Source organism: Gossypium raimondii, chromosome 3, assembly GCF_025698545.1.
Source record: "Gossypium raimondii isolate GPD5lz chromosome 3, ASM2569854v1, whole genome shotgun sequence".
Taxonomy (NCBI): Eukaryota; Viridiplantae; Streptophyta; class Magnoliopsida; order Malvales; family Malvaceae; genus Gossypium; species Gossypium raimondii.
In genome coordinates this window covers 9,959,001-10,103,179 of record NC_068567.1, presented here as the reverse complement: position 1 = coordinate 10,103,179, position 144,179 = coordinate 9,959,001, and the positions used below count along the sequence as shown (strand labels likewise).

At 32.3% G+C, this 144,179-nt stretch overlaps 8 protein-coding genes, 1 long non-coding RNA gene and 1 other non-coding gene across 12 annotated transcripts; 4 read left to right on the top strand and 6 right to left on the bottom strand.

Annotated features, from left to right (window-relative positions):
* The first annotated feature begins 16,461 nt into the window (after positions 1-16,461).
* LOC105797110 (PTI1-like tyrosine-protein kinase 1) lies at positions 16,462-20,943 on the top strand. The gene is made up of 10 exons (XM_012627046.2): positions 16,462-16,893; positions 17,130-17,263; positions 17,389-17,486; positions 17,698-18,044; positions 18,138-18,590; positions 18,694-18,854; positions 19,115-19,188; positions 19,290-19,437; positions 19,529-19,678; positions 20,328-20,943. Exons 1-10 carry the CDS (start codon positions 16,713-16,715, stop codon positions 20,406-20,408), a joined length of 1,827 nt encoding a protein of 608 aa, XP_012482500.1. The 5' UTR covers positions 16,462-16,712; the 3' UTR covers positions 20,409-20,943.
* Positions 20,944-27,560: 6,617 nt separating this feature from the next.
* LOC128040185 (small nucleolar RNA R71) lies at positions 27,561-27,667 on the bottom strand. The gene has a single exon (XR_008194843.1). It is a non-coding gene; the product is annotated as a small nucleolar RNA R71 (small nucleolar RNA).
* An 11,073-nt stretch (positions 27,668-38,740) lies between these two features.
* LOC105797109 (ACT domain-containing protein ACR3) lies at positions 38,741-43,164 on the top strand. 2 transcript variants are annotated; one of them, XM_012627043.2, is made up of 9 exons: positions 38,741-39,040; positions 40,182-40,440; positions 40,659-40,770; positions 41,076-41,121; positions 41,203-41,317; positions 41,575-41,642; positions 41,793-42,410; positions 42,526-42,630; positions 42,712-43,164. In XM_012627043.2, the coding sequence occupies exons 3-9, from the start codon at positions 40,700-40,702 to the stop codon at positions 43,036-43,038; spliced, it is 1,350 nt and encodes a 449-aa protein (XP_012482497.1). In that variant the 5' UTR covers positions 38,741-39,040; positions 40,182-40,440; positions 40,659-40,699; the 3' UTR covers positions 43,039-43,164. The 2 variants fall into 2 exon arrangements, with proteins under 2 accessions (XP_012482497.1, XP_052484061.1); XM_052628101.1 differs by lacking the exons at positions 38,741-39,040; positions 40,182-40,440 and having other exon boundaries at positions 40,986-41,121.
* Positions 43,165-56,285: 13,121 nt separating this feature from the next.
* On the top strand, positions 56,286-59,417 carry LOC105797108 (F-box protein SKP2A). The gene is made up of 5 exons (XM_012627042.2): positions 56,286-56,424; positions 57,008-57,341; positions 58,008-58,356; positions 58,453-58,594; positions 58,897-59,417. Exons 2-5 carry the CDS (start codon positions 57,088-57,090, stop codon positions 59,268-59,270), a joined length of 1,119 nt encoding a protein of 372 aa, XP_012482496.1. The 5' UTR covers positions 56,286-56,424; positions 57,008-57,087; the 3' UTR covers positions 59,271-59,417.
* Positions 59,418-59,616: 199 nt separating this feature from the next.
* LOC105797107 (putative DEAD-box ATP-dependent RNA helicase 29) lies at positions 59,617-65,432 on the bottom strand. 2 transcript variants are annotated; one of them, XM_012627041.2, is made up of 11 exons: positions 64,901-65,432; positions 63,291-64,452; positions 63,081-63,138; positions 62,789-62,878; positions 62,372-62,417; positions 61,855-61,934; positions 61,643-61,695; positions 61,157-61,238; positions 61,010-61,066; positions 60,265-60,403; positions 59,617-60,167 (listed from the first exon to the last, which is right to left on the bottom strand). In XM_012627041.2, exons 1-11 carry the CDS (start codon positions 65,274-65,276, stop codon positions 59,944-59,946), a joined length of 2,367 nt encoding a protein of 788 aa, XP_012482495.1. In that variant the 5' UTR covers positions 65,277-65,432; the 3' UTR covers positions 59,617-59,943. The 2 variants fall into 2 exon arrangements, with proteins under 2 accessions (XP_012482495.1, XP_012482493.1); XM_012627039.2 differs by having other exon boundaries at positions 61,855-61,931.
* A 1,328-nt stretch (positions 65,433-66,760) lies between these two features.
* LOC105795668 (probable protein phosphatase 2C 11) lies at positions 66,761-74,780 on the bottom strand. Its single transcript, XM_052628828.1, has 15 exons — positions 74,456-74,780; positions 74,294-74,362; positions 73,733-73,798; positions 72,238-72,359; positions 71,973-72,101; positions 71,749-71,859; positions 69,902-70,119; positions 68,994-69,136; positions 68,716-68,814; positions 68,459-68,617; positions 68,046-68,132; positions 67,706-67,797; positions 67,423-67,494; positions 67,140-67,279; positions 66,761-67,046 (listed from the first exon to the last, which is right to left on the bottom strand). Exons 1-14 carry the CDS (start codon positions 74,592-74,594, stop codon positions 67,151-67,153), a joined length of 1,635 nt encoding a protein of 544 aa, XP_052484788.1. The 5' UTR covers positions 74,595-74,780; the 3' UTR covers positions 66,761-67,046; positions 67,140-67,150.
* Positions 74,781-84,892: 10,112 nt separating this feature from the next.
* On the top strand, positions 84,893-87,182 carry LOC105796111 (uncharacterized). Its single transcript, XR_001134325.2, has 2 exons — positions 84,893-84,981; positions 87,015-87,182. It is a non-coding gene; the product is annotated as an uncharacterized LOC105796111 (long non-coding RNA).
* A 9,327-nt stretch (positions 87,183-96,509) lies between these two features.
* Positions 96,510-97,833, bottom strand: LOC105797106 (uncharacterized). The gene has a single exon (XM_012627038.2). The coding sequence runs from the start codon at positions 97,656-97,658 to the stop codon at positions 96,663-96,665; it is 996 nt and encodes a 331-aa protein (XP_012482492.1). The 5' UTR covers positions 97,659-97,833; the 3' UTR covers positions 96,510-96,662.
* A 28,786-nt stretch (positions 97,834-126,619) lies between these two features.
* Positions 126,620-127,399, bottom strand: LOC105797105 (basic blue protein). The gene is made up of 2 exons (XM_012627037.2): positions 127,105-127,399; positions 126,620-127,003 (listed from the first exon to the last, which is right to left on the bottom strand). Exons 1-2 carry the CDS (start codon positions 127,283-127,285, stop codon positions 126,804-126,806), a joined length of 381 nt encoding a protein of 126 aa, XP_012482491.1. The 5' UTR covers positions 127,286-127,399; the 3' UTR covers positions 126,620-126,803.
* Positions 127,400-128,045: 646 nt separating this feature from the next.
* LOC105797104 (carboxyvinyl-carboxyphosphonate phosphorylmutase, chloroplastic) lies at positions 128,046-130,582 on the bottom strand. The gene is made up of 7 exons (XM_012627036.2): positions 130,208-130,582; positions 130,043-130,116; positions 129,781-129,863; positions 129,518-129,542; positions 129,350-129,369; positions 129,010-129,165; positions 128,046-128,636 (listed from the first exon to the last, which is right to left on the bottom strand). Exons 1-7 carry the CDS (start codon positions 130,504-130,506, stop codon positions 128,271-128,273), a joined length of 1,023 nt encoding a protein of 340 aa, XP_012482490.1. The 5' UTR covers positions 130,507-130,582; the 3' UTR covers positions 128,046-128,270.
* Between the last annotated feature and the right edge of the window lie 13,597 nt (positions 130,583-144,179).

The window sequence follows — 144,179 nt, the reverse complement described above, 5'->3', positions numbered from 1 at the left end:
TTAAACATACCATTTTTTAAGCCGAATTGCCACCACATTTGCATTCATGGTCAAGCCACAAATAACCAAACATATACATGTCACTTACCAAATGTCTATTGAGCTATTTGAACCATAATCAAACATACCAAGATATACCATTTCACAAGGAAATTTACATACCAAACTAATATGAACATAGCTTATACACATTAAACTTTACATCATTATTAAGCCAAATCTCATGGCTAAATACATATCAAACACATATGCATAAATAGCCAAAGGTCACTTATACACTTCATAAACCCACTAGCCTATACATGCCACATAACCAAAATCACAAAGCTTTTGAAATACCAAAACGATAGCTGGATAGTGTGATGAAATCTCCGACAACTTGCAACCCGAGCAAGCCTCCGAAACACTATAAACATAAGAAATAAAACAAAGTAAGCTATACAACTTAGTAAGCTCGTATGATAATATATTCAACTTATCAAATAACACATATTAAGTATTTAAAAATTACAATCTTACTCATTTGCTATCATTGTTATACCACGAATCCATACCATAGCTAACCAAGGGTCTTACAAGCTTATTCATTTCCATGTTTATGTAGATCTAATATATTCTCACCAATTCATTCACATTTACATATGCATAAGTAATTTAAGATATCTTCATTCAATCCAATATTCATTACATATTCATAATCAATATAACCATATAGATTTCTCATAATTATCCACTTACTCATCATGTGAAATTCGATACCTCAATAAGCATTTATATAAATAAAAAACTTACATAAACTCAAACCTTTCCATGTAATATACACGAGCTCACATGTATTTATCAATCTTCTTTTATTCAATATACGTATAAGTATCGTACGCACCTGTACCATTTATTTAGTTTACACTTTTATTCTCGTCTTGACTTTGCCCGTTTAACCATTCAGAATCGCTAAGGATACTCAAAAATCTCGTATAACTCGCACAGTGCCATATCCCAGATATGGTCTTACAAACTATCATATATCGATGCCAATAGCCAGCTATGGTCTTACACGAATCTCAAATCGATGCCAATGTCCTAGACATGGTCTTACATGAATCTTATATCAATGCCAATGTCTCAGACATGGTCTTACACGTAATCACATCTCAGTATCCTAAGTTATTCCTAATGTTCGTATGAGACTTTCGGACGTCGTAACTTTGTCGATTCATGCTCGTACTTATCCAATCAACATTCAATTCAATTCGATGATAAATGAACATTTAGAACACAATATAAAAACATTATTTAACATACGAACTTACCTCGTTCGTTGAAACGACGAATTAGGTCAACTAATCCAATACGTAATTTTTCTTCTGTTTCTAGGTCCAAATCTTGTTTTTCTCAATCTATATAATAACGAAATTTACTTATTTAATCACTAATTCACTCAATTTAACACAATTTACACATTAGGGAAAATTTACACTTTTGCCCCTATACTTTCACATTTTTGCAATTTAGTCATTATCACATAAAATCATAATTTCATGAAATTAAACACAAACCCAAGCTAGCCAAATTTTTATTATTGCCATTCACACTTTTGTTTAGGTCACCGTAGATCAATTGACTAAGTCCACTCATTTTATTCCGGTTTGGACGAACTACTCTTTGTAGAAGCTAGTGAAGCTCTATATCTCTGAGATCGTAAGGCTGTATGGGGTTCCTGTTTCAATAATTTTGACAGAGATCCTCGCTTCATTTCTCGATTCTGAAAGAAATTCTACAAGGCTCTGGGTTCGAGATTAGACTTCAGCACTGGATTCCATCATTAGACCGATGGTCAATCTGAGAGGGTGATTCAGATACTGGAGGATATGTTTTAGAGTTGTGTAATAGATTTTCGAGGTAGTTGAAAGGAATATCTGCCGCTAGTTGAGTTTACATACAATAACAGTTTTCAGTCTAGCATTCAGATGGCACTTTACGAGGCTCTGTATGGTCGTAAGTGTTGTACTCTGCTATGTTGGACTGAGTTGGGTGAGCATCGAGTTTTGGGTCCTGAGTTGGTTTCTAAGACCGAAGACAAGGCTAGATTGATTCGAGATTGTCTGAAGGCGACTTCTGATAGACAGAAGTCTTATGTAGATCTGAAGAGGAGAGATATTGAGTACTCTGTGGGTGACTTCATTTTTTTTAAGGTTTCTTCGTGAAAGAAAGTTCTGAGATTCGATCGTAAGGGCAAGTTGAGCCATAGGTTTATTGAGCCGTATCGAATTTTGAAACATGTGGAATCGGTCACTTATCAGTTGGAACTACCTCTAGAGTTAGACCATATCCATGATGTGTTTCATGTCTCGATGTTGAGGCAGTATCGATCTGATCCATCTCACGTTATTTTTGTTGAGAAAATTAAGATTAGATCAAATTTGACATTTGAGGAGGAGCCGGTCTAGATTTTGGATCATGATGTTTAGATTCTGATAAGGAAGTCTATTACATTAGTAACGGTTCTGTGGTAGAATCATGGCACTGAGGAAGCCATGTGGGAACCTGAGGACTCGATGCGTCAGCAGTATCCTCATCTGTTCTAATCAGGTAAATTTCGAGGTTGAAATTTCTTTTAGAGGGTAGAGTTGTAACGCCCTGATAAATTTATTTTTGTATCTGTGAATTCTAACATAACTGTGTATCTGCTTCAGTGGTTAAGTGTTTTGGGGGTGTGTCTGAGGTCTTGGGTTTAAGTCCTACCTTTAGCAAATTTTGTTATTTTTCCAATCCTAACATTACCCTTGTTGAGTGGTTTTATATTAAACCATTTGTTAATTTATATTAGAATGAGCCTGTTGGTTCAAATAGTAAGGGGGTTGTTATGTTGGAGGTCCTCTGTTTGAATCCCTACGTGAGCGAGGGAATTTATTTTTACTCGGTTGCTTGTTAGAGTTTCGGTTGAACAGAAATTCTGATGAAGTTGAGATTTAGTAGGTTAGTGGATTTAGTGGGTTAGTGGGAAGTTAATGTAGATATTATCAGATTTAATTATATATTTTTTCAAATCTCGGGTTTCTTCCTCCTTTCTAAATTTCTGACGTTATTTTTTCTTCCTCCCTTACTCTCCTATTCTGCTATTTTCTCTTCAATCTGAATCCTGTTTTTATTCTTTCAAATTACGATTTTTCGGTTCACGGTGTTCGTACGTGTTGGTAAGTGGTGGTAGTATTTTTGTTCGAATATGTAGTTTTTCCTTTGAAGTAGTTTTGAGCGATGTTGTCTTTTCTGTTCGTATTGAATTGGTGTTTTTGGCAGTAGAGAATCGTGGGGTGCAAAGTTTTTCTCTTCCAGAATCGTAAGTGAAATCGTTCGGGGAATCGGGTAAACTCTGAACACACGAATTTCACCGTTGTCAGTTTTATTAGCCCAGTTTAATCGAGAATTTAGACTGATGTTGGGAAATTTTTATATCAATTTTAGGTTCTAGTGGTCTCAAGTGTGTTCTTACATCAAAACTGAACCAATGTGTTCCCAAAACGTAAAAAATAAGTTTCAGTGAAAGCCGAAAAACCAGTTTGTCAATGCCACACAGGCGTGTACCTGGCCGTGTGGTCAACGAGGGCATGGCCGTGCGTTAGACACGGCCATGTGGTGCGCAAGACACGGGATAGGCCAAGTTGAGTGTGTGGGCCACACGGACGTGTGGGTTTTAGGCCAATCCGTGTGGATCACATGGGCAAGGCCACTATGGCCGTGTGGGCCCATATTTTTAAAATTTTCCCTAAGGTCGCATGGGTCATTTCGATCGACTGTGGGCCTACCGTAGGGTCGGTAAGGGCTAATCAAATCCTATTTTGTGTGCTATGACATTTCGATAGACTGATATGAGTAAGATACTAAATGTATGTCTAACTATACTGTTTAAGCAAGCATGTTAGACATGTTAAATCTGTTATTTCTGTATTTGTATTTTGTATCTGTATTTGGGGTGGGATTTGTATAGCGACATTTTGCCTATATTCTGGCAGCTTAACTGCATATTATCTGTAATGTATCCATCGACACTATATGGTGTGTAAGGATGGGTGGGTGTTTTTAACCCGACACGGTGTGATGGAATGGTCGGAGATAGTGTGTAGAGGATGGGGGTAGGACTTATTGTATCTGTTCTATTTATCTGATTTTGTTATCTGTATCTGTAAAGGACTTAGGTCTGAATCTGAATCTGATTATATATATGAATTCTATATTTATTGTATGTCTATTTCTGTTGGGTTACACACTGAGTTTACGAAAACTAACATCTGTTTGTCTGCTCTATTCAGGTAATCCACAGACTTAGGCGGATCAGTGCAATGAAGTCTCATGGTGACCATGAAATGTAAACTGATTTAATAATGATTTTAATTATTTTAAGTGGTATTTCTCTGAGAGTGATGTAATTTTTGGACTTTCCGGACTGTTGGATTTTATGTCTGGTTTCGAAGGTGTTTTTAACCTTTATTACAACATTTGACTAAAATCGCAGTTTTACGAAAACTAAAGTTTTTCCAAAAATACGAACTGGATTTTCGAAATATAACAAATTTATTAGACTTCCACTGTAAATTGTGTTTTGGCAAAATAAATTAATTAAATAACGTTTTCAATAAAAGTTGTATAAACAAAAATGGGTTACAAAGCTTCAATGAATTTGCACCGTTTTCAAAACCCATTTATGGTAACATTACTAGATTCAGCCATAATGTTTAGGCCGGGTTTGGGGTGTTACAAAATGTGCCAACATGAAAGAAAAAAAATGCTTTACGCTAACTTGTCACTCAGGTCTTCAACTTAATCCAATTTGTTAGATTGTAACAAAGTATGTATTGGCCAAAACTAGAAATCACATACCTTTAACCTGTTGATGCCTAATAATGTTATGTTTATTACATTTATTTAAGTAGTATGTGACAAACGTGATGGAATTTTAGTTCCTTCAAATTCTATTCCTGAACATGTGGATGAGAATGATTTGCAAGCTAAAATAATTTGTTAATCTCTATCCATTATAAACATTAGTTGAAATGATTGGAAATCTCACTCCAATCTCCCAAAATAAGTGTTATGGACTTTTGGCTTCTTTCATCTTTGACTATTGATTTATTTATTTTTATTATTTATTGTAAACTTTATTTCTTTTTATTATTTATGTGAACCACAATTCTTCAAATAAGAGTTTTAAAATTTGAATTTTTATTCTCAATTTTTTTAAACTTTTGTTACGTTTACTCAATTATAAGTTTCGTTAATATATCGATAAGTTAAATTAGTATATTTTATAAGTAAATTACTCCATTGTCTTTGTTTTGAGTTAATTTTAATGCTTTAATTTGAATTGTTGATGGATATTTGTGTGGAACATATTTATGAGTATAAAACTTTGATGCCTTGACCATTTTGTAATTTTAATTGGTTATATTTATTTTTGTAGATGAATGACTCAATATCATCGTAAAAGTCCCAAAGCAAAAAAAAAAACATTACAAGAAGCTACACCTATTTCTCCTACTAAAGTTGTCCGCACAACAAAGAAGGGAAATACTCGAATAAAGACCAAACCAAGGGCACCTTGTTGGCAACATTTCAACAAATACTCAGTAGAATATGGGGAGAATAGGGAAAAATGTAATTATGCTGATGTCTTTTATACAATGGAGACTAGGTCTTCTACCACCAGTCTAAAAAACCATTTGAAGACTTGCTCAAGAAAATCCTGAGGTAATAATAGCTCTGATCTTAAGTAAGCAGAACTTGCATTTGTAAAGTCTAGCCAATAAAATGTAGATTTGTCAACTTGGGTGTTTAATTAAGATGATATTAGAAATGCATTGATTCATACGATCATTGTGGATGAATTGCTTTTTAAATTTGTAGAAGGGGAGGGTTTTAAGTTCTTTATTTCTATAGCATGCCCAATGTTTCATTTTCCATCTCGTTGGACAATTAGAAAATGTTTTCTTGATTTGAATAATTCCATGAAAAATACATTAAAGCAATCTTTTCAAAAAGAGACAAGTAGAATTTATTTGACAACAGACACTTGGACGTCATTGCAAAGGATATCCTACATGCTTCTAATAGTACATTGGATAGATGATGAGTGGAATTTACAAAAGAGAATTATAAACTTTTTCCCAATTTCTGCTCATAGAGGTGAGAGCATTGGTCAAGCCCTTGAGAAATGTCTTCAAGATTGGGAGATTGAGAAGGTCCTTGCTGTTACTGTTGATAACGCATCTTCTAACAATGCTGCTATTGATTATTTGAGAAAGAAGTTGGTTCATTGAAAAGCTTGTGTTACGAATGGTAAAAATATTCATATGAGATGTGCGACACACATTATTAATCTCATTTTTCAAGAAGGGGTTAAGGATGCTTCTATATCTGTGGATCGAGTTAGAGGAGCCATGAGATATATTAGAGCATCACCATCAAGGTTGTCTAAATTCAACCATCGGGCAGAAGAATAAATAGTAGGTACTAAGGCTCATTTATGTCTAGATGTTCCTACTAGATGGAATTCAACTTATATGATATTAAATGTGGCTAAAAAATATAAATGTGTGTTTGAAGCTTATGTTCATAATGATCATAACTTTTTTCTAGACCTTAGTGCTGGATATTGAGTCCCCACATGTGATGATTGGGAAAATGTTCGAAGAGTTACGAAAGTACTTGAGCCTTTTCATGAACTTACATTGAAGGTGTCTGAATCATTACATGTCACCTCTAATACTTTTTTTAAAGTAGTCACAGATGTACATTGCCTTCTCGATGGGTGGAAACATTGTGGGGATTTAGACATAATGTCTATGGCTTCAAAAATGAATGACAAGTACAAGAAGTACTAGGGTGATTCAAAAGTGATGAACTTGCTTATTTATCTAGTAGTTATCTCTGACCCACGGTGTAAAATGGATTTTCTTGCATTTGGAGTCAACTTACTGTTTCCTACTATTGTAGATGACATTATAAGGATGGTCAATAGAGAATTGTATTGTTTGTTTGATGAATATTCTGCAATTGTTAGGGAAATCATCACATGAATGTTGAAGTTGAATTTAATTTTCTTATCAGAGCTCCAAGTTCAAGTAAAAATGAAATAGATCAAGTAAAATTGAAGATAGGCTTAGTCATGCAACAATATATGAAGAAAAAGCAACGTGTTGGCTTGGAAAGTAAATCTGAGTTGGATAGATATTTGGTAGAAGATTGTGAAAATATTTCAGATTCATTTGATTTGTTATTGTGGTGGAAAGTTATAGTTCAAGATTCCTAATTGTTGCGCAAATAGCTCCAGATGTGTTATTCGTTCCTATCTCAACCGTTCCATCCGAAAGTGCTTTCAGCATAAGTGGACGTGTTTTAGATAATTTTAGAAGCTCTTTGACTCCAATGGTTGAGGCTTTGGTTTGCACACAAGATTGGCTTCGAAGGTCAAAAGATCCTATCAACCTTGAGGAGTATGTGGAGGAACTTCAAAATATAGATGATGGTAATGGACTAACTTTAATCCAAAAGGTTAATTGCTTATTTTATTTATTTTATAAACATTCTCACAATTTAACTAACATTTTTCTCTTTTGATATTTATTAGAATTTTCAAAGTTATCGGAACATGAAGATGGTAACATACTTAACTACAACTTACAAAATTGAATGTTTATTTTTAATTTTTCTAGTAAAGATTTTCATAATTTAAGAATACATTTTTATTTTTGTTACAGAATTGTCGGTACTATCTACAGTGTTCGAAGAAGATGAAGCTTGAAGATAGTTTGATTTTAACTCTTTGGTATAGATATTTTGTTAATGCTTATGAAAACTTCAACCTTGCATTTGCTTTGTTTTGGTCAAAACAATTGGTTAAACTCTGGATTTTGGTGTGTGGGAAGCTTGAATTTATTTTGTTGAATTCGAGTCTTGGAGTATCACACCATGACCATCTATATCATACTTTTGGTGTATCATTTTGTTGTATCATATTTTGTGTAGTAGTGGCATGTATCCCTATATCATGCTTTTGGTATATCATTTTTTTTTATCTTGTATATAAGATAGTTCTTGACGCATTATTATGCACTATGTAGTTTACTCGAATTATGGCCATAATGATTGTCTTGTAACGTTATATATAGTTATTTTGCATGCCTAAAATAGTTCTTTACATGTAATTATTTAGTAAATTATATTGTTTATGTAGTTAAATAATATTGTACTTCGTCTACTAGTTAAATAATCAGTCTATGCAAACGCAATATTGAGTATAAATAATATGATTCGTTAACTTGACTCGACTCGACTCGAAATTTTTTTACTCGATTTGACCCGATTTGAAAAAAATTCAAATTGAGTTCGGTTACTAAAAAAGGATTCATCAACTCGACTAACTCGAAATTTTTTGACTCGATTCGACTAAACTCGACCGAATACTCACCCTTACTCCCAAATACATTTTCTTTCGTATGCTTCTTTGTTTCCTGTGCAAGCCACCCATCCAAAGATTACACAACAACTTCAAAGCTTAAATGTGAAGGTGGATGACTCGAGCTAGTCTGATGCTTCTTCTAGGGAAGTTCGATAACCTCTTAATCTTTTGTATTGGTCTACACATTGAGGACAATGTGTAATTTAAGTGTGGGAGATGTACATTATTTTATTTTGATTTGTTTTTATTCGTGCTTTGCATGTTTTCGACTTTTATGACATATTTAAAAAAAATCAAAAGTTTTCAAAAATATTTTTCTTTTATTTCTTTGATGTTTGTTATTGTGTGCATGGTGCTTGGACATGAATTAATCGATATTTTTGAATTGTGGCATGGTATTGTGGATTAAGTTCTTTTAATGTGTTAGTTTTTAATTGATGCTTGATGAATTCTTTGCTTTGTGAATAAATTGTTTAGTTAAATTAATTACATTGTATATAGGATAGAGGTAGTTGAAAAATTCTTTTTTATCCAAATGATCAATAAGAATGAAAATAGGTGTGTACATTTATGTTTCAGAAATTTTCATTATTAATTGAGATGAGTATAAATATGTTTCACTTTCGTATTTGTTGAAAATGCTAAGGGATGACCTAAGACATTATTTTTGTAGCCTAGAGCCCAAAATACTAACCTATATGCTACATTACCTTAGTCCCCAGAATTTGAACCTTAAATTGTCCTTTCTTGATGAGCCTTTATGTTTGAAACCTTAAGTCAAAATTGAGTTCGAAACTCAACCCTTCATAGTCCCTAAACTTTGTATTGCACTATCAAATGGATGTTAGGCTATGGACATTAAGGGTTAGGTAGGAACAATGTGTGGTTTATTACAAAATTTACTTGAGTGACTAGTGAAAAAAGGTTGATTTGGCTCGTAATTGATTCTTACTAAAAATTGTGCATAAAAAGAAACAAAGAAAATATGAAAGAAAGAAAATATAGTGAGGATCAAAAGCATTGTGAGAGAAAAGAACAAACGGATGAAAAATATGTTCAAAGTAAGAAAAAGAAAATAGCATAACATTAATGTCTCAAAATCATAATTTACAAAAATGAGCTAAAATTGACCCATCTCTTCCACATTATTGGAAAGATAAGGAAGGTGAGAGAAGGAAAAATAAGGCGGAAGATCAAATGATCACATTTGGTGGGAAATGAGAACAATGTTGTATGTTATACTATTCATAGTGCTTGACCGTTTTGAGCTTATCTTTCTTTGAATCTGTACCAACCTAAGCCTCAAAATGTTAGCCACTAATTCCTATGTGAGCTTAGTGCCTCCTTTTACAAACCGAAACTAGTAAAAACTTATTGTAAATGAATAAGTTGATTTCCTTCATTCGTAAATACATCATATCTTCATGTCTTATTGTGATGGAATAATGTATACAAATTTGATTTTCATAAACTACCTCTACTTTTGTTTGCTCTATAAGTTTTTGAACTAAGACGATTTAATCTCAAACCTATGCGTTTACAATGCATCAATTAGGAGTTGTACAATAACAGAACTTGGTACATAATGTATGTTCGTTCATCAAATGTCAAATAAATTCCTTTTTCAAAGGTAGTTGTTTGTTTTGCGTGTTTTGTGTGTTTACTTGAGGACAAGCAAAGAATTAAGTGTGGGGGAGTTGATCTGCCACAAATTTATGTGTTAAATTGGGCCCCGTTTGTCATTTAACAAGCTTGTTTTCAAATGTTTTCAAGTGTTTCTAGAGTTTTTTTAGTAGATTTACATAATTGTAGTTTTTACAAGTAGATTTTTGAAATATTCTTTTTTTCCTCATTTTCACTCCAAAATGGCCAATTGTGCTGTTAGGGAACTTAATGGTTGATTGAGTGTTGTAGGGAGTCATCGAAGGCCCGAAATGAAGAAGAAAACGAATCATCTACAGTGGTATTGTGATACCAACCCTTAGGTATCACAATATCCACCCCAAAGGACCCTTACTTGTAAACTATTGTAGGCATCACGATACCTAAGCCTGGGTATTGCAATATCGCTACCTAACGTGGAGAAAAATGACTATAGAGGGTAGTTTTTGTCCAACACCAATCAAAATACAACGTCCAAGGGCATTTTGATCACTAAAAATTTGGTTAAATAAGATATTTAAAGCCATTTTGGCTTAGAACAAGAGGAGGTTGTAGTTTTAGATTAAAAAGCTCTTTAGTTTTAAGGTTTTTTTCATCTTTAAGCTTAGGAGTAGGGTAGTTTTCTTCTCTATAGTTTTAGGGTTTTATTTTATGTTTCTTTCTTATTTTATTTAGTTTCATAGTTGCTAGTAGAGTTAGTTTTTGTTGTAGCTTAGTTTTATTTACATATTAAAGACTTTAAACTTAGTTATAATCACGCTTTAATCTTTGAGTTAATGTCATTTGAGTTTTCTTTCTTTTTATCTGTTAAAGCTCTCATCTTTAGTGTTATCGTTTCTTTATATTTGTGTTAGTTGTTTCTAATTTAAGTTTATCAAGTTAAAAATCAAAGCTTTCATCTGTTTGTCCAAGTTTATGTTAATGGCTTCCTTAGTTGTTTCTTTCATGTTTGTTAGCTTTAATATGGTAATGGGTAACTAAACCCTATGAGGTTGGTTGATGGAGATGTGGGTAAACTAAAATCTTTGGACAAAAGACTAAATCTAACAAATTGGACTAATTTGAATAGAACCAAGAACTTAGGTAGTGACGCCCCTAAGGGAATATCAAGATAAAGTGAGACCGAGAGGTGATCTTGTCTCACACTTATTCATTAGTCCCATATTAACTAATGAGATCGAGAGATAAATCGAACCTAATTCGTCTAAGTCAATAAAATTGAGATCGAGAGATAAAATGAAGTCACTTAGTAATTTAAGCGATTTAAGTCCCTTGTTCAAGGACCGGTGAAGTACATCAAAGTCAACAAACTACCATTAGTCATTTATTTGATAATTTCTTAGTTTTGTGTTTTTTTCAATTTAGTCCTTAATAGTTAATTTAGAAATTAGTGTTAAAAATATTTGTTTATTCTTTGTCGTACTATAACAATTAGTGAGTACCTAGCTAGACTCACTTCTTGCATATATTTTTTAATAGAATTCATTAAATTATCGACTCCTTTAGGTTCGATACTTGGAATACTTTGGTGTTTTATTGTAATACTATAAATATTACAACTAACTCAGTAACACCCAAACCTGGCCTAGACATTATGGCTGAATCTTATAAATTACATTAACGAGATGTGAAATTATTTGTTTATTTTGAAAAATAGAGGTTTGAGTTTGAAATTGAAATTGTAAAAATTCTAAGATTGACTAATTTTATCTCTTTGAAAAATATTTAGTAAAAATATATTTTTTTAAAAGCATCATTTAATTGTAATGTTGTTTGAAAACATCTAAATATGAAGGATCTTATATTATAATTATAAAATGATTTTTTATAAAGAACCCTACAATGATTTTCATAAATCTATTTAGGAAATTCACTAATTATTATTTTGTTTAAAATTTAAGAAAAACATAATTAATTTAAAAAAATGACATTATTTAAAATACTTAAAATCCCATAATTTTCCAGCATGCATGATAGTTTTAAAGTCATAAAAATATAAATCACAACCAAAATAAAGGTAAAGTCCAAAGTCCAAAAGTCCACAAAAACACAACCCAAAATCCAAATAGTTAAAAATCCAATAAATATCCATGATGTAAAATTTTCTGAGTGGCTCCACCATGTGTTGATCCAAGTCCTATGTTTGAGTGTTACCTAAAAGGCTGAAACACTAATGGGGTGAGCTTTTTAAGCCCATTTTAAGCCCAGTGTGAGATTAACACAAACTCATTCACAACATAAAAATATACGATACAAAGTCATAAAATCACATATCTCAATATTTCATAAGCATATGGTGTCTGATCATATCAATGCATAATTCATAAAACAATGCAGATTTTAGGAAACCGGTCATACCCATCTCCGCTACACACCATAATCGAGTTTACCGAGAACTCGTCTAACCAACACATCAAATTATGAATAGTGTAACTGTAATACCCCAAAAATTACTACAGTAAGAAAGTAAGATTTATTCTTGATATGGTAAAGTAAGAAAATAAAGTGACAAAAAGGAAAATTTTGAGTTATCTCAACTTTGGGAAGTATATTATGATATATTAATTCAAGAAAGGACTAAATCGCAAAAGTAAGAAAAGTTTTTTGGCAAAAGAGTAAACACTCAAAATTTGAGGGGTTGAAGTGTAAATATGAAAAAGTTGAAGGACCAATAGTGCAAATATTTTAAGGGTGGAATGATCTAAAAACTAAGGAAAATGGATGAATTAGGACCAAATTGAATAGGTGAAGAATTATGAGGGACTAAATCGTAATTTTACCAAATTAAGTTATGACTCAAGGATGAAATTTTACAAGATCATAAAGGGAAAAATTGTCAATTAGAAAGAAAGAGAACTCTAGAGGTCAATGATGATATTAGAGATATTTTGATGATATTTTATAATTATTTAATTAGATAAATATTATTTTATTAATATTTTAATAAGATATTTTATTATTATTTTATTTAGTATATGAGGAAAGAAAGATGAAGAATTCTCTTCATCTTTCCATGCACCCACGTGAGAAGAGAAGAGAAGAAACAAAATTTCTTTTCTTTACAATTTGGTCATTTTACCAAAAAATTCACCATTTTCACTTAGAAATCAAAAAAATTTCCATAGCTACCAAGAGAGTAAAATAATAAGGAGACTATGGGGAGCTAGAATATCAAGTTAAATTCAAGAAATAGAAGCTGGAGGAGAGAGAAAATCAAGTTAAAGATTGAAATCAATAGAACAAGGTAAGAACATCAAGATTTTAATATATTTTTAAGTTTGATATTATTAAAAAAGCATGAAAATGATGTTAAAGTCGAGTTTTATTATATAAGGTTCTATATTCTTGATATGTTCGTGAAGGGAAATAAGAGGAAGTGATGGGAAATATTGTAGAGAAAGGAAATGAGGGCGTTATAAACTTAGTTATCAACATTTTACACTAAAACAGTTTTGGACAGCAGCAATAGTCTGACTTTGAAAATTTATCAAAAATTGTAGAAATTGAATTAGAGGTTAATTAAAATATTAAATTAAATCCTATTGAGTCTAGTTTTACATAGAAGAAACGGTGTAAGCAAAAGAATTTCACATTATGAGATATATGAATTTTTGTGAGACAAGGTCGATTGATTTCGGTTTCCTGTTCGAATTTGGAAAATCATAAAAATTGTAAAAAATAATTAGGGTTTAAATTTATATGTTTAAATTTTTAATGAGTCTATTTTCAAGATAAATAAACAAAACATCATTCAAATCTCGTACTATGAGATAATTACTTTTTACTAAAGAAAGGTCAAAGTGTCAAACAATGAGCAGGGATAAATTTGAAGATTTTATTGTACTTATTATCTAAATATTAAATTATGAAATTTTATGGTAAAAATATATTTGAGTCTAGTTTCAAAAACATCAAGATGATCTTAATTTAGAATTTTTAGCTCAAGATATAAATAATTTAGTGATTATGGCTCAAGTGGATGACTTTGATATGAACATAAGTAAATGGTGGAATTATAGATAATATTATTTATAAGCATGTTATATACATTAAGGATGTGAAATGGAGAGGAGAAAATATATGAATATTCAGATAGCATGGGTTTACAATAAAATGGTTAATTTGCATATTTTAGGCTCGGGGACTAAATTGAATAAAAGTAAAATTTTAGGGAAATTTTGTAAAATGTTTAAAATGACTAAATTGCATGAAATGAATTTTTATTGTCTAAATTAATATATATTGAAATAAATTATTAATATCAAGTGGGTCTAGAGCTTTAATTTTGTTGTATGATGATATTATAAAGTGATTTTGTAAATATTAATGTTAGTATCAAATTGTGAAAATAGTTAAAATATTAGGTTTTGGTATTAAATTTCTATTTTATTAAGGGTTGTATGATATCCTAGAATATTTGGATAAATTATTAATTGAGAAAAATTATTTGATTTGATAGATTAACTAGTTAAGGGACTAAATTGTAAAAGTTGAAAAGTTAGGGTAATTGTGTAAATTTGAAAACTTGGAGGGTATAAATTGTGAAATAAATTGGAACTGAAGTATATGCTAATGAATGAGTAATTTTATATTTTAGATTAAGGGTCTGTTTGATTGCCAAGAAAATATTTTCCGTAAAATGATTTCGGAAAATGTTTTACTTTTCGTAAAATGATTTCTTGGAAAATATTTTACGGTGTTTGATTGAATCATGTAAAATATTTTCTGCTGCTTGGCAGATTTTTGAAAATATTTTTGGAAAAGTTGTTTTACATATATTAATATATATTAATAAATTTTATATTTTAAATTATTTTTACATATATTGCAATGATTTATTTATAATAATACTTAATTATTAAGCTACAATATTAATCTTTATAAATTGAAAAAACTAATATCAAATAAATTATTTGTAATTGTGTTAAAAAACAAGTATTGAATAATTAAAAAACAAGTTCTTGGAAAATCGATAAATGTAAGCGGTTTTCCTAAATGAAGGAAGGAATGAAGGAGGCGATAGAGAGGAGAGCACGGAAAATGTCTTATGGAAATTGAAAGGGTAAGACATTTTCCTAAAATGTAACCCATTTTCCTTGTTTTGGAGTTCATTTTCCAAATGGAAAATGTTTTCCGCCAATCAAATTTGGAAAAGTTGGAAATGATTTTCCGGAAAATCAATTTCGTCAATCAAACAGACCCTAAGATTCCGTAGATACATTTAAAAAAAGGAAAAATAATAGAATAGTCCCTGAACTCCTGCAATTATTACAATTCAATTCAGGTAAGTTCATATGTTTAAACTTTCATGATTATGTGTTAATTTAGGAATGGTATAATATATTTATTCATATTTTGTTGTTGAAATTAAGATTATTGTAAAAGTATGAAAACGGAATTGAATGTTTAAAATGAGTAGAACGCATGATTGAGTATGAGCGTTCCGTGGCAAAGAAAGAATTGACAGATAAGACCATGGTTGGACCATCAAGTCGGCAACTCAAAGGACGACACTTAAAAGGCTTCTCCCAATAAGAGCTTTGATTCCCCCTTAAGGTACCAGGTATGATAAGGTAAGGCATGTAAGGCCTTGGTTGATAGATCGATCCCTTGTAGGCGTACTTTCCATAAATTAATTTCTAAAAATATTGACACCTCTCCCACGAACTTGTAGTTCGTATCCACATCAACCGAGATGTTTCCTACAGGAGGCAAAACTCCAGTGTGGGACAAGACGTTCTATTGAGGGTCCAAGACCAACCTCCCTTGAATAGAATTGAAAGATAAATTTATAAGTAAATAAATTTTGTATACAAATTTTAACAAATTTGAGTATTTATATTAAAATTTTTATTTTATTATAATGATGTAATGTACCAAAAAAAAGAGGCTTGTAAGGGGTTAATTTCGTAGCACAGTAGGGTCTCATATGTTTACTTTCTCTAGTTAAAAATACACTTGTACTCTAGTTATGTATAAAAGTACAATAATAATAATAATAATAATAATACAAGTCCCAAATAATTAAAATTTAAACGAGCTCAATCTATAAAGGACTTGAACAGAGAAGGACTGAATTCAAATTCCAATGATCCAAGTCTAAAATAAACCCTAATGGAATCCACCCGAAGACAGTAAAGCCCCTTGTACGTAACTTATGGTTAAAGCACTGACTAGTGTGACTAACCCATGGTTTTAAGGAATAATATGAATGAATAAACAAAGAAATCCAGATTCGGTCTTCAACTTATACCTTGATAATATTCCCATTGTCTTTGTTTTTGGACGGCACATTTCCCTCCAATTTCAGGTATACTATCCGAATATCCAAAAGTATATCTGCTCTGATTTCTTCAACCATCTCCCTATCCCTACAAACCAGACAAATTACATTACATGGATTGAAAAAAAGAAAAAAGAATTAAAACCCTCCTTCAAAACAAAACTAAATCTATACAATCATTGGATTACACATTTCTATCCCCCAGGCCACGTTTCATGTTTGAATCAAACCACACCCCATCAAGATTTTCAACCTTTTTTTGAAAGTCATATATATACACACCATTGGAACTCCAAGAGAGTTGCAGGCTCAACAATGGAGGGCAATACAACTCCTCATACACCGTCTTATGTGGTTATCGCATTCGATGCAACTAAGGATCATAATGAACGTGAGTTTAGAATTATCATCAATCATATACGAGTTAGAGGAGACATTCTGCGTGGTGGGGATACGCTTCTTATGCTTGGAGTTTTGCATAGAGTCACTCACCCTAGTAAGCACTCTTATCTTTCTTCTTATATACCTATTAATGATGATTTTGATGTTTGTGTTTGAGTATATTGATTTATACTTTAAGTGATAAAGCAATCGTGATGGCCTACAGATTTTTGTTGAATCTATTAGGTGTTGGATGAAATTACATAAAATACAAAATATGAAAGTGGGATATATATGATCAGTCAAATTAACTCACTGTTTTATCCTTTTCTTTTCCCCGGTTTGGAATAGTGGGTTACCAAAGCAAACCATGTCCAGAATCTTTTGGAACAAGCCTTCGTGCCATGGAGGAAGAACTCTCAAACAAGGTTGATTCATATGTTAATTTGCTCCACCAAAGTGCTGAAGAATGTGAAGAGCAAGGGGTACTATTTATTTCTTCTTCTTTTTATTTTTGCATACATACTATACTTACACAAAAAAGGTTCATTGTGGATTCAAACTCTGTTCATGTACTTTAATTGTGGTTTTGTGTATTTTTCATGTTTAGGTGAGCATTGGAGTTAAAATTACAGCTGGGGTTCCCATAAAGAATGTTGTTCTACAAGAAGTGGTTGCCTCAAAGCCAGCATGGGTTGTACTTGATAGGTAATTAGTTTGCAACCATCATTTGCCTTATTTATAGTTTCATAATAATTATTTGTTTTCTTTGGAAAATGAACGCTTTTGTAGTTTAATTCGATTAATTCATACAGTAACCTTTAAAAGATGACATTGAACATGTCTGGTGTTGGATACGATATTTGATTGTATGGTATATCTCTGGTTTTTCATTACTGATGACATTCAGTCTTAGCAGACACCTCAGACGGGATTTGAAGTTATACCTTAAACAGATACCTTGTAAAGTTGCATTAGTTCAAGACAGCTTGAACGTTGATGTTTTGAGAAACCATACAATAAGTGAACCAGATATTGGAGACCAAAAGGTGTACTCCATGTCCAAGTACAAGTCTGTACCTCCATCCAACTTTCACTTTACTGAAAATATCGATCCTTCGGAAACCTCATCAAGAAGATACTCCTTGTCCACGAGTTACTTGGAAAGCTCCAAGAGTGGCCTCTTCACCCCTTCATCTACATTGAAATCAGAAGAGCATAACTTTTTATCTGATTTTGGTCCTTCTTCTAAGCTGGAAATATCGGGTAAGCAAGCAATCTTGGCAATTTTATATGAATAGACGCTATGAAAACTAGCTACGAGTATGTATCTGACAATGGAACATCATTTCCTTTCAGATACATATACCAAAGGAGGAAGTATGCTATTTGACACACCAAATATTATCCAAAAGCAGCAAAGGTATGGCTTCCGCAACAAATCCACAGGATCACCTCTTCTTTGTGTTGCTTGTGGACTAAGGACTGAACTGTATATCGAAGATTCAAAGGCATTCACTTACACTGAGATTCAACAAGCCACTGAAGACTTTTCAAAGAAGAACTTGTTAGGGGAAGGTGGATATGGTCATGTATACAAGGGTAAGCTCAAAGATGGACAGCTGATTGCAGCAAAGGTCCGGAAACAAGAAAGTACACAAGGATTTGCCGAGTTCAATTCCGAGGTATCTGTCTTAAGTTTCGCACGTCATAAGAACATTGTGATGCTGCTGGGTTATTGTTGCAAGGAGAACCTCAACATTTTGGTTTACGAGTATATATGCAACAAGTCCCTTTACTGGCATTTATTTGGTAAACTAAACATATCTTTACAGACCCAAGTATTGATTTATGTGTCATTTCATCTTTACAAAATTTTCTATATGTTTTGGAATTGTGGATTTTTTTTCTACAGAGAATACAGAAAATGTTCTTGATTGGCATCAAAGACGTGCTATTGCAATTGGCACTGCAAAGGGTTTACGTTTTCTGCATGAAGAATGCCGTGGTGGTCCTATTATTCATAGGGACATGCGTCCAGGCAACATACTTCTCACACATGACTTAGTCCCTATGGTCAGTTAAGTCCTTTAATCAACTAGGGCTGGTCCTATTTTTAAGGCCTAATAATCCTTACTACTTAGCCCATGTAATTTAGGTGTCTTTTATCAGATCACATCTTCATACCCAAGTTCGATTAACATTACAGTAGACTGTCTGCTAAAGCGAAAAGATTCTTAAAACCTTAAATGCTGTCTGTTTTAGAAATTTATATGATAATTAGCATTTTCTATGGAACTGCATGCTCATTGAAATGATTGTGTTTTTACACACAGCTAGGTGACTTTGGTCTAGCCAGATGGAAGATAAATGATGAAACACTACAGACAAAAGTTCTTGGAACATTTGGGTAGGAGACTTCTTTTCTATGACCTCTCAATTCATTTTCAGACTGAGTACATACACCATTGATATGCCAACTAGTGTAAAATGGACCTTTGGTTCATGTAGATACCTTGCTCCAGAGTATGCAGAGAATGGGTTTGTTTCAGTGAGGACAGATGTGTATGCATTTGGGATAGTTCTCCTACAACTAATATCAGGTCGCAAAGTAATTGACTACAAAAGCGAAGGACAGCAAGTATCTTTGAGACAATGGGTATGTAGGTCTCAATGAGTGTTCATATTTTTTTTTTTTGGCAATATTGATTAGTTTTACACTTGTACCGTCATGGTGTTTGATCATTTAGGCAGAACCACTGATCGAAAAGTTAGCACTACATGAGCTCATTGATCCTCGTATTGAAGAGTCATATGACACCTATCAACTCTACCTTATGGCTAAGACAGCTTACTTATGCGTGCAAATGAACCCTGAAATGAGGCCATCAATGGCGGAGGTAATGACCCTTTGATACCATATCATATACTCCTCATCATAACTAATTTTTTATGTTTGACATGGGTATACATGCTTGATTTTCATTTTTAAAATTTTCAGATTATACCTTTATGCCCTACCCGAGTATGTGTTGAACACATATTATATGAATACTTCAAAAAAGAAATGAATAGTACGAATAACATCATGTTTGATCTTGTTTTTGCAAAATCTTGTTTTAGATTAGGGGTGAGTATTCGATCGAATCAAATAAAAAAAAATTTAAGGTTTGAAGAAGTAAAAGTTTTAAGGGAAAGCAAAAAGAAAAAAAAAGTTTGGGAGGGTTTGAGGGGAAGTAAAATTTTTTAGGGAAAGTAAAAAAAAAAAGGATTTTGAAGGAAAGTAAAAAAGTTTGAGGGGAGGGGTTAGGGGAAAGAGAAGTTGGAGGGTTTGGTATTTGGTTTGCTCAATTTATTTGAGTTATTTGAATTTGAAAATTTAATTCCATTTAAATTCGAAATTTAAATAAAATTCGAGTTGATTCGATTAACTCTGTACTCGATTAGAATAATTTGAAATTTAAATTTTTTTCAATTTTTTGGAGTCAAACAGAATTTTGCTGACCCCTACTTTAAATAGTAGTAATGAATTGATGGGTTGCCCCACAGGTATTGCGCCTTCTGGAAGGAGAAGCCGATCATTTCCACCAATTGAAGGAAAAGGCAGTTCCTCAATTTACAAAACGATGAACAATATTTACTTCAATTACTTGCATTTAGAATTTCATCTTAGATGTCACTGCTTTTCCAACATCAACATGGAAAAGGGTAAAAAAACCAATGTAATATACTGTTTTTGCAGTCACCATCTTAGTGACATTTAAAAGACTGTTACAGTCAAAACATCTCAATATATACAGATATAATTGTCGCATTAGGAGTACTGCATTAGAACCATAGCCCTACAAACAAGTAGGATCTTCAATGTAACATGCTAGGCATAACGAAGTTTTGAAGTGTGAAGTCATTTCATGCATAGTGACAACAGTACTGGGTATTGGCTACCATGATCGGTCTCGAAAGTTCCAACAAGACAAGAATAAGATAAGGCTTAGAGGGGTTTTATGAGACACTGAAAACCTGTAATTTGGTTCTGTATGTTAAGACCGAAGTACAGTGCTTCCCACAAGGTGGGGCTTTGCTTGGAAATCATTAGCATTTTCAATTCCATTAGCGAAAAGAACCCAAGGCGTGAGAGCCGTCTAAAGTGTTTACTTTACCAATGTTCATGGACCCTGTCATTTTTCGTATGCAATTGCAATGGTGAGCTTTGTATGAGTTACAATTATACAAATCATTATTCAATTATACTATTTTGTGCAATTAATTACATATTTACACAATCATTATCTAATTACATAACTTATTATAATTTTTTATAATACAAAACATTATCCATTTACATAAATAATTACAATATTAATAACTTTTTTATAATTACATAAAACATTATCTACATGTTGATTCTTTTTAGTTTTAGTAAATTAAATATTTTTATTGGCAATTATCAATTTGAGCCAACCATAATCTACATGTTGATGCTCCAAATGTTCAAACTAATTTACATATATCGTTCTACTCTTAAACCAGATTTTACGTTCTGTTTAGATAAAAATTTCAATGTATTTTAGTCATTGCGGTGTATTTTGATCTGTTTCGGTCAATACCGACTTGTATCAATGCATATTGACTTGTACTAGTTGGTACAAAATTTTGATATTTTAAACTAACTTTTAATTATTTCATCTTAACCATTTAATTTTTTACATCTACATTTAAATTAGTAGTTATTAAATTAAATTATTGAATCTAATTATTAATTTTAAGCTTATAGTTACAAATAAATATATTTATATGGATGTAATTGAGATATATGTGTTTGTATATATAATATATAATTTATTCTTTTACCAAAATAATATATAATTAATTAAAAATTAAAATTTAGACTACAAATATATATATGTGTGTGTGAAAAATATTTACATGGATATATATATTATCAAGAAATTAAAAATTAGACTATAATATATATGTGAAAAATATTTAAAAATATCGGTAAACCCAAAACAGTACACTAAAACATGCCAATACAGATACGTACTAGTGTCACGGGGCTAGAGTTTTCTCTTGCGATCCGTGCGGCCTTAGGCGATCCGTTCGTCCAAACTCGCCCAAGTCAGCCTTAACTCAAGTGAGGATTCCTTAAGAACTCCTCCAAGGCACCAATTGAAGAGCGGAAGCGATTTGTGCCAAAAGAAGAACAACAGAAAGAATGCACACAAGGTGTTTGAGTAAATGCTCTCTATTCTCTTATTCACAAAGAATAATGAAACAATTACAGGAGTCTGAGTACAAATGAGGGGGAGGCTCTTTATTTATAGTTGAGCTCCCCCAAAACCGACAGTCAAGATACATTTACATCGACGAACGAGATTTAATCATATCCCTTAATTTTAGGGATTTACAAGATAAGCCTTATCTAATCTAATCTTTAAAAGATATGATTCTATCTTCTAAGATTAGTTACCATATTAGCCTAAGTTACCATCTCTTCATTATCGGGCCAACCAGGCCTCAATCTGACAGGCTTGTCCAATAGCTCTTTGAATCGGGTCAGTTCTCGTAGGCCAAATGATCCCCATCTGAGAAATAGACCTCCATTGGATGCATTTAGTGCGATGGTCACGGGCTTTGAAATGCGGCTCGTGACACTAGTACCAAGATAATAATGATATGCCCACTAGTACGGTATAGACTACCTTATTGTAAAGGGCTTGTTTATATGGTATGCCCATTGGTATAGTACAGACTGAGTGTGTGATTGAGTTTCTTGCCACTTTAGTTGAAAGATAAATGCCTGAGACTTATAATTTCTTTTCCACATGGTGAAGCGACAACAATGTTGGAAGATGTAGCTCTACTAACAAGCTTTCTAATCAACAAAACAGAGGTATCTAAAGATACTTTGTTCTATCTGTAGGCAGTGCTCTTCATATCAAAGGCATATTCTCTAAGAAATGACTGATTTCAATGGTTGCCAAGTGAAATAGAGGTTTACCATTTACTCCAAGAAAACTTAAATCTAAATACGTTCTATAAATAAATAATATTTGACCATTAGATCACACATTGAAATTCAATTAATTATAATAGAGAAAAGATTGTATGAGAAGAAGCGACACCTTAACATATATAATTCCTATTTAAATCATGTCTTCTAATTAGATTTTTGAAAATGTCATCATGAATGAAAATTTTACATTTTGTTATTGTTTCATAAATCATTTCTCAATTATAATGAAGAGGTCATTTAAGCCCTCTATATTGTTAAAAATAGCAAATAAGGACAAGCTAATACTATTTTAGATATTTACAGTTGTAAATAAGTTGATCTATCATTAAACTTAAATATTTATTTTTTATTTAGGGATGAAATTTAGTAATGTTATATTAATAAGTTGTTGGGTGTAATGGTGAGGTATATAGCACTCTTAAGAGAGAACATAAGTTCAGACGTTAGAGACGATATTGTTGGGAGTGGCATCCACGAACCTTGAACATAAGTTGTAAAACGGATAAGAATAATACCCAAACAAAAATGCAATGTTACACATAAACTATAATTTTATATATGAAACTTCAATTTTCACAAACTACTAACATAACTATTGATCTAGCACCATTTTATGTTTACATATTGTGTACATAAATAATTTTATTTATCTAATATAAAAATAAAATGATGTATTTATTTCTTTAAACATGTACATTTGAATTAAAATTAACATTTCATGTATATATTTGAACTACGATCAAAATTTTATATATATAATTACACCAAATCAAAATTCATATATAAAATTACACATTAAATCAAAATTGATTTATAATTTTAAGATTTATCCCTTTTATTTATAAAAAAATTTATACTTATTTTTAAACTAATAAGTAGATTCAAAAGAAAATTAAAAACATATCTTTAACATTTAAGTGAAACGAAAAGCATTGAAGCACAAGTCAACGCTTCACCAATAGTTATATCAATGGTCTAAATATGTACGAGGTTCCTATATTTTTTCAAAACTAAAAATTATTTTAATACTTTCAATAAAAAATCATAAAATTTAGAAAATATATAAATTTTATGAAAATTTTCAAAATTATGAAAATTAAAATTCAAAAAAATATTTTTAAAATTTATGAAAAATATAAATGTTTCCAAAATTCAAAAATAAAGTGTTATTTACTCCTTTTCTCGGTACAATGAGATTCAAACCTTAGGGAATATGAATACCCGATCGATAGGTCACAATTTAAGGTTCGTGTTATTTACTCTTTGAATGGTAGTAAGTTCTTTCTAAATTCGAGTTATTCATTCAATCAGATTAAATCGGATTTGAAGAATTTTATTTTAATTCAAATCAATTATATATCAAAATATTTTTATTTAAATTTAATTATAAAGTATATGAAATATCGGTGTAAAATAGTTTTAAATAACAATACAAACTCTAAATTGGTTTGAATTAAATTTAATATTTTTATTAAGTTAAAAATACTTTTTCATATTTTCAAAAAAAATATTTTTCTCAAAAACGATTTAATATGAACTGATCAAATAACTCAAACTTTAGAGAAACCTTATTATCATTAGAGGTATTCATGGGTCAAATCAAGCCAAAGCTTGATTTAAAAAAAATTCTAGCCTCATGCCCATTTCTCCCAAATTACCCATTTCACTATTTAAAAATAATAGCAAACTATTTTCTATTTAAATTTATTTATAAAAATTAAAATTAAAATTAATATAAAATTTTAAATTTTATTAGTATTTTAGGCAGTGAAACATGTCGAGCCAACCCAAGATTAAAAATAGAAGTTATTCAAGCCTGATTCAGGATAGATTAGGCCTATCGGACTATGTGAGTTGCATGACCCATAAACACCTCTTCTCTAATTACCATTCAAGAAGTTAAAAAAAAAAATTAAAACTTTTGGATTTTTTATATTTTTCATAATTTTAAATTGTTTAAAATGATTTTTTTTAAAAAAATTTAAAGAGTTTTACTTTTCATAATTTTTTAAATTTATAATTTACAAAAAAAAAAAATCATGAAATTTTCATTCAAAATCTTTGCGTGGTATGTATTATCTTGGAAACAGGGCAGAGCCCATAGTGGAGCTTAAAGTTTAAAGCAAAGTTTCCCAACTATGGTGGAAATTTGCCACTCATCATTATAATATGCACTTGGTTGGAGAGAGAAAAAATAAACAACAATTTACCCTAAATTATTGCAAATTGTTGGAGGAAAGAGTAGCAATAATTCTTATATATATTAAAAAAGTAACATTAACAAAATGAGACATGTGCTTAAAATTAAAAAAAAATATATATATATATATATGACAATGTATTCATAAAAAGAATTATAATTAAATAACCTTTTATCATATAAATAAATAAATAAACAATTTGAAATGTGAATATATCTGAAATATAAACTTATTAAGGGATTATGTAATAATTTTAATACTATCAATATGTCAAAATTATTTTTAATCAAGTGAAGGACGATTTTGGAAAGTAGAACTTTGGCATAAGGATAAGTAGGAAATATTATATGCTATAATAAACATACACGCGTGCTTCAATAGTTCTTTCAATAATGTTAAAAGAGAAAATATTCAATGAATTTGGACTTTGAGCAATTTGTATCCAAGTTGGATTAAATTGAAACTTTGAGTCAAAGCCTTTAAATTTGAGAAACTTGATCTATGGGTGTTTTTCAACTTTTATTTGTTTGATGGTATATAAGTTTGATTAGAAACAATATATAATTATTAAGCTTTTTCTTCAAAAAAAACCTAGTGGTTTAATGATAGCTGCTAAAAGTAACAGGTTTTTAGTTTTATTCTTAATGCGTTTTTGGGTGATTGTTTGATGTTAATGGTGAATTTTACACTCTTAATCCTTTAAATTCATGTCTTTATACTCGGGAGAGCATTTGGGAGCAAAAAGAGCGAAAAATGAACAAAAACTACAAAATCGGAGCGAGTTACAGGAGCCACACAGACTGGATCATTCCACACGACCATGTGAGCCACACGAGCTGCCACATAGCCGTGTCAATTTAGCGAATTACACTCTAAACAACGGAAAAATGCTATTTTTAGGGTTTTCAAGCATTTTGAGACCTATATATGACAAAAATAAGAAGATAAGAGTGAGTCGTCATAGAATACTCAAGAAAACAACTCGAAAAACACTATTGCAGCAGATTTCCGTCAAGATTAAAGATTCCCTTTTGATTTCTTTGGAGATTATTATGACTTTCTTTGTTTCTTGTGGTTATATTGTCTTTTTGATTTTTTTTGTTCAAGTATGAACTAATTTTCTAAATACTTAGGGAGATGAACCCTATGATGGATTCTGTCGTTTGATTTTTATTTTACGCAATAAATACTTAGATCTTGTTCTCAATTATGTGTGCTTAATTATTGATTTAATATTTCTAGACTATTGATCCATGTTTGATGTGCTTAAACCAAAGGAGGAATAGACCCTGTTTAAGAGTAAGTCTAGCGTAAGTGAATGAAGTTGCATGTAATCCTAGAAATAGGACTACATAAATCTACTGGATTAGAGTCAAATTTAATAGGGAATTCATAGATTAAGTTAATGTGATAATAGAGGTTTTAATTAGAAAGAAATTTCAATTAATCAACCTAAAGTTAGTTGCTCTTATTCTTGAAGAAAGATAATAGCATAATTTAAGGATTTCTACGGATCAAGATACTAAGTAAAGAAATTGTGTAATTTAGATTGATAATGACAGATGAAATCTAGGTGAATCCTTTCCTGGGTATTGTTTCTCTTCTTGGTTATTATTCGATTATTTTCCTAATTTGTTTTTTGACGCATTCGTAGTTAATTAATTTAGTTAATTTTAGTTTTAATCAATCACTCAAATTTATAGGTTAAATAATAGAAAGACGGTAACTACTAGTACTTTTAGTCTTCGTGGGAACGATATATTTTCTCACCGTAGCTATACTATTAATCAATAGGCGCACTTGCCTTAGTTAGATTTTTAGCTGGTTTATAACTGCATCAAGTTTTTGGCGCCGTTGCTGGGGACTAAAATATTAGAAAAACTTTATTTCTATTAGTTTAGCCATTTTCATTTTCATTTTCATTTTAATATTTTTGTTTTTAATTTAACTTTTTACATTCTAATTTTTCGTTTGTTTGATTCTGGCAGATTCTTTTGGTTTATGACTAAAAGAAACCTGTTGGAATCATAAGTTTATGATAGTGAAATCGAGAAAATTACTAGCAGAAATCGGAGAGAAGTTAGAGAAGTAAGGCAAAGTCAATATATTGTAATAGACGACGATCAAGAGGAAAATGATATTACTGTGGAGATGGAGAATAATCAAAATAATTAGTAGCCTCCTGTACCTCTTGCTCCTCATACTATGTTTGATTATGTTAAACTTACTCTGATTGAGGTTGAATCGAGTATCGTTAGACTGACTATTGTTGTAAAAAATTTTGAGTTGTAGTCGAACACAATTCAGATGGTACAGCAATATGTTCAGTTTGATGGATTGCAAGATGAAGATCCAAATGCTCATTTGGCTAACTTTCTAGAGATTTGCGGCGCATTTAAGATTAATGGCGTTACTGATGATGTCATATGCTTATGGTTGTTCCCATTCTTTTTGAGGAGCAAGGTAGAACAATGGTTGAATTCGCTTCTATAGGGTTCTATCACAACTTGAGATCAGATGATTGAGAAGTTACTATTGAAGTACTTTCCACCGGCTAAAATAGCTAAGTTGAGGAACAACATCTCTTCTTTTGTTCACGTTGATTTGGAGACATTATATGATGCATGGCAGAGATTTAAGGATCTTTTGAGAATGTGCCCTCATTATGGGTTACCTTTGTGGTTACAAGTTCAAATATTTTACAATGGTTTGAATCCCTTGACTAGGCAACTAATTGATACAACAGCTGGCAGAACATTGAATAATAAGACACCTAAGGCAGCTCAAGAGTTTATTAAGGAGATGACACTAAATAACTATCAGTGGCAAGTCATGAGAACAAAACTGATTAAAGCAACCAATGTTTTTAATATTGATGCAGTTTCTATGTTAGCAAATTAGGTTGAAACTCTTGGTAAGAAAATTGATGGTTTAAATTTTTCTAAGCAGGTGAATTTGGTAGTGCAATGTGATGCAAATGGAGCGGGAATAATTAATTCAGAATGTTTACCTTTCTGTTCTGGCATGGAGCATGAGCAAGTCAACTTTATGGGTAACAATTCTAAACTTCAAAATAACCCCTATAACAATAACTATAATCCAGGATGGAGGAATCATTCAATTTCTCTTGGGATGGTCAAGGTAATCAAAGGTAATCAAAGGTCACAACTCCCTTTGGGTTTTTAGCAACCTTATCAACAAGAAAAGAAACCGAACCTTGAGGAGAACTCAATTTCAAAACACTGAGACAGCTCTAAAAAACCAGCAAGCATCAATTCAAGGGCTTGAAAATCAAATTGGATAGCTTGCTAAACCGATTTTGGAAAGACAGTAATGTAGCTTACCCAGTAACACTGAAACTAACCTTGTCATGCCCCAAAATTGGGCCTAGAATTTTTTAGGGTAAAAAAGGGATTTTAGCTCTAGTGAGCTTGGGAATTTCATTAGCATGATATTCGGAAATGTTTTTGTCTATGGCATTTTGGAAATTAAAACAATTTTTTAAAATAATGTTCAAAAGACTTTCAATTTTGAAATAAAGGCTAATTTTAAAAACGATCTAAATTATAAGTTTTTGAAAGGTAATTAAACCAAATTTTAATTTTCATCATATTTTTCCCCTTCATCTTTATAAAACCCACATTAGTCTCTTCTCCATATTTTTGTTTTGTCATCCATTGCATTCAAAAGCTTCTTTTATTCAATTTTGATTCTCAAACTTTATTCATTTGATTTTCATTATTCTTCAACCTATAAATCTCCATAGTATTTTAAGAAAAATATCTAAGAACACCATAGGTTTCTCCATTGTTAATTTTTTGGGTTTTTCGGGTTTTCGATCAAATGTTTGGTTTTTCATCAACTAAGGTAACGATTTCATTCCTTATTAGTTTTTGAAGTTATTTGATCCTTTAGATTGAATTTTTAGTTGTTAAACCGCATGTTCTAAATAAAAGTAAAATTTTGGGTTGTTGATGGTGGATTTCGGGGTTTTGGGTAAAAACATGGTTTTAAAGTGTTTTTCAATTAGTTTTGACATGATTAGAAGGTTTCTAAACTTACTTTAAAGTTTTGTTGAAGATTTCCAAAGTTTTAATGAATTTTCGTGAAAATTATCATAAACATGTCAAAAATTTTGATACCATTAATTGAGTAGTTTTTAGTAGTTTAAAGGTTGAGAATTAGTCGTATGTGAATAATTAGATTAACAGAATCAATTTTAGGTAAAAAGATTAAGTATAGATTGAGATAGTTGAAATTCAAGTTTGCTAAGTCGAAGGTTTCGATTACAAGAGAATTTAGCTTAGGCTTGTGTTTTGATTGTTTGAAGTGAGTCTTTGGTTGATTTTTGGTTGTGTATATTGTGTGGTCATTATGTGTGAAGCATCGGAACCATTGGAGCCTTCTACGAGCAAGGCGAAAAGCAAGGAAAAGCTAATTTAAGCTTTCAGTAATTAGGTGAAAGTGTGATCGGTGAGTGTTTGGAATCGCTAGTTGTAGACACAATTCATACTGTTAATTGGGAGCTTAGGAATACCCTAAACCCTTATCCTAAGTTCCGTGTGTAAGCTTTCTATTTCTCTTACTTTATTTTGGCAATTATGTGATTATGTGAATAATTGTGGATTGATTATTATGATACAATATTGTGATATGAGACATTGGTGATGACTATTGTGAATTGGGTTGTGTTGTGGGCATGATGTACATACCAAATAATAGTGATAATGATATGCTAAATAATGTAAATATGTAGAAAAAGCGAGCGAAATTTCGATAAGTATATATGACAGGTAATATGTAGAACACTTGTTTGCGATATATGATGTACTGATTTTAATACACAAATATGTGGTTAAAAATATGATGGCTCAATGAGCATTATTGTGCCACTTAAAATGCAATTAAATGTGAATCTGATAAGCATACATTGTGTACAAGTTGTGATGTAAATTGATGAATATGAACAGAGATGATGTGCATTAAATCGGTAATTAAAAATGTGTAATTGTGGATATTTTAGCCTTGTGATCTCTTGAAACTATTGGATATAGTTGGCATGTCATAGGATTGTGAGTACTCACCTATATGTATTGTGTTTTGGTGCATTGAGGCCCTGGGACAGGTTGAAGAGATAAGGGAATGTTAGCTAAGCTCCATTCAATGGGACATGTTTGTTGTGTTTGAAAGTGTTAGCTTTATGCTTCACTTTTTGGGATATGTTCGACTTTATGAGTCAATTGGTGTGTTGGAGATCCGTGTATCCCATGTGTAGTGATAGAGCCCACTTTTATGTTTCCTAACCTCAAGTCTCAAATTATTGTTTAAATGTGCTTTTATTTATTGTGATAATACGATGTGAGATGAATGCATAAACATGTAAATAATATGCTAAATGAGTCGATTTAGGTTTCATGAAAATGTTAGTATGTTCTCATAGTAAATTACGTATGTAATTGTGGTTTGGGTCATTTTCATTTAACTTGTGAATGCATGTGAATATATCAGCTAGACTTCTGAGTTATTAAAGCATGTATACATTGTTAGTCTTAACGAATTATTGTAAAATGAATTATTTGTATAAAAGTTGAGTGTAGCTATACGTAAGAGAATTTTCTATTTTTATGATTTAATGAAGCGTGAATATGTTATTGTGACTTGGTTAGAATATTGTTGTGAATGTGTTATAGCATGCTCTTGTTTAACCTTTAATGTTGTGTATACACTGTGGTTACTCCAACATTCATTGAGTTTGTTTAAGCTCACCCTCTCTCTCTAACCATTGCAGATATTTAGCATTTACGGTGTTAGAGGTGTGGGGATACCAAGGAAGTGATCCAAGTTAGGCTTTAGTATTTGCGTAGGTGGTATTAATATTATTTTTTAAACTGTGAAGATAAGGTAATGTGGTTAGACTTTAATTGATTATTATTGTAGTCCTCATGATATTTTATGGGTTTAGTTTTCTAGTACTTTTGATGGATGTCATAATTATTTCATTGGTATTGTTTTGGTTTGAATATTTGTTATGTTGAAGTGCCATGAACTGTATGTATGGTCAATAGACGTTGAATGATGTGGTAGAACTGTTGCATGATATTGCCATGATGTTTTGGATATTTTGTAGCTTAATTATTCCTAGGAACTATAGGCTTGAACCTTGGTATATTATTTCTTTCTCAGGCATGTTTTTGATGTTTTGAACTGTTATTTTGGTTATTTTGACATTGGTTTAAAAAGGTAAATCATGCATGTTGATTAGATATTTGTTGGAATGGATTAAATGCTTAGATGTGTTGTATTTTTGTGGTCTGGAGCAAATGTATCGATATTCGGTTTTAAAAATGACACCTCTGTGATATTTCAATGTGCAGGAAGTCAGTATTGTAATTTGGTATCGATACCTTACCACAAGTATCGATACTCGGGGTAAAATAATCATTACTTTAATAAAGGTACCGATAAATAATGGGATTTGATTTTTTTTATGAGAAAAAATGTTGTTTTCGTATTGATTTTTCAATCAGTATCGATACCATATAAGAGAAATATCGATACCTTTGTTTCAGTATCGATACCTACATAACTTGTTTTGGAATTTTGCTAAGTGGCTGTAATGCTTGTTTAATTGATATCATTAGTTTGTTTGAAGTATGCTGAGCATGTTTTAATGTTGATTGATGTATGTTGGACTTAAAATTTGTGCGAATGCCTTATAATAAGAATGATTTGTTAATAACGTGACAAATTACTATGAGTTTGATGTGTGACGGTGGTGTAACGTCCTGTTACTCGGCTCGGTGACCAGGCCGAATATAGGGTGTTACAAACCCAAAGGAGCAAGTCCACGCAATCATTGTTCGAAGTGTGGAAGGGTTAGTCGAGCCTGAAAAGAAACTGAATCTAAAAACTGTTAAGAAAAATGATGGGGTTGAAGAAACAAAGAAAGAGCATAAGTTGGTGGTTAGAGAATACAAACCACGAATTCCATATCCGATAGCATTGAAGCAAGACAGCATAAAAGAACAATATGTTAAATTTCTTGAACTTTTAAAAAACTACATATTAACTTACCTTTTGTTGAAACTCTTTCGTAGATGCCCAAGTATGCAAAATTTTTAAAAGGGCTATTAGAAAATAAAAGAAAGTTAGACGACTTGTCAACTGTAGAGCTCAATGAGGATTGCTCATCCATTCTCCAAAACAAACTACTAAACAAGCTTAAAGATCCAATGAGTTTTACTATTCCTTGTTTTATTGATAGTTTAAATGTTGAAAAAGCTTTGGTTGATTTTGGGGCTAGTATAAATGTTATGTCTTATAAAATGTTCAAACAACTTAGTCTCAGGGAACCAAAACCCACTAGGATGAATATTCAATTAGCAAATAGATTAATCAGGTATCCTAGGGGTATTATTGAATATGTACTTGTTAAAGTTGCTAAATTTATATTCCCAGTTGATTTTGTTATATTGGACATGGATGAAGCTATTGAGGTACCCATGATCTTAGGTTGACCATTTTTAACCACTGCTAGAATTGTTATTGATATGGGTAATGGAGAACTTGTGTTAAGTGTAGGTGATGAAAATGTTACTCTTCAAACACATGATTTTGTTAGAGTTCCTAGTGAGCGATATGATACTCGTTATTCTGTTAATGTTAGGAATCATACGGCTCAACATTCTTTGCAAGAAAACTAATGAATACCTGTTCAAACAACATTCGTTTCAAGGTGATAGAAACCAAGAGATGAGTGGAGAGCAAATGGTACAACTCGATGAATTAGATGAATGGCAAACAAAGGCTAATGAGAACCTAAGAACGGTCAAAGAAATAATTATGCAACACCATAGTGTGAATGTAAAGAGGACGAACAAAATTTAAAGTTGGGGACAAAGTGTTGCTAGACAAATCAGATCCACGAATGTCTGCTTCAGAGCTTAAGTCAAGAGGGTCAAACCCATTTGTGGTACAAAACATATTTCCATACGGAACAATTGAGGTAACACACCCTAATTACGGCACATTCAAGGTAAATAGTCTTCGTATCAAATTTTATTTTGATGGTAATACTGACAACGAGAGAGAGGAGCTTCGGCTCCAAAATCCACCTTAATCGTTAGCTAAAAGAATGAAGTCAAGCTTAAACTCTAAATAAGTGCTTCTCAGGGGGCAACCCGAATGTTTTTATTTTACTTATTTATTCATTTTAATTTCATGTTATTTTTTAAAAAAATTCAAAAAAAAAAGAAAAAATTTATCTACACGGGCGTGTCCCAAGCCGTGTGCATATGGAGCTAAATTTTTTTAATTTTATTTTAACTCACATGGGCATAGAGAGTTACACTATTTGACACATAAGAGTTGAAGAAGCGAACGAGCATCGCACACAGCTTGGCACACAACCGTGTGTGACACACAGTTGTGTGTAACATGTAAAATATTTATGTTCGTTCGTCTCCACTTTTACTATCTCATTGTTTATAAGGATTGATCCCCAACATTTTTACATGTATAATATTTTCCTTGTAAGGGTGTTGTCAGATCTATTAAGAACCCTTCTTAAAGGGTCTTATCATCATAGATCATAGTGGTGGTGATAGATTTAAGATAATGATGAGGAGGAGGATATAACATATGAGATTTGGTCTTTTATGCATCACTAATGTTGTAGGTCTTTTAAAGCTTTTGGCAGTTGTTTGATTGTTTCTTGGTTGATCAATGTTAATCCTCAGGTTTATTTGATGATGACAGGACTAAGATGCAAATTTTAGTTGTTTGATCAAGTTAATGCATATTCAAATTTCTCTCAAAAAATTTTCCTATGTTCATGAGATTTCCACCAATTGAAGTGGCTATTTGCACCACGTGATAAACTCAAGACTTTTAAAACTGGATCGATGGCTGAATCGGTTGGACTATCAATTCGTCAGTTCAATTGGTTTGATTAGTTTATTTGATTTGATTAAATAAATTATTTAAAAATTTTAAAAAATTCGATTCAACTAATTTTTTTCTCCAATTCAAACTGTTCAACACCCTTCTTCGAGTCAATATATTAATCGATTCTCAATTCAATTGGCCCGACCAACCGATTTGATCTGGTTCAAGCAACCTTGGGTAAACCACCACACCTTTTTTTTATTACAATAATAAATAAATAAATTATATACTTAAAATTAAAAAAAAGGGAAAGAAAAGATATTCACTCAATAGGCGTCAACGTCATGTGTTTAGTGTAGAGAAGAAATAAAAGCAGGTTATGAAAAAATTCAGTATTCCATCAGGGTCGTTGATTCATGAACTATAAAAGCATATATAATAAAAAAGATGGAGAAATCAAATGAATCTTGTTTGAAATTTCTTTGAAAACGAAACATCAAAGTGTGTCTCTGTAGTTTATTATTTATGTTTTCATTAGGGCCCGAAAAGCACAGCGACAGCTGAATGATGCAACCAAAAATACAAAAAGGAGTTGGGGACGTGCGTCAACGCATTAGTTTGGTGTTGCTGCTGGTGGGGACCTCCAGCCAAATGCCTCCCTCACATGTGGTGCTGGATTCTACGCCTCCTTGGTGATCCCCAATCCTCATGTACTTTTCCCCCAACTTGCTTTGCTTCCCTCTACTCTTTATTACCCACCTCTGCTTTCTTTATCACTATTTTATATTTTATGTAATAATATATCTATAATATTTAGTCAATAAGGTTCAGAAAATGTAAAAATTAGTTAATAAGGTAATTTAATTTCTTTACGATTATTAAAAGAATCCATTTCATACGATTGGTTCTTGTAATTCTCATTTTTACAATCATCCACTTTTTAACTTGTAAAATTTTGATAGATATGTCAATTGAGTATTAGCTCGATTGATATCTGCATTATTGTCAGTATAAGATGACGTGGATTCGAGTGCGCTGAATCACATTTTATTCCTATTTAAAGGTTGGGGAAGGGCTATGGATAGTTTTAGGCATTGTATCAAAAAGAACAAATATGATAAGAACGTATAATGAGATTAATGTTAAAAAAAACTTTGATAGATATAATATTTTTGTTATATTTAGGTATGTGAAGGTGAGTAACGTGGAGCTTTTGTATAACTCAATTTTTAATACAAAAAAGGTAGGAAATATTTAAGGACCAAATTTAAATTCTATTTTAATTCAATAATGATTTGAATTAAATTATTTTTTAGAAAGTGAACATTGGAGTTTGTTTATTACTCCACCTACCTAGTTATTTATATTTTGGCATATTTAAAAGATATGATTTTATAAAATTAAAAAATCCTTATTAAAATGTGAATTAATATCAGGCCAATAGAACTAAAAACTACAAATAGTATTAAAGATGGGTTTTTTTACTTAAATAATATAAAATAATTAAATAAATATTGAAATGGGATAAAGGCAGCAATGTTTACCAATCTAGACAGGAGGTAAAGTAAAAAATTAGTGCCGTTTGACTAATTGGCGGCACCTCTCTCCCCAGCCACCAAACAACAAGTTTTTTAAAGAAAAATAATTTTTCACGGGTGCTGCTTGGTCAATCGGCAATACCGGACTAAAACTTATTTTTGTTTAAAAAATATTTTTTTTAGAGAAAAACTCTATTTTTGGTGTTGAAAGGAAATAAAAAATTAATTTCTTTTAAAACTTGATGTGACCCGTGGTTGAGGAGAGGGATGTCACCTATTGGTCAGATGACACCGATTTTTTACTATAACTCCTACATAAATTCGTAAATATTACTGTCTTTATCTCATTTTAGTATTTATTTAATTATTTTATATTATTTTGGTAAAAAATCCAACAAATTCCCTTTTTGCTTAGGGTTCTTTTAGACAAATAATTTTATTTTCACAAAGCTGCTGGCTGGATTTTTAATTTTAGTTGTGGAAATTTTCAATTCTGTTTTCAATTTTATTTGGTTTGTTGATAATATTTTTTTATTTCATAAATAATTTTAAAAATTTTCATCTATCTCTCTTTTTTCTAAATATTATTTAATATTTTATTATACTCTTAAAGGACACATGAACCTAACTTCGCTTATAAAATTTAAAACTACATTAACAATATACCAAATATTTTTCTTGGATAAAATAATAATTCTCAGAATATATGAAAAGTAGATTTAAAATTAAAAGCAACATATTTATGTTGTACTATTTATTCTATTTGTGATGGTAATTTTTAAAAAAGTTAAAGCAAAATCCTTTAATAAATATCTCAGGATGAAATAAGATCAAACAAGGTAGAGTTATCTAAAATTTTACTTTTTGTTTTCACATCTATATATATTTTTCTTAAAAGAACTTTGTAGTTTTTTTTAACTTAATTTTAAATTTTTTATTAGTATCTAAACTTGAATGTTATTTAAGAATAATAATGTGAAATTATCACCTGAAAAATGTTAAAATCTTTATATAAAATTTAGAAAACAAAAATCAGTATTGATGAATTCAAAGTTCCATACCTTACCAAAAAAAATGTTAAATTTTAAAACTATTGTGGATAGAAAATAGTGGAAAGACAAAATGAAAAAATTACAAATTCAAAAATTAATTACTTGAATTATTTCACTACAAAAATAATACGAAGATAATGAAATTTCAATTCTTTTGGCTTTTCATATTTTATTGTACATAAGAATCAAAATTATTCGGATTGAGTCTTACCTCAATCAAGTATGAATATTGTTATTAATGTAAGAGAAGGTAGATTCGAGTGCACAGAGATGTATTATCTATCAATTATGAATTGGGGTGAAACTATAAGTAATTCTAGATATTGTATAAAAAATTGTTATCAACATAATTTTTTATTATCAAATCAACAATATTTACAAGCATCAAAATTGTATTCGAAGATTAAGCATCAATGTTTGCTTTGCACTTTTCGGTTGATTCTAAACCATTAATTACCTTCTTGATATGAACCTAAGATTTCATGCTTACCTCTAATCATTGATCATTCATCATAATTTATTTAATTAATTTCAACCAAAATATCTTTTTTTATTGAGTGATATAATGAGTTTTAAATAGTGAAAAAAAAATTAAAATGAAAAAGTTAAAAAATTCAGTAATGATGAAAACAATTGGGAGCATGTGATCCCGATTCCTTCGAGAAAAAAAATAAAATTGTGAAAATCCATTGACGTTTAGGTTCGGAATTAGATTCGGTGTCTCATGGTTCCAATTAATTGGAAAAGTTTGATTCATTTGCACCCTTTGTTTAACCTGCACCCCTAATTGCTTATCCAATTTCTTTACCCCCAAATCTCCTTTTATCCTCTTTGTAGCTTCACGTTTTGTTTTTCTTCATACAAAGTAAAGCAGGTAAGTGTTGAATGAGGCTAGGCTACCATCCCAGTTTCTACTCAAACCATTCTTTACTCATAAAGTGGAAAGGTTTTTTAATTCCCCCACTTTCTGAACTCACCCTAACCATCCCATCATCCTCCATATCAACGGTCCACAGCACTGCCTCACTAAACCACGTGCTTCACGCTCCTTCAAAGTTAATTTCATTACGTTATCGCGGTTAAAAAATGTTTTTAGAATTAAATTAAAAAAATCAATTTTTAATGACATATAGACAAATTGATGAAATTGAGAACTTGTGACTTGATTTGTTGGATATACATAAGAGAAAATAACATTTTTCATTTTTTTATCACATGTCAATTTTAGTTGATTACTTTTTTTAAATAGATTTAATGATTTAACCAACAAATGTTTATGTACCAAAATGAGAAAAAGATATAATTTAGGTATCAGTTTATAGATTAAGCCTTTTTAAAGTAGACTTAACACTTTAACTAATATGGTACCAACTTGAAAGAAAAAATAGTTTAAATACTATTAGTGACCAAAAAAGTTTAGGTATCAAAATAAGAAAAAGAATATAGTTTAGATTTAATTTTAATATTATTAAATTTAAATTTTCTTGATTTTGTTAATAAAATAACTTTAGGGTTAATTATAAATTTATTTAATTTATTAAATATAATCTATGATTTTTTCAATTTGAAGATTGATTTAATAAAATTAGTTATAAATTATAAATTTTCAAAACAACGTTAAAGTTCTAATTAAACATTAAAATTAATATTTTTTATCTCTTAGTACTAAAATATATAATTTGTATCAAATATATGAACCACGGTAAGAAAAAAACTCAAATATCATATTTTAAAAGTTATCAAATTTGATATCGTATCAGTTCTTAATCCGCTTATGCTATATTAATTTGGTTGTACTTGTGGTTACTCAAATAGTCCATTTGTAATAGTTTAATACTTATAATTATTCGGATTTGTACTTATGATTATACCATGGTTATTACAATTCAAACAAATCATCAAATTTAGATATCAAATGTAAGAAGTTAAAATAAAATATTATTAAATCTCATGTAATGACCTAATGGTTAGAATATTCATCACCCAAATATAACTTAAGCTCAAGTCGCACTGGTCGAGTTGTTTTCTCCTCTTTATAATTCACAAAAATATATATATTTACCAATACTTTACAATCATCCACGTCAGCATCACTCACGCGCACAGCTGAGAGTGGGTTTAAACTTGAACTTACAGAAACTATAAGAAGAAGGTCGATTTTGTCGCCTCGTGTCATTACTGAGTAATAAACATAATATTTTAATCATTTTGTATTACAATAATATTATTTTATATTTTATTTAAATCCCAACGCCGTTCTTATCAGTCATAATTTTTTCAAGTGGTCTCTCTCATTTTTCTCAGCTTCCATTTGCTCAAGAAAAAAAGAGAAAAGCTCGAATTTTGGTTGAAACATATAGAAAGCAAAGCATGATGATTTTATGAAAGTGGTATTCCAACGTAGAAAAGCATAGAATCTCTCTTTTAAAAGATTCATTCACTCACCAAAAAAACAAAAAGAACAAGAAAGTTTTCTCTTCGGTTTTCCCTTTACTAAGATAGAATGTGAAGAAGAAGAAGAAGAAGAAGAAGAAGAAGCAAAGCTGTATAAGTTAAGGGTTTTTCAAAGGTAATTTAGTTTAGTACTTTTTTTAACATCTCTCCCGGAGATGGGTAATCTGAATTCTTTGTTCTTGTTCTTGTTCTTTTTTTTTCTCTGCATGGAGTTCTTGTTTCAATTACTACCATATATGGCTGCGTATAAATTTGCTCTGTTTTCCAGTTAAGTCATCTTCTTTACTGAGTAGGGTATTCTTTCATGTTTCTTTTCATTTTGTTTTTCTGTGTTTTTCTCCTGAGAATTTGCAGGTTTCCTTCTGAGATGTACAACTTGGATTAAGGAATATTCAGCTTCTCTTTTGGTATTTTTATAGGATGAATTTTGCAGCAAGCTCTCACTAGTTTCAAGCTTTAATTAATTGATTGATTGTTAAAATTTCTTTCCTTTGTGGGATTAATATAGTGATAATGACTCCTTAGTGATAATGACTAATTAGTTAACTGGAGTAAATTCATTTACAATTTCCCACTTTACTATTATTATTTACTTTTAATTCCTCTTAAGAATTGACGGCCTTGATAAGATATTTGCAACAAACAGTGGTGATGCTGCTGATAGTGAGGCTTAATGGCAGTATGTAGACTGTTCCTGATACGGATGTTTCGGAAAAAGAAAATGTTAAAAATCAAATCCTTATGCCAATTCATAGTTGTTTTGGTCAATTTTGTTCTTTGCTGTTACATTGGTAGTACTAATTCTAATCATACACTACCTTTGGTTTGGGTCTTCGGGTTTGAACCAAACATATCCAAACTAAGCATTTTCGTAGGGAGGAATGAGAATTGAAAGGTATCAAACATTTAAAGCTGTGATTCACAAGGGATGCATTATTCTGTTGTATGATTTATTCCCGGATTGAAGTCTTAGAGGGATTGATCCTTTAAGTCGAAAGATTGGGCATAAGTAGTGTTGCAAACCCGTCTTATGACTGGTAGAGTTAAAATTACTAAGCAAGAGCTTGAGAAATGCCTTTACTGGATTAGTAGTTGAGGTTTGTTGCATAGCTTGTATTAATTTCAATACTTCAATGTTCTTTGCTCGATGAAGTTTATAAAGATACATAGATATATATAAGAACATATAATGACGCTAAAATGATTTTGGATTCTCCGTATTTGCATTATTAATTTTTCCTCCACTTTATTTGCAGATTTTTGTTGCCATAATGTGAACCTGATTTCCATCCACCTAGGATTGCCAAATTAGGCAACCTTAACTACAAGCTAAATCATCAAAGAAGACCTTTTCTTGTTTTCTTCGGAAACAGTAGTTACTCTTCTTGTCGTGCACAAAGATTGAAGATATCGTCTATCATTGTAATTTACAGCTCCTTTGCTTGCTCCTCAACTACAAGCCGTTTGATATAGAACTTGTGAAGCTAGGCTTTTCAGTTTGTTTGTTCATATTAGGTAAATGTTCGGAAAGATTTCCTTCCTTTTCGGTGGCTTGCAATACTAGAGTGCACCTTCAGATACATTTCACATGTTTCTGGCTGATTTGATGAATCTTAATAACTTGCATCTACATGTTTAAGTCAATCTCTTTTCGAGAGAATATGAAACTTTTTTTCTTACATAATAGTTAATGTGTATCTCCTGATAACTGAGCTTATTCTGCTTTGACACAGAAAGAGAAACACATTCGGATTATTGTGAAGCTGCGGTTTAAATGGCTAAAGTTTGTTGGCCATACTTTGATCCCGAGTATGAGAACCTGAGTGTCAGAATAAATCCTCCAAGGTTCTACCTTCTTTATCCACATGCCTTTTTTCTTTTTCTTCTTTGAGGTCTGTTATCGTTATTGTCCCAAAACAAGCAACAAAATTCAACAACCTTGATGGTTGAGTCACTATAATTCCTTGGATTTACAGTTTGCAAAAATATGCAAATCGATCAAATGTTATGCTACCGAATTGTGTTTCTGTGTTATAAGGGGTTTTTTTTCCATATAAAAGGACAGAGCATTGGAGAAGATTTCAGGCACATTTAGCAGTGAAGACCTTTCTATAGTTGTAACTCTTTGTTTCTCATACCTTTTCCGGCAGGGTGTCCGTCGATAACACGAGTTGCAGTGACTGTACTCTTATAAAGGTAAATTTCAATACAAAACAAACTTAATGGGCGGTATCAATCATTCTTAGTGCTAACAGCTAAATCATTATTTGCATATAGGTTGACAGCGTGAATAAACCCGGAATATTGCTGGAAGTTGTGCAAATACTATCGGACCTTGACTTCATTATTACCAAAGCTTATGTCTCCTCTGATGGTGGATGGTTCATGGATGGTAGGATAATGATATATACTAGATTTGTTCTGTTTATGTTAGGCGATAGAGCTTTGTTCCTATATTATGGAGGTCCTTTCAACTATAAAGCAGAATGTAGTTTCATCCTTTCTTTACTGTTAAACAGATCAATTACGGATAAGCATCAACGTATATGGCTATAGCAGTAGCAGGAAAATGGCATTATGTTCCTCTCCCCCTCCGTTTTTCTCTTCCCAATACTGAGTACTTGACACTTTTTTATTCTTTGCAAACAGTGTTTCACGTCACGGATCAACAAGGAAAAAAGATCACCGATGGAAAAACCATTGATTACATAGAGAGGGTATGTGGTTTCTTTTCCTCTCGAACTTCTCTTCTTTTTTGCTAAATTATGATGCTTGTAAAATGGTGTATTTCTCCCTCTCTTTCCGCTCTTCTTGAGGCCTACTACCATGTTATGCATTCATAGGACACTGTATTTTTATTTTAACAGGTTCTAGGACCTAAGGGCCACACTACAGATGGGATGAAAGACTGCCCTGGCAAACGTGTCGGGGTGCACTCTTTTGGTAATCACACTGCAATCGAACTCATTGGAAGGGACAGGCCTGGTCTCTTATCAGAGATCTCGGCTGTCCTTGCCAACCTTCACTTCAATGTTACTGTTGCGGAAGTATGGACGCATAATAGACGAATAGCATGTGTTCTCTATGTCAATGATAATACCACGAGTGGGTCTGTGGATGATCCCAACAGACTGTCTATTATGGAGGAGCAGCTTAAGCACATCATGCGTGGTTGTGAGGACGATGACAATGTGGCTCGTACCAGCTTCTCCATGGGATTCACTCATATTGATCGCCGGCTTCATCAAATGCTGTTTGCTGATAGGGATTACGAAGGCGGTGGAGTGACAACTGAGGTTGACTATCCTCCATCCTTCAAACCAAAGATCACAGTTGAGCGCTGTGAGGAGAAAGGATACTCGGTTGTTACTGTCCGGTGCAAAGATCGAGCTAAGCTCATGTTTGACATTGTCTGCACGCTCACGGACATGCAATATGTAGTTTTTCATGCTAACATCTCATCCAACGGTCCTTATGCTTCACAGGTAAACCCATCATTTCTCATAATCTTTCAGAAAGGACCAGAAGAACTTCCGTCCATGTATTGTATCAAATTAGGTTATATGTGCATAAGTTATCCTAATGTCTTTCGAATCGTAGGAATATTTTATTCGCCACATGGATGGCTGCACACTTGATACTGAAGGAGAGAAAGAAAGGGTTGTTAAATGTCTCGAAGCCGCCATTCATAGAAGAGTGAGTGAGGTGAGTAGAATGTACCTAGCTGAAATGTTGCATTTCGTACACAAAATAAGCAGAAAAACATGATCCATGTAACGAATGCAGGGTTTAAGCCTGGAGCTTTGCGCAAAGGACAGAGTTGGGTTGTTGTCCGAAGTAACAAGGATTCTCCGAGAGAACGGATTGTCCGTTAGAAGAGCAGGGGTGTCAACAGTTGGGGAGAAAGCAGTGAATGTTTTCTATGTTAGAGATGCTTACGGTAATCCTGTAGATGCAAAGACAATCGAAGCACTTCGCAAAGAAATCGGACAGACAATGATGCTAAACGTAAAGAAGGATCCATCAAGTACGAAAGCACGGGAGGCAGAGACCAGCGGATGGGCTAAAACAAGCTTCTTCTTTGGGAATTTATTGGAAAAGTTCTTGGCTTGAAAGAAGAAAATCAATGTCAAATGTATAGAATAATGCTAGCTATTGCATATCAACCATGGGAAGAACTTGTTATCCCTAGTTTGTTTAAAAATAAATGCTTGCGAATTGTGAAGCTTGTGAGCCTAATCCACTTCTGTTACTCTTACTGTATACTAATTTAACGTTAATATCCAAACTCCAAAACAGTCGGATATAAAATTGAACATGGGAATTGAGTTCGTTTCTTACTACATCCATAAGCCCCTTTTTTTTTTTTTTTCCCTTTTAGGCTTTTTTTTTTAATTTAAGAAAATAGTTCATGCTTTTCCCCTCTCTCTCCTAGGGTTGGGCTTTTTCAATTTTGTTAAGTTTAAGGTTAGAGTTTTTTAAGAGTTTAGGGTTAGGATTTAGAGGTGAAATCGTGAAAGTTTATAGGTAGATTTGAGGGGTTGAGATGTGATAATGCACTTCAGAATACATACATTACATTCCATATGTTATGGCATAATAGGACTATTACATCAAAAATCCATCCTAGGAAGTCAAGTTTTAGGGTGACAGTGCTTGATACAATCACGGGTCGAAGTAGACTTACATCGTTAATTTATCCCACTAAACTAAATAAATAACCAAAAACTAAAAGAACAAATAAAAAAAGAAAAACTGCTTATATAGTTAATTTATCGCACTAAACCAAATCAGCAGTTTTCAAAGTCGAAATTCAACTCCAATTTACATGAATAAAAAATGGGTTGGAAATTTGAATGCTTCTTTGTTGAGTTTAGAATGGCTTTACTAGTTGTTCAAGCATGCGTTTGACTTGGACCGGGATGACGGAATTACGTACTCCGAAGGCACAAGAAATATGATTGTTTTCTTGCATTTCACTCTATTTATTTATTTATTCCACTCGCTATAAAAAAATTAAATTTCAAATATTCTAATCTCAATCTTTTTAAAATTATATCTATATGTATACATTTTTAATGATAATAAATAGATCTTATTTATGAATTAATCGATTAAACTAAAATTTTTATTTTAAAAATACATTGATTAAACTAAAATTTAACGAGTTATTCAATCACATACCTATCATAAAACAAAAATCCTCGTACTTAGTATAAACCAAGAAAAAGAAAAGTTGTTTTTCAAAAAAAAAATTTATTGTATATGACCAAATTTTAACACATTTCAACCCCTTGAATATATAACAAAGACCATGTCATTTTACCAAATACATATACTTATTAATATTTTTACTATATCTAATATTTGTTATTTTTATAGTGCTCGCCATTATCCGTTTCTGGACTGACCCACTATCCAGTTAGGGCCGACCCGACTCTTCTTACTTCAAAAGTATATAGCTCATTGTCATGTAGTTCGCCTGCATGGTTCGCCCATGCACTTCTCCACAATGCAAGTGAACTCATACTTGGGAGACACGTGTTAATCTTAAGAGAGGGTATGTGTTAACATGTATTGGGCCTATTTGATCCTAGTACATCACATCAAAGGATCGTACCTTACAAATACGTAAATAAACCCTCAAGAGAGAGGAGGAAAAACGAATACTCAACAGTTATAATTATTTTTTAATAAAATCGACCTGTTCAACCTATGGACTAACTAAACTTCTTATCAGTTTAATTTTTAATTGATTACTTTAATATTATTTTTTATATAGAAAGAAAATTCATTAATTCAACAACGAATGAGGATTTTCTCATGGTGAAGTTAAAAATTGCTTTAAGAGATAAAAAAATGAATAATAAAAACTTTTGGAGATCAAAGTACAATTTTATCATTATATTAATTTATAATTTCATAAAATTTGAACAGACCATATAGCTAATTTATCATTTTTGGGAGGCCAAGACACCTACTTGCCTCCTGAAACTTCCCCAAGTCAACTAAAAATATTTGTAAGGTTAAAATATGTCATGAGTTTTTAAATTTCAAGTTCAATTGTTAACACTATTAAAATTCTTTTGCTGAATTCAGGTTCATTACAATGTGATCTTTTTAGTTATATGGTTACCAAGTGAGTTTTTTTTTTTATTATTTCAAAATGTCACACCAATAAATCTAACAAAAAATAATAATAGTCTTGACAGTTGAACTTAAATTTTAGAAAATAAAAGTATAGAGATTAAATTCCCAATTTGTAAAGAGTATAGGGTTTATGGCATATTTTAACCTATTTGATGTTAATTCGGTTTATAATCACTAAAAATAAAAAGTGGAGAAATCTCATTCTATATGGTTACTTCTGTTTGGAGTTATCTGTCATTACAAGTTATTATCAATAGTGGAATTATAATTATCCAACTATGACCATATAAATTACAGAATTTAATATTGAGTGTTCACAGCATATTTAAAATAATTATTTTGACATGTTATGTTTAGTAATGTTGGGTGGAATCAAATTTTAATATTATTTTTCCAAAAAATAATTAAATTGAATTCAAAAACTGCTTTCACTATTTAAAATATATAAAAATTTAATTTAATAGATATTTAAAAACAAAATAAAAAATAAACGAGACATATTATTAAAAAATCAAGAGTATATAAATATAAACATGGTATTAGCTGTAATAGCCTGGCTTTCCTTAATTTGAGCAAAGATTGATTTCTTCCATAATTTCATCCTTGCATAAAATAAATCAATAAATGAAATGATGCTACTTTTAAACTTCAAGCATTAGTAATGGGCAATTATATATATTAAATTTTATCATTTTAACCAAATAAAAAATATTATTAAAATTATATTTTTAAATATTAGAGGAACATACTCATCATAAATAAATTTCCTTTGAGTTTGCTTTTATTTAACATTAATGTTGAACTATTTTAAATGTTTTAAGCAGTAAATAAAAGAGGAGTATGGAATGTTTATTATTATCTTTTAGATTAACTTGGAGAAAAGAGAGCAAAGTTTGAGTGGCTGAAATATCTCATCTTTTTAAGTGCATTTGAAATTGCTGGAAGATTTGTTTACGAAAGTTGTTATCAGATGCTTATTTAAAATATTTCAAGTGGTAAATTTAATTTTTGAATGAGAGATAATTTATTAAAATATTAATGAAGGAGCTACTTTTATATGCAATTTTTAAATTTAAATTTTACATGATAAAAATTTAATTATTTTAAAATAAAAAATAAAATTTTGGACAAACATAATTTTTTAACTGGGTTAATGAGTTCCTAGTCCCTACTAAGTCTTAAATCACTTTAAATGCATCTTCGGCTTTTTTTCATGAAATAATTGGAGGCACTAATAAGTGTAGTTAATGGGTGGCTTATTGTGCTTGGTAACAGGCTAGCCAGTCCAATAATTCTAGGTTAGCCCTTCAATAGTTTTATTAACCGTGCTATGCATATGGATGGATTTTATTTAAGAGTCAGAATTGCATTTTGCTTCCTTTACTAAATGTTATATATTCCAATATATGTTCTAAATCAACATACAATGTCAATGAATATGCTAGTGATTTTTATGTAACAAATTTGTTTTATCAACATTTAAGATTGAATTATTTATCATAAAGATTCAATTTGAAAATTTTAAAAGTTCAATCGACAAACAATAATTGCAACCAAATATGCCAAAAGGCACCGAAGAAGACGGTGGTGGCTGATTGGTTGATGATCAGAATACCAAAAAGGTTTTCTTCAAAGGAAAGAAAGGTGAGGAGGGCATTGAGATCTCGGTGGATCTGTCACCGGAGCCTGTGTTTTCATGGAAAGATAGGTTGTTGAGAAAAAGAGCCTTTGTATCTAAGAATTTTTCCATGTATTCTAGGAATGGGATTGAAGAGGACCTTGAACTTTTTGAGGGAGACAATACGAAATCCACAATGAATGGAATTCCAACAATTGAATTTTTCGATAGGATGCAATAGTTATTGATGATGGACATGTCTAGTATGGTGGTGGGGAAGCTTCCTGGACGGAACACAAGGTATTCAACCTTACCTAATTGGATTTCTATCCTCTAGAAGCCATCTTCGCTATTTCAATTCATGGATATTGAAAATAACTATTTCTTAGCTAAATTCCAAAGTTCAAAGGATTATGAGAATGTTCTTACCCAGGGACCTTGGATTGTGTTTGGGCAGTATCTCACGGTTCAGCCGTGGACCCTGGATTTCAACTCGTTACAGTCATTCCCTAGTGTGGTGATGGCTTGGATTCGGCTCCCTAGCTTGTCGGGATTCTTGTACAAAAGGAAAGTTTTGGAGGAAATATGTGGGCTGGTTGGCAAAGTGGCAAAACTTGACTTCATGACCGATAACAAATTGAAAGGAATGTTCACTAGGTTAGTGATATATGTCAACCTTGATCGACCACTTGTCTTGTAAATCCTAATCAATGGTAGGATGTAGAGAGTGGAATTTGAGTCGTTGCCAACTGTATGTTTCTCATGTGGTCGGTATAGACATGTGAAAGACTCGTGCTTTATTTCTACTATAGATCTAAGCAAGTCAGGTGAGAAGAAAGCTTCGTCGAAGGCGCGACCAATAGGTGAGGCGACGGTGGAGAGGGTAGAGGCATTCAGGCCATGTTGGTTGAGCAAAAACCTTGGCGGAATACAAGGGACAGTAGGAATCAACGGCATAAAAATTAGGATTTTGATTCGGTAGGATCTAAATTTAAGGTTTTGCCTGGCCTTGACAATAGAGACGCCGAGATTGAAATAGCTAAAAAATGGAAACTGTTAACAAATTTCCAGAAATGGGATTTTTTTTTTTTTGGAAAATCTCACATGAGACAATTTAAAAGGAAAGAATAAGGTGGATGTTGGGCCATCTAAGGCGAACATGGGAGCATTAAATAGAATGGACCAAATGAAGGCTATTGGGCCTGGAGAGAGGGGTGACGTTGTGCCTATGGATGAAAGCGGGTCTGGTATGGAGGTTGGAGAAACTTAATTAAGACGAGTGGAAAGAAGGTCGGTCTAGAGTCCAGGTCAATTTTAGAGAAATTGGGACTAGTGTCTACAACCCATACTAATTTTTTCCAACAAGTCGTTAGTCCAACCCAAACAGAACGCCTTGGTGATCCCCGATTCAACAGCTTCTTTGGAAATGCATGTGTTACAAGTGGCATCCACACATATGATTGAAGATGATGTCATTTCTCTATTTCTATATGTTCTCTAGTCTAACACTACATCATATTTCAACCCCACTTTTGAAAGACCGGTGGACTCACTTGTAGAATCATCTGTCGGGGTCTTAGATTTGGGAGGCATTTAACCATCTCTTTTAAAGAGAATTATGACCTGAAGGCTAGTGGCTCCCCAGAGGGTGAGATCTTTGGGGATACAGGTATTGATCAGGTGACACCGAAAGGGCATGGTTCTGAGAACAAAAGCAATCTTAACCATACTAGTAGGCCTTTTAATAGGACCACACGGGAGTGTGGAGGTTGATTTAAACTCATAGGGAATTTCAAGGTCCCAGTGTCAAAAATAATTAACTCGATGGTCAACTTATTAATTTTCAGATTCAATCTGTAGCTGGTAAAGGGGAGAAGGTCACTGGTGGTAAGCATCATGCGACAATGGCTCTGTTTGGCCAATAGAGGTTAGTTTCACTATTTGTTCATTTAATATTATTATGAGTTTTTCTATTTTTGCATGGAATTGTCAAGGATGTCCCAGTATTAAATCCTCGCGTATTTTTCGTGTGTACAACCTGGAGTTTAAGTCTAATATTGTGGGACTTTATGAAATGAAAGTTAGTGGGAGTAAAGTAAACTCAATTATTGTGAAACTTGGTTTCCAATTTTCTCATCGTGTTGAGGCAATTGGTTTTTCGAGAGGAATTTAGATTGGTTGAAGAAATCATTATGTATTGAGGTTGTTAGAAGTTACCCCCAATTCATTTTGACGAGGGTATTTGATAGCTCCCTTCGACATTTGGCTTTAATCGCCTTTGCCTATGACAATCCTGACAAACAGAAGTGGGGACTTCTTCGGGAAGGATTGAAATTGACTATTTACAGCGAAAAGATTCCCTGGCTAGCGATCGGGGATTTTAATACTATCCTCTTGTCTGATGAGAAAAGGGGTAGGCGGGTCATAGGAATGAGATACTCTTTATTTGGTGAGTTTTTAGAATCATGTGAGCTTCATAATTTAGGATTTAGAGGTCCAACGTTTACTTGGCATAAAGGTGGGGTCATCCAAAGGTTAGATAGAGTAATTTGTAAAGAAGCGTGAGTTACTGCTTTTCCTAATAGCTTGGTGACTCACCTTTCGAGGCCCAAGTCTGACCACGGGCCTTTTTTTCTTTCTCCTAAACCAAAAGTTAAAATTCCCTAAGGACGTCCTTATAAGTTTCTGGCTGGTTGGGTCGAGCATCCGAAATTTTTAGATTTTGTTAAGAAAAATTAGAGTTTCAATAGTAGTATAACAGAATCTCTCGCTTGTTTCACTTCTTATATCTAGGTTTGGAACAATGATGTGTTTGGGCACATTGAAACTTGAAAAAAATATTTACCTAGAGGCTCATGAGCATTCAGCGGGAGTTGGACCTAGTGCATTCGAATCATCTTTTGCAATTAGAAATGGAGGTGCGCAAAGAGTTGGAAATTGTTTTGCACTTCGGAAACGGAAAGCTAGGTATGACTAGTTGTATTTGGAAGATCATAACACCAGTTTTTTACATAGGCGCACTTTATAAAGGAGGAAATTTAATAGGATCAATGCTTTGAAAAATGATAAGGGAAATTAGATTTTTTATGAAGATGAGCTTCAATATGAGGAAGTTAGTTTCTTTCAAAAGTTTTATGGTGAGAAACCAGGTCCGATGAGAAGTCTCCCTCCAAGTTCCTTTCCTAAATTAGAGGATAAGGAGGTTCAGTTTTTGGGAAAGTCGGTCACGAATGAGGAAATTAAGAGAGCTATGTTCAATATGGCCCTTTAAAAGCACCAGGCGGTAATGGGTTCCACGCTTTATTCTTCTAGAATTAGTGGAAGCAAATAGGTAACTCTGTTTGTGAATGGGTTAATGAGGTGTTTGCTGGAGATACTATTGATCCGGATTTGAATAACACCTTAATATTCCTTATTCCCAAGGTCTAGAGATCTTTTCATAGTTTCGACCAATCAGTTTATGCTCGGTTCTTTATAAGTTGGTTATGAATATCATTTTCAATCGGTTTAAAGTAGTCTTTCCAAAGCTAATAGCTTTGGAACAGACAGGCTGTATAGCCAATAGAAATATCACAGACAACATCATCATTGCACATGAGGTAATTCATTCTATGAAGAGTAGGCAGAAGAATAAAAGATGGTTGGTCATCAAAATAGATTTGGAGAAGGCATATGACTGGGTTCGGTGGGAGTTTATTGAGACATCTTTACAAGATACAGGTATCTTAATTTTTCTCATTAATGTCATAATGTCTACCATTACGAACTCTACTATACAGATTCTATGAAATGGTGTCCCTTTGTAGAAATTCAAGCCAGCCAGAGGTGTCTGTCAAGGGTGTCTGCCATCTCTGTACCTATTTTTCATGTGTATGGAGTGGCTTGGGCACAACATACGTTTATCCATCGACTCTAAATAGTGGACTCCGGTTAGATTGACCCGTTTAGGCCTAACTTTTTCACACATTTTTTTAGATGATCTCATATTATTTAGCCACGCTAATGTACAACAAGCCAAGATTCTTAAATGAATATTGGATAGATTTTGTGAGTACTTAAAGGATCGAATCAATGTGCGAAAGACCAACATTTGGTTCTCCAAAAAGGTTAATGATGTTTTAGCTAGGAGGCTTAGCAATATCTTTGATTTTCATAAAGCGCATAACCTGGGCTTTTACTTGGGGGTGTCCCTATTTCACGAGTAGGTTACCAATAGTACATTAAGTTTTTTATGGATAAGGTTAGGAGCAAGTTGCACAGTTGGGATGTATGACAACTTTCCATAGTTGGAAGGGCCACACTTGCTCAATCAATCCTTTTAACGATACCCAACTATTTTATATAGTCCATGATGATCCTTAAGGGACTCTGTGAGGAAATTAAACATTTGGTTACGCAATTCATTTGGAGGTCTTCTAGTAGTGGGAAAAATGGCCATGGTCAGTTGGGAATCCATTTGTCAGCCTCGACAGTGGTTTGGGCTTAAGGCGGTTACAACAGCTTTCATGATGAAACTCAAATTTAAGATTATTTTAGATTCTGATGCTTTTTGGGTTCGTGTCCTTATGGCAAAATATAGGATCCAAAATGGCTTACCAGAGACTTTGGCCCAAAGAAGTGGCTCTTTTCTTTGGAGAGGTTTATCAAAGGTATGGTTGCTCATACGAGAGAATTTACTTTGGTGAGTGGAGGATGGGATCAGTATCAAATGCTAGAGGGACCCTTGAGTTCCTATTGTTGGGCCTCTTTGTAATTATATCCCATCTCACTCCAATCTGGTGACGTTCTACCTTCTTAGGGATATGGCCACTAAAGAAGGGTATTGGAATCTTGATTTTTTTCGACTTTGGCTTCTAGACGAGATAATTCGAAGGATTGTAGGGATTCCCCCGCCACATCCAACAATAGGTTCGGATATAGTTACATAGGGTGGTACAACAATAGGATCCTTCACACTCAAAAGTGCTTATGGGAGGATTTGGGAAGGGTCGTAGAATCCAAAAGAGGAGGTTTGGCAGGTTCTGTAAAAATTCAAGGCCCTCAAAAGGTTAGGTACTTCATTTGGCTTGCCTTTCAGCAACAACTCCTTACTAACGTGGAAAAAGTAAAAAGGCGCATTGGTTATGATAGTTTTTATGGGTTTTATCGTCACGGGTTTGAAGATGTGCTACATGTTTTAAGATATTGTCCTGCATCTAGTGATATTTGGGAGTATATAGCCCCAATAGATAAGCTATCTTGGTTTTATTTAGGTGGCCTAGTGGAGTAGCTAGCAGCAAATCTACGGAACCATCAACAGATACATTTGGGGGACGTTGATTGACAATGAATCTTTGGTCTCATTGTGTGGCGTATCTGGAAAAATCGCAACCTTCTCACATTTCAGGATATTCTATGGAGTGCAAGGAAAATTATTAAAGTTTTCTACAGTTGGGTCAAACAGTATGTCTCCTTTAACAATAAGGTAACAAGGGCTGATTTGCAAACTACAAGCTCACTTTCTTCCCTGCGCGGTAATTGGATTTGATTAAGGTTAGATGGTGTGGTCAAATTGGATATCGCATTAGCTGCAACAGGGGGAGTATTGCAAAATAGAAATGAAAGGTGGATCATATGATATAACAAGTATTTGGGATTTTATTTTGTTGCTGAGGCTGAGTTATGAGGCATCATGGATGGTTTAGCGTTTCTTCTAGAGCAGAGATATGATAGTGTGCTAATTTAGACTGATAGCATAGAGGCAGTCAACGCAATTCATGATCAGTCTCCTAATAGTTTAGATTCGTTGTTGGTTAGGAGAATTCACAATCTTTTATCGAGAATAGGACATTGGATCCTTCGGCATATTCCTAGGGAGGACAACAGGAAAGCTGATGGAATGGCCAAATTTGTACAAGAGAGGAGAGAAAGACTACATGTGTTTGAGGCCTCCCCTTTAGAAAATTAGATTTATTTTAATGTAATTTTTTTTGGATTTTTATGTTCTAAAAAAAAACATTTAAGATTTAATTTTGGTAAGTTGAGTCATGGTAAATTTTGATATTCTTAATTTGAAATCTTAATTGATATTAAATTTAATATTCAAAATTTGAATCCAAATCTTTTCCCATATTAAAAAAAATGGAAATTCTAATTTCAAATTTCCTATCTCTTTTTCTATTCGCACTGCAATATGTAATTGACCGAATTGTAATAACAAATTTGTCGCTTCTGTCCTCATCTTTATTTGAAACCTGAGAAATCAATAATCTCATTTTACCCCCCAATTGGCTGTGAAATTGAGATGCATGTAATAGTTGTTAAAAAGGAAAACAAAATCACACACAAAAAAATTAGGGGGAAAGGGGTAATATAATTTTTAATCCTTAAACTTCGTAATTCAGTCTACTTAGTACATATACTTTTTTTTATCCTATTTAATACTTAATTGATCGATAAACTTGACAAATGTAAAAGTTTAACGCATGACACTCTGAGATTGTGTTACGTTGCCACCTGAAAATTAAGAGTATATATTTTAAAAGCTTTCAAATGATGTGCTGCAATCTCAAAATGAGATGTCATCGAATCTTAATAGAATTCAAGTTCAGGAATCAAAATGGACCTAATTACCAAATTAAAATATTAAAGTAAACAAAAAAATACAAGTACCAAAATGAACTTAATTACCAAATTCAAGGACTAAAATTATATTAACCAAAAAAAAGAGAAAAGAATGGGTCAATTGTAATGGCCACCAAGAATACAAGATTCAGATATAGATATAGGAATCAGTAAATGGTCCCCTCTTGCTTATAGCTGTAACTAAAATCCCTATAAAAAAAAACTCCATTACTGGGGCATCTCGTTTATTTCATTAAAAAATCATTTTAATAATCAATTTTTATTTATATAAAAAATAAAAATGAAATTTAAATACATGAAATCTTATGTTTAGAAAAAAATAGAGGGAAAAGAAAAAGGAAGAAATGGTCCAAAATCCATTTAAAAATAGTGAAGAAAAAGAAAAAATGATGAAAAGGTAATGGTCCTAAATCATGATAAGTAAAATGGTTTGGGCATCAACATTTGTATTTTAGTAATTTTAGATAAAAGATGGGAAAATGAAGAGATAATGAGATAAGTAAAATGAAAATAAGAAATGGAAAGGAGAAGATAAGAGGAAATTTGTGAAAATGATTCGTTTCCTAATTGTCCTAAATACTTTTCCTAAAAATAATATAATATATTTCACGTACCTACAATTTCATGCAGAAAGTCATGGCCTCAACTCAACTAAATTATTGTGTCATAAATTCATGTAAAAATAATATGACCCATGTAACTATTGGACTTCACCATCACCTTTTTTAAATTAGTGAAGGCAAAGCTTAGAATTGTTTTGTACAATGGACGGGATCTTTTTCTTTTGAAAAAGTAGATATAGAGTCGGATAGGTGGATTTTTTAGAACGATTATGGTAATTACCTGTTTCTTCTCGCTTCACTCTATTTTACCATATTAAATTATTATTTTAGTAAAAATGTATGTGTAATAGAAAGTATTATTATGTTTTATGTTTAAATATTTTTGATAAAATGTTACACTTGATACTTATACTTTCATAAAATGTCTAGTGTGGTACTTGTATTTTAAAAATCATATTGAATCAGATAGAAGTAGGGTAGAGTCGGGCAGACGGGGATAGATGCATCCAACATCCATCAATGTGGTAGTGGTTTTTAGGATTTTACATCCATAGTGAAGTAGGATAGATGATGGAGCAAAACGTGCCAACTGTGTAGCAATAGTGGATCTACCAACATTCGCCTGCTCCACTCCATTGCCATTCTTACTCAAAATGTGCCCATATGTCCCCCCTGGAACTATTTATGAGCTGAGATACTGGATAAAAATAGTAAGTTCGAAAAATGAACTTAAACAAAAAAAAAAGTTAGGCCCATTTAAAATATGGGTCGAGCTTGGATTTCAATATTCAATGCTTGAGCTTGACCTGTTTCATACTTTTGTAATATATTTATTTATTTTATATATTATATAATTTATATACATAATTAAATATGTAAAAATACAATACAATACTATGTAAACGTTACAAAATATATCAAGTTGTCTAAATTTTAAAAATAATTCCATTATAGGTTTTATTATATTTGCTTTTTTTTATACAATGCTTAAAATTTCACATAGTCCTTCCACAACCTTTAAATAGGAGAATAATGTACTTCAGTGTACTTGAATCCATATTTTTTTTACACTGACAATAATATAAATACCAATTAAACTAAAACTCAATTAATAACCTAAAATATATTTAAATTAATTATTTAATTAATTAAAGTTTTAGGGTCATTTTCAAGTCCAACTAGACATGAACATATCGTACATAAACCAAACCCTACCCCAACCCCACATCTCTGTAGTCCCACTTCTTTATCTCAAAAAGGAAAATTTTATTTCCCTTAATTTTACCCAATCAGAAAATAAAATAGTAATAATGACAAAGAAAAAAGAAAGTACAAATAAACTTGTTCTTCTTCCCTTCCTCGTCCTGCGGCTTCGGTTTTAAACAAGGTTTATTATAACATTTAGCACTTAGAAATTTTTTTTTTAAAATTTGGTATTTAAACTTTTTTTGGTTCAATATGGTTCTTAAGCTTGACATTTTTTTTCTAATTTAATATCTGAATTTGAAACTTATTCTTTGTTTAGTACTAGGGGTATTTAAGTTTCGGTTAAAACCGAATCAACCGACCAAACTAAACTAATTAAGTTAATCGGTCAGTTAACCGATCTAATTCAGTTGGTGGTTGGTTATCGGTTAATTCGATTCGAAATCGGGTAATTAACCAAATTAACCAAACTTTTAAACAACTAATAATATATATTACCAATTCGGTTAATTTTATTTTGGTTAATTCGGTTAAATAAACATTACCGATTTATTTTTAATATGTTTTATACTTATTTTAACAAAAAAATATAAAAATTTTGGTTAATTTGGTTAACCAATTGAACTAACTGAAATAGTTCGGTTAAGTTAATATATTTTGAAAAAATTTCGGTTCGATTAATGGTTAAAGATTTAAAAAGTTCGGTTAACTCGATTACTACTAGTTCGGTTCGGATTGAACACCCCTATTTGGTATTGAATATTTTTTTAGATGCAATTTAGTATACTTTTTCCTAATTTGACATCTATTTTTTTGGGTCTAATTTAATATCTAAACATGTAAAATGTTATACAAATTACTCAAATATACTAATAATGTTAATATAAAATAAAATTAGCGTCAAAGTCTCTTCCTTTAAGAAATATAAAATAAAATTATTGCTTCAAAATTCCACAAATATATATATTTATTTCTTTTTCTATTTCTTTTTCCCAAATAGATTAGAAAAAAACAGTAACTTGTTATTGAATTTTGACTCCATTCCCTTTCTTTACTGTTAAACAGGTAATGATGATAAAAAAACCTTCACTATATATATATATATATATATATGTGGGGTCAATAAGTAGGACCCACTAAATCTCAACCGTTGATTTAACACACGTGGCGGCATAGACGTCGCTAATCCTCTCCTCGTACGTTACTCCCTCGCTTTTTCTTTTTTTTGCACCCTCTTGTATGTCTTCTTTATAAACTCTTCAATGGAAACAAAAGCCAGATGAATATGTAAAGAACAAACGAATGCAGCAAAATAAACAAAACCCAGAACGACAAAAGGTATATGATCATAATCTTTGATCTTCCATAATTTCATTTTTTTAACTAAAATTTTGTTTTTGGGAATTTTCCCTTGTTTACTTTTGTTTCATCGATTTTTTTTTCTTATACAATTGAGCCGATGATTTTGAAGCAGGTTAAATTTTCCATCTTTTACAAGAAAAAGATCATCTTCTTTATGCTATCAACTTTTTTTTTTCTTTGTCTATACAATCAGATAAATTGGATTTGCTTTAGTTTCCTTTTTTTTTCACTGATTATGGCTAAAATGGTTTCCTTTTTTTTCGTACCAAGAAAAAAAACATGCTTTTTTTTTTCTTTTGAGTAACTTGTTTTATTATATGACCAGAAGAGTTTAAACTGAAAAGGATGGTATAATTTTAGCTTGGGTACTTGAGAAAAATTCAAAGGATTTAGGATTTTGATTGTTTTTATCTCTATTGTACATTTATGCTAGTTTCTCAAGGTTTTGGCACATGGGTTTCGTTTTTCTTTCTAGGCACTTGTCTTTTCTCACTGAATTCGATGGTTTCTCTTTGGTTTTTTAATCTCTTCTGACTATTCTTTTTATGTCTGGTTATAGGATCAAGACCTATAATCTATCTGAAAACATATGCATATAAGTTTGTGTGGAATTGGTGGTGGGAGAAGGAGAGAGTGAATATGATTGGTGAAGCAAAAGTTGGGAATGAAGACTTGAACTTATGCTTTGAGAAGCTGATGATGGTTGCAGCTGGGAATAGTGAGGGAGTTAAGATGAATGGTGTGGGGATCACTGAGTGGAAAGATATCCCTGTGGAGCTGCTGTTGAGAATCGTTTCACTACTCGATGATCAGACCGCTATCGTTGCTTCCAGTGTCTGTAGTGGGTGGAGGGATGCCATTTGCTTGGGCCTCACACAACTCTGTCTCTCATGGTATACTATATATGGTCTTTTAGCTTTCCTTGTTTATGTTTCGCTTCTTGTTGATATGCTTTAGCTATTATTATCTCTCAAATGGTTATAAAATTTGGAATAATGAAAAGTTTTACAGTTTGTGAAGTATCTGATGAAGCTGGCAAACACATGTCATGTTTTTTCAAACCTTCTTATTGCTAAGATAATCAATAAGGCTTTCATGTTCGTGGTAGCTGGAGTTTTTAATATAATGCAAAAAACGAGGATATTTGCTGTTCTGCGTTTGTTTATCCATAGCTCTAAGATATAACCTTTATAGTTTCTGACGTATAGCAGCTTATTGACTCATTTGTCTGGCCTTCTGTGGTAACGGATTGTCATTCCACGGTTCTTTTCTAGGTTGTCCCATCTTCTTCTCAATGCTTTATCCTCGATGGCAGCATCACTAGGACAGAGATCTTGAGATACATGATATCTAACATGTTGGGCAGAAACTTTCTCGTCTTGCTTAACTGTATTTAGATTTGTTGTTGTGTCTGTGGAGTTTGCTCTGTTTTTGGCCTTTTTCTTATCTTCAATCTCGTGTTTTGGTCTTGCCTTTGGTAAAGATAAACGGATGGCTTACTCTGTGTCTTGTTCCTTTGTATCCTACTTGCTAATAACTGTGTTGTCTACAATCTTCAGGTGTAGAAAGAACATGAACAATTTGGTTCTATCTCTTGCACCTAAATTCACCAGATTGCAAACTCTGATATTGCGCCAAGAGAATCCACAGCTCGAGGACAATGCTGTCGAGACTATTTCAAAGTTTTGTCACGATCTGCAGGACCTGGACCTCAGTAAAAGTTTCAAGCTTAGTGATCGCTCCTTGTATGCATTGGCTCACGGTTGTCCTAACCTTAAAAAGCTTAACATCAGCGGCTGCACATCATTCAGCGACGAAGCTCTCGCGTATTTGACTAATTTTTGTCGAAAACTAAAAATATTAAATCTGTGCGGATGTGTTAAAGCTGCAACTGACCATGCACTGCAGGTATGAACAATATCATGATGGGTCATTGTTTACTTGCTGACAAAAAATCAGTTGCTTGTCTGTAAGAAGATAATGAATCGCTTGTATTGATAATAGGCTATTGGACGAAACTGCAATATGTTGCAATCTTTGAATCTGGGATGGTGTGACAATGTTGGCGATCTCGGAGTCATGAGTTTAGCATACGGATGCCATGATCTCCGATGCCTGGACCTGTGTGGTTGTGTTCGTATAACAGGTATCCCTTACAGTGGTGCTTATTAGCATCTCATAATGCAATGTAACATACATGTACGATCCTACTTTTTTCCTTGAAGCCTCAATATCTTGGTTAACATGAAAACCCGTCTTATTTTCCCCTAAAATTTTGTCAACCTATCCCTGGACCAAGTTTTACAGACACCTAAAGAGTATTCATGATCTCAATAACAGTATTATATGTTGATTCAATAACAACACTATGCATGTTCACTATATCAAAGAAGTTGAAGGTTTAAGCATGGCATGCTATAAAGAACATTTATTGGCTTATTGGTGCAGATGATAGCGTGATTGCTTTAGCAAATGAGTGTCTCCATTTGAGGTCGCTCGGACTGTACTATTGCCGTAACATCACGGACAGGGCGATGTACTCATTGGCTCACAGCCGAGTGAAGAACAAAGGTTTGACGTGGGAGTCGTCGATGAAAGGTAGATATGAAGATGATGGTCTAAAAAGTCTGAATATAAGCCAGTGTACGGCACTGACTCCATCAGCAGTTCAGGCTTTATGTGACACATTCCCTGCACTTCATACCTGCTCTGGAAGGCACTCCCTTGTTATGAGTGGTTGCTTGAACTTAACCTCCGTGCATTGTGCTTGTGCGGTTCAAGCTCACCGGACCTTCAACACTATTTTCCACACAGCTCATTGAAGGATATGTTCAACGTTCATATCTATAAATATTGATTTTTACATATAAAAGAATGCAGAGAAACTTTTAAACTCATGGTAATAATCATTGTCGTTGTAAATATTTTTATTATTTATAAAAAATATTAAAAAGTATTATTTGACAGAACCCTGATGATTAGAGGTGTTCATGGGCCGGGCCGGGTTTGGGCTGGGCCCAGAAAAAATTTCGGCCCGGGCCCTAGGCCTGGGCCCGGCCCATGAACACCTCTACTGATGATCTGCATTGTACTCGGCAATGTGTGGAATGAGTATTTGTTTGGATATATTTCAAATTCTCAATATAGTATGGGATATGGATATGGATATCGAAAAAGAAAGAATCAACAACATATATTTTGTAAAATTAAGAAAGTAACATGAAAGTTCTAATCCATCAACAATAGTCTGAAAGAAATGAAATGATGAGAAAACCTATAATATTACTCACATTCTTTTGCGCCACAAGGCCTCAACCAAACAATACAGTGGCCGACTCAAAATTTCTTTCCAGAACCCACTTTTACTTGAGCATCATAAATGGTATAATGTAATACTCGTTAAAAAGGCCAAAAACTTCTTGAATCCACTTCTGGTTAGCAAGTACTGACCTATATGTATATGCTCTCCCGAAGACACTGCAACAATGGAATCAGCTACTTGGACTTTCCTCTTTTACCACTTTTACCGAAATTTTTACCCTTTTTCTTGTTGGCTTTGCCCTTCATATATGACAGTTTATTATTTGCCTTCTTCTGTCTTTCCTTTCGCACTTGATTGAAATCTTTGATCTCTGAACGTACATGAGCATTAGGCACAGAATGCTGCGATTTCTTGTTCCCTCTGAAGTTTCTACCATTACCTCGTGACCGATAGTCTCCTGCATGAAATATTTTCCGAAATAAATAATGTATTCTTTCTATCATCAGAATAATAATAGCAATCAAAACCGGTGGAGAAAAAGTTCATAATCCAACCTGACGAAATTGTTGTTGCCTCACCATTCTCTCCGTTGGTGGTTCCCTTCAAATATACCTTTTTGTGAGATCGTTCTTTCCACTTCTTGTAAATTCCTGTTTTCTCAGTTTTTATTTTGGCACCACTCTCTGTCTTCACCTGCAAACAACAGAAAAGTATGAAAGTCAGTTGTCCCGAACGACCAGATACGCTACTGAGCTAGTTAACACCAACTTTGCATTACTAATCACTACAGCACCTCCATTAAGACAGCCATTACAGACGATATTATTTACCTAAACAACCCTTGCCATTCTTTTATACAAGTCAAGAATTGCCTAGAATAGAGATTCATTAGGAAGATAATTGATAGGACCACTTAGAAAAACTTTGAGGTCTAGGCAAAACAACAGGTTTGCAACCTGGAAGGCCTTATAAGTCAGGAATACAAAAACATCAAGGAGAAGTTATTTAAAATGAACAAGTAGAGCAAATTTGCTCCATATTGCACCACAGAGAACAATGGGAAAAAAAAGCAGTGGACCTAGGTCATCGCAGACTGAAGCCAAATGCTAGGGATGTATATGAATGAAAGAACGAGCATGGCCATCAAGCTCAATTAAGCACCAGAATAGTTCACTGACTATAGTAGAGATACAGAGATAGCATCCAATTTAACTTAAACCAATAAGCTTGAAAGGTGAAACTAAAGGGAAGTGAACTTCCAGAAAGGCAAGCACAAATAGTATTGGCAGTAAAAAGTACCTTTCCACTAGCTGTAACACGTTCACCATTATTCAATTTGACGTACTTTTTACCCCTCTGCATGTAAAAGATTCATATGAGTTGAACTAAAAACATAATTTGTTTAGGATAAAGATAAAATATCAGTATTCAAATAGTTCTATCCACCTTATCCCAATGATATCTGGATTTTTGTTTCTGCAAACCTTCACTATCGTCAGCAACAAGATCCAGTACAGCAGACTCCAACCTGCAAATAAAAAATTAATAGCGTGAATGCAACCATTTCAGAAGGGGGATAACTCCCAAATTAAATGTTTCAAAATTAAAAATCATTTTCAAATTTCATTTCACATTATAATAGCACAGATGCACAACGTTATTAAAGTAGAATCTTTTCTGCAGCAATGCATGCAAATGCACACGTGCTAATCAGATATGAAGTGAGCTAGAGACAGGAAAGGGTCAAATATACAAGGATTTTAGATAGCATGATAAGTTAATGACTTATCATGAAACATTCTCAAGCATAAAAATGCTGAGTTATGTTCCAAACTATTCCAGGAAATTTAAATTTATACACCTAACTCCTCACTAGCAAGGGAAAAGAACCAAATTGGGAAATGAGCTAAGGTATCAAGATCTGAAATTTACCTATTTGATCCAAACCCTTCATTACTTCTTACTGAGAGACCAGCCTCTGTATGCTGATAGCAATATGAACACAAACTCGTTAGGCATTAGCAAGTTAACAAATTGAAAGAAAGCTCAAATTAGACAATAAGATTTAAAAAGGGTTAAATATCATAGACACATTGAAACCACAATAGAAAAGAATTGTGTCTGAAGATGATAAATTAACATACATGATTTGTTGGCACAGAACTTATGTAATACTCCTCATCCTTGAAGCTCCTTGCCTTTCTTTTAGAACCACGAGCCTCTACTATAGAAAAGAAAAAAAAAATTGTTACTGAAAAAACAAGAAATAATGAATGCTCCAAGAAGAGCCATCAGTTATCAACGAATACATATAATTGTTTGGAAAAATACACTTGGATACATGCATTTTTGTTAACAAGTTCTACCGACTTATTCATTGATTAAGTGTTGATTTTTTTTTATCCCACTTGAAGAGGTAGCTCACATTTGGCCAACAAATGTGACAGAAAGACCCAGATTATTTCTTATGAGCTTTGCTAGCTTCAAACATTCAAAACCAAAAAATATAGCTACTGTTACCCTCTTCACTCTGCCTGTCTGCCACTCTAAATAATAGAGAATAAATAAAATAAGACACTCCTTGAACATTAAGGACTTCGTCAGGAAGGAAGACAAAGCTCCAATAAGAAGGAAGAAATTAAAAAATTGTAAGGAAAATACCTTTTGTGTCATTTATCTTTGAAGAAGTAATGTCAGGTTCGGTTTCCTGCATGCATCAAAGATCGACTTAAATAGAAAGAACAGATGCTGTGAGACAATAAATAAAATTGAAGGCCAAAAAAAAAAATGAAAACAAAGAAAATATTCATTATCAATCAGTTTTTGTAAATAAAATAGGTCTAAATAAACTTCTTCCCAAAACCATAGCATTTGGAACCTCTCAACACCACGGAATTTGAAAATAGATCAGGAGAAAGACGTGACTATTTAACTAGTTCCAAAAATGACATGCACAGAAACCAAAAAAACCCTATATCAATATCAGAAGTTCAGTTTCCGTGCGTGGGTGCATGGTTGATAGGGGTGAAAACTCACTGGATACTGTTATGCATATCATTACTAAATAACAAAAATTACCTTTTCCACATGATTGCTAAAGCGCTGCTTATGAACCAAATTAATGATCTTCTCATGCATATCTCTCTTCTTCTTCATCACATCGACCCACTGTTTGACCAAAGGAATGCAGCATAATTCTCATACAAGGTTTTGAAGTGCAAAAAAGCAAGATATTCAAAAGAAATAAAGAAAAGGCAGAGTAATCAGAATAAAGAAAAATGTAAGAATCGAAGGCAAGAAAGTTAACCAATTTAAGAAAAAAATCATCATTGATAATAGAAAGAAAATGCCACAAAAATTGAGGAGTTACCTGAGAATGCTTTGATTTAGCGGCTTCACTTTCAGCTTCCAGAATGGTCTGCTTGGGTCTAGCATAAATCATTGACAGTAAGTTAAAATTTTGCAGCTTAAGAAACTTACAAATAACAAATTGACTTGGAAGAACACAGAGAAGCCAAAAAGACAGAAGCACTTAACCACAAAGCCCAGTATATCCCAGATGAAAGGCTTTAGAAATTACCTAAAAGCTTTCAGACGTTCAGAAAACGCAAGTGCTGCCAATTCACCTCCTTCCAGTACATTTCTAAAGATAGGATGCAAGCCTTCACGGGGCAAATCCTTTGCCCTTTTGATGGACTCCCTTGCAGGCAATGGTTTAGTCTTGGAATACAGACGAAAAGCATTTGTACATGTCCTCTGCAAATTATTTAGTTCTGCAGATGAATCAATCATGTCCCTAACCCTATCTGATATAAGATCAATAATGTTTTGGGGGAAACGTCCGTAAACAGATTCTCCATTTGCAATTGCTTGATCAATTTTATTCATTGCCCCATCCATATCTTGAAAAACCTCCTCTTCAGTAGGTGCCGCCCTGATTGGTCTTGACAGAAATAGATGAAGATCTAAAAGGTATGGCATATCCTCAGATGTCACAAAGGAAAATGCAGTTCCAGTCCTACCTGCCCTTGCTGCTCGTCCAACACGATGAACAAAAATTTTGGGCTTCGGAGGGAAGTCCCAGTTAATAACATTATCTAGTAAAGGTATGTCAATACCCCTAGCAGCAACGTCTGTCACAATAAGCAACATAGTTTTTCTTGATCTGAATTTTGAAATATTAATTTTCCGAGCATCTTGATCCATATCACCATAACACACAGAAGGCTCGATACCCTCCTCTCGAAACATAATATTAAGGAACTCTACATGATGTTTAGTGGAAACAAATATCAAAGTTTGTTGATCAGAACTAATGTGGTCCCTTGCCAAATACAACAGTGCGGCATGTTTTTCTTCCTGACGCAAGGTGAAAAAAACAAGCTTTAAGTCAGGGCTAATCTTGGTTTCTAAATCAAGACGCACAAGTTGAGGGTCTCGCAGACCAGCCTTAGCAAACTCTGCTAGGGCACTTGGTAAGGTTGCACTAAAGAGCAAGGTCTGACGGTTTTCACTAAGCTGGGTAAGAATTTTATGCAACTGTTCAGCAAAACCCATGCCAAAGAGGGAATCTGCTTCATCAAATACCACATATTCCACTGTACGAAGTGTCATATCATCAACCTCAGTTAGATGGTGCATCAGTCTACCAGGAGTAGCAATAATAATATCAGGGTTTTGTGCCAACTCTTCAAACTGACTTTCCATGCTATCACCGCCGACAAGCAAACTAATCCGAAGATCTAAAATGAACACAAGAGATTATATGTAAGTTGTCATCAAGGAACGCAAGCCAATTAAAACCAATTTCTTATTCAGTTACTACAAATCACCGATATTACAATAATGAAAGGACAAAGTAGATTTGTTAGGGGATAAAATCCTCAGTGGTCTCTGAAACTCATCTGTTACAATCTAAAGCTAATGTTCCATTTGGTTATTAGTTTTACTGATAGCTTTTGGCTTCCCCAAAGAGTGCTAAAAAGCGTGATCTTGTTTTATTAAAAATAAACAAATGATTAGAACCAAAAAAAAAAAAAATCAAATGTAGTGGTTACCAATAAAACTAAATTCCTGCATTTTGCTGCATAAAATTCAAAATTCTAATTCTGTAATCATTCAAAAACATAAGAGATAAATTATGAATAATGAAAATTTAACTTTAAATTCCACATCATAAGAAGAAGGAACCTGTAAATTTTCCCAATTCCTTGGCAAACTTCAAAGTCTGCAAGGCCAAATCTCTGGTCGGAGACAAAATGAGAGCTCGGACACCGCCCTGAGGCACGTGCTGCTTCAGTTTCTCCAGCATGGGGACCAAAAAAGCCGCCGTCTTCCCAGAACCAGTCCGGGCCATGGCAACGACGTCGTTTCCAGCAAGAATAAGAGGCATGGTCTTGCGTTGAATCGGCGTAGGGACTCTGTATCCCTTCCGCTTGATTCCTCTGTAGACATTAGGGCTTAGGTTTAAGGACTCGAAGCCACCAGATTTTGCCTTCTTTTTTTCCTTCTGTTTTCGTTTAAGCTCCGCTTTGGAGCTTACAAAACGCTCGTCTACCGGAGCCATCGAATGTTTACAGCTTCCGTTTTCTTTTTTCCCGGAAAGTGTTTTTTCTGGGGAAACAAACAGAGAGGAAGAGAAGAAAGCGGCAGACCTGGCTGGCTCTTTTCTTTTGTTCTGTTCACGAATCGGTTGCCTAAAACCCTCCGAAGGGGTTTTCTGTGTAAAGATTTTTGCGGCCTATTCCATCTAAAGTTATGGGCCTAAATTTGGGCCATAAAAAAAGTGAGCCTAAGAATGGAATAAAATGTAAAATTGGTTAAAATACGTTATAGGTCCCTAAATTCTTTGTAATTTTGAAATTCAATCCCTCTCAATGGATGTAAGTACAAAAGCAGTGGAATTAAGCTTTATAATTTCTGATGGTTTGAGTACTGACTAATTTCATTTACTCTATTTACGGATTTAATCAAATAAACTATACAATTAATCAAATGAATTACAATGTAATTTGGTGTGAGCTTATAAGTTCTAATTTATGAGTATTGATAAATTTCAATTATTTTATTACCAAATACGATTAATCGTACAACCATATATCGAATTGAATCAATGACATTAAGTTTATAATTTTTAATTTTTTGAATATTGATTAATTTCGTCTCCTCATTTTATGAACTTAATCAAATTGAACCGGTGTTAGTACGCGATAAGACAAGATGAACAACGCCATTTACGGTGGTCATTTTTTGATTTCTTATCTGATATGGCTGAGAGAAGAAGGGAAAGACTAAATTATTTTGAATAACATAAACAAAAAAAGAAAATCAATTAATAAAACATTTAAGATAGATAACATGAGGAGAGAGAGAAAATCGATAACGAGTAAAGAGAAAAAAAAAACCAGTTGAAGAGGTAAAAAATTATCCCATGGATATGTCATGAGTCGTGGATCAAAGTCAGTGACTAATGCACAAAAAAAACGTCCTTTAAAACTCAAACTGATTAAATGAGACTTATTTGACTCACTTGAATTTATCTAATTCGTAAAACATGTAAAAAAAAAATCTATCTACTTGAAACTTTGGTGACCTACTAAATTACCTAAAAAAAAACTAACGTTACCATGATAAATATGAAAACTAATTTAAAAGATTTATAATCTTAGACAATTTGATTTTATAATTTTAGATGATTGTATAAATCTCTTAAAATTTTCAAATTGTAAATTGACTTAATCATCGTTGTAAATAAATCATAATCATCCCATTTTTATCTCATTATACTTCATTCCTCTCTCATTTGTAATTTATACCATTATATTCGTTCATAATGTAAGTCACATGAACTGCGAGACTAAAATTTTAATATAATTTTTTTAATCCTACCAAATCTCAATATAATCAAACACCTCATTTTAATTATAGAAAAAGTATATTTTTAAAAAATTCAAGTAAAGAGTTATATTTGTTTGATAAAACCGAGAAACAAATTGATTACCTAGGGTTTGTATAATCAAATATCAAAACATCCCAATGCCTCAAGCAAGATCAATAACAAGAGTTCATCTTTGATACACTAAGAATGTAATCTTTTTAACATTACGAATGTTTCAATTACTAACCCCTTCGGAATCTAAAAATTCCATCAATGGTGTAAGATAATTTTCTTATGAGAAACAACTAAATCTTAAAACACATACAACATTCTCACTCGTAACCAGTTGAAATGACTACCTCTTGCAGTAACCGATCAGGCCAAAGTGAGCTTATAACTTGCATCCATTCATAATCATAATCCTATTTCCTGCCTTATGCTAAATAGTGTCCCCAATACCTGTAAAAGGAATAAAAAAAATTACTGATTACAAAAGTGGTTCGCCCGATGAACAAGATAGAAAACATGATTATTTGCAGATAAATTACAAACCTCGAACAAGTTCATGAGCTGTCAAACCGGACAACAACGCAGGTAATGTTGTCTGAGCTCCCTCGTGCATATGCCTCTTTTATAAGTTTTCTTGCTGCAGCTTCTGCATCAGTTATGTGCTGCACTAAGGCCACAGCATCCTGCAAGTGAAACAAGTCCAGATGCTTAATTTCCATAGAAGTCATTTACAATTACTGGGAAAATACAAGAAACATCAATATAAAGTCTCCCTTTTTTCCTTTTTTTTTTTAATATGAGAAATGAACATGGTAAAAGTTCTCACCTCATTCGATAAGACATTCCAAAGCCCATCACTGGCGATGATTATGAAATCAACACCGTCGATTTCTTCTTCCTAAGCAATAGAAAGGGTATGAACCCTAATAAGTACTCTTAGAGTATGAATGAAGGAAACTTTAGCAGTTGAAAACCAGGGGTTAATGGTTCGGTTATCACATGTTTTTACACTGGTTGCCACATTTATTTCACTCAAGAAATTCTACTTAAAAAGTGATTAGAAGAATGAAAAAGAACAAATTTTATGAGTATGAACCCTAATATACCACCTGAATTTCTGGCTCAGCAACTACATATGGTTTAAGTAGTTTATCACCAAATGCACGTGAAACAGCGAGAATACCACCAACCCGCCATGTCCCTAACATAAAAAAGAAATGCAACACATTTTAGTTCAATTCTGCAACAAATAGAAACAATTTACTGAATTTATATTACTTCAGTGCAACAATGTGCAAACCCAATTTATAAGCCAAATGAAAATACTTAAAGTTAAAATGCAAGAAACCATTATTCATAGAGGAAAGATCAGCATGACAATACAAGCATACAGAGAGTGCATTCTGATTGAAAAGATGAGGACATGAAAGACTGTGAAAGGCATATTACCAGCCCAAATGATGAAACCTCCGGCATCTTCAATCCTTAGGCGTTCATCAGATCGATCAGGCTTGTGATCAATTGACAGAGGGACAGCTGCAGAAAACACAAAAGTAAATCATCAGCTGTTTAAACACCACAGAATTCAACCTTTTTTTCATATATTGCTAATCTTATAAGTTAAACCAAAACCTTATATTTGTACTTCTAAATGGAGGAGAAATAGTTAAGACAAAGCCTTCGAAACCTGTCAATGGCTGTTATAGCATGTCCAACACATGACAGCCATCAAGCTATTACTTGATAGTATATGAGACACAGACGTGAAGATTTTCATTCTGATATTCTTTGATATATTGCTTTTCATTCCAAAGATCTAACCAAAGAAATTCTTAGACTACATTAGCAGGTAAGAAAGCAACCTGATCCAGCTCTAGAAGCAACCCCCCTAGAATCACCAACATTTGCAACAAGCAGCCGGTCACCCAATAATACAGCAGTTGAAGCAGTTGAGCCAGCATCTTTTTGCTGGCCTTTCTCTTCATTGAGGTAATCAGCATCAGTTTGTTTAAATGTTTCAACTGCAATAGTAACATTGCCATAAACAAATACACATACACCAACAAAATCATGGAACTCCTCATCATACAGTGATGTGAAAACTTCGCCAACTTCATACCTATAGCTGTTTTTGTGTCCTTGATAAAATCAGGGTGGGTGCTCAAATTCTTGAAGAGGTTGTTTTTAAGATACTCTGCAGTTCTTGAACCTCCATGACCTATAGTGCAAAGATAAAAGAAGGGAAACTAAATCAAATCATAAACAGCTATACACACCCTCACCTAATTCTGCTCGAGTTCCTTTTCCCTGTATTTAAAAAGGTGCAAATTGAAACCATAAAATACATCTTGTAAAGAACAAAGTCGAGACAACAAAGGCAAAGAAATGACGGCATACCATCGAAAACACCAAAAAAGGCAACCATCTGACCATCAACTTCAGATATCCTCGTTTCATAGAAATCCTCCATTGAAGGTCTTTTGCCCTTGAAACTGGAATATCCATAGCTGAATTTAGCAGCTCGACTTCCAGTGAGAAAGCTGCCAAAAGAACCAAAGCATTTTAGCCACCTTGTAACTTTCATGGGCCACTAAATCTAATGCACAGTATTGTGCACAAAAACTCATGCAGCTTCTGCAATTTTACCAAACTTCATAGAGATTTAAACCTTCAAAAACTTTACATCTGATGATCCAGACAATTCACTATCTAGAAAGTAGAAACCAAGGGAACCATTACCAAGTATCACATTTAATTGGATGTTCATGTTATTAATCCTAGTTCATGTTTATACATGATCGAAACTGGAAAACAAACAGATTCAGATCCTAGTTATTATGATAAGTGAAACAAAAAACTACCATGTAATGTTCTTGCATCTTAACTTCCACCCTGACACCAAAGCTAGGTTGATTAAAATAAAAACCAATCAATCCATAAAAGAAGAATAACTATGTTATTTAACATGCAAAAAAGCAAAGACTAAGAAAACACAATTAATTTAAATAAAACGGTTACTAACAGTAAATTCTTAGCATACAATCAGAGCCAGCAAATGCACCCACGGCAGTGCTATTAGACACAACAATGGTCCTTGACATGTAATTTTGCATTGAATTAAAATTTTTTTATTGTATAATTAATAGGGTCATCCTTCAAAATAGAACAAGCCAAACGATTATATGATTAACAAAAAGAAAAATAGAATAATTTCCAAACAATTTTTTTTCAGTGCGATACTCTAGTTTGATGAAGCTATACGGCTACTTAGTAAACAGAAAAAAAAAAGAGAGAAGTTGGAGAACCTTATGCCGCCGCCACTAAAGAGCGCGTGCGGGTCCCTAGATGATATCATAGCGTCTGACTGAGGAGGTTGCAGCGGTGGGAGTTGCGGTGGGTCAGCCAATGCAGGAGGGCGAAGAGCCTCAATATCGGCATCCCCACGCGGCGGGGAAAAGGAGGAGGCGGCCACGGATGGGTCCGTCAGGTTTCTTCCTCTTTTGTTATTCGGTAGTCGATGGTTTCAGCTAGAAGCAGCTCAAAGTAGGTGGCGCCGCCGCCGTGACTTGAGAGGGAAGCAGAGAGGTGGAGTATGATTTTAAGGCTTTACTTTGAAGCTTCACCCTTACAAATGGAAGTAAGCTTAATAACGTAGGGCCAACAACATCAATAATAATAGCATGTCGGGATTCGATTTGGATCGAATTTTGACTTTTCATTTTTCAAATTTTTTTTTCAATTTTTATAGGCTTTGATAACGATGTTCTGCAGATATTTATTAAATTAGTTAGATTAATGTCATAATTCTGTCTCTCATATTTTTTTATTTTGAAATTTAAATTTATATTTTTGGACAAACTACAAAAATAGTCACTTTTGTTTATATCAAATTATATTTTAGTCATTTATATTTTAAATGTTACGTTTTAGTCACTTACGTTATTGTTCTGTTATGAAGTGGTCACTCTACCGTTAAATTCCGTTACCTCCCTAACGTCCTACACGGCAGTCCAAATGGATTTTAAATGCCAACTTGGATGTCCTACGTGGCTGTCCAAATTAAATTTATTTAATTAAAAATTTATGTTACGTGGATATCCAAGTTGGCATTCAAAACTTATTTGAACTGTCACGTAAGACTATCAGGTAACGAGTTTAACGATAGAGTGACCACTTCGTAACGAAACGATAACATAAGTGACTAAAACGTAACATTTCAAATATAAATAATTAAAATATAATCTGACGCAAACAAAAGTTTGTAATTCACCCGAAATTTAAATTTCAATATAAAGATAAACACTATATAGTATTGTTGAATCGCCATTGACATTAATGCTTCAATCCCCCCAACCTAAATGTTTCAGATCTACAGCACCACCACTGCATTTTTTATTTATTTCTTGGCTTGAATTTTATCTTTTTAAGAGAAACTATAAATTCAAACCGCAACTAATAGATGATATTAATTTATTTATATAAACCCACAAAACAAACATTTGTTTATATAAATAAAAAATTCTGATAAAATTCTATAAAGTTTTTATTTAATTTGGGATAAATATGAATGGATTGAGAACTCGTCTCATTATTAAAATTTTATTTTATTTATATATTATAAATAAATTTCAAAAGACCTTATCCTTTTGGACTAGACAAAACTAGGTTAGCTGTTGAACATATCTATCTGCTTCACTCTGAAAATTCGTTCCCAGTCCATTGATTTGATTTCCTTTTTTCATAAAGAATTACTGGAATTCCATTTAGTGAACTCTGCCAAAGTCCAGCACTCTATAGAATATAAATAAATTCCTTACATCATTGATTCTATTTGATTGTTATATGCCATGTGCTTTCCTCTCATCTCCTAGGCATCTCATTAATGGCAAGTTCACCATTTTTGAAATATGCTTTTTACCATCAATTGGGCCATTCCCAATACACACTTTCAATTGGACTTGAAATACATACCACCTACAAAGGAACCAAATATAAAATATGGCACTATATTTGACAAGAGATGGGCAGGAACATGATCTTATTCAATACTATTAAGTTCAGAATTAATGACACCCACATGAACAAGCTAAAATAAACAGGTTTGAAGCTGTTAAAGTAAACGAAGCGTTCAACGATAAAAATCACCAAATCACCACGAGCAACAACCGCTGGTTGCGGCACCGCTTTGAGGCGGATTCTGTTTGAAGATGTTCTTTTTCACTCCAGATGATCCCTCAGCCACGAGGCTTGGGGTTTCCAATATCTGCATATCAAACATCATCACCGGGTTTAAACTATCTGAGCATGTCTATGTAAATGAGCATTCATAGGGATTCTTGTAAATGCCTGTCAACGTTGAAGTTACTTGGTAAATACCTTTAAGACAAGCTCCTCGAAGCATTGTTCCACATTTACTCGTGTTTTTGCACTGCACTCAATGAAAAGGCATCCGTATTCCCGAGCAAAGTCGATGCCCTCTTTTTTGCTGACCACTCTTTCACTTTCCTGCATTCATGAAGGGGTAGACGGAGTTCAACAATCCAATGGCAAAACACTGTAGATAACGGTCAAGAACCAGAGGAATACCGGAACAAAAAAACCAATAACCTTGGTGAGATATAAATCACTTCTCAAACTATACCTTATCAACTTTATTGCCAACAAGCATCTTGATGCAGTCCTGATTTGTTGAGTACAGATCGATTTCTTTAGCCCATACGTCAGATAAATCTGTAAATGTGTCTCGCCGAGTTACATCATAAACTGTAATAGTACAAATGTAATAATTAGCATCATATGAGGAGCCACTAAGATGAGAACCAAAAGCAATAAATAAACCAGCTGATTATTTGAATACATAGAAACATGGAGTCCCCTACCTTAGTTGAAGGGAATAACTTATTTAAATCTGTCTGGTAGCTAAATTGATCTATGGTCAGAGATCTAACTATCTTGGGCCAAAATTTTAGAAAGAGAAAAGGTGACTTTGGCAGAACAAAAAATTAGAAGCAGTGCTAAAATAATAATAAAGTGGGTAGAAAATCAATCTACAGCTAGATCCGACGTTTTTAAAGCAGCATCTTTTCTGCACCCATCTCTTCAACAAGAAGATAAAAAATGTTTCTCAATCCTATGTAGAACGACCTAACAAACCGGCCTAAAGCGAACTAGTAGATGCTTGCTTTTGGTTACTAACACTTTGTTCCTATGTTGGGAACAACTACCATTGGAGCTATCCTTGGAAGGTTGGCATGACTCCTAGGTTGATCCAATTTTGGAATGTACTGGAAAGCATGGCTTGGAGGCATAGATACAGATATAGTTAAGAAGTTCACTTAAACTTCTTTGGAATACAAATGTTTTCCTTCCAATCTCTTCATTGGACAAACGGTTAAGTGGGTAAACTTTCATGTAATTGCCGTTATATTCATTATCCATATAATTTACCTTCCATTTTCCTATGTTCAAGTAACCCCTTTCAATCCCATTATCAACCATTTTAGCACATTCATGCCCACATTTCCTTCATAACCATTTCCTTTTAACTCCCCTTTTCAAGGCCTATAAATAAAGGTTTGAATGTCTCCTTAGAAACTTTTTGATATTTTGGCAAACTTAGCACTCTAAAGTTTTCTCTGCAACTTTCTTTCTACAATCACAACCACTGTAACTCTTTCTAAACCCCTTATTGTGTCCATCACCACCGCCTGCCATCGCACTTGTTTTCCAGAGTCTGCTCTGATCTTCCTCTCTGCTATCTCTCCACAACATCTCATTTGCTAAATTGTAATGTCTCCTCACCTTACCAAAAGAACCCTACATCCAAATGACCCAATCTACCCTCATTGTGAAGTTCATTTCATCATAGGAAGCATGACCCCAGAATATCTAATAATAATGATAACTAACAAATACCAATAAGAACTTCAAAAGTATGATTACTGATAAAAATGAAAAAAAAAATTGAAGCAAAGAAGGAAGGAAAAGAAACTTCACGGATGAAACAAATTCTTAGCACAAGACCTCCTGCATCATTATGCTTGTCATGTTTAACAACACAGATACAAATTATAACAACTGATGTGCCACAGAAGTAAATAGAAGACCGCTAGCAAGAGATGAATGAAGTACTATACCCATAATTATCCCTTGTGCTCCTCTGTAGTATGAGCTTGTTAGCGTTCTAAATCTTTCCTGTCCAGCTGCATAAAGTGAAGTTATGAATAACAACTTATTCTATTCAAATCACCAACTCATTTTATGCGAAACAAACACAATGTATAAACAATACCAAATTCTACAAACATCCTATAGGAGGTGTCCAAGGAGAATAAGAGCTCCTTGCAGATAATTCATAATTAGTCTACAGTTGATATGGAATATGGAAACAGATTGCAAACTTAGACAGTCTCTCTTTCAAATTAACTTGCAGTACCATGTCAAATACATGTGTGTGTATATACCTATACCTATATGTATATGTATGAAGTTTGCAACTTCCACCAATATCATGATCTAATGCATAATACACTCAAATGTGCTCTAAGAACTTAAAACGAAAGCAATAAACATTGAAAAATTCCACTCAATATCTAATGCTATATTCTATCTTAATCATCAAAGGGAAAAAGTTCCTTAAAAACACACACACACACACAATGGAACAGGAAAAAGAAACAGGATCCGACGACGTTTACCAGTGTCCCAGATGGCAAGCTTCAACTTTTTCCCTCCAATGTTAACGTGCTTTACCTTAAAATCCACACCTAAAAAAAAAAAATCAAATCACTCGGTCTTCAAAATTTTAAAAACAAATTAACCAAAAAAGAATAAAGAAGAAGGAAGATAGGTAAGGTTACCAATGGTAGGATTGAGTTCCTCAAAGGTATCGGAAGTAAAACTCAAGAGCAGAGTACTCTTCCCCACACCCGAATCCCCTATCAGTAACAACTTAAACAAATAGTCAAACTCAGGTTGACTCGTCGACGATGCCTCCATCTTTTTCCAATATCTTAAAAACTACGATATTGATATTGCAATTTGGATCTGGAAAAAAAGAATGGAGGAATAAGATTTGTATATTTCCAGAGAAAATCAATGCGAAACAGAAAGTAAAGTGTAAGAAAGAAGAATCTAAAATCTTCTATTAGTCTTCTTTTCTGTCGGTCTCTATAACAAAGCTTGAAATAAGCGTTTTTAAATTAATAAAAAAAAGAAAAAAAACCCTGCTCGATTACTTGCTCAAGCGGTTTGGGATTGGCTTTGGTGCGGTATAGAGTAGGCTAGCTGATTTACTCCTGCCTTTATAGCTGTTGACTAGTAATAGTAAAAATTATGAAGATAGGTTAAAATATGCTGCTAGTCCTTGTACTTCTATATAATTTGAGATTTAGTCTCTATACTTTAAAAGTTAAAATTCAATCCTCCTAATTTTTTCAATTTAAAATCCTAGTTCAATAATTTTTGTCATTGGTATTTTCCATTAAAATTTGTTAATTTAAGGTACTTATTTTCATCAATCATATGCCACATCACATAAGAGCACAAGGCACTATGCCAATTTGACAAACTTTGACAAAAAATATTTATGATTTTAATAATTGGACTAAGTTATGTAAAATTTAAAAGTACAATAACTTGATTTTTAATTTTTGAAGTATAGAGACTAGATCATAAATTTTGACAAAGTACAGTGACTATCCAACAAATTTTAACCATGATGATATTAAGATTAGTAAATACTGTGAATGTTCATTTATTTTATCATTTTCTTGTATCCGGTCAGCTAAATCCTACAATTTGTATCTTGTACTTTTTTTAATTACAATATGTTACTTCAATTTTAGGGTAAATTACCTTAGCTAGTCACCCAATTTTAAGACACTTTCGTTTTAGTCACACAAGAGTTAAATATCTAACGGCGGTTAACTGTACATGCCACATCATATTTTCACTGTCATTTTGGTCACTCAATTTTTAGGCCGCTCTCATTTTGGTCGCCCAAAAAAATATATTTTTCTTTAAAGTATTGATCGAGATAAAAAAAAATATTAAGGATTAAAGTAAAAAAGGGTAGAAACTAAAATAATACGTTAAAAGTTGTCAAATTGTACTTGTTTACCCTTTGCTAAAAGTTCTAATTTTTTAAATTTTAAAATTTTAAATTTCAAAACATCAAAATCAATTAAATAAGTTATTGAAAAATTTTATCCTTAATAGTGTCAATCGATTTGTTACTATAATATTGAAATTAATTAATTTAATGACCTTCTAAAATTTAAAATTTATTTTATGTTTCCAAATTAAAATAAACTCAAATAACTTAACTATTATAGTTGTCTATGAAACACAAATTTCTTTTCATTATATATAATCTTAAATATTCCATACTAAGCTAAAAGCAAAGAAAATTCTTGCAATCAATTAAATTAATTAATTTTATCTTACTTGCCAAACAAAACTCATAATTTTTTCATCACTTCTTTACCCGAACAAAGAACACGTAACTTTAATTAATTGTAAGAATTGTTTTCCTTTACTTTTAGTTTAGCATGGAAGATTCAAGATTATATAATAAAAATTAAACTTCAGAGGCAATTATTAAATATGGGTTATTTGAGTTGATCCGATAAGGATAATTTGGAAATATAAAATAAAATTTTAAAATTTAGAAGGAGATTAAATTAATTAATTTCAATACTATAGTAACAAACTGATTAACATTATCAAGAGATAAAAAAATTCAACAATTTATTTAATTTATTTTTATGTTTTGAAATTTATTAAAAATTTAGAATTTTCACAATAGGATAAACAAATACAATTTGACAATTTTGTATATTATTTTAGTTTCTATCCATTTTTTACTTTATCCTTTAATTTTTTTACTTCAATCTATACTTAAAAAGTTTTTCTTTTCTGTGACCAAAATAAAAACGACCTAGAAGTTGGGTAATCAAAATGCAAGTGTAAGTATGATATAACATGTACAGGTAATCGTCGTTAGAGATTTTACACTTACGTGACTAAAATGCAAGTGTAAGTATGTTCATTGTAAGTCTTTATCTTTAATTTACAGTTATGTTTTGTAAAAGTTAGGTAACGAAATTACAAAATTGCATTTTAGGTGATAAAAAAAAACGTCCTAAAATTGAGTGTTACTAGGTAATTTACCTTAAATTTTAGGTAAACTACCAAAATAGTCAATTTTGTTTACCTCAAGTTATATTTTAGTTACTTATGTTTGAAACGTTACATTTTAGCCACTTACGTTATCGTGTTGTAAAATTTTAGTCACTGAGCTGTTAATTGTCATTAATGGTATAACAATAAGTTGACGTGACATGTTAAATCATTATTTCAAATGAAAATTTTAGGTTAAATTATATAATTGGTCTCTATATTTTTTCGTTTTGAGCTATTTAATTTTTTTCTTTTATGTTCTTTTAATTTTTTCTTTATTTTCTATTTTCTTTCGCTTCTTCATTACTTTTAACATAATTTTTTATGTTTTCCATTTGTTAAAACTAGTCCTTTTTTTGAATAATTGAATTTTTTCTTTATTTTCTTTTTCTTCTTCCCATTTATTTTCTCTCTTCTCATATTCTTCACTACTGAAACATAATCTTTGCCCACCATATAAACCAAGTCATTGTTTCTTTCACATGATTCCTAAATTGAATTTCACTCAAAACCGAATACCAATCATTCTTAATCAAATCTCGATTTGAATATAATCTAATTTTGAAACTAAAATTGTATCTAACTAATCAATATAAAAACTATATCCTTAATCAAATCTAAATATAAATTGAATTCTTTATATTCAAAACAAATTGTTTTCGTTTCCAAATTTTTACAGAATCATGTAGATTATTCATTTCATTTTCTTTTATTTTCTGATGAATAAAATTAAGTAAACGATAAAATTGATCTAAACCTTCTTGGATATGCCTAAGCAAGCTTGATTGGAAGTCAAGAATGGATGAACCGAAGAGAGAAAGGGAGCATAGAACCAAACTGGTTTGGGTAAAGTTGAGGGTGGTCGTTTTAATCATTGAGAGTGTAGAGCTCGTTTGAAGAATCCATAAAACAACATAGTTTCAAGAGGGTGAGAATGTTGTAGGTAATATAGAGAAGGTGATCGTGGGGGTTGGTTAAGAGGTTGAGGGAATGGGCTTGGGAAACTTTGTTGAGGGTGGATTACCATAAGTCATAGCTGGCGAGGCCTTCGAGTGAGGCGAGCTTGTGGACTAGTTCATTAAGAGATCCAATTTGGGTTGTTAAAGCGGTGATGGACAACGAGGGTTTGTAATTTTGGGGTGAGAATATGTGAAGCAAGTTTTATTTTGGTTTCATTTTTCACATTTTCTTTTTTCATAAACATAAAAAAAGTTTTAACAAATGAAAAATATAAAAAAAATTACATTAAAATAAAGAAATAGAGAAGGGAGGAAAATAGAGGGAGAAACAGAAGAGAATGAAAAATAAAGAAAAAAAGGAAAGCTAAAAGAACATTAAAGAAAAAAATTAAATTGCTCAAAACGAAAAAATATAAGACCAATTGTATAATTTTAATCTAAAATTTTTGTTTGAAATGATGATTTAGCGTGCCACGTTAGCTTACCGTTACACCCAGAGGCGGATACAGGAGGGCTGGCAGGGGCCTTGGACCTCCCTAAAATGGAAAATTTCTATTTATGCCCTTGAAATTTTTTTAAAATTTTAAATTAGTAAAGGTAAAATTGTACTTTGGCCCCCCTAAAATTATAAAAATTTGATTTAATCCTTTAAAAATTATAAAGATATAAACTATAAAAAAAATTAAAATTTCATTCGGCCCCCCCTAAAAATTTGTTCTGGCTTCGCCCTTGGTTACACCATTACGGACAATAAACAGCTTAGTAACTAAAATGTTACAACACGATAACGTAAATGACTAAAACGTAACATTCAAACATAAGTAATTAAAATATAACCTAAAGTAAACAAAAGTGACTATTTTAATAGTTTACCTTAAATTTTAATACCTCAAATTAAAATTTGGAAGCTTGTGCGCATGATAAGTATAATGTATTTGTTTTTATTTAAAATTGCTGGTTGATGAACTGTCCCAATGTTGTACGTGTAAATTATCCAAGCATGATGAGGTACCGATAGGCACAACAATCTTTTGTATTAAAATTGAATTAATTCCACCAAAGCTCCTCCCATTATCATTTGGATTTTAAATTCATCTTTAAATTTAAAAAGTACTAATTAAGTCTTCAAAATATTAGTATTTTATGGGATAAATTTCAAAATTATACATAAACTTTGATTCAATGTGCAATTTGATACATGAACTATAATTTGATGTAATTATACACATGAAACTTTGATTATGGTTCAAATGTATACATAAAACTTTAATTTTGATTAAATCATAGACATTTAAATAAAAAAATATCAATTTATTGTTATCTTGGATAAATATAATTATTTGTATATGCAATATAAAACATAAAATAAAGTTATATAAATAATTGTGTTAATAATTTGTGAGAATTGGATCAAATCAAAATTTTATGTATAAAATTGCACAAAATTAAAGTTCATGTATAAAATTGCACATTAGACTAAAGTTTATGTATAATTTTAAAATTTATCCCTATTTTTATCTATTAAGACTTTCCGTCAACCTAGTTACTAATTCAAGTTTTTTTTAGTTACAAAAGGAAGTTGAACTATAATGCTCAACCGGTAACAATAGATTAGATACTTAGCACTTTTCCCTCAACATTGCATCTTGCACCACCAAAAGCGGTTGTGAGAAAAAATAAAAACCTATTTGGTGACACCTTATTGCCTTGTGTATAGCATCAACAACCATATTCGTTGTTCGTGGTACATGCCGAATCTTCACTTGCTAATTCCTATTCATCCAGTTGCGAACCTTCAATGCCAATCTCAGCATCCCACCACTTTGACTCCAAGTATTAGGTCTACTGTTGTTTTACTATCACTCTCAATTAGCAGTCAACACACCCCCTTCTCCCAAGCTATTTCCAGCCTATCAATAATTTCTCGAAGTTCTGCCTTTAGGATCGAGCTAACGCCTATGTTGCGGCCATACCCAAATACCTAGTCGTCCTAGTGACATCTTACTACCTCACCCGTCGTCGGACTTCCAAATCACATGTTAACTCCCCCATTCGTATTGAGTTTATACTACCCTGTCTGAGGAGTTTCCCACTATGTAGATGCAATCTGTTGTGACTTAGAGGCCACCTACATCAATACTTTAGACCAAGACAAACTGGTCATGACCACTTTGTCTTTACTAAGATTTTGACCTATGAAAATAACCAAATTCATTATTTTCTAGAGTCTTCACAAGGTATTTACAAACATTATTTCCTATTGTATCCATTTGGTACCCGTTTTTGGCACATTTTTTTACGTTTGACAGTAACCAATATTCAAACTCAGTTGTAAAGAAATCTTTATAGATACAATTAGGCACTAACCTTTTCCATACAACTTGAGTCGAAGGACATGTTCTAAGAACATGATCCATCATCTGTTAGGCCCCTTGTACATCGCTCACCATTTGTTAAAAGTCTGCCATGTAGACATAGCCACAAGAATTGTCTTATTTGTTGTGGTGCTTGTTGTAACAGCCCAGTTTTAGTTAAATCGGAACAGTAGTTTTGGAACCACAAATCTGAGTTTAGAAAATTATTTTAATATTATTTTTAGTATTTACAGCATGTGGTTATATATGTGTGAAAGTTTCGTAAAGAAATTTTACTGTTTGAATGCTTAATTCGGTAAAAAAAGACTAAATCGCGTAAAGTGTAAAAGTTGTGTTCTATAAGCTAAAGGTGTCTAATAGCTATAGAACATTAAAGTAAAGGTTCTTAAGTGGTAAATAGGCCATTTGTGGGTTAGTGGATGATGGTGGAGTGGCATTTGGTGTAATTACTAATGTTTTTAATGGTAAAATAGTAAATAAGTAAATTAATGATAAAATAAATAAAACCAAAGCTAAAATTTTGTCCATCTTTTCTTCCTTGGCCAAATATTGAAGAAGAAAGACACCATTGATGAACACTTAGGGTTCGGCACACACATAGCTTGATTAAGGTACGGTTTAAGCTCGGTTTTTAATAATTTTTTTGTTTTTGAGATCGTTGCTTCGTGTTCTAGCTAGCCCATGCCCTAATTTTTGAATTGGTTGATGAATTTGTGAGTTGCCATTGATGATAGCTTGATTTTTTTTAATGTTGATGATGGAAAATGAATAATTGTTGATAGATTAATATGTTTTGTAAAGTGATTTTTGACAAAAATGTCAAATAGGGATTAAATTGTGAAATATGCAAATTGAGTGGTTGAAATGTGAAATAAATGAAATTTTTGGGCTGCTAGGGGCACTATAGTAATTTTTCTAAGCTTGGGTTATATTGAATTGTATGAATTTTGTGTATTTGTGAAATAGGGACTAAATTGAATAAATGTGAAAAATTAAGGGCTAAAGTGAAAAAATTTCCAAATAGGTATTTTTGGATGAAATTGAATGAATAGGTGATTAAATGAGTTAAATTTAAATTCATATAGATCAAGAAAGAAAGATATCAGATTTAGATTGGGGGAAATTGAAAGTTGGTGAGTAGTTGATGCAATCCGTTCGTTTCCGTACGAGGTAAGTTCGTAAGTATATAAATGTTTTTGAATTCAAATGTATATATTTTATATATTGCCGAATTGATTTAAGTATAGATACATACATTTTCGAATTGATTTGAGCATTGAATGACTGGTTTCGTGCATGAATTAATTTAATTACGAAGTCGAAAGCTCCAAATGAATCTTAGGAAATGTATAGGATACTGATGTCATGATATTATGACTTCCGAGGTGTGATTTCGTGTAAGACCATGTCTGGGACATTGGCACCAAAGTGAGAAAATGTGTAAGACCATGTCTGGGACATTGGCATCGTATATGATTCGTATAAGACTCTGTCTGGGATAGTGGCATCGATATGCGTTAACATGTAAGACCATATCTGGGATATGGCATTGTACGAGCTTTATATGATTTACGTGTGTTCTTAACAATTCTAAATGTGAATTTGAGCTAAATGGTTCAAGTATGCGTGAAGTTTATATTTTCATGAAATAATAAGGTAAGTTTAGTGCTTAATGGGATAATATGAATTTATATGAGACAGTTAAACGTATATGTGTTTGAGATTTATTTAAATTTGACCTAATTGAATTGAATTATAAATATCATTGAGATGATTTATTTGCTTATGGCGTACTAAGACATATACGTTTGATATTATGACATATGGCATATATAGACTATGGCAAATTTTGAATTGTATATAAGTTGCCATGCGGAATGGCTTGTTAGAGATACTAATTTTTATGTATATTCGGTCATGTTATAAGCTCTTTTGGGAAGTATGTTTCGAGGTATATATGTATGATAATGTTTGGTTATAAAATTCGGCTTGAGTAATGATTTAGTTGGTGGATGTGTTTTGTTATAATGTAATATGATTCGATGTATGTTAGTTGGTTCGAAATTTAAATAGTAGAATGGTTATGACTTGGTTTAAATTTCAGTGTATGAATTGTATTGTGAAATTGGTTTGCATGGAAAAGAAGTATGGTTTGTATATGAGGTATGATTAGTAGACATGAATTGTGATAAATGACTATGTTGTGTTAGGTAATGCCTTATAACCCTAATCCAACGACGGATACGGATTAGGGGTGCTACATAGTGTGAGCTCCAACTTGCACTTCCAACCGGCATAAGCTTCCGATAATCTACAAGAAATAAAATAAAATGGATGTAAGAAAATATTTGCTTAGTAAGTTCGTATTAAACTTAAACTTTAACTTACCGTAAAAGGTTGTAACCTAGAGTTTTTGCAATTAAATTCATAAGTAAGGTCATGAGTTCATTATTAACCTATACATATCACAAGTCTCACAAGGTTAGTGAGCTCACATATACAAAACTTATAACTTTATCATGTCATAAACTATATACAAATAAACTCATTTGATACACCATTCATTCAACATCTATTCATTTAACATTTAACATTTCCATTTCAAATTTTCATTTCAAATGTCCCTTTTTTACATAACTATTCATATCAACACCCGTATAAACACTGTATATAATTATTTTCCATATAACTGATTCATATAATCATTTCGTATATCTAATTTATATAACAATTTTGTATAAACATCTCATATAACCATTTCGTATTATACATTTAACATACAATCCTTTCATAAATCACATTACGTTTCAATAATTCATATCAATTTCTCCACTCAATGTCTCATTCTATATAATAGTTTAGTGTTACCCATCTCATTTTATACATTTAACACCCGATGAACCAAATGAAATAACGTCGAATACGCGGGAACAATGCTTACACAAAGTGTGCTTGTAACTGTAACTGTATATGCTCACATGAGATATGGAAGATCCGTAACAAATGCAGGACCTCAACCATCGGTAGGACATCCAAAGCCAGCACCCGAAACTAAAATAACCCTAATGACATGTCATTTGTATCCTAAGCATTCATGAGGTTCATACGGGCCGTGTTTCATATCTATACCATTTAGTCATATACACATTATTTCATCACAATAATTCATCCATGTAGTTTCCCATTTTTAAACATAACCTTAAATTTAATTAGCATTTCAACTTAGTCCATTTCGTTCCTTACACTTAAACAAATAAAGGAACTCAATCACATCTTATATAGTGAGATATTATATCATAAAAACAACAACTAATTAATTTAACTAAGTTACAAACTTACCAAATCCAAAAGCGGCCACGAACCCAACATCAATGATTACATCGTTAATTTTTTTTTACGCGATTATTATCCGATTGACTCATTTCTTAACCTAAATATAATAATTTAATTAAATTATTCAATTCAAATACTTTAAAATACTTAAATTCATGTAATTTACCCTTTTTCAACATTTTACACTTTTACCCTAAACTTTCACCTTTTATTAAATTTAGTCCCTAAACCTTGATGTTATTAAATTTAGTCCCTAAACTCGAAACATCAAATTAAACATATTTAACTCAAATCATGGTAACTGAATTTTCCATAGTCCCCATACAACCCATATTTATTATATTTTCACAAAAATTTCATGTAATTTTACTATTTTAACAAATTAGTCCTTTAACTTAAAAATCAACCAAAATCACTTTACAAAATTATCCTATTTAACCATCAAGCTTATAAATCTATCATCATATTTCAAAAACTCACAAATTCACCAATGACATTGTAACAACCCGATCTTGACCCTAATCAGACAAAGTGGTTTCGGGACCACAAATCCAAGTCAAAAAAATATTTTAAAATTATTTTTGATATTTGCAGTATGTGAATTACTATGTGTAAAAATTTTGTATAAAAATTTGATCGTTTGAGTGCACAATTTGATAAAAAGGGCTTAATCGCGTAAAATAAAAATTTAAGGTTAAATTTAAAAGCACCAAATTGTTGTTGTCTTTTAAAAGGGTTATAAATGGAAATTAGGCCATTTAATAGTTAGTGGGCTGCAATGGTCTAAATTACCCTTAAGTTATATGTTTTATAATTAATTAAACTAAGGTTAAAGTAGTCATTAAGTAATTAAAATATATATTAGTTAAAATAACTTAAGAAAAGATGATTTTATCATCTTCTCCAAGCCGAATGTTAAGAAAAAAGAAGCTCAACTATGGCTTCCTAAAGTTCGTCCATATCCTTGCTTAATTAAAGGTTCGTTTTTGTTCGGTTTTTGAAAATTTTTACGTTTTTGAGATCGTTGCTTTGTGTACTACAAGACCCATGCTTTAATTTTAGAATTTGGTGTTGATTTTGTGATATGCCATTGATGAATGCTTGAGCTTTGTGATAGTTGATGATGAAATATGAAAGATATGTGAAAGATTAACATGTTTTGTCTTTGAATTTTTGGTGAAATTGAGTAATTAGGGCTAAATTGAGAAATTAAAATTTTGAGGGACTAAAATGTAAAATAAATGAAATTTGTGGACTTGTATGAGCACTAGGGACATTCGGCCCTTGTATAGTATGGGCAAATTTTGTGTATTTTGTGTTTTATGTAATAGGGACTAAATTGCAAAAAAATGTAAATATTAGGGGTAAAATGGTAATTTTCCCATTTATGTGTTTTTGGACTAAATTGAATGTAACAATATTTAATTTATCTCATTTTGAATATATTTAGATCAAGAACCAAAGAAATCAGAGTTAGATCGAGGAAAAGTTAAAGTCGTCGACTAATCGTCCGGTTTCGATTTTACACTGTCCGAGGTAAGTTTATTAGCTATTTAATGTTATCAAATCAGTATGTATGCATGTATGTATGTATGTATGTATGTATGTATGTATGTATGTATGTATGTATGTATGTATGTATGTATGTATGTATGTATATCTATTGTATTTTTGTTGAGCTATAAATAAAAGTAATTCGATTGAAAAAAAAATTGAAGTATAAATGGTATATATGTATATACAATGTTCGAATATATAGGTATATACTTATATAAATATTTGAATTAAGTTAAAGTATGAATGGTATATAGATATATATATATATATAATGTTCGAATATTTATATATGTATCTATATGTATATGTTCTTGAATTTAGTTGATTGTGTGAGGGTTATATATGTATACACAAGGTTCGAATACATATATGTATATACATGTATAAATTCTTGGTTTAATTGAAGGTAAGTATATTGTAATTGTGTAGGTAATTTTGAATAAGTATGTATATGTGGGTTCGAATGTATATGAAAATACTTGAATAAATCTTGAATATATTTTAAGGTATGAATGTTAAGTATGCATGTGGAGTTTTGAATATGTATGAATACATATATATGTTTTATATTGAACTTAGGTATAGAATTAAATATATATGTTATTTTCTATTAAGCGTGTATATATACATGTAAATTTCTTGTATTGAATTTAGTTAAGTAATTATATATGTGTATATATACATGAATAAATTATGAACTTAGATAAAGAAAAGAATGTGTATATATATACATATAGATTCGAATATAAATGTATATACATGTATGAGTTTATGATTTTAGCTAAAGTTATAAATGTTAAATACGTACATGAGAGTTCGAATATATCTATATGTATATTCGTATATAGGTTCTTAGATTGAATTAAAGATATAAAATCTTATATTTTCATATGTGAGGTTCGATTATATATATATGTTTATAAATTTATAAATACTTGAATTGAATTGAAAGTATGATTTGTAAACTCTTTTATGATTGAACATGGACTACAACAAACATGTGTTTGCTATTAAGAATTTTTCGAGGAATTATTTTGTGTATGTGAAATTGAGATTTCAGGCTTAGCACCTAGCAGGCTTATTACCAGTGAAACAATATCAGACTTTACGTCTAGCAGGCTTAATGCCGGTGAAATAATTTCAGACTTTACGTCTAGCAGGCTTAATGCCGGTGAAACAATATCAGACTTTACGTCTAGAAGGCTTAATGCCGGTGAAATAATTTCAAACTTTACGTCTAGCAGGCTTAATGCCGGTGAAACAATATCAGACTTTACGTCTAGCAGGCTTAATGCCGGTGAAACATTTCAGACTATATGTCTAGTAGGCTAAGTGCCGGTGTACTAAATCAAGCTTTAAGTCTAGCAGGCTAAGTGCTAGTGAATCTGTTTAAAGAATGTGATTAAGTGTACAGTTATATGATTTTGGTTATCTTTAATTGATGAGCATATATACCTTAGGCTAAGTGTGTTTAATGAATATGTACATGTTAGGTCTATGCATTTGTAAAAATATACATACATGCTTTCGATTTATGCTGTCGATAAATGTATACATATAAATATTCGGTATATGTATTTGATAAGTATCTACATATGCATTTGAAATGTATACACCTCTATTTATAATTATTTGATGAAGATGAATGCATCTGGTCACATGTATTAGATTTGTATTTGGTTATAAGTTTATTATGAGTATACATACGATTGGATATGATATGTGTATAACATACATATATGCTCGGTTATATTCATTTGGTTGTAATGTTGTTTGGTATAAATATATATATTCAATTGAACGATTTATTGTGTACATATATTTGACTATAAATAAAATGGTGCGAGTACGATAAATGTATAAATATTAATTATATGTGTTAATTGCAATCTCAGTAAATTAAATTAAAAAGTTATATTATTTCTATATATATATTTCATTATGCAATAGACTTACTAAGCTATAAAAGCTTACTTTGTTTGTTTATGTCTTTCTGTTTTATATACTTAAAGATCAAGCTTCAAGCTCGGGGATCGTCAGCAAGATCATCACTCTATCTACTGTCTCGGTATTAAACTGTTTAAATTTTAATTATGGCATGTACAGGCTAGATAAATGTTTTGGAAAGTCGTACTTTGATATATTGTATATGAAATTAATAGTCATACGAAAATTACTTATATTCTTATGCTTTAACTGGATTGTAATTTTAAAGAGAAGTTTAAAATTTTACATGTTTAATATTAGACCTAGCAATTTATATGTAACCGTTAAAATTATTGAACTATACTGAATGTCTGTTCTAAGTTCTGTTTTGATTAGTAATGCCTCTTAACCCTAATTCGATGACGGATACGGGTTAGGGGTGTTACAGACATAATTAAAAACATTTAAAAAATTCACAAATTAATCCTTGGGTTAGCTAGATTAAGCTACAATGATATTAAAAACATAAAAATTACTAAAAACGGGCTTAAATTTCATACCATGAAAAAGGCCAAATTCTAAGGGTGCTTGAAACTTTCAAATTCTTCTTCCTTAGTGGCATATTTGGTGGGAGAGAAGAAATGAAAAAGATGGTAAGGTTTTTCTTTTGTTATTTTTTGTTTAATTTATTTTTAATATTATTTTAATTAAAATTTTTTAGCTTAAACAATTAAAACTATGCAACTATTGTCCATTATAAGTTATAATGGCTTAATTGCCATTCCAAGCCTTGCAAAAACACTTTTTAGCTCAATTAACCAATATTAATCAATAGTGATTAAGTTTTACGATTTAGTCATTTTTCTTTAATTAGCTAACAAGTCACTAAATTTTTAGACTAAATTTCAATACACCTATATATGTACTCGTAAATATTTAATAAAAAATATTTTTGGGCTCGGTTTACAAAAATGAGATCCCGATACTTTATTTTCCAAAATCACTTGAAATTAACTATTCATTCAAATAGGTTAAATTATTAAATCATAATTCAATACAATACTATATTTGAATCGTAAATATTAAATAATAGTATTCACGAACTCACTCATCAGATTTATGGTCTCGAAACCACTGAAAAACAGACTGTTACAACTTTAGCCCCATTCACCAAAATAGATTTTTCCTTTGATGATCCACTTGCTTCCTCAGGCCCAACCAAAACCAAAGGCTCCAATATCCACTACCATTCTTAAGTCCTTGTCCATCATCCCTTCTAACCCCCACTGACATATTATTCTCCATCTGCCCATATGAGTCATCTTTCTCATAAATGGAGTTGGCAATCACCTTAAATCTAAACCCCAAAATAGTCAGTATTTGTCTATTAATTTTAGCTACAGATTTTCATGATTGTTTCTTAGGATATCAAGACACAATCATCCAGTTACCATATGCTTCAATTTTGTCTTACCTATCAAGCTCCATCGTAGATGGTTGTTTCACTGCCGGCATTTTACTTTGCTCACATGTTTCTTTTTTATTGCACTCAGTCATTTTTTCTACTCGAGTCTTTAGGTAGCCCTCTTTCACGTGACCAAAACAACCATATTCATAGCATACATTAAGGAGAATTTCATATTTAGCCCTCTGAACCTTACCTTACACCCTTATTTTCGTTATCAATGGCCTTCTAAAATCAACACACATTGTTATCCTAGCAAAACGTCCTCGATACCCATTCTCCGTATTGTCATCAACCCTCACAACTTGCCCGATTGTACTCTCCACTGCCTCCAATAGACATTTCTTGTACCAGACCCCTGGAAAGCATGGTAACTTAACCCACACCACCACCCGCATTGAGAAACTTTCATGTATGTTCAACGACGGTGTCCAAGGTTGTACCATTAGGTATTGACCGTACACAACCATCTCTACAAGTGCTTTCTCAATGTCAACCTTTGCTTGAAACTTAACAATGTAGTAATCATTGTCCAAGTCCATTAGCTGAAAGGTTCGGGTTGGTTTCCACATAGAATACAATTTGCTACTCAACGTATTAAACCCAACCTTTCTCCTCAGCATTTCGATAATTATTGACTTTGACATACTTTTCTAGATCAACAAATGTACCTTTTTTGTAATACCCTCACTAACCCGAATTATCGAGTCTAAATCTTTGGTACTACTATACAAAAATCACTTAGAAGAATTACAAAACAGTAAGCGTAAACACATTTCTTATTATTATTTTAAATGTCTTACCACTGATAAAATAAAAGAAGTACTTAAGAATACAACGGACTTATTACAACTTTTAAATGCACTAAGAAAAAATTTAACATGGCAAAAAGTAATATCTCTATGCTCCATAGAACCTCTGTATGCACAATATCACCACTCAGACTACTCCATTGGCGAGTTCCTGGCTTGGTCCTTCCTGGCAAACTCATTTTTTTCCAACAGAACCTGAAACATGAGTAAACACTTGTAAGTTCATGCGAACTTAGTGAGTTTGAATACAAACACCTTGAAAACTTTCGAGATGAAATCCTCATCTTAAAATTTTGGATTACCACTCTGCCTTTGGCGGATACTTTTATAATACTGGATATTTACATAGACACCAATTTCCTTACCTAACGTCTCACTCTCATTTCACCCCTTAATTGATTCCAGATCTTACTAGTCGATATAGATCTTATTCCTCTCCAGAACACAACATAATTCCTAATAGAATATCCATACTGAACCCACTTCTAACAAATTTTCTCTTCAAACACACGCTTTACATTTTCCCAGAATAGTTATTCACATATAATATTCTTTGGCGGATAATTACTAATTGAACCTACATTTGGAGAATTCTCATACTAAGTTGGATGACTATCAGACTATCAATCAGATCATACCCTGACTCAAACCTAAGACAAGCTTATATTGATGACGAAAAGTTCCAATCCATCCATAAGAATCTCAAACGTCTATGTTTAACAACACAAGAACACCCAAATTGACAAATAACTCAAGTTTCAAATATCCCTAGGATGAGGCATGATACTATTCATATATGGTGGATACTAGATATCAGACATCACCAGTACATAACATAAATGAACGAAGTCCAGTGAACACTTTGACCATTCATATATACGAATACGCCACATATCCTATACTGACGAGCTACTAGGGCAGGTAATCTCTTTAATATTACAAATGCATATTCTCATTCAGAAAATTTCCCTTAAAGCTTATTAACCTTTATTACAAGATCAAACAAACCAAGCTATCTTCAAATTCATCAGATCTTTATCATAGAACTAGTTATTGAATAAATATAAGAAATCTCAAAACTTACCCAGATTTTGACAAAAATGCAGATAACCAAATTTTACCACACACACACACTACCGAAAACACCACATAGGCATTACGGGATTCGTCATAGAGGTAATACAAAATATGCCACTAAGGCTTAGGATCACGCCACATAGGTAACATGCAAAATCACGTGTTTACTATCTTGGCGGACTTTCACAAAAGGCGCCATGGGTTTCTTCCTCATAGATTTATACATAACTTCATGTCGTGATCTTCCAATCCGGTTTACATATTTCTGAAGGCATCACCATGAGTCTTCTTCTTATTATATCATGCCACGGGTTTTAGCCATATGGACTTGCACATCTTTATGTCGTGATCTATCAGTCCAGTCTTCTTCTTACTAGAGGTAACACCATGAGTGTTTTCGTTGTCATATAATGCCATGGGTCTCAGCCACGTGGACTTACACATACCTTCATATTGTGATATGCCAGTCTGGTTAGCAATATGTCTGCCTTACCAGAGGCATCACAAAGAGAGGTTTTCACTTAGAAGTTAGTTACTCAGATCTTATTCACATACCTGAATGATTCTTACTTTCTCATATCAAATTTTCACTTGCTTACTTACCATTTAAACCCTAAACCCTAAACAATACCTTACACATAAAATCATTACACATGCACAATCTTTACAAAACTTCACATACACACTTAAAAATTGTCTGAGAGGTTATCATCTTATATATCTCTGCTTTTACTATTCACATACAGGAGCCGGGATAGAGACTTACCTATTACTTACCTAAACTGTAGCTTGGAATTCCAAACTAGAATATCTTTCTTGAACCAATAGAAACAACTACTTAAAGAACATGGAACCACTATTAAAACCCATATACAGGCAAATTGCTAACATCCCAATTACAAATGACCCCCGCGTAGGGTCTTTTATTCATAATTCATTGTTCATATGCTTCTTAATAACCTTAATCTTTCAAAAACTTAACATGCAAAGTTATCAGACTTACTGGAAGGTGGAACATCGACTCATTAATTCGAAAACCTTAACTTCGAGCTTAATAAAGGAGAAGAAAACATACAAGTTTAAGAAGAAGAACCAGAAAGTTGTATTGAATGAAGCAAAACCCTTCAGACGAACCCTTCTCACAATATATATATCCAATTCCCTTCAGTGGAACTTAACATATATCATATGTATCTAGAGTTTGTCCTAATAATTGGCTTACAAAATTCGAAAGAAATATAATTGAGGATCATATACAAATATTATTTGACCAGTCAATTCAATTGATCATTAACCAAATCACGTTACAAAACCCGCTTAGCACAATGCTTAGTAGGGGTGAGCAAAACTCGATTCGACTCTAAAAAATTAATTTTTTTTCTTCAAATTTCAAGTTAAAAGAATTGAGTTATTCGAGTTATTTAAGTCAACTTGAATTTTTGAATTTCGATTCGAATCAAGTTGAGCTTTTAAATTAAAATAACTTGAATAATTCGAATAAAATGAATATTAAACTATAATATTTTATATTTTTAACCCAAACCCCTAAACCTTTTTACTTTCCCCCAAAAAATTTTACTCCCATCCCACTCTCGGTCTACCCCAAACCCATTTCCCCCACTTTTTTTAACGTTCCTCCCCAAAAAATTTACTCCCCCATTTATTCCCCCAAATTTTACTCCATAAACCCCAAAACTTTTTATTTCCCCTTAAACTTTTACTTCTTACCCTTTACCCTCAAATAAAAATCAAAATAATTCAAAACAATCCCTAAACCTAAATAGTAATACTTTTATTTATATATACTATTTATATTATTAAATTAAATTTCACATTTTGTACTATTTATATTGTTGAATTGTTTAATCACATTGAATCTTTATAAATTTATGTTAAAATTGAATTATTGATGATGACATAAAATATTCGTGTTAAAATTTTATGTTGGTAACAATTTCACATTTTATCTTTAAGATAACTTTTATTAAAAAATAACATTTTTACATTTAATATATTTTTTAATGTCAAAATACATAGTGACAAGATTCAGAAGATAATTGAAGCAACTAAGCAAGCAAATAAGCTAACCTGTATATAAAAGATTAATAAATAAATTATGAGGTGATGAAAGTTAATAACAAATTTGATTACAGTGGGCAAATATGATTACGGTAGGTGATAGTGGTTACAAGGACCCAAAGTTTTTTTTTTAATTCGATTCAATTTGAATTCCATCTCACTCAACTCGATTCGAGAAAAATTCAAATTGAGTTAGGAAGATAAAATATGATTCATCAACTCGATTAACTCAAAATATTTTCATTTGATTCAATCGAATGCTCATCCCTAGTGCTCAAGCAAACTGGGCATACTATACATTTGGCGGTATCTCTCACCAGGCTTACTCTTCACTAGTCATAATCTTCTCTTAATTAGCTAAATAACTTGAGATAGAATCTTTAATAACTTCTACGATGAAAACTTTACGCCAGCTTTTATTCGCCAGAAACGGCTAATAGGCGGAATACACTACGACAAATAAATAACTTCACACGCATACGTCTTGTAATCGGATATGCCAGATTTGGGGTGTGACATTTTTTAAGAACCGGATATTAGACATCCATCGATATTGGTAGTAGTGACATCTCCCTCCTTTAGTTCAAAATCGTCACACTTGTAGTCATCCTTCTTTTCACAATTCCAAACACTACCAGTAACTGCTACTTTGAACGAAAGGAAACCTCTTCCCCCTGTCATCTCTTGATCTCCCATATCTGGTGATTCATATTCTCGACGATGCACATTTTTCAACATTTGTTTGCCACTTTTATCCTCTGTCGTTCCAGACTTCCCTTCATTAACCATCATCTTTTTTATATTCTACTACTTTTTAGTTTAATGATATTTTCAATAGTTGAGATCCAATTGTCTATCAAATTTGATATGAAGCAAACTTAAAATACATGTTCAAATTTTATACATATGTATACCTACTATATGTATAACTTAGGTTTGGTATGTTAAAAATACATATATTGTCAATGAAATCTGAAGGGCAATTTTTTTACTATTTCAGATCCAAATTGTCTATGTGGTAGATATACAAGTGTTTATATATATATCGATCTTACTTGGGATCACAAATCTCAAGTTTGTTTATGAAAAACAGATCTAATTGTATTAGTGTTTATAATTGATTTCTTCTGTGTAATACTAATCGATAGGGCCTCATTGCTAAGTGCTACAAGATCTCGTGCATTGGAACCACGGTTATGGACTCGAATCCATTAGTACGGAACATTTTCTTTTCCAAGTGAAATCCCCTAGTATATGAAAGAGTGAAAAAGTGATTTCATTGTTGTGGAATAAGAAGCCTTTATATCTTAATACATGTATTTAATTTATTCAGGGCTATTAGAGTGGGATCCACTTTGGGGAACATGAGTCTAAGCAATAACAAGAATATTTTTAGTGGAACATCTTTTACAATCCTTAGAGAGATAGCTCACTAATAAAACGATGGATCAATGTCACAATCAATAGCGTCAATAGCATCAATAAAAAACCTTTAAGCTTGTTATCTAAGAACTTGTTCAAAATGTTGGATCTAGTGCCCTAAATGTAGTATTTCGTCTATGTACACTTATATTTTTCGAACATATTGGTTTAATAAAATTATCCATGAATTACATTAATACTATTTGTATATTGTCTTTAATGGTTTTTGCACGCAAAGGAAAATTAAAGCAAATATTAGCTCACTAGCTACCTAATGTTTAACTAATATGGAATGACAACTTGTATTAGTAGAAAAATCTAAACATGTCCTTAATCTAATCGAAAATGAGAAAACTGATTGAAAGATTAATATGTCGTCCATCAAGTCTAATTGGAAAGATGCTTTGTCTTAAGCATTGGAGTGGATGACTTTTATAAAATAGAGATATAGATGTGACTGACTGAACTGACAGTACATCAGACAAGAACCAAGTAGAATAGATCCTAAATTTATTTATGAATTTATTCACTTGTGGCATTTATAGTGTGACATACCCTGACTGGATGATGGACTATGTATGTGTGACTCGTATACTTTGATGTAAGGAAAAGCCTGACTTCAAATAGATAGGGAACTGAAAGCTGGTGCGTTGGGTGTACGACTTCTACATTATGTAGCATCCTTCATAATAATGAAATTTATAGACCAATAAATGGGTAAATGATATCCTCTCATAGGCATTTCATGATAGATGAAAAGTAAACATGACCAAAAGTCATTTGTTTTTGTGATAAATGACTTAATTACTATTTGATGGTAATTAACTTTTAATAAAGGAAGATGTAATGGTTTCCATAAGATAAAATAAGATCATATTGGGATGACGAATTTATCCAAAGAGATTAAAGATATCTTATGATGGTAACACACTTATGATATAGTCATTGGACGAGCATTGGTCGAGTATCTTTTGTAATGGTATGTAATTGGGAAGAGCTCAGCCACATACTATAGTGGAACCACTTCGTGACTAAATGAGTTTATAATTAATAGGCAAAAAGCTGAAACTTAATTATAAATCATTTGAACCTTAATTATATATGTCCAATTGGTCCCTCCACCAACCCACACTTAAAGCGATTTGTGGTTCGAGAATAGCGAAGAAAGTCATTCAGTTGAAAGTTAGGAATGTCAAGGATCCATCTTGCACAAAGCGCAAATACTTTTCGGGAAAAGTTTATTCCTACAAATATTACAAACCGACTTAGTTTTCAAAATTTTAGTTTTCCGCTGTGACAAAAAATCACTTTTAAACAACATTTTTTTCAAAAAAAAAAAACTCTAATTGGGGAGAGAGGAATGGGGTTACTTGGTATGAAACCCAAATTCTCATGCGCAACATAATACCCTTGCCATTTAGCCAAGAGGTTATTAACTACGAGTGTTTATAATTTAATATGCCCTTTTAAATATGTTTCGTATCATATTTGAGCTAGCATTAACCAAAGTTAATAGATTAGCGGTGACATTATTAATTTGTTTATAACCAATGCCATTGGTCAACAAGATAATTATGATGGAAAGCCTTCACAACTTGCCAACAATGAAAATTTTGATTCCTTACTTCAAATATATCCAAAAGTTTTAAAACTAAAGTTGTTGAGATTATTGAGCATGATAAAACTCCTTTGGAGTCATCTCCTCATGCTAACCATGTCTCTCGGACTCATGCATTTGCTATGAACTCCCACAAAGTCTTTTCAAATGTTTTATTATCAAACTATTTTGACGTTGGGTTTGTAACTAAAGTATTAGTGGAATAGTGATCTCTGTTGATGTATAGGTGTGAGGTTGCAGCTTAATGAGTGAGTTTAATTTAAAACATAAATTTGGACAATTGATTTATAGTTAATTACTCTTTTGATAAGGCCCCGCAAACATAGGAAAATGTGTCAAATTGTGTAACAAATTGTTGTGTCAATATCTGTTATTTACTCTTTTAGTTGTATCTTTAGTTGGAACTCAACATACAATTGATAAGCAACTCAATGCTAACATGCTTAATCATGATTCAACAATATGACTTTAAAAACTCACGACTAGATCTTGTATATCTAAATCCGACCCATTAACTTCAACAAAAAAAAATGATATAATGATAAATTTAACTTTCGACCTTTACTTCATGTGTCATTTTGCATCTTACACTTGTTTATTTGGTATTGGCCTCGAACTTTTATTTATTTTTATTAAATAATATATAATTCATAAAAAATTCAAAAACCAAGTATTTGTTTTATTTTTATAACTATAAATTTTTTATCATATTTTTGGGAATTTTTTATAATTTTGAAAATTTTGAAAAATAATTTTTAAAATTTTATTTATTTTCTAAATTATCAAAAATATTTTGGTTTTCTAATTTGAACATTTTTCATAATTTTGGGAATATTAAAATGGTTTAAAATTATTTTGCATTAAAATTAATTATTTAGAAATTTTATAATTTTTATTTCTAAATATTTTATAATTTTGAAATAAAGTCGAATAAAAATGATAACGAAAAGAAGTCAAATAAAAAAGAAAGCAAGGAGCAAGACAGAAGATAAAGTGGCTAACATAGGTTTGAACAAAAATCATTTAATGTCCATGAAATAAGGAGAAAAAATATTTTTGGTTTGAAATTGATTTAACATATTTAATTTTAAATGTAGAAAACCATTCATTTGGAAAAAGAAAAAAAGGCCATTGATGATGAAATTACAAAGCGCTTTCAAAAGCCAACAAGTACATGTATCTTAAGGCCTACAATGAAAAACTATCACATGACCCATTCAATTACTTTTATTATTGATTGACTTGGAATCATCGAGTCAGCCTACACTTGAAATTGCTCAAGCTGAACATCCTTGGCTTTCAATGGCACATACTCTCCCAAATACACTTCCAAGTGATCCGACAAGGCTGATTTGTCTATGTTTTCATGGTGGTATGATTTGCACACAAAGTAAATCACCGTCTGAATAACTAATACAAACAGGATCAACTTCGAAAGCAACAAAAAGCAAATAATTGCATACACAACCCTCATAGCTATCCCCAAGCTGCTTCCATGAACAACCAGACTCTGAAACGCTGCCTGGATGATGACCAAGCTGATAATCAGTTTCAAAAAGATGATTATGGCTACCCATAACTTTCCTTTGATCAGATTCTTGCCCTTCAACATGGCTTGGAACCCATAACACTCTTCTAAAACAGAGATAACGCTAGCCAAGTGCCAGATTATGGTCATATAAAGGAACCCCACGAAGTACAAAACCAGTAAAACAGCCAACACCGCATCGACCGCATCGCTGCCTAGTAATAAAATCACGCTACCAACCATGATGAAAATGGCCACAACATGATAGACAAACATGGTGAGGAAAGTACAGAGGAAAGTGACCATGAGCCTTTTCCAGACCTTGGGAACGACGCTCATGACTTTGCCGAAGGTGAGTTCTCGAGCTGTGTATATGCAGGCGATGGTGTAAACGACGGCAGAAGTTGAGAGAAGGGAGAAGATTAAAAAGAGGGTGAAATAAGCAGCTTTGAAAAGCCAAAAGTAAGCCATTTCGTTGGAGATAAGGTCGTGGAGTTTCTGGGCTTTGGCGGGTGATTGAGCTTCATCGAGTTCCACCTTGGTGTGTATGATTTTTCTGAAGAGAAGACTGGAAACTTCCATGTGAAGGAGGTAGATGAAAGAGAGGGGAAGGATTAGAGACAGTGTGATTTTGCTGAAGATTTTTCTGCATGCAATGATGACTTTGTAGGATTCTTTGTAAATGCCGAAGAAGCCAAGGAATTGCATCTCTTCTTGCTCTCTGTCCATGGTGAACCTTGAGTTGCAGAGAAAAAGTTTAGGGAATGGAGATGGAAGAGATGAGTTGGGTGTTTGTAAATGAAAAGATTGTTTGGTTATTTGAATTGAAATGGAAGGAGAGTGGAGAGAGACATGGAAAGTGAAATATGGAAGTTTTTGTTTTGTCTTTGAAAAGACGGCAAAGACTAGGCCAATCCTTACGTCCACGCCGAGGCCAAAATGCTTGGCCAATGCCAAATTATTCCACAGGGAAAGTCCTCGTTTCAATCGAGCTCAGTCAACACGGTTTTGTTCTCTTGCTCGGTCGCCACCAAGTTTTCTTCCTTCTTCAAATTACCGAATTATCCCCTAGGTTAATTTCACCAAACATCCATAGGCTTTAAATTCACCCCTCAACCTCAAACTATTTTAAATGAGTACTCAAAATATTAATACCATATTAATCAAGTCATTCTATCCATCTCACCTAGAGAGAGTATAAATATATTAAAACCAACTTAATTGAAATTAAAATTAACTTAACCAACCAATTTGGTTAATGTGGTTTTGGTTAGACAATTTTTACGATGAAACCGATTGTATTGTAATGTTGGTTTATTTGATTATGTCTTCCGTTATCAATTATTGAATTTCATAATCAAATCGATGAATCCAACTAACTTAATCTTTAATATTTTAAATTATTTTAAAAATATTTATATTCTATAATATATATAATTTGATTTATGTATGTTAAATATGTTTATATTTTCATTATTTTAGAATATATTTTATATAAATCGGTTGATTAACTTAATTAACAAATGTTTAAGTCGATATAGTGTTGGTTTATTCTTTGTACTATATAAGTCTGTTTGATTTTTGTATATGATAGTTGTTTAAGTTGGAAAAATGGTCTGAATTGACCAAATAATCACTTGCTCAACTCTAGCTTACCATTAGTTAGATCGTTAAATGCTAGCTCAAATCTTACGGGAAGTATATTTAAAATGTGTAGGTTAAATTATAAATATACATGTATCTACTAAATGAACTATTTGGATCGACATAATTTTTAATAATATTATTTTCTAACACATCAAATCTAAGTCGTTTATATAATAAATATACACATATTTACGATTTAATTTTAAAATGCTTCGCATGAAATCCAAAATGACATTTATAACATAATATTAATATTTTAAGAGTTAAATTAGAATGTTGAGAATCAATATAATTGAGAGATCTTTGATGGAATTATCCATATTTGATATAAAAGTTTGTCGAAATATTAAAGAAATCATTCAATGACAACGTATCATGCAAAATGTTGAAAAATTGGATCGAAATGTTTAGATGAGTTTGATGAATGATGATTTATATATATATATATATATATTTATGTTTAAACACTGAACAAAGAAAATTAAAATTACTAGATAGGATCGCATCTATGATGCGTTTAAAATAAAATATTTTATGTTAATATATATAGGTGGACCCTAATAAATTTGTATCTTAATACTATTAAATAGGTGTTTGATCTTTAGCTTTATAATTTTAATTCTTTTATTTAAAGATATATAAAAGTATGGAAAGATAAAAGTGACATTATAATAATCTTAATTATAATTTAAAAGAAGATAATTTTTGTAATTTATAATAGAGTTGATGATTTGGTTAATGGTGACATCAACTCAAGAAATTAGTGCTTAAATAACAAGATAGACTAGAACTTCTATCACATGTATAGCGTGGAACACATATTTAGAATATAAGTATATATTTAAAATAACATACAACAAATAATAAAATGTATTGTTTGAAACTAATAATAACACATGCAATATGTCAATAAGTTGTCATGTTGGTAAAAATTCAATATTAAAAATTTAATTATTTTTTGGTGAATTACAATAACAAGGTAAAACCCAAACAACAAACGCACTTAGCACGACTTGATCCCCAAGCCACACCTGGGGCAATGAATACCTTTGACCATTAGACCATCAAATGGGGTTCAATATGGAAAGGCATTTTTATAACTTTCCTAATCGAGTTAGTGTTCGATTGACTTGTGATACTAACTCAATTAGGAGTTTAAATAATAATATTCATATAAAATTGATCGGGGTAATAAAGTATACATAATGAAATTTAAATGTATAAATTATATTTAATTAAAATTTTGGTTTAAAGGTAAAATTAATATTTTATCAACCCAAATTGAATGGGTTCAAAACTAAATTTTTTATTGGTTTTCTATTAAAAAAAAAGGAAGACTAAAATACTCTCGAGTAATATGGCTTATTTTAAATATGGAAGGAAATTTTGTAATTTCTCTAACCGAGTTGGTGCTCGATTGACTCGTGATACCAACTCAATTAAAAGTTTAAATAATAGTATAGATACACAATGTGGACGAAAGAAAACATTTTATAGAAGAAAATATTTTTAAAAATTTATTTAATAATTATTATTGGTGTAATGCTAAAGAACTTATTTATAAATCCATCCAACATATATTTAATTTTTGAGTATAGTAATTTTAATTTTTCATTTAAAATTATATAAAAGACAAAATTTCATTAAAATAATAAATATTTAATAAAAATAAATTCTTCCTATTGATACTCAATTAATTTCTAACCCTATTAAAAAAATTACATTTAACTTAATAATATCGTGTGGTTTTTGGGTGGGGGCAAGGAGTAAAACAACATTACATAATGATAAATCTAGGAAAAGCCATTCCTCCATTATCTTGATAGACAAAGTTCAGAATCTCATTTGGGGTATAGTTTATTAATATCGTCTTTAATATATAACTAAAAAGTCAAGCTTTAAATTTAATTTAATTTAATTATAATAAATAATAAAATATAATCCTTACTAGTTCAATTGAATTTTTATTGACTAAGAAAATTTTTAATGGTAAACCTATAAATAGGGAACTTAATAACATCTTGTTTGTACTTATTCGACACTATACCAGAATAGGTTTTTAGCGGCGTTTTTTTTTTTTACTTTTCAAGCGCCGCAAAAAATGCCGCTAATGAGAACGTCGCTAACGTTTGCAGCGCTTACAGAAAAAAATGCCGCTAAAGGCCATGTTCTTTAGCGGCGCTTATCTAAAAACGCCGGTAAAGATCATATTCTTTAGCGGCGCTTAACGAAAAACGCCGTTAAAGATCATGCTCTTTAGCGGCGCTTTTATCACAAACGCCGCTAAAGATCATGTTCTTTAGCGGCGCTTTTATCACAAACGCCGCTAAAGATCATGTTCTTTAGCGGCGCTTTCTTCACAAACGCCGCTAGAGAACATGAGTTTTAGCGGTGTTTTTATGAAAAACGCCACTAATTTTGGGATTTTTGTAAAATAAAATTTTTCATTTTTCCAGCCCTCCTGCAACAAAAAATCAAAAGCAACTAGATCTAAACCAGCCAAAAACAATAATTTTTTATAATATTTCAAATTAAATGAATAAAATAATATTAAAATTAATAAATAAAAGTGAATTCATACTTTTCTTTACAAAAATGTTAAAAGTTAAAATGATAAAAATATTTATTCAATACACTATGACGGCGGAAGTTGCGACTACTGAAACATCTTCATCATAATCTGAAGCTGCTGTTGAAGTTCGTCGTACTTTTTGCTCTGCTCTGCTTCTCTCAATGCTACATCTGCTTTTAAGTTTTTGCTGGAGTTCTTCATATTTCTTTTGAACCCCTGCTTCTCTCGCTGCAGCCTCTGCTTCCCTCGATGCCGCCTCTGCTTTAAGTTGTAGCTGGAGTTCTTCATATTTCTTTTGAACCTCAAATGTGGTCGCTTGCATCCGAGCCATCTGGTCTTTTAACCTCGAACTTCACTTGAGCTGACTCCTCAAGCCATGTATTGTCATGAATGGATCCAAAATATTGGGTTGGACTAACAAAAGATCCTTAAAATCGAACCCGACCATACCTTTCAAGACCCAAAACTTCAGTAATAATCCAGTTATCAATGTCTTCAGGATGAACAGAACTATCACTAGAAGCAATCGCTTCGTACTCCGCCTTTTTATCCTTTAATTTTTCCTAATAAATAAATCACATAGTTAGAAACTCAATATATATTAAAAAAATAAATGCAACATAACACTAGTCGCATTACAAGCAATAAATTAAACCATTAGAAAATAAACACTATAAATAACTAAAACAAGTCAAATCATATTAAGTAAACGTACCATAATTTCACCAGCTTCAGAGTCATAGCAGATCCATCTTTCTTCCTATGTGTAATTTCAAAAAGTTGAAAGCGTCTAACTTTTTGACCGGACGACCGTTCCTACAATATAGTAGTAAAAATATTATTTAATGAAAATTTATACATATTTGAGAATATTGAAAAATTAAAAATACCTACGCCTCAGCTACACATGCAAAACTTCTCGACCCGGCTGTGTGAGTGAATTTTTGTTTCTCCCTGCTGCTTTTTCCAACTCGTTCACGATCCTATGTTATAAAATTTTTAGTACGTAAATAGTAAATACTATAAACCAAAATAATTACAATAGTTTGGAAGTACGTCATACCTCGCCTTTCTTCGAATGCCAAAATCTAACCGCATCTTCCCATTGGTACCTCAGCATACCCGGCGGGACATTTTTCAATTTCTCATCGAGGGTTGTTTTTATCTTATAATAATATTTCTTCAAAGTACTTTTATTGTCTCTCCATCTTTTTCCCAATGCCTTCTTTACATAAGCATCCGAGACCTCTAAAGCAAACATCGCCTACAAAAAACACAAGTTAATAAAGTAAATATAAATGAAACTATTTCTCAAGCATTACAGATGACATTAACATTTTGTTACCTTAATATTATCGAGGGCTTGGTTTTTGTTGCTATCGGGCATTTGATGCCATGACTCGTAGTTGATAGGCAACATATTCACATTTCGTGCTAAAATGCCCATATATCTTGCTAAAAGTCGAGATTCTGATCCAACAGGCTGACCAAAACCGTTTCGTCCAACTTTGACACGCTCGACTGGATCTAACTCGTATAACTCTCTAAGTAGTGTACGTCCTCGACCTCTGCGCGTCCCACCATTTTCAGCTACAAATGGTATATTATAATATAAGAATTTGAAAAATAAATCAATTATAAGTCAACACGCATGTAAATTAAATGTAAAATTACTTTGGACTTCAGAGGATCCTCGTGTAATCTAACATTCAAGATCCAATTCTTTGTCGTTGTTCAAGATTATTTGTTTCATCGAGTTTGGATCATTTTGAACAATGCTTCCCTTAGAATTTTTCTTCTAGGCATTTTATCGCAATACACATAAAATGTAAGTAAACTTAATAACTAATTACAACAATAATAAAGACATATAAAATAGTTGAAATATATAATAAGACCAAGATTTAAATTATGATATTACATATAATTAAACAATCGTAAAATCTTACTACGTCATTATTCTTAAATATCTTCATCCGTATCCTGACGAACCCATTGAAATTGTGCACTAGTACTAGGGACATTATCGTTTAAGTTTTGTTCCGAAAAGGGCAAAGTTTCTGATCTGTCGTTGATGTTATCTCTACTTCCACTGGTCATGTCAAACAAGTCTCTAGGGATGTTACGGAGTACAACGTACCAACCTTCATCAGTTGGATCTTTTGTGTAAAAAACTTGTTTGACTTGAGATGAGAATACATACGGCTCATCTATCAGTTGTTGTCCTGTGTGAATCAATCGAGCGAAGTTCACCATTGTAAAACCAAATTGATCTTGCTTAATTTCACGAGCAGTATTAACATCGGCCCAATCACCTCAGAATAAGACAACTTTCCATTTGCCATAGTAATCCAACTCAATTATGTCAGTATCCAACTCAATTATGTCAGTAAGAAGTCCGAAATATTCCACATTTCCCTCGACAGGATTATTGTCCCTAGCACTAGCATAACTTGTAATTGAGGAATTAACAACTATTCCATAATTTTGCGCTCTCCTCAACCTCTCGCGATATTTTGTATGAAATCTGAATCCGTTGATGAGGAACGCACTATATCTTTTAACCACTCGATTTGGACCTTGGGAGAGCCATTTAACTTCGTCGTTTACGTTCTTCCCACTCCAAACCTATTGAATAGACAAGAATCGAGTAATTATAAATGTTATGAGAAAACATTATTATTTGTGTTTAAGCTCCAACTGCATACCGTTTGGCTTAACCATTCATAAAAAGATTCTGTAAACAACTTATTGATGTCTCGATCGTAGAAGAGAAAGTACTAGGCGGGCATTCTCCATGAAATAACCATTGTTTATAACCCCGAACAAACCCATCAACAATTAGATGCTCGTATACAACCTCACGATAATGCCAGTTTATGTTGACACACTTCTCCATGAAATAACCGTCCATTAATGTAGACAATACAATGATGTAAATACAAAATCAAGTTGCATGTTACAGAACTGAGTAATCTCAAATATGTTAAAATAAAGAATGCCATCTATGCACAAACGATTTTAAAAAATTTCAAATACTTAGAAAATATTAAAAGACTAAACCTTTACTGCATATATAGTTACTGAAAAATTTAAATACTTAGAAAATATTAAAACATTGAAAAAGTAATAACGAATAAATAAATAGCTACTGAACAAAAAAAGAGAGAGTAAATAGTTGCACTGAACTAACAAGTTAACAAATAAATCAACCTAAGCTCAAGCATATCAAAAATCAAAATGAGAACAAATCACTGATTTCTCATCTCCCTTAATCATAACTTAATATTTTTCTTTTTCCAAGTAACAATTTTTTTTCCATTACAGAGGGTAAAACATAGTACAACAGTTTGAATTTTCTTTTTCATATAAGTACCGTAACACTTCAATTCTTCATTTTTCTTGAATTTTTCAACAAGGCAAAAAGGAAATAAAAATAAGCATGCTTTAGTTTTAATACATATACATATATATAAATGTCAACGGGATTCGCCCTACTAAATGAAATGAAAAGGATATTTGAAACTGGTTTTTGATAAAAATGAAATGTCGATATATAAAACTGATTTTTTATGCAAAGTTCTCAACCTATAACGTTTTCTGAAAATGAATAGAACTATCACTAGTTCGGAAGCCCCAAATGCACGAGATTGGCCATACACCCGAAATGGATTTTTTTGTTCAAAATCGGTATTCCAGATAACATCCACGCATGAAAAAGAAAAAGGAAGATGCCGAACTTACCGATTGTTGGGGCACCAGAGACGCAGGGAGACTGGGATGTGGCAAAGCAGACGGCGCTTTACAGGGATACGTCGGGTTTGGGGAACTGTTAGGGATTAGGGGAATTTAGGGATTTGGGGGAGATGATAGTTTGGGGGGAGGTAGATTAATCGAGGTTTTTGGTTTTGTTTCGGTCAAAAGGATGGAAAACAAACGACGCTGTTTTTTTTCTATTTAACCTAGTTGCGGCGTTTATACATAAGCGCCACAAAATATACAGTCAAACGATGTCGTTTCGACATTAGTTAAATCCAACTCCTGGCGTTTTCAACCCTAAACGCCACAACTAAAATAAGCGCCACTAAAGACAATGCCAAATGACGCAGTTTCTTAACTCATAATACACTATTGCGGCGTTTACAAAAAGCGCCACTAAATGCAAAGAACAAAACGACGATATTTTGCTAACATTTCAATAAAATTAACCAATATTTCAATAATTTCTTTTAAATTAGAGAGAAAATTTTAACTAATAATTACACATTTTAAAAGAAAATACATCAAGATATTTTATATTGAATAAATATAAATATTTATGTATGCAATATAAATAAAATTTATTTTAATTATATCAATAATTATGTTACTATTTTACAAGATTATCGGATCACACACGATAAAAGTTAATGTATAAAATAGTTGAACAATAAAACATTGTTCGTATACGCTTTTGGGATTTAACCCATTTTGATATATTTTTTAAAATATTAATTTATATTTATATTATTTTCATTTATATTAATCTAGAATATCCAAGATTAAACACAAAAGCCCTAATCCCCAAATTAAAGTTGAAACCCTAAAATCGTCAACCATATTATTTATCCGTAACCATCAAACCCCAAACTATAAACTACTATACTATAAGCCTTAATTAATCGTAAATCATAAACCCCAAACTACAAACCCTTAACCCTAAACCTCAAACTTCAAACCGTAAAACTTAAACCCTAAACCCGTCAATTAACCATAAAACACCAAACCATAAAATCCAATCCACAATATATCGTAGACATTAATCGTAGATCTTAAACCCTAAATTAACCATAAACATTAAACCCGTAAACCACAAACAACAACCACCAAATCATAAACTCTAAACCCTAAAGTTGGCCAAGCCCCTAAAGTCTAAACCGTAAGTCATAAACCATAATCCTAAACCATATCTTTGGAAATTCGGGTGGCCAATGTGTTAGTTTAGTACAGAACATATATTTTATATTATTTAATTATTTAATATAGGTGTGCTACAACGTGGCATGGATCCCAGTAAAATTAAAATGTTATTCTTTAATTAGTTTTCAAATAGTAGTATATATATATCTTTAAACCTTGAACATCAAACCTTCAATCCCTAGCCCAAAATAAAAAATAGTATATATACCATAAACCTTAAAACTCTATAGCAAAAATAATGGAAAAATAAATTAAGTTTCTTGCGACATTTTTAATCTAAAGCGCCACTAAAAGTTACTCTATAGCGGCGTTTCCAAATAAGCGCCGCTAATGAATCTATACGTGAAGCTGAAACGATGCGTTTTGGTCAAAATTTTTGCGGCGCTTAAGCAGAAGCGCCACTAAAAGCTGATATATAGCGGCGTTTACGGGTAAGCGCCACTAAAGGCGCTATAGCTCAAGACGAAACGTTGCGTTTCGGTTTAAAATTTTTCGGTATTTTTTAGTTAAACGCCGCTATTTATGGGATATAGCGGCATTTGCAGGTAAGCGCCACTAATGCCTTTATACGTCAAGCCCGAACAATGCGTTTTGTTCAAAATATTTGCGGCGATTCAGGAATAGCGCCACGAAAAGCTGATATATAGCGGCGTTTTCGGCTAAGCGCCGCTAAAGGCGCTATAGCTCAAGACGAAATGTTGCGTTTCGGTTTCAAAAGTTCCGGCGTTTTTCGGTTACGCGCCGCTAATAGCGGGCTATAGCGGCGTTTTCGACAGGCGCCACTATTGGCTCTATGCCTCATTACCAAACGCTGCGTTTTGGTTCAAATATTTCTGGCGCTTAGATTTGTAGTGCCGCTTAATCTTTCTTCTTGGCGCGTTTTACAAAAGCGCCACTAATTCTACTACACCTCAATATTGTACGTTGCGTTTTGTTTAACATTTTTTACGGCGCTTACAAACAAACGCCGCTAATTGTGCTCTATAATGGCGTTTTTATAATGTGCTGCTACTGCCACTATTCTTGAATATTAAACGATGCGTTTTGTCAGATTTATTACGGCGTTTTTGTTTAAAAATGCCACTAATGATGCTCTTTTGTGGCGTTTTTATATAAAACGCCACTATGGGTCTGACTATTTGCGGCGTTTTCCTAGAAGCGCCGCTATTGCTGGATCTTTACCGGTGATTTAGAATTAGCGCTGCGAATGCCTGATTTTTAGCGGCGTTTTATCTACAAACGCCACAAAAAATGCCGCTAAAGCCCTCTTTTGGTGTAGTGAATTCCAAAGGTTAATAATCTTAAAAATTTTATACAGTTTCGCCCAATAAGCTTATGTTCAATTCTTTACAAGCTGATAATGAAGATCACTGCAAACAGATTTAAGGTGGTTTTTTTCTAAGATAATTGGTCTAGAACAAACAAGTTTTATTGTCGTAGGAATATCATATACAATATCATAGTGGCCCAAGAAGTTATCCACTCCATGAGAAGTAAACAAAAAAGATGGATGACCGTCAAGATTGATTTTGGAGAAGGCCTATGACAAGGTGGGATGGGAATTTATAGATGTCTCCATTCAGGTGGCAAGCATTCTAGATTTCCTCCGAAAAGTTGTTATGTCGGCCATCATGAGCTCAACTATACAGATCCTATGGAATGGTGTGCCCACTTAGAAATTTAGTCCAATTAGGGGTATCAGGCAATGGTGTCCTTCGTCACCTTACCTATTTGTAGTTTACATGGAATGGTTGGGACAGTGCATTTGTTCATCCATTAATTCAGGTCAGTGGTCTCTCATTCGTCTATCAAGGTTAGGGTTGACGCTTTCTCATTTGTTTTTCGCTGACGCTATTGTTATATTTGAGAAAGATAATTTGAGCCAGGCTCATTTAATTAAGGAGATGTTAGACGAATTATGTAGTTATTCTAGACATTGGGTAAATGCTCATAAGACAAATATTTTATTTTCTAAAGGGGTGAATAAAGAGTTGACAAAGCATCTTTGTGATTTGTTTGGTTTTCATAAAGTCCATAACCTAGAAACATTCTTGGGAGTTCCTCTCTTCTACGAAAGGGTTACTATCACTGCCTTGAGGTTTGTGGAGGAAAAAGTTAAATATAAGTTGCAAAAGTGGGATGTGAGGCAGTTGTCCTTAGCTGGCAGAATCACTTTAGCACATTTGGTTCTCCTCAATATTCCTAATTACTTTATACAGTTATTGACGATCCTGCAAGGAATATGTGATGAAATTGAAACTATTGTTAGACAATTCATATGGGGTTCTATTGTAGGTAACAGAAAGATGACTCTTGTTAGTTAGAATTTGCTGTGCCAGGCAAAAGTTTGTAGAAGACTTGGGATTCGGCATCTAAAGGATTAGAGCATTTCTTTTTTTTTTTGTTGAAGTTGGGTTTCAATATTTTTGCGAATTTAGAGGCTCTATGGGTTCGTGTCCTACGGTTGAAGTATGGAATGAAGGAAAGCTTACCCCATGGCATCTTCCGTAACAATTACTTTTTTATGGGGGGCTCTGTCTAAGGTATGACATGTACTTCGAGAAAATATTTATTAGTCAGTTGGGGACCGTAACAACATTAAGTGTTGGAGGGATAATTGGATTTTGCAGATTGGTCCCTTGATCAATCTAATTCTAGTTGGTGCAAACTTTACTTTTGATTGTTACCTTAAGGAGATGGTTACAAAAGAAGGATTGTGGAATCTAAAGCTCTTTCGGGCAGAGCGACTAAGGCGTGGAATTGGTAGTAATGCGAGATATTCAATCTGTGGACATGAATTAGAGGATGTAATTCATGTTATTAGAGATTGTGTTGTAAAAACAATGTATGGTCTCAAATCATTCCACCTCAAAAGCAGGCTTATTTCTTTTCAGGTAATTTAAAGGATTGGCTTGCATCTAATTTGCAAAATCGTCATAATTTAGTTATGATGAATGTCAATTGGTCGAGCTTCTTTGGCATTGTTGCTTGGCGTATTTGGAAGAACATAAATATTTGCATCTTTCAGGGTGTGTCATAGAGTACAGAAGAAATTGTCGAAAATGCGTATAGCTGGGCTAAGCAATATTTTGTTGTTCGCAATGGAGGTTCTACGAGGCAATTATCTAGGGTGCGTTCAGTGGAAAACATGGGATGCGCTGCTGCAAGAGGGGTAGTGAGAGATCACAATGGGAAATGGATAATTGGTTTTGATCGTCATTTGGGGACTTCTTCAATATTTGAAGTCGAATTGTGGGGCATTCTTGATGGTGTGTTGTTGATGTAATAAATACGTTATGATAAAATATTAGTACATACAAACAACATGAAAGTTAATGAGGCTATCAAGGAATCCTTGTTGAAGTGTTCAAATTTAGCAATAACCAAGCTCATTGCTCAGCTCTTGCAGAAAGTGGAAAGTTGGTCTCTTGAATATACCCTTAGAAAAGAAAGTATTGAAGTTGATTGCATTGCTCAGTTTGCATTTGGTAGAGGGGCAGGTTTACAATTATTTGAAACATCTCCTTTTGAGTCTCTCTAGTCTTTTGTAGAGCTTTTCATTTCTTTCACCAAAAAAATATATCGTAATCGAATCGAGTTGAGTTTGCATAACAAAAAGTATGAACTTGTATTTGATTTGAAATTTGACTCAAAGTTGATTGAATACTACTCTCGAGTTTTGATTGTATATGCTCTTGTTAGTGCTTGAGACTTGGGTCTATTTGTAGCTTCTCTCATGAACCTCTGATTTTCCCTAACCCCACTACTAGCACTAGGTCTTCTACCCTTTTATTTTGTTGAAGTAGTTCTCACAGGTTGTTCTACAAACTCCTCAGTAATTCTCAGACAATCATTTATCATATGCTCCTTTGAACTACATTTAAGACATGCCCTAGGAATTTTCTTACACTTACCTATTTAAAATTTTCCACAATGTTCACAAGTTAGTGTAGGTCTTTTCCCCGAACCCCAGTACTTGCAACTGAGGTAGCTTGTTGAGTTTGTCTACCTTGTCCCATTTGCCTTTGTATTTGAACAGGAGATAAGTACGTCGATCCTCAAAAGTTATTAGCTTCTTGGCTGAAGGTGGTGGCAATGAACTAGTTGCTACTCACTTAACCTGTTGGATCTAGTGCTCTAAATATAGTATATTTGTTTGTAAACTTGTAATTTTTTTCAAATTGATTGATTAATAAAATAATTCATGAATTAAGTTAATATATTTTGTATTATTTTCCTCACATGATTTTTGCACGCAAAGCAAAAGAAAAGCAAATGTTGCTCATTGGTTGTCTAAATGTTTAACTAATACTAAGCATTATTACGTGGTCAGATCGTAGTACAGAAAGATAACTTGTGTTAGTAGATGAACCTAAATATGTCTTTAGTCTAATAGAAAATAAGCAAACCGATTGAAAGACTAATATGTCGTCTATCAAGTTTAATTGGGGAGATGTCTTGCCTTGGACATTGGAGCGGATGACTCCCAGAAGATAGAAACATAGATGTAACTGACTGGACTGACAGTATATTAGATAGGAGCCAAGCAGAATAGATCCTAAATCCGTTTTTAGATTTATTCACTTGTGATGTTCATAGTGTGACATACCTAAATCCTAAGTAGATGCCGAACTATATATGTGTGACTCATAAACTTTGATATAAGTAACAGCCTGGGTTCAAATAGATAAGGAATTGAGAGATGTTGGGTGTATGACTTCTATAGTATGTAGCGTCATTCACAATAGTGGAATTCATAGCCCAAAAAATGGGTCACTGACATCTTTTCATTGGCATTACATGGTTGATGAAACGTAAACGTGGCCACTGGTTGTCTGTCTTTGGGATGGATGACTTGATCACTATTTGATAGTGATTTACTTTTCATGAAGGAAGATGTAATGGTTACCATGAGATAAAATAGGATCATATTGGGAGAACGGATATTATCCCAAAGAGATCAAGGACATCCTATGAGGGTAACACACTAATAACAAGGTCATTGGACGGGCACTGAGTAGTTATTTTCGTAACAGTATGTAAACGTTTTTCAAACAATCTAAAATTTTATATATTACTTCTTAGCACTATTTTAGAATATAAAAAATATTAAAAAAAAGTGATTGAAAAAGTGGAATAAAATACAAAAATACAAAAAAAATTAAAAATATTGTGTAGGTTGAATTTTGTGCCGACACTTTCCAGATCAGATCTGCATTACTTGAGGATGCTCTAGTTTTAATTTCGTGATTTTTGGACATCGGGAAAACCTCGAACGAATTTTGTCAAGTTGCTCCATAGTTTTTGGGTTTTCGTGTTTCAGCAATTTTCATTGACTCTTAGCCTTAGGTTTTCCTTTGTTTTTTGTTTTTATTATTTCTTTACACATTCTAACACTTTATTGTTTCTTGTGTTAGTAGGTTAAAGCACGTTGCACATTCCTTCCTCCGAGCAACATAATTCTTTGGTGTCTAGCTGATTTTGGACTCCTAGTGCTACTAGGTTTGCTTTAGTAGTTTGATTCTAATACATTCTGATTGATTGATATAGACACTTTTAAAATACTCACAAGATTAATTCTTATCTCATTTAGAATTTTATTTTATTTCTGAGTGCATAAATGTGAGGTTTGCTTAATTTTTCTTTTGAGTGTTGTGTTTTTTCAAGCTTTTACAATGACTTTTGACACTCGTAATCGTAAAAACCATGATGAGACACCATCCGATAACAAAGAACAAGATATTACATTTGAGAATATTGTGGGGATGGTTAATTATCGACATCAACAATTGAAGGAGTTACATGATACAATTGAGGCAAATTTGACTTAGTATCGAACGGAACAAAAAGAGAACATTAATCAGCTTGCCAATCAAATTCAAATGCTAACTCAAGTTGTTGCTCGTTTGGAAACTTCTTCGAATCGATAGTCTCGTGCTCATGATAGTGATGATGATGGGGACAATGAACAACTTGGTATTTGTTCTAATAATGGTATACGAGGATATCGTCACACTGATGAAACTTTGGGTATTCCTAATCAAGGCCAACCTTCTGTGGCTAAACCAAAGTTCAACATTCCACCATTTTGAGGGAAGTATGATCCTGAAGCATATTGTGAGTGGGAATAAAAAATTGAACTTATGTTGCGTCACTATGAATGCTCGGAAAAGGAAAAAGTCCCATTGGCGGCCCTTGGATTTTCGGATTATGCATTGAGTTGGTGGATTCAACTTGAAATTAATTGTCAAAAAAACTATGAAAGGGTAATTGAAACATGGGATGAGTTGAAGCAAGTGATGCGAAAGCGTTACGCTTCTTATTACTACAAAGAGGTCAAAACTAAATGTCGACACCATGTTCAAGTTAATCGATCAGTTGATAAGTATTTCAAGAATAGATGACCAAACGAAAGGAGTACAATTGATCTCCCACTTATTGTGAAATGTTATTGGTGTAGTTCAAAAGATCATGAATGTTTGCAATGTCCAATTAAATATCCAACTAAAGAATAAAGTAAGTATGACTTCGTGCCTTTTATTGGCTCTTACTCTAGTGGTAAAACGATTTGTGATAACGAACTTTGTGAACTGGAAAAAGATGATAATGAGAACTTTTTTCCTTGAATCTATAGAGTTAGATGATATACAAACATTAGGTTCTCCTATTGAGATATATTGTACTAAATTGAATATTCATAATACTTGTGAGGGGAATATGGGAATTGAGAAAGAATTATGTGAAAAGACAAAGAGAAAAGAGACCTTGAGTGATAAAAGTTTACTTGATGGTCCAAATTTGGTGAGTAAAAATCTATATAAGGTAAAATTGGAGAGTTCTCAACTGGAAAAAGAAATAATAATACAAAAGTGAGGAATGATTATGTTTTAACTAACCTTAACTCAAATTTGTTTAGTGATGTTTCTTTATTACAGGATTTCAAGAATCCATTGACAGACTTCCAATTCTATTACTCTACCATCGATAGACGATTTTACTTATGGGAGAGAGGTAAGTTGAAAATTGATATTTCTCCACAAATGCTACAAAGTAAGAAAAGTAAGGAAACATTAGAAATTGATTTAAGAAGGCACACCTTGATTGGTTTTGATAAGTATGCTACTAATTTTGTTTTTCCTTACAACATGCTTTCTCGTTGGTCAAATTTCATTAAACCTTGGTCTGAAAGTTCAATTGATTTTATGGGTTTATCTAGATCTGTAAAGGTTAAAAATAGTAATTATGTTGCACTAGATAGGTTTATTAAAACATTTTATATATTTTCTCTTGTAACAAAATTTTCTATTTTGACATTTAACGATAAATTTTTACATAATATTAACATTCTTAATTTTTATAATTATGTGAAATTCTTAACTCATCATTGGAAATTCTTATGGATGACAATGTATACTCAAAGACAGTTATAGACTATTTTTTACTTGAATACTCATGTGTCTAACATATATTTTTTTTTAGTGTCGATGGTTTGTTTTTGAAGGAGAGATACATGATCCATGCTGATTTGGGAGATCAAAATCATATCTTTGATCTTGGATATAGTTTTGGAGCAAAAGAAAGCTTAGGTAAGTATTTTTTTTCATTTTGTTTTTATTTATTTTAATCCCTTTTCTTTTTATGCAACTGAAGATTCAGGATTGAATCTTCTTAAGGAAGGGGGAATGATGCGAGTCTCAAGGCCCAATTTCAAACCCGTGGATGTGAAGGGCTCACACTACCTCAAAGCCCAACAATAATGTTAAAGGCCTAGAAAATCAAATGAATATTCGATCAAAGACAAGATTCGAAGAAGATTCTTTTTGAGGAAAGGGGGAATGATACATGCACGGATGGGGTCAAATTTATTAGATTCCATTCACCAAAGCTACCAATTTTCAATTTTGGGAAATCAGCACACTTGCGATGCCTTTTTGGATGGGATTCAAACATTTCTGAGTTGAGATGTCTTCATGGCGTTCAAATATCTATCTCTTAGCTTCAAAATGCATTTTGTATCACTCAATTTTGAGTTCAGGAGCTCAAGTTATGACTGTTTTCATAAAGACTGGGTGACCAAAATTTCTGGACGTGATTATGACAGGAATTACAAGTTGCGGGCTTTTAATTCGAGTTTAAATCATATAGGATTCAAGTTTTGGGCTTAATTTTTATTATGTATAAGCCCAATATTGTATTTATCAGCTCTAATTATTTTATTATTTTATTATTCCAAATTTTTAATAATGATTAAGTAGTTTAAGTTATTTAGGAGTTTTATGTCAAGATATGTCAAGAAGAAAGTTTAGTTTAAAACTAATTCTTGTTTAGGTTAATTAGAGTTCTAGTATACAAAAAATTTGTATTTAGATTTATTTAGCTAGCCTAGATATAGGCCTTTGCATTGTACACAAATAATTCAATTCATTATTATTAAACTTCTCTTTTGAGTTAATAAATTCATTTTAAATTTTATTTCTAAGAATTTCTCTTGAGTTTCTTTTAGAAGTGTTTTAACGATCTTTTCAAATTGTGGGGATCGTCTTCAAAATTTTTCGTGGCAAGTTGACTTTCTTGAAGGGGAAATTAGAGTCGCTTGAAGGGGGTTGTGGATTCTTCGTGTTTCTAAGGCTTCTTAGGACTTTTACATGCCACGTTCTATCTTTTTCATTTATCTTCTTTACTTGATTCCTTATTATTCTAATCTTTGATTGATTATTTTATTTTAGTTATTTATTTTAATTTTTTTATTTGACTTGGATTTGATTTCGTTTCAGGTTGTGTCAAAATCCAAGTTTCTTTCTGAACGTCTAAATCCCTAAGTCAAATCCGCAACATTGACAAACTATACGATCAGCTTTTGCATTCATCTGCCTCATTGTTTATCAATCATTAACTAGGGTTGTCGCCCCCTATATCCTAGATAAACTAGGATATTGTTTTTCTAGTGAAAATAAACTTTTACAACTTTACAAGGATTCTACCTTCCCTTTCTATAAATAGATGGCACCAATAGAGCTATTTACACTACTTTTGAGATATTGTTATTATGCTAAAATATAGAGAGAATTTATTTTCAAATTTTAAATATATTTTTTCAAAATAACAATTTTACCTATTTCTATTAAACAAGAGAATTTCCATTTTCACAAAAAAAAAAACTTTTTGAAGTTCTATGTTTTGTTTCAATTGGTTCGAGCCCACATTCAAAGCAATTCGTGGTATGAGAATAGCGGAGAAGATCGTTTGGTTGAAAGTAAAAAAAACATCAAGGATCCGCTTATCAGAAAACACATGGGCATATCCAGTAAAGGTTTATTTCTATAAATATCACAAATTATATCGGTTTTCGAAATTTTAACTTTCCATTGTGCAAAAAAACTATTTTCAAACATAACCGGGATTTTTCCAACATAACCTAGCCTTTTTCTTTTTGTCTATTAATACCCTTTTCAATTCTCTAAACTCTCTCAACAAGTGTTAAAAAATCTCTTAACCCCAAAGTTGTCACAAGAACAAAAATGTCTTCATTAAGTCCCCACTCAAATATTGCACACTTATTAGCTTCTATTGCCACTAATTCTCTTGCATACTTACTCAATCTAACAAATTCTTTCTCATACTATTCTTGTGGCAAATTGTTCTGCTTTAAATAATGAACTCCCTCTTCTTCTTTTCAAGATATAGTTGGTCAACATATGTCTTCCTAAACTCTGTCAAGAATAAGTTCCAATTAATCCTTTTGGCCAAATTTACACTTCTCATAGTAGTCCACCATTGGTAGACTTATTCTTTTAATAGAGAAACATCACATCTCAACTTTTTTGCATTAGGACATTGTAATGCTTTAAATACTTGCTAACTGTTTCTAACCAATATTCAGCAACAATGGGATCATCTTCTTTTCTCCCTCTAAATTATTTCACCTATTGCTTTCTAATTCTTCCTAAAATAGATCACTGATTCTGGACAAGAGGCTGCGGTTGAGGTTCAAGTGTAAGTGGTTGCACGAGAGGAGCTAGTGAAGGTGGTAGAGGAGGAGCTTGAGGACCAACTCTCATAAACTGTTGAAAGAATTAATTCATTGTTTAGAAGAAAGCCTATTATGTGGGTCTTTCTTCTGGGATAGGTACTTGTTCTCGTGTGAGTCTTACTTCCCTTGGAGGCCTTCTTAACCTTCCCGGCTCAATAGGATCATTTTTAGCCGTAGGTACATTCCCTTCTCTATTCAAATTTGAAGCACGACTTTCTACTTCTTCTTCAACTGATTGTCTTGAATCAATTGACATCTCTAATCTATAATCACAATTAAAACATTTATCAATATCAAAATCACATCTCATCACATCAATATTGTAACAGCTCAATTTTTAGTGGTGCTGACAAAAGGCTATTTCAGAACCCCATTTCCGTAAATTGGGTTCGTAAGTATTAAATATAAATATTTACGAAGTTGGTATAAAAGTTTATTAAATTTTAGTCTGTCACATCCCAAAAATCAGGTTAGTAGAAATTGGGTTAATGAACAAAGAGTGGTCATGACCGAATTTTTATTTAGATAATATTTTGCTCATTTGATAATAAATAAATATCAACTATAGTGACTGAGTAGTGGCGGAGCTGCCCTTGATGATCTGAGTTCGAATACCTTTCCTCTCATTAATTTCTTTTTGGTGCAAATTTGTCTCAAACCCTTAGCAAGCTATCGCCGCCGCCACAGCACCACCGCTGACGGTTGAGATTTTCCTCATGTTCTTTCATTTTTGCACCTTCGTTATTCTTTTTAGTAATAAAAAAACTATGCACTATTTATCGTATTTAATTTTTAATCCTAAACTTTATTTTCTTGAACTTACTTTCAAATAATCCTCCTTTTTAGATCATTCTTTCCCCTCTAATTTGTGATCAAGATGATCCGTTGATCTTCCCGTTTCAGCCAAGTTAGTATAAGCATAAGGGTTGAGTAGAAATCTCTCTACTTTTCTCTTAACCGAATATTTTTCAAAAGGCCATAATGAAATATTTTTCTCATGTATCAAAGTCTTGTATGTCATATTTATTGAAGGGCCGACCGACACCAATCCGAGAGACCATTAACGTTGGGATCGAAATCACTAATCTGAGTGATTATTTTTTAAGGGTAAGTGTTCATAGAAATCGATAACTAACTTATTGTATCTACTTTCAAAATGGTAGTCTTAACATAAGATCTCAATTTGTTAATTGATTGGGTAATCTATTTGTTAGATCCAAGTGTGGGCATTCTTAGAGAGTTGTTTCACATTGGATCTACGATCAAGTGTGTGTTAATTAAGTTTATGTTTTATACTGATAAAATCGTCATTATTTAAATTATGTTTGTTTTATGAGGATACTTTATGTATCCATAAAGAGTGATAAAACTCATTGTTATGAGCCATGTAAAGTAAGTGATTCCAAACCGTATATGTTGTGAAAAGCATGTTGTATGGTATTGATGATTATTATTGATTGAAAAGTATGTAAATTTCATTTTCATGTTCTGTGATCTTATGCCATATGTGATTTTCGCATGATTTATAAAATGTGAAATTTTGGTACCATGTGTACATATGTGATTTGCATGTTAAACATGCTTATGTGATTTCAAGTGATTTTGGCCATATCACATGCATAGGGTGGGATATGTGAAAGGTGGAAGTTATTGGCAGTTTATCTGCGATTTTGGTGGCTTATCCATGATTTTGATTATGTGGTAGTTTATCTGCACTACTGTGACACTATTCACTAATTGGTGTGTTATCGGATGGATGAGTTCCGAGGAACTCGAGTTTGGTGTACAGCGAAGATAGGTAGGACTGTTTTCATAAAAATTTGCATCGTTCTACGAAATGTACATTGACATGATCATGCATAGTATAAGTGTGAAATATTGAGTTATATGAAACTAATATGATTATTATGATTTTATAACTTATATGTTTATATGTATGCGATTGTGTTTATGTTAATCTTACATTGAGCTTTATAGCTCACACCTTTTAATTTTCTGATTTTATAGATAACCTTGATGTTAGGATTCGATGATGACATTTGGAGGAGTTTATCGGAAGTCTTTTTAAATTAAAGTAATTAAATTTCATTTTGATATTTTGGGTTTGTAATAAGTTTGAGTATGACCTGTGACATGAGACTTTACTTTGGGGATTTTATTCTGATTTGCATGACTTGATTGCAAGACATTAAGTTTTAAAAACTGCATAAGTTAGTATTTGATAAGATTTCGTATGAAACTCAGTTTTTAAAAAATAAAATCGCAATAATATTTTTTTGTTTCATTTCTAAAAATGAGTTTTTAATAAAATTAGACTTAGTTCTCAAAATTATAAATGTTTACAAATGAGAATTCTAAATGCAATTGATTCCTGAAGTTAATGTACAAATGATTTAAAAGTATGATTCAAAACCCTAAATAGTTTTGAATAAATGATTGAATGCCTACGATTGAGATATTAATTATTTCGATTCTTGAAACTTTCACGGTTTTTACGAAATAAAAACAAACACTTTACTTCTTTGTTTTGAATTGATAAGCCAATAGTTTTAAAATATTTATTTCAAAACTCCGAAAGATTATTTCGACCATTTTCGTGGACAAATGGATTTGAAATGTGATTGAAAATAAAGTTGAACATTCGATTTTTTTAATTTTGAATGGACTGCGCAAATGGTTTAAAAAGTACGTTTGAAATTACAAAAGTATTTCTAGGACATTTGGTGGCCAATGTAGCTTTCCAAATTCAGCCATAACGATTGGGTCGGGTTTAGGGTGTTACATAGTACTTCAATTTTGCCTATTAATTACTTAATTAAGGTACAATGACTCAATTGTAAAAGGTGTATCGCTATAGATTTTTAATTAGCCAAAGAACCAAAATGACAATTAAACCATAGTATAATATGTGTTAATGGCATATGATGTAAAATTCCACTTATGAATGTTAGTGATAGATTAAGTTAAACTAATTATAATTAATTTAATTAAACCTAGTTAATTAACCACTAATTTTACTATATAAGATAAATTAAAGAAAGAAAAGGCCATTTTCTATTCATCTTCTTCTCCATCATACAAAGAAAGAAATAAAACCCTTAAGGAGGCTTTAAATATTCAACCCCTAATTTTTAAGTTCAATTAAGTCATTTTCATTTAATTTTTATGTTTTTGAGGTCATGAAAGCTTGATTTAGCTAGACCATGTACCAATTTGTAAAACTATTAAAGTTTTGAAAGTTTCCATTATTGATTTCTTGAAGAAATTGGTGTTAAATTGATAGATTTTAAGCTTAGATATGAAAAGGACTAGATTGTAAAGTCTATTTGATAGTTTTGTACATAAGGAATAAAGTGAATAAATTTCAAAATTTATGTGAAATTTTAGTAATAATAGATAGTTAGGGAGTCCCTAAGGGATGTGATTGAAATCTGTTTTCAAACCGAAGCTCAAAATTGAAAGATGTTATTTCGATTTTAGAGACTAAATTGAATAAAAGGCAAAACTTAAAGTGCATTAAAAAATGTTATTAAATAGGTTCATGCATATCATGGAATGTTATAAAAATATTTTGTATTGATGAATTGTCTAAAATAATTGTTTAAATTAAGAATTGAATCAAACTATAGTCAGGGAAAAGCCAAAATTGTCGAATAGTCCTTAAGGATCTAATTTGCTTGTTGTCTTGACCAGGTAAGTTTATATGGTATTTATGTGTTTAAATAATTGTGTGTTTGATTTGTATATGTATAATCGATTGTGAATTAATTGGTGGTAAATTGGTATAAAAGGTGAGATTTGGACTAAATTGTAAAGAAATGTTAATGTGTATAATAGATGCCTATTTGAACTTAGTAAATGTTATAATACGATTAACATGCTAATAGGGTTTTGTGCGTGCTTGTACAAGATTGGTTACAAATGTTATCGAGATCTAGTATTTGTTGGGAATCAAAGACACATGTGACACAGGTTTAGCCTAGACTGGTAAATTGATGTGTCATTATAAAGGTTTAGCTTGGACCGATAACCTAACACGAATATATGTTAAGCTCGGGCGAGTAATTGGTGTATCAAAGATATCTGTGTATCCGAGTCCATTTACTAGAGTTCATCGGGCAATACAGCTTATTTGAAATGATTAATTGACTTGTTTTGGTATGTTTGATCCAAATGAAATTGGTATTTGTTGCTTAAATTGTTAGGTTGGTTGGAGAGTATAAAATAGGTACCAAATGATTAATTTTTACCAAAAACATGTACCACGTCACGACTTCAGATTTTGGACGTCACAACGTTGCCATTATAGTGAGTGACGTTGTGACGAGCTAGGGCTTGTCATCGCAACGTGACATGCTGAGATGGCCATGTCGTGACGAGCGCTAGATGAAGTCGTGACATCGATCCATACATTTTTAAAACTTTACAATTTGGTCCTATTTTGTGCATGGGTTGACTAAGAGCTTTTTTAAGCTCGATTAAGACTTTGAAATAAGATATTATTGTATTTAAATCATGATTGATATGTGAATGCATGTGAAAATGATCATTTTATTGTGAATCTGACTGTAATTGCTCTGGCAATAAATGTGGCATCCTGTAGTTTGGATCCGACGATCGGTCGAGCAAGAGGTGTTACAAATATCATATATCGCATGTCTTCTAGTCTCATTTACAACTCTAGAATCAATTAAATTTAGGCTTTGATACCAAAACAAATGTAGCACCCCTTAACTCAAGATTAGTCGATAATTCAAGCAAAGGATGTCACATTTGAATACTAGGTTTACTAAATTTGAGGTTCATATTTCCTACTTAATATTGACTGTATTAAGGTAATTTAAGGTAATTTGAACCACTTCTAAGCTTCCCTTATGCTTTGGTTGCATTCAATCATTGTTTGGGGCTTGTTCAAGGCTAAACAAAACAAATAAGGGGAGTTAGGGTAGAGGCATCGATACCTTGACCCAATTTATCGGTACTTGGGCACTGGAACTATTAATTTTTTTGCATTCTGCTAAGGAAGTACCAATACAACTCCCACTTGTGTCAATACTAAGATGCTTGAAAGTCAAAACAAGCCTGAAACACCTCCAAAGCATGCCATATTGTTCACCATTCACTTCCAAACTTTTTCCAACATTTATAAACCATAAAATACATATAATTATCACCCAAACATCATATAATGCAAGTATGCTCCATCATAGAATTTAAATGTAACACCCCTCACCCTGTTTGGTCGTCAAACCTGGACAATAGGATGTTACAACTAAATATTAAACAATTACAAGCAAATTATAATTTTGAAAATATAAATTAACTATCAAGCAAATCATAATTAAATAAATTAACATGTGTTTCAATCAATTATAGGTTAATATCGAACATACAGAAAGTTAAAACTAAGCAGGCAATCAATTTGGATCAGTTTGAAACAAATTTAAAAATATGAGAAAAATATGAAAAAAGGGGACACACGATCGTGTCTCGAGGCCGTGTGGATAGGTCACATTGTCGTGTGAGTAAACCGTGTAACAACTCGATGCAGTGTGAAATTGGGGTCACACAGCCGGGTGACAAAGCTTAGCCCATGTGGCTCAATAACATGGTCGTGTGGGCAAACCGTGTATAATTCAAATATAGAGTCACACGGCCGTGTCATTAGGCCATGTACAATTCGAATATAGGGTCACACATCCATGTCAATAGACCATGTAACTCCTTAAGATTGTGTGGACAACCCTATACTAAAATTAAATAGGCCACATGGTCATGTAAGGACCGTGTGGGACACACGACCGTGCGGGACACACGACCATGCAGTAGACCATGTTGCAAGCCATGTACACCTAAAGTAACTTCAAAATCAAGCCATTTCACCTACAATTACTTGGTTACCATGCCATACCATTTGAACCTATAAATACGCATCTTAAAACACACCAAATCATATCAAAACATGTCATATACCATTCAACCTAAGTGTCTAACCAATATGCCCACAAAGGCACCTCAATTTGTAATTCAAAACAACCAAAATTAAAATGCTCAAACATACCAAATCATTAACGTTGTATGACATTTTGTCAATCACTTACTTAAGCACAACTAACCTTTAAAACAATTTCATGTTTCAAAATCATTTTAGATATCAAAACATATCAAACCTAATGCCTAACATATAACCATTTCATCCATGAAAACATTTAACAAATAACCAAAGCAACCATCAAGCTATCAACAAAGTGACCATTGCCATCATGCTATACATATTTACATAACCTACAAAGCCAAAAAGATTCAAAGTACCATCAACTAAAAAATCAACATTTCAAACACAAAACTTCCTAGGTACATGCTAAAACCAAAATAAGAGCATCACCAACACTTGAGTTCGGGATTGCCGCTGGATGCTGAATCGACGTATTGACTGAATAGTACCTAATCTGCACACGGACAAATAAAAACGTACGCTGAGTAACTCAGTGGTATTTCTATAATTCAAAAAATAAGTATAATATGAAACATAAATGAGCACAAACTTAAAATGAAAATAACATGCAAATCATCAAGTCAAATATGCTATATCACATTATCAACTTAAGCCTGTCACGTTTTGCAAGAGAATAATCTTATAACTCATGTGAGATAGGTTTCATCTCAAAATTCAATTTCATGATTTCATGGAACATAACATATTAATGTTCCCAATTTAATTCAAAATTCACATTTCATTTTCATTTTCATTTCCATTTCTAATTTCATTTCTTGTTCTTTTTTTCCATATCAAAATCACATATAAATCATTTCGTTCTTTATATCCTTATTAACACGACTTGGACTCGTACGGATATATGGATCCAACTAACACACCAGTTTGACACCTAGTGCCTCATCGGATAAATCCGAAGCAAATAGTTGTGCTCAGTGTTATCAAATAGGTTGGCACCTAATGTCTCATCGGTTAAACCAAAGCAAATTGGCACCCAATGCTTTATCGACTCATAGTCGAAGAAATCCCTGAACTCTTCCTATCCTATGGCATGCCAACTATATCCGGCTTTGCCTAAAAAATTAATAGGGTTTTCATTTCATAATCCAATACCAACCAATGTCTCAATTTAAAAAATATTTCAATCAAGTAAACATTTATTCAACATATATAGTAGTCATAATTATCCTAATTCATAATCAATTTTCATAATTAATAAAAACACACATATTTTATCAAACATATTTATTTCAATCCTCATAATCATTATTCGATTCAAATCATCTCAAGTGAATAAGAATTCTGACATCATATTCTTACCAGGAATGAGCAAATCAATATGCATCAATTTATAATTATTTCGGATTATAGAAACACAAACTGTAAACTCCGAGCTATTTGTTGACGACTTTATCTTTTCTTTTCTTTTTCAAGGAATCCAAGTCGACGTTAGCTATAGAATAAAACAAGCAACACATTTCATCAATACACAAACAATTTCACATTCAATTGCTATTATATACAACTTTTGCATTTTATTAAATTTTGTCCTTAAAACCAGGACTAACAAAACTTCCACATTTAACCTCAAATTTTTATACCAATTTCACTCTAAGCCAAATTTAACTCTCTATTTCTCATTTCTACCACAAAATTTTGACATTTTTGCAATTTGGCCCCTATTACACAAAATCAACAGTTGACTTTACAATTTAGTCCTTTATCAATTCTAAACTTAAAATCTATCAAAATAACACCTCAAACTCTAAATATTCAATAATTGTAACAGCCTAAATCTTTACCAGTACAAAAAATTATAACATGGATTAGCTAAATTGAACTACGAGGATTCCAAAAACATAAAAATAACAAGAAACGGGTAAAATTACACTAACCAATTTGAGCTTCAAAGCTTTCTTCTTCCTCCCCAATTTTAGCATGCAAAAATGAAGATGAGAGGTTTGTTTCTCTTTCTCCCCACTATTCTATTTACTTTCATTTTGTTTTATCTTATTTTTATTTTAACATAAATTTTAACTAAATTTTTATAATATAGTTAACATATAGTATAAGTCATAACTGGCCACCATTGTAATCATAGATAATGGTTTATTTAATTAATAAGTCCCTTAATCAAGTTCCACATTATAATTTAATATCAATTCATACTTTTATCACTTATGCAATTTACTTCCTATACCTAAATTAAAAACTAATTCAACGAAATTACCTAACCGAAATTCAATTCCCTTCTAATGTAACTTCATAAATATTTAATAAAAATATTTATGAGTCCAGTTTACGGAAACGGGGTCCCGAAACCACACTTTCCAACATCACTGACTTTCAGGTCATTACATTAAACATCACAAAGTTCAAAATACCAATAAGTATGCAAGGCATAGGTTTGTACTACCAAACTAATTTACTACTTACATTCACATAGCTCTAGACCTATGTACATGCCATTCTAAGAACCAAAATGTAAAGTTCACACTCTTAAAGAAGATGTGATTCTAACTATCAACTCCAAACGGTACTTTTAAAACGATCTTCTACCTATGCGTTAAAACAATCTTCTTGCATAGGATCGACTTGTAAAGTTTCTTGAGGTACCGAGGAAGAAGCTCCCTCGCTTTTTTCACTTGATCTTTTTCTTTAAATTAATGGTTTAAGAGAAGGAAATCTCAAAGATGATTTTTCAAAAATTGCGGGGTTGGGGGTTTTGGTTTTCTTCAAACGAGCCATTGAATGATATTCTAGAAGCAGTTTTGCTTGAAAGAAAAGCTTCTTGAGTTATTGTGGCAATAATTTTAGGGTTCTTGAGAGGTTTAGAAAAGTTAAACTAACCTTAATCTTTTCTTACAAACATTTTGGCAATTTTCACCCTACTAGAAATAAAATTAAGAAACTAAAAAAGTAGCATATGTCGAATTGAGTCAATACAACATTGAATTAATGATTTTTGGTGTTGTGCCTTATATGTTGAGTTAAATTTGCCACATTCCCACTTTGTTCCTCAATTTTTTAAACTTGGCAACTTTCAATGTTTTGATAAATAAATCAACCAATCGATTTCTAGTTGAATATCTCAACTGTGCCATTCTCAACTAGCTATTTGATGAAGTGATGCCCGATGTCAATGTCAGTGAAGAAACGTAGTGGAGACCCAGGGGGGCTATACCCCTTGAAAAGGTAAATTTTTAATTAAGGCCCTTTATAATTTATAAAATTTTAAATTAGTAATGATAAAATTGCACTTTGACCCCCACAAAAATGATAAAAATTTAATTTAACCCTTTAAAAATTATAAAGATATAAGCTATTAAAATGATGAAATTGCATTTTACTATAGTATAAATATACAATTTTATTCCACCGCCCAAAAAAATTTTTCAAGCTCCGTCACTAGTCAATGTGTTTTATCTTTGAATGAAACACAAAATTCTTTGAGATATTAGTCGCACTAAAAATAAAAAGAAAAATTAAATTTCAAATATACGGAAAATTCTAGACTTCAACCATTTTAACCTATTAAAATTCATAATTCAAGAAAAATTAAACCTGCATTAATTTGATCAAGCAAAAAATTATAGCAAGTTAGCAGCTATCTTCAATTATAATAAATTTATTATAAAATAACATAAATTATACTTTATTTTTAATTCTACATTTTCTTTTTTTTTTTGGTTTTCTTTGCTTCTTTTGTTTACTAGCTCCTCAACCTCGTTGAAGTTTAAGTGAGAAGCACCTAACTATTGAGGACAAAGAGAGAGCCTGTCAACTCCACATTTAAAAAAAAATTAAATTAAAATATATATTCTAATTAGAATTCATTAATACAAACATATTTTCGTTGGTTGCATGAGTTTGAATTTAGTAAATTGAAATATTGAAATCTATTATATTAATAATGATATTTCTATATTAAAAAATTATTATCTTATTTACCCTCAGTGTCAGTGGAATAAAAAATTTCACAAGCTTTTAGAATAATTTTATTTATTTTAAAATATAAAATATTAATATTTTATATACTAATAATGTACTATTTTAATTCCACAAGGAAAATTAAAAAATTCCTTTCTCGATTTTTGTATCTTTATTTTTAAAATATTTTATTATATCTTATACTACACTTGTCATTACTATAATTCTACTTGCTGAATTTAAAATGTATAAATATTTTTAATAATAAAATAATAAAATATAATTTAAAAAGACATTTAACATTATTTAGATCATGCTTGTGGGGAATTTTTTTAATTATACTTAAACAAATACTGCTTGCCTCCTTTAGAAAATGAATTTTTAAATAAAACAATACTCAATATTTAATTTAAATTTAATCTAAAATATAAAATATATAATTATTAATATATATTTAATATTTTTGAAAATAATATTCTAATTTGATTAGATCTTCAAAAAAATTAAATCGAACTGGATCCGATGCAAGTACACAACCCTGCAGGGACAATGATAAGTAAAACAAACATCACCGACAAATTTACAATTTCTACTGAACTCTGAAAGTGAACACAAAAATAAGACAAAGGCCATAATCATAATGACATTAGATCTGCTCAGATTTGCCCAATATAACTGATTTAACAACAAACCATAGTTTCACACTCCTTAAGAAAAAGATAGTACGCCGGCGCCGGTGATTTACACTGCATTTATGGCTATCTTCATACCAGATTCACAGTGACCAGCAATGTTGCATATGAAGTAGTTCATTCCTTTCCCCAGTTTTACCTCATCTTTCCCTGACTTATACACTTTTGCTCCCGCCGGCGTTATGCAGCTTCTGTATCCTCCCCGGTTCACCGCCACCACATTGTGGATTGTTGCATCGTATTTGAAGACTGCAGAAAAAAAAAACCACAATCATACAACGTTCCAGGTTTCCCGATTCACAATTATGTAACTTCAAAACCCATTTTAGATCGTATATGTATATGCTTACAGAGTGTGTCACCGGCCCTAAAACGCTTCCCTCGAGGCCAAGTGGCCATGTTAAAGGTCCAACCATTGGAGCCACCAACAGTATAAGTTGCTGCATCGACATTTTCCCAGAAAACAAGAAAGCAAAATAGCAATGCAACCCAGAACTTGGCTTGACTTGCACTGCCACTTCCCTGCGCCATTTCTGAGAAAAAGCTTAAACTGTAACTGGAAAAATTGTAGATTTATTTTCGGCTGCGTTTGGGTGAGGTGGGGAAAGCTAAAGTTTCATGCTTTTATAAGCCGTTTAGAACAGTGACGTTGAATATTTGTTTTAATAATTATAAGCCGATTGAACTAGTCGAAGCCAACGACTGCATTACCAACTACTGTTTGTTTAGCTTGAGTGTCATCAAAAGGACCGTGACGGGTCTTAAATAGAAAGTGCTTGACTATGGTACTCACATGGAAGAGTAATTGCAATCACCGCCCGTGAATTAAAAGATTGGAGGCTGAACTGCCGAAGGATAGTTGGAAAAGGCTATTACATATGTCCAATACGAGTATATTCAAATCAACAAGCTAATTAGAAAATAGAGACTGTAATTGTTTGATTAAATCCACATAAAAAAAATTGGAAAATCATGGTACCTAGGAATCTAAATCGATTATTGAATATTTGCTTTCTTTGAAAATAAAGTTCTTTCCTTCCTTTGAAAATCAGTTTTTCTCTTCTTTGTAAACTCAATTTTACCTGACATGATCACCATCGAAAATCCCACAAAACTTCCCTATAATGAAATATTTAAATAGATGCCACTACACATGTTTAGAACTTTTTCCTATGATGCCCTGGAAACTAAAGGCAAGGTACCTGAATAAGACACTTTAAGTCTTAATGATATAAGCAACATTACCAGCTTTAATTAGCTAGCCTATAATTTTAGTAATAATGGAGCGACATTTGTCTCCAAATCATGATCAAGATGCATAATTATTTTCAGCACTGTTGAACACATGCCGGTAGCTCGGATACTAAACGAAGCACATGAATTTTCATACAAGTTCTTCAAAGAATGATGAAATCTAGTTCCCAAAACTTGCATTGTCCCTTTTCTTGGTAAAGACTAATTCCTCCCTTTTATTGGTAAAAAGGAAAAAAAAAAATCCTACAGATTTCTCCCTTCCTTATGATTTTACTCTCATGGGACTCTTCTGATTTGAATAGCGTGCTTCGAGTTCAAACCACGAGTCCAACTTGACTAGTTGGTTAAATTCTTTGAATGTAGCCATCTTGTGAAGGTGATCTCTGGTAGTTCCGTTTTCTTTCAGGGTCCTGAGGACGTCCACCAATGCACGAGCTGAAGCATAGAGGGCGGTGAGTGGATGCACAATCAAATGAAACCCCATTGCTCTAAGCTCCTCAGGCGTGTGCAAGGGTGTGACCCCACCTTCAATCATATTACAAACTCTGTAACCTTTTGTATGGCTTCCAATCTCCTTAAGCTCGTCATCGTTCCTCGGTGCCTCCACAAAGCAAGCATCTGCTCCTGCCTGTACATTGATCCCAGGATCAAAAGTTTAGCAACATCATCTAGAAGAGAACTATATGCCATACCACATCATTGCACAAAGTTCAAATTTGCTTAACAATGCAAGAAAAGGTAAATGTAGCCAACGGATAATTGCCTCTTTTCATGCTTGATCAATAACACACTCTTCCAGGATCTACAACAGAAGTGAGAATTTTCACATGGGGGAGAGTGTAGTGATTCTCACGGATAAAATTATATCTAGTTTTACAAGATTTGGTTACTACAAGGGGCAGATGGAAAAGGAGACAATGATAAAGCAGATTAGATTGAATGCGGTTTTAGCAGATTGTATGAAAGATAAATATGATTCAAGGTCAATGCAAGAGGAGTACCTCCATGTAAAGATTAGCTCTCGCGATGGCATCAGAAAGGCCGGTTTTTGCTGATGTAGCACGTGCATCAGTTCTAGCCACTAAGAAAAAGTCTGAATCTCCAATGGCATCTCTTGCGGATGCAATTTTTGCAGCATGCTCCTCTGCAGGTATAACCTAAAAGGACAAGTTGAGTAAGGGGGAACAGGAGGAGGGAAAGGCATTAGAGATGAACAAAAAACACCTCTTCTCCATATGATAAAATCCAATCAGTATCACCAGATGCAATAACCAATAACAGAACCTGAAATTTCGATCAAGAAACTCTTAATTCAAATAAACGGGAATACGAAAAAAGTACCTGCTTGCCACGCATATGCCCTGGTTGAATACAAAGGCAAAGGAACAATCAGTACACTAAGTAACAAGAGAATATATGAAAACATAAAGAATGATGACTATGATATCATTGGTAGAATCTTTTCCCGGTCTAATTCGAAAACATGAAGTGGAAGTTCATAGTTCATACCACACTTCTTTGGCCATGCTTGATCCTGGAAGGAAAGTAAGCCAAATTAACAAGAGGAAGCAACAGGTTCTTCACAAACAAATAAATCCAATGGGCTTTTACATAATTTTATGGCAAGATAAAGCAAACTTATAATCTATAAAAGCAAGTTCATCTAAAATCGTATTTCCATCTCTACTTTGCATATAGGGAAACAAGAATCCAACATGGTGAAATATATATAAAAAGATGAGCCTTTTACTTGCAGAACTGATCTTTTGTACCTCAAGAAAGCAACCAGCAGCACCAGCTGCAATCAAATCCCTGACAGTCCTTTGAACATTAAGAGCATTGCCACCACCAGTATCTGAAACAAGCAGATTAATAGCATTGTTATTACTGAAATATTGAATCAATGCATTTCATAACCATGTAGTATTGAAATGATTAACGACCAGTTAAGCTCCATTTCCTGGAGAGTTGAGCTTTAACCTATGAAACCAATAAAGAAAAGTAAAATAGAAATGCAATAGGATAAATAAATACCAGCGTCTGCAATAATGGGTATCATCGGAGCCGCCGCACAAACCGTTCTAGCCGTCGCCGCCATCTCCGGTGGCCTTCAAAAAACATCAAAAACCTAATAAAATTATCACATTGTTTAATGTTTTATAGCCCCAAAAAAAGAAAAGATGGATCCGGAGTTCTCACGTGAGCAAGCCGAAGTCAGGTTTCCCAAGGAGAGAAGCAGAGAGAGCATATCCAGAGATGAAGCCAGCTGTGAAACCAGACTGCTGAACAATGGCAGCCGAAAGAGCGTCATAGCAGCCAGGCATTAGAACGATGCCTTGGTCCTCAATCAGACGGTGAAACCGCGTCTGCATTCTGACCGTCGGATAGGAAGACTTGGTAGGCGACGACCTTGAGCGTAATGTGGAAGGTTTGAAGTTGAAGTGTTGAAGCGAAGTGGCTTTGGGTGGCATTAGCATGATGGTGGTCATCGTCGACATTTTCGAAGCTGGAAGTGGAAGTAGCCTTGGGGTTTGGTCGGGTTTTGATGTGCGGTTTTTATGGATTGATTGCGCGCAATATTATCAACGTGAACGACGGGGATTTTCTGCTTTCATGTTGTCGTTTTGGATAAGGTTAACTGGATAACTGATAATGGACCCAAAGCCATTTTTAGGTCAAATTCTACTATTAGTTTCTGCACTTTGCAAAAGTTATGGATTTAGTCCTTATATTTTAATTTGATCAATTTTAGTTCTTTTACTTTTCAAATTGGTCAATTTTAGTCCCTATACTTTTCAAATTTTGAACTCTTAGTCCTGACCCTAACAATACCATTTAAATATTTGGTTAAATTCAATTACTAGTCATGTACTATGCATACAATTGTGGATTTAATCCATATTCTTCAATTGAATCATTTCAAGTCCCTATATTGTTTGAATTTTGAAATTTTTAGCTTGGTGTAAATGACTCTTTTAATCCATTAACTAATTTTTAGGGAGTAATATGTGAAAATAGTAAGTTGACATGGCATTTCACACGTGATAATATATTTGTCGCATTAGATTTTGAAAATAGCAAAACTTATTACTGAATTTAATAGTTTTCTTTTGGAGAGGATTGAAATTTTAAAATTTGAATAGTATTGAAATTAAAATTACCAAATTAAAGTATAAAAACTAAATTCATGATTTTTGCAAAGTATTGAAACTAATAACAGAATTTAATTTTTCTTTTAAAGATGTTAGAAGTAGCTCTGTCAAGTTGGGTTAAATTCTTTGTATGTGTTAAATGATGGCTTAAGGGTATTATAAGCCCTTGAAATTTTTAAAAAGATCAATTAAGTCTTTATGAACTTTTTATACCAAATTAAGCATTGAACTAACAAAATTGGCTAAATAAATCCTTTGATTAATATTGACCGTTAGTATTTAACGACAATCTTGATATGATTGTTAACAGATATCATATCAGCAAAAAATATATATATATATATATATATATTTAAAACAAGTACACAATAAATCTAGACAATGATTGTCACAGTTCATTTGAATCGAACACCCATTTGTGTAGTTACATTTTGAAATTATAAAAAGCATAAAAATATAAAAATCATTAAAATTATAAAATATATAGAAATTACTAGAAATTAATTAAAATCATAAAATTTATAAAATAATTTATTAACTTTATACTTTTAAGTAAAAAAAGGAACATCAAACAACTTATCATAAAATGAAGATTAACAATTTTTTTGTTATATTTTCTTCTCATTTTCAATTTGCACAAGTTATATTAGTGAAAAATTTTAATCGAAATGAAAAATATATAAAAAATTATAGTTTTTAATTAATTTCTAATAATTTTAATAAGTTATTTTTTCTAATTTTTTTATAGTTTTTAATAATTTTTTTTATATAAATTAACACCTAGTCAATAGCTTAAGCCCTATACACCCAATAACTAATGCCTTAAGTCACTGGATACAAAATGTGCATCAGCTCAAAGAAAACTACATAAACAAGACGAGGCAATAGTATGTACAAACGAGACAACATAGATATGGGCTATCTGTGCCAACTGGTGAGTGACCCGATTTGCTACTCATCGAACTCAAGTAAACGAAACATGTTGAAATTCACTTTGCAATTGTTGACAATTGGCAATGGCTAAATCGAACTTTGACTGATCATGCGAGACCGAACCAAAGTTGAACCCGGGTGAACTAAAAATGGTTTATTGAACTTAAATATTTAATGAATTTAGATATGAAAGGAATATGTTATTTTTTAAATTTTTTTATATAAACCCTACTTTTACTTATAATCCTTAAATCCTAAATGGGAGGGAACAAATATTTTTTTATGCAAAAAAATAAATAAATTAAACACTATTATCTAGAAATATTCAGTGGACTCTCTACAAACCGCTATAGCTCTTCATTCATGTCAAAAGCCTGTTTAGTGATACCATCTGCTTCTACATTCTCTTCTTTAGGAATATGTTCAAATTCTCAAAGATTTGTTTCCAATAGAAGTTGCTGAATACGTCTGATTAGTGTTGAATGAGATGTCTTTGAAAATGCTTCCTGAATTTCCTAAATAACCTCCAAGTTGTTTGTCTGAATCACAACTCTATCGTATCGTCTGCTCTGAAGAAAAGTCAGGCCATCTAAAATACCTTATAGTTCAGCGTTAAAAACATAACATTGTCTCAACCGTCTATTAAATCCAAGAATAAAATTCTCATGTTGATCCCTGAGAATACCCCCAACAGCAGCATCCCTTGAGCTGACCTTAACAACTCCAATCGAATATAAACAAATCCAATTATCAGTCCTGGTTGGTATTGAGCGTGTCATCGACTCTCTGAAATGATTTTTCTTGTGTATGAAGTTGCATTTTAAAGCCCAACTGTAACAGCCCGATTTTGGGTCTAGTCGAAACAGTGGTTTTGGGACCACAAATCCGACTAGGAAAAATGTAATGGCCTGATTTTTCAGAGGTGTCGGAATGGTGATTTGAGATCACTCAATTCGACAAATGGGTAAAAAATATTATTAATTTAGTGAGTATAATTTAAATGTAAAGTTAGGAAAATTTTTGAAATAGTGAATAGTGCACTAGAAATAAATATTAAAATAATTAGAATCGAAAAAGAGGTATCGAGACCTCGGGGATTTTAAACCGAGCCATAAATATTTTTATAAATATTTATGGAGTGTTAAAAAGTTAGTATTAAAGTTTCGTTAAGAAATTTTAAAGCTCCGATAATTAATTGAACAAAAAGGACTAAATTGTAACAAATGTAAAATTTTGGGAAATGATTAAATAGCTTAAATGATAAAAGGAAGAGGGCTTAAAAGGGAAATAGACCCAAGGTCTATTTGGGCTGGACGACAAAGACATGAAATCAGCAACAAAGTCAGGAGAATTAAGGGCAAAATTGAAATATTGCAAAATTTACTTAATAAAGTTAGGACCAAAGTGGAATTATCTAGATTTCTCTTCATTTTTCTGCATTCTCATCAGCTAAAACAACATAGAAGGGTTTCCTTAAGTTGGTTCTTCCTATTTTTACTGCAGGTAAGTTCAATTCTTGATTATTTCTTGAAAATTTTGTGTTTTTTTACAACTAGGCCCACTTATGGTATTCATTAGTTTTTGATTTTATGAAAAAAGTTGAAAGTTGCTATGAATACATGCTGGAAGTATATGATGATTTAGCATGGAATTAGAGCTTTAAATTGTTCATATGCTGATTTTATTGAAAGAATTGAATAGAAAGTGAATGTTTGGGACCTAATAGTAAAAGAGTTTGAAGTTAGAGTTTTATGTGGAAATTCTGAATTTCAATAGCTGTGAAATAATTTATAATGTCTAGGTAAAGTACTAATTCAGAAAATATAACTTAATTGAGGGGTTAATTGATAAAGGACTGAATTGTATGAACTGTAAAATTGGGGTAAAAATGAAATCAACATTTTACACTAAAACAGATTTGGACAGCAGCAGTGGTATAACTTTGAAAAATCACCAAAATTGTGAGAATTGAATTAGAGGGTGAATAAAATATGAAATTAAATCTTATTGAGTCTAGTTTCTCATAGAAGAAGTGGTACAAGTAATGGAATTGTAAATTATGAGATATAATAAATTTTGTGAGACCATGTCAGAATGATTTCGGGTTCCCCTGTTCTGATTTTGGAAAATCATCAAAAATTGAATAAAAATATTTATGGGTTATAATTTATATGCTTCGAATCATTAATGAGTCTATTTTCAAAGGAAATAAATAGAAATATCATCCGAATTCTGTACAATTAGATAATTCATTTTTAGTGAAGAGTGGTCAAAACTGTCAGATAGCGAAACAGGGGAAAATTTAAAGAATAAACTGTACTATTTGGCTAAACCAAAAATTCTGAAAATTTTATGGTAAGAAGATATGTGAGTCTAATTTCAGGGAAAATTTATGGATCTTAATTTGGAGCTCTGTATCTCCAGATAAAAATAATTTAGTGACTGTAACTCGACTAGACAGCTTTGAATTTAAATATAAGTGAATAGTGAAATTATGTATAATGCTATTTAAGTGTGTTATATGCATCAAGGATGTGGGATGGAGAGGAGGAGGAGGACAATAAAGTATATGAATGAATTGTGTATAATTGGTTATTTTTTTTATTATAATTGGTAAACGATGAAAAAGAAATGATGCTTATATTTGTGCATTATTGGTCATAGTCTAAGCTCATGTATGAAAATAAAGTTTCATAGTATGTATGTATGGTATATTCGATATATGATTTGGCATAAAAAAATATCATGAATGGTTTATGAATTAACACATGTTGGTAAGCGTGATACATGAATAAATGTTGTGCTCATCCATGCTTATAATGCTTCTGCTGTATGTGTATTTGGCTAACATATATAGTGTTGAAATGAGAATAAAATAAAAATGAGAAAACTAAATAAATGATCAAATTGAGCGGAACACTAGATTTGAGTACTTATCTGATCAAGTGACAAAGTGATAAGTGGTAGCCTTAGCTACACTTAAGTGAAAAAGTGATAAGTGGTAGCCTTAGCTACACTTATCTGATCAAGTGACAAAATGATAAGTGGTAGCCATAGCTACACTTATCTGATCAAGTGAAAAAGTGATAAGTGGTAGCTTTAGCTACACTTATCTAATCAAGTGACAAAGTGATAAGTGGTAGCCTAGTTACACTTATCTGATCAGGGACAAGTGATAAGTGGTCATACGTAAGACCATAGTTATACTATGGCAAAGTGAAAGTGAAGTACTCAATTTTCCGTAACTGTTCCCTAATTTGATTAAGGATGGTAAGTGACAAATTGACCCAAAAGAATTAAAGAAAATGGATAAGTGGTAGTGTATTTATACCAAGATGATGTTGTTATTTAAGCTAAAATGATATTTTCATTGCAAAATTTAGAATTTCATAAATGTGTTAACGAATGGTATAATGGACAAACGTTGAATTAAGTGGTAAATACGTATTAGTGTTAAACTTAATGAGATTGAATTGTATGTGAATTAAATGGAAATTGCTAGTGATATGATCTAAATCGTGAGCATGAAAAATTGCGAATTGAGTGAAATGGAAATGAAGCATTGAATTGCATGAGTATGTATCGGTTCTCGTAGGCCCTAATTATTAAAATTATAATAACATTTCGAGGATATATTATGAAGAGTTATAAAAGCATGTTGATAATTTTCAAAGTTTTAATTTAGATGAAATTTTATAACTCGGTTAAATATGTTTACAAGTGTATGTGTTCTGGTAATGTCTTGTACCCTATTCCGGTATTGGATATGGGTAAGGGGTGTTACACCAACTATACAAACATTTAATAATTTCATCTACATTCTACGACAATCCCTAAAAAGTGAAAATATTTTTGTTTTTCCAGATTCGCCAAGCTACTAACCCAAAACAACACGGCTAGTAAATATCCCTCATAGAAAGACTTTGACGATTACCCAAATTAGACGGAAGCCATTCATGCAAAGCTCTTAAAAAGAATTGTTCCTGCTTGTCAATTGGAATAATTTGTGACCAAACACCTTTAGGCACAGAACAGTCCCTGATAGCTTGTAATACATCCTCTGCTCAAAGCCCACAAATCGTACAACGCTCCTCAACCCTAATGTTGTGTCTAACTCTTTCCACCTGTGTTAGTAACCTTTGTTTGAAGGTTAGCCAAATAAACATCCTAACCCTCTAAGGTCCCAAAAATTTCCATGCCAAATTCTAAACTTCCCCTCTTTGATACCAAGAACTCTTTGTAAGCATTTTATAAGCACTCTTTATGGAGAATGACCCAGATCCACTCCTGGCCCAAGCAATTCTATCAAATCTTGCTGAAGAATGAGGCGAGGGAATACTCACGATGCGTCTTATGATATATTCTAACAATCTATCCTTGAAACGATCTAAATTCTATACACTTTCCTTTGTAATCATGTCCTTAAGCAGACAATCCAAATCAAGGTTTGCATGTGCAAGAATTAGATTAATCAGGGTCTAATCTCAAGAATCCAGTTATCTTTCCAACATTTAACTCTAAGACCGTCACCCACTGACCAGAAAATATTATCTTGGAGTAAGGGCCCAATCTTAGAAAGAGATTTCCAAAGGTATGACTCCCTACTGCGAGCTAAGGAATCGGGAATACCTTCTTTAACCCCATATTTTGATCTAAGAATACAAACCCACAGAGAAGTAGTGTCAGCCACAATATTGAACCCTAATTTCAACATGAAAGAATTATTTTTACCTCTAAACTAACGCAATTCGAGTTCACCAAAAGCTTTTGTTAGCACACCGTCTACCAGCTCATTAAGGAAATCTTCTTATTCCCCCCGTTCATGCCCCAAACAAATTGTCGCGCCAAACGTTCTATCTCCTCACAAATATTTTATGGAACACTCAAAGACTGCATGAAAAAATTAGGAATTTACAAAAGCACAGATTGGGCTAGAGTAACTCTATCTACTAAGGATAATTGTCTCACATCCCATCTTTATAATTTGCTTTGGACCTTGTCTACAACCTTCCTCAAAGAACTAGTTGTAACTTTTTCATGGAATAGTGGGATTCCCAGATACTTCCCAAGGTTTTAAACTTTAGGAAAACCAATGATATCACACAACCTATCTACAACCTTTCCTTCATCTTTTTAGAGAAAAAAATTAGTTATGTAAGCATTAACTTGATACCCAGATTAAGCACAAAATTTATCCAAAATATCTCTAATCAACTTGGCCTGTTTAAAATCTACTTGTCCAAAAATGACCAGATCATCTGCTAAGAACAAATGTGAAAGTGTCAGTCCAATCCTCGATAAATGAACAGGATACCACTAGCCAAAACTAATACCGGAGCAGATACTATGTCTTAGCCATTCCATACATAAACGAAAAGGTAATGAGATAAAGGGCACCCCTGCCAAGCACTTCTTGCAGGACGAAATTTTTTAGATGGAACACCATCCCACAAAATTTGCATAGAAGAACTTGAAATGGCAGACACAATAACATTGATAATGAAATTAGGAATACCTACAACTTGCAGATAAGCTTTTATGAACTCCTATCTCACCCTATCGTATGTCTTCTCTAAATCTATCTTTATGGCCATTCATATTCTATTATTTTGTTTGCTCTTCATAGAGTGAATAACTGCTTAGGCCACAATAAAATTATATGTTATGCTCTTTCCTGTGATAAACTTCGCTTGCTCAGGAGCAATAATTTTGGGGAAAACCACATTAAATCAATTATATATGATCTTTATTACCAACTTGTATAGAATTGAGCATAAACTTATTGGTCTAAATTGCCCAAAACCCTCAGGGTTCATAACCTTCAGTAATAGTACAATCAACTTATCGTCAAGCTCTAGATCAATAGGATGCCAATCAAAGACTTTCTGAATCCATTTGCAAACAACTTCAGCAATCGAATCCCACTTATTCTGGAATAATAGTGCGTGAAAACCATCATTTTTTGACACTTTTAAGAGAGTCATATCAAACATGGTTAACTTGATCTATTCATTAGAAACCTTCTTACCAAAAAAAAAATAACATCACAATGCTCAAGTATGAGAAAATTACTAGGCGGTATATTAGGTATAAGACTCGGCATTTCACCATATAGTTTTCTGAAAAACTTAAATGCCTTTACTTAGAGCTCATCAATATAAAAAACCCAATCACCATTATTATTCTTAAGGGTTATAATCCTATTATTTTTCTTTTTTCTATCATCTGAGAATGATAATATTTGGCATTACGATCATCTAATAGTAGCCAATCACATCTAGCTTTCTATTTCCACAATAACTCCTCATGATGAAGAGCATTTTCAAGTTCCTCGTGAACCAGAATTTCTAGTTGAATTAAGTAATTTGACTCTAAACTTTCAAGTGTCCTCTAAATCCCAAAAAGCTTTTGCATCAACTTTCTTTTACAAATATTGATATGTCTATAAACAGATTTATTACACACTTTAATATTCGAAGTGAAGCTAGCTAAAGCCTCAAACATATTACCATTAAAATGCCAATTATCTTTGACAAAATTAGAGAAATTAGGGTGTTCCACCCAACCTGCCAAAAACCTGAATGGTCTCCTGCTAGGAAAATTAATAACTAACGTAAGAGATAATAGCAAAGGCCTATGGTCTAACTTTAATCTAGAAAGATGAGTAACAAAATAGTGTGGGAAAGCCTTGACCCAAGAATCATTCCTAATAGCCTGATCAATATGCTCAAAGACACCACCCCTATGCCAAAGTGAAAGAGGGACTTCTAAATCCCAAATTTTGCAGCTTTACTTTCCCAAGAAAATTACCCAATGTGGAACATCTCATTCCTTCCATACAACCCCCTTCTTATCATTAGGAGATAGAATTGCATTGAAATCCCTGATCGCTAACCAGGGAATATTACTAGATGGAATGACGTTTCTCAAACCTTCCCATAGATTCTTCTTTTTAAGTCTATTTGGGCTGCCATAGACCAAAGATATAAGAATCAACTAATTAACATTAGCACCAATAGCACGAATTAAAATAAATTGAGGATGATTAGAAATAATCTCTACATGAACCGATTTTTTCCAACCAACCCAAATATCACTAGAAAATCCAATAGCCAACACAGGATGAGAAAATTAGAACCCCAATTTTGTAATGACTCTATCTGCCTTGCCATCACTGACCTTGTCTTTAGTAAATTGATGATGTCTAGATTATATTCTGAATTATATTCATGAAAAATCCTTGGAAACTTGACATTAGTTGTAACACCCCTTACCCGTATCCAACACCGAAATAGGGTACGAGGCATTACCAAAACACATACACTTATAAACATATTTAACCGAGTTATAAAATTTCATCTAAATTAAAACTTTCAAAATAATTAACATGTTTCTATAACTTTTCACAATATATCCTCAAAATATTATAATCATAATAATTAAGGCATACGAGACCCGATACATACTCATGCAATTTAATGTTTTATTTCCATTTCATCCAATTCGCAATTTCTCATGCTCACAATTTAAATCATATCACTAACAATTTCCATTTAATTCACGTATAATTCAATGACATTAAGTTCAACACTAATACGTATTTACCATTTAACTAAACGTTTATCGATTATACCATTCAATAACACATTTATGAAATTCTCAATTTTGCAATGAAAATATCACTTTAGCTTAAATAACAACATCATCCTACTATAAATGCACTACCACTTATCCATTTACTTTAATTCTTTTGGGCCCATTTGTCACTTATCGCCCTTAATCAAATTAGGGAACGATTACGAAAAATTGAGTACTTCACTTTCACTTTGCCATAGTATAACTATGGTCTTACGTACGACCACTTATCACTTGTCCCTGATCAAATAAGTGTAGCTAGGCTACCACTTATCACTTTGTCACTTGATCAGATAAGTGTAGCTAAGGCTACCACTTATCACTTTTTCACTTGATCAGATAAGTGTAGCTGAGGCTACCACTTATCACTTTTTCACTTGATCAGATAAGTGAAGCTGAGGCTACCACTTATCACTTTGTCACTTGATCAGATAAGTGTAGCTGAGGTTACCACTTATCACTTTGTCACTTGATCAGATAAGTGTAGCTAAAGCTATCACTTATTACTTTGTCACTTGTCACTGATCAGAAGTACTCAAATCCGGCGTTCCGCTCATTTGATCATTTATTCAGTTTTCGCATTTTTATTTTATTCTCATTTCAACAATAAATATATCTCAACATACATTATATAACTCATGAAATTAACATTTAATCGTTAGATTTCAGTAATATAAATTTACTATTTCAATGCATAACTTATAAATTTAACGTGGGATAATCTAGCCACTACTTGGCCAAAGTCTAAACATGTACACTAAATATGTTAGCCAAATACACATATAGCATAAGCATTATAAGCATGGATGAGCACAACATTTATTCATGTATCACGCTTATCAACATGTATTAATTCATAAACCATTCATGATATTTTTTCATGCCAAATCATATACCAAATATACCATACACACATACTATGAAACTTTATTTTCATACATGAGCTTAGACCATGACCAATAATGCACAAATATAAACATCATTTCTATTTCATCGTTTATCAATTATAATAAAAAAAATAACCAGTTATACACAATTCATTCATATACTTTATTGTCCTCCTCCTCCTCTCCATCCCACATCCCTGATGCATATAACACACTTAAATAGCATTATACATAATTTCACTATTCACTTATATTTAAATTCAAAGCTGTCTAGTCGAGTTACAGTCACTAAATTATTTTTATCTGGGGCTACAGAGCTCCAAATTAAGATCCGTAAATTTTCCCAGAAACTAGACTCACATATATTCTTACCATAAAATTTTCAGAATTTTTAGTTCATCCAAATAGTATATTTTACTCTTTAAAATTTCCCCTATTTTGTTGTCTGACAGTTCCGACCACTCTTCACTAAAAATGAATTATCTAATTGTAAAGAATTCGGATGATGTTTCCGTTTATTTCTTTTTAAAATAGACTCATTATAGATTCTAAGAATATAAATTATAACCCATAATTATTTTTCTTCAGTTTTTTATGATTTTCCAAAATCAGAACAGGGGAACCCGAAATCATTCTGATATGGTCTCACAAATTTTATTATATCTCATAATTTACAACTTCATTACTTGCACCGCTTCTTCTATGAGAAACTAGACTCAATAAGCTTTAATTTCATATTTTATTCACCCTCTAATTCAATTCCCAAAATTTTTGGTGATTTTTCAAAGTTATACCACTGCTGCTGTCCAAATCTGTTTTAGTGTAAAATGTTGATTTCATTTTTGCCCCAAATTTTACAGTTCATACAATTCAGTCCTTGATCAATTAACCCCTCAATTAAGTTATATTTTCTCAATTAGTACTTTACCTAGACATTATAAATTATTTCACAACTATTGAACTTCAGAATTTCCACATAAAACTCTAACTTCAAACTCTTTTACTATTAGGTCCCAAACATTCACGTTCTATTCAATTCTTTCAATAAAATCAGCATATGAACAATTTAAAGCTCTACTTTCATGCTAAATCATCATATACTTCCAGCATGTATTCATAGCAACTTTAAACTTCTTTCATAGAATCAAAAAATAATGAATACCATAAGTGGGCCTAGTTGTAAAAGTCACAAAAACACAAAATTTTCAAGAAATAATCAAGAATTGAACTTACCTACAGTAAAAATAGGAAGAACCAGCTTAAGGAAACCCTTCTATGGTGTTTTAGCTGATGAGAATACAGAAAAATGAAGAGAAATCTAGATAATTCCACTTTGGTCCTAACTTTATTAAGTAAATTTTGCAATATTCCAGTTTTGCCCTTAATTCTCCTGACTTTGTTGCTCATTTCATCCATTTGCCGTCCAGCCCAAATAGACCTTGGGTCTATTTGCCTTTTAAGCCCTCTTCCTTTTATCATCTAAGCTATTAATCATTTCCCAAAATTTTGCATTTGTTACAATTTAGTCCTTTTTGTTCAATTAATTATTGGAACTTTAAAATTTCTTAACGAAACTTTAATACTAACTTTTTAACACTCCATAAATATTTATAAAAATATTTATGGCTCAGTTTAAAATCCCTGAGGTCTTGATACATTATTTTCGATTCTAATTATTTTAATATTTATTTCTAGTGCACTATTCACTATTTCAAAAATTTTCCTAACTTCACATTTAACTTATACTCACTAAATTAATAATATTTTCTACCTATTTGTTGAATTTAGTGATCTCAAATCACTGTTCCGACACCTCTAAAAATTCAGACCATTACATTTTTCCTCGTCGGATTTGTGGTCCCAAAACCACTATTCCGACTAGATCCAAAATCGGGCTGTTACAACTCTCCCCCCTTTAGGGATTTTCATCCCCGAAAATCTTGCCAGAAGAAGTTACTTCCAACTCTTATGAAATACTTTCACTAACTTTCCAGAATCACTAATCAATTTAATCTCATATATCTCTTTTCAATAAATATATCTCTATATCATGCTTTCTGAAATATAGATTTTTCATTCCAACTATCTGTCTTCATACTCATGAATGCACAAAATTTATTCTTTTAGCTGAAGACATGCTTAAATACATATAACTCAAATCACATCTCGATAATCTAGTTCATTTTAATAAAACAAGTGAGTTGATTTCAATTATCAAACACTAACACGTCAAAATACTATTTTTCTTTATGCTGAGGATACAGCTCAAACACACAATCTTTCAACATTTTTTTTAGCATGCGAATCAGAGATCCTTTAAACCGTATTAGTTCAAGGAGTTAGATATTCTGATTGAACTCATTAACTTTATTCAAATTTACCTGAGGAAAAATTCCATCATTCAATTTTGAGCTTATGCTCTCATTATTTATACCCTTGCTGATGACAATTCCTTACACAAAAATCAGTGAAGTCTAGATACCAGAATCAGCACATTTCAGCTCTGGAATTTCATCGTAGCAAAATAGTACACTTTCTAAATATGCATGTAAAATAGAACAATAACCGGTCATAAACCAACTAGACCAACAGGACTTTCGTCTAACATCATAGTTAGCTAACATTCTCACAACATAAGAATTCTATCAGAACTGAACAATTATACACATATCTCTGAGGATAAAAGAATATATAGAATATCCAGAAAAGATCATCGTGCTCATTTCGATTATAATCATCACACACAGGCATCTTTACCACTTAATTATCATTTCTCTGACTAATTCTGTTATCACAATCCTCACTTTATTTTATTCACTAAGAAAAATCAATTCAGAAAAACTTCTAATTAATACATACATTCTTTAGGTATCATGCTTGAATATTTTGTCTCATCAAATTTAACTTCTTCTTTAGTTCACATTTATGAGCTTATTCAACATCGTAAAAATTTCGTCATAAAGCAATACTGATAAGGGGGTAATGGTGAGGTCGTAAAGTCTCTAACTTATTCTCATAAATACATATATATATGACTTTAGCTTTCATCATCAATGTAATACCATCATAACCACGTAGTTCATTCCAAGCAAATTAACACATCTATTTATTACGAATGTTTTCTATCACCCACAATTTCACACAATGGATTTTCTTACCCGAGCTCAATATTAATATCTAATTAAATTCCAATACTTGGCTTCCATTTACTTACCGACATTTGTCAAATTAGAGAACACCTTATGGAATTGAGTACTTCGTTTTCTCGATGCCATAGTCCAACTATAGTCTTACACATAATCACAAATCACATACTAATGCCATAGCCCAGCTATGGTCTTACACGAAATCACATATCACTTTCCGATGTCATAGCCCAGCTATGGTCTTACACAGAAATCACATAATCACATTTTCACATGTTGCCATGGTCAAACCATGGTCTTTTCCGTCAATTCATCACATATCACTGAACAAAAGTACTCATTCCTGCGTTCTACTCAATTTGACCTTTTAGTTTTTCTTTTTCTCTTCTTCTTTTTTTATTCATATACTTGAGTATCG

Excerpts from the sequence above, each read along its gene's own strand:
- LOC105797110 (XM_012627046.2), top strand. The coding sequence starts at position 16,713 with ATGGAGGGCAATACAACTCCTCATACACCGTCTTATGTGGTTATCGCA. Across the intron at positions 17,487-17,697 it reads GCATGGGTTGTACTTGATAG|ACACCTCAGACGGGATTTGA; the intron begins GTAATTAGTTTG and ends CAGTCTTAGCAG. Across the intron at positions 18,855-19,114 it reads CACATGACTTAGTCCCTATG|CTAGGTGACTTTGGTCTAGC; the intron begins GTCAGTTAAGTC and ends TTTTACACACAG.
- LOC105797109 (XM_012627043.2), top strand. The coding sequence starts at position 40,700 with ATGGCTAAAGTTTGTTGGCCATACTTTGATCCCGAGTATGAGAACCTG. Across the intron at positions 40,771-41,075 it reads GTCAGAATAAATCCTCCAAG|GGTGTCCGTCGATAACACGA; the intron begins GTTCTACCTTCT and ends CTTTTCCGGCAG. Across the intron at positions 41,643-41,792 it reads CCATTGATTACATAGAGAGG|GTTCTAGGACCTAAGGGCCA; the intron begins GTATGTGGTTTC and ends TTATTTTAACAG.
- LOC105797108 (XM_012627042.2), top strand. The coding sequence starts at position 57,088 with ATGATTGGTGAAGCAAAAGTTGGGAATGAAGACTTGAACTTATGCTTT. Across the intron at positions 58,357-58,452 it reads CAACTGACCATGCACTGCAG|GCTATTGGACGAAACTGCAA; the intron begins GTATGAACAATA and ends TATTGATAATAG. Across the intron at positions 58,595-58,896 it reads TGGTTGTGTTCGTATAACAG|ATGATAGCGTGATTGCTTTA; the intron begins GTATCCCTTACA and ends TTATTGGTGCAG.
- LOC105797107 (XM_012627041.2), bottom strand. The coding sequence starts at position 65,276 with ATGGCTCCGGTAGACGAGCGTTTTGTAAGCTCCAAAGCGGAGCTTAAA. Across the intron at positions 64,453-64,900 it reads GGAATTGGGAAAATTTACAG|ATCTTCGGATTAGTTTGCTT; the intron begins GTTCCTTCTTCT and ends TGTTCATTTTAG. Across the intron at positions 62,418-62,788 it reads TTAGCAATCATGTGGAAAAG|GAAACCGAACCTGACATTAC; the intron begins GTAATTTTTGTT and ends TGATGCATGCAG.
- LOC105795668 (XM_052628828.1), bottom strand. The coding sequence starts at position 74,594 with ATGGAGGCATCGTCGACGAGTCAACCTGAGTTTGACTATTTGTTTAAG. Across the intron at positions 70,120-71,748 it reads CCAGCGGTTGTTGCTCGTGG|AACCATCGACTACCGAATAA; the intron begins TGATTTGGTGAT and ends GCTTCTAGCTGA. Across the intron at positions 69,137-69,901 it reads TTTAGTGGCGGCGGCATAAG|CTTTCTCACTGGAAGTCGAG; the intron begins GTTCTCCAACTT and ends TTCTTTTGGCAG.
- LOC105797106 (XM_012627038.2), bottom strand. The coding sequence starts at position 97,658 with ATGGACAGAGAGCAAGAAGAGATGCAATTCCTTGGCTTCTTCGGCATT.
- LOC105797105 (XM_012627037.2), bottom strand. The coding sequence starts at position 127,285 with ATGGCGCAGGGAAGTGGCAGTGCAAGTCAAGCCAAGTTCTGGGTTGCA. Across the intron at positions 127,004-127,104 it reads TAGGGCCGGTGACACACTCT|TCTTCAAATACGATGCAACA; the intron begins GTAAGCATATAC and ends TTTTTTCTGCAG.
- LOC105797104 (XM_012627036.2), bottom strand. The coding sequence starts at position 130,506 with ATGTCGACGATGACCACCATCATGCTAATGCCACCCAAAGCCACTTCG. Across the intron at positions 130,117-130,207 it reads CCTGACTTCGGCTTGCTCAC|GCCACCGGAGATGGCGGCGA; the intron begins GTGAGAACTCCG and ends TGTTTTTTGAAG. Across the intron at positions 128,637-129,009 it reads GAGCTAATCTTTACATGGAG|GCAGGAGCAGATGCTTGCTT; the intron begins GTACTCCTCTTG and ends ATCAATGTACAG.